Raw genomic sequence first — 144,179 nt, 5'->3', positions numbered from 1 at the left:
CGCGATGCCTCATGCGCTTCCTTGTGCTTGAAAGTCCTGAAAGCATATTGGGAACCGATGTGATGGGACCCTTGGGATGTTGTATCGAACTTAATCCGTCCGGTGAGGCTCGTATACACCCCAGGTCTGAAATTCACCCGACCTTCTGTCGGATTGCAGCAGACCTAGCGACACCTCTCCCTGTCTTCACTCTTACGCACGCAGAGAAACAAGTTCTTAGTGTCGTTCCTTCGAGGCTTTGGGCTACCAGTCAGACGGACCTCGACAGACTGTCAGTATTTGTTTGCATTTACTTTCAGAGGAAAGCAGTACTGTTGGACAGTGCTGCCACAAGGGGCTCAGAATAGCCCAAAACCAGTTCACCAGATGCATGAAGCTGGTATTAGACGCCTGGCCAATTCCCGAGGGCACCGTCCTCTTGTAATATGTTGATGATTTACTTTTATGTACTCCTGACACAAATAGTTACCTCAATGCATCACTAAGCTTTTTGTGTTTCCTCCATCAGAGTAGAATGGCTGCAAAGCCAGCAAAGAGAAACTTCAGTTATGCAAATCTCACATAGTGTTACTGGGCCACTGCCTAGGTCCAGGTACTAAACACCTGACGCCGGAGCGCACGAAGGTGGTAAGTGACATGCAACTTCCCACCTCCCATGCCCAGTTGCGTACCTTCTTGGGACTGGTTTCATACTGTTGGCCATGGACGCTCTGCCTCCATGACCATGCAGCCTATGTACGACTGCTTGGATTCATGGCCATTTGCCAAGTCAGCCTTCCATCAGCTGAAAGTACAGATAACCAGTGCACTCGCACTGGGGCTGCCAGACCATGACAAACCTTTCCAAATGTACGTCACTGAGATGGCGGGACACACCACCGCTGTACTGACACAAATGCACGGTTACAAAAAGCGACCTGTAGCATACTACAGTGCCCATCTTGACGCGGTGGCTAGAGGGTCTCCATCATGCGTCCGAGCGGTTCTAGCAGTTCAGGCGCTACTGGACAAAAGTTCTGACATTGTCTTAGATCACACCATTGTGATCTACACCCCACATGACATACATGGTATCCTGACACAGGTAAGCCGTAGACATCTGTCCCTTGCTAGACAGATCAAAATGGAACTTGCAGTACACTCTTCATCCAATGTCTCATTTCAACGTTGCACCACTTTGAATCCGGCCACCTTATTACCATTGGGTGACACTGATTCAAATGGGGGAGTAAGTACAGGGGACCAGCTTCTTGCAAATTCCCTGACTGATGATGAGGAGGAAGCCTTTTGACGCAGAACACCAGCATGATTGTGCAGCGCTCATGGAGCAGGAGACAGCTGGGTTCGCAAATGTCACTGACAAACCTCTCCTAAACCCCCACCTTGAAATGTTTGTGGATGGATCCAGATACCTGAATGACGAAGGAAGGTTTGTAACAGGTTTTGAAGTAGTCACACTAAATGAGATGCTTGTACAAAAACCACTGCCGCCACACATGTCAGCGCAGGAGGCTGAGAAAAAGGTACCACTGCTAACATCTACACTGATTCCAGGTACGCCTTTGGTATTGCACACGATTATGGACCCATCTGGCGGTCCAGGAGCTTTCTCACGGCACAAGGCAAGCCCATTAAGAATGGTGTATCAGTAGGTAGATTAATGCAGGCCATCATGTTGTCAGAACAGGTGGCCATAATAAAGGTTAAAGCACACAAGCAGGGGCAGTCACCAGAGAGCAAGGGAAACGATAGAGCGGATAGGGCAGCCAAGGCTGCAGCTCTCCTGGACAGGACGCAAGACCCCTTGTGCTGTAAGTTGGATCTTGGTCCCACCACTCTTGTTAACGTGGGATTTGGCGTTCTACAGGATGAAGTGGAGCAGTGGGCCAAGGCAGGAGCCAGGTACGTAGATGATGTATGGAAATTAGGAGACAGAGTATGTTTAACAGCGGCTGCCTACCCCCACCTCGCTGTTCTAGCTCACGGGAAAGTGCATGCCTCTCGGAATGCCATGGTTTCTGTTGTGGACAAGGTATGGTATGCTCCAGGGTTCGACAGGTTGGCGAAGGCATATGTGAAGGCATGTGAAGTGTGCAGCCTGCACAACAAGTGGTGAGGACCCCCCCGGAAGTGCACACCCAGACCACTGTATCCTTTTCAGAGATTACAAATCGATTACATCCAGCTTCCCAAATCAGGCAAGTATGAGTACGTCCTTGTGTGCGTGGACCTGTTCAAAGCCACCGCACAATGTACAGCAACTAAAACTTGTGTCAGAACTTGTATGTAGATTTGGGGTACTAGAGACAATTGAGAGTTACAGAGGTACACATTTTACAGGTGAAGTGATGCGAGAGGTGATGTCAGCCCTTGGGGTGGAACAAGCGTTTCACACTCCATACCACCCGCAGAGTTTAGACAAAGTTGAAAGAACTAAAATGGTACGCTTAAGTTGAAAGAAGTGTTGTTTGGCTCTATGCCAAGATTAGGCCTGTACCATCCACAGGCCCTGCAGTAGGGGTGTGATAAGGTTATTGAATATGTACAAGAACTATGTCGTAAACTGAAAATAACACACAATCCAGTATTTTCCTCAATTCCAGACCCTGACGACCTAGAGGGGACTCATTCCTTTCAGCCTGGAGACTGGGTGGTCGTAAAAAGACACGTAAGAAAGGCCTTGGACCCAAGGTTTGACAGACCATACCAAGTTCTGTTGACAACGCCCACTTCGGTAAAAGTAGAAGGGAGAGCTACCTGGATACACGCCTCCCACTGCAAGAAAGTTCCCGAGCCAGAGGAAAAGTGATGGGTGGGATTCTGGCGTTGTTTGGGTGGGGGGGTACTGGGCATTTTGACTTTGACATCTGCATTTTGTCTTATTGGACTGTCCTTTTATTGGGGAACACCACTACAAACGATCCACATTGAGAAGCGATGGACTGGATGGGCAAATATTTCCCACATGTGTATGCCCAACCTCAGGAGTGGAGAGGACATTTTGCGGACTTGTCTATTATCCGTCCCCTGTCCCATAGAGACTCTTCGAGACATATACTCACTAGTACACAATGATAGTGATGTAGTAGATGACAATGTTGTTCAGGAAAACACCTTCTTTAATATATATGAATATTGTCCCCATTGCGATGCCGTTGAACATACACATTGGACGAATATGACTCGGTTTTAGGTGAGAAATGTTGCATTGGCTGAAGAGTGTTATAATTTTACTTGTGACCCTAATGAAATTGGGAAATGTCAACAAATTAAGGTAATAATTTCATGTGTAGCTAAAAGTACTGAATGCTGATTTTCTGCACCCATTTAAATGTCTTGGTACCCTAGATGGACATAGAGTGCACCATTCCTACCTGGGGACCCGGCTGGAGCCGCCACCAACCGGTGACAGAACCAGGAGAAAATGGTGGCTCTAATGTCCAAATGGGGGATTATGTTAGGGGTTAATCCTATTTTTAAATAACCTAACATAAGAAAGATAAGGAAACAGTGTAATAAATGTGACATTAGTTATTTGGTTGTATAATGTTATGTATTATGGAAATGAAAAATATGTAAAACATTCCGGAAGTTGCTAATAGAACTGGGATATAGAATCATATGTAAAAAGGTATATTCAAGCGTTTAATTGGATGATGATTTTAAAATACTAAATGTATGATTTCATTCAGCCATCTTGACTACAAGTTTGAACCTTTGACCAGAATATACTAAATATACTGAGTAGGTGGCTAAACCAGTTTTATGTGCAAACTAGAAAAAATGCCCCCTCTTTTGATGTGCAAATTTGATTGACTTAGAGACAAGGTTGAACTTAACATGATGGGAATTTAAGATTACATTCTGGTCTGGGAAGAGGTGTAATTAAGTTTGTACTCAGACAGTGTGGAGTCAATCTTTATGATCATATGCAACTGTTTGATGTCCACTTCACACAGGAGTGTGCTGATACCTTTTGTTTAGAAGGCCTTTGTTTACAGCCATATTGTAATTTGTTGGAATGAGGACTTGGTCAGCAATATTAGAATGTAAAGTAGTTTGAAACTTAGTATCAGGAAACATTTAGAAACACCTTCTTTTCCTCTTGTATAAAACTGGCAATGTTCAACAATAAAGCAGAACTCATTTTGAATCACTAGACTGTGTGTGTGTAGTGGCTTATTATGGTTCTCTCCTACGAGTACTCATTATAACTTTCCTTTGAATTTGGACTCAGGCAACATCAGCACTGGTCTCTGTTGACAGACCCCCGACATAACTGTTAGAGACCACACAAGACTGCTAGGCATATAACACTGATCTGTTTGCAGTATAAGGACTGGGACTTTATCGGAAATGAGCCTTAAAAATTTACAACAAATCCACAAATCCGCTAGTTGTGGCCAGTTCTCCAGTTATTCATTGACTGCGTGCAGCAATCCACGATTCCTAGTTTACCTGTTGCTGTTGGGGTTCTTCTTATTTTATTACTAGTGTGCAACGCTGATATCGTAATTAATGATTGTTATTCTACGAAATGCATATAATAGTTGGTACAATTGCTAATTAGTGTTTTATGTGATTTCTTTATTGATTTCTGAAATTGCTTAACCATTCTCCTTTGCAGCTTTTCAGTTGTAATAAAATTTTCTATTTTTGTAACTTCATATCCTGCATCGTACCCTGGAGCCTACATCGTGTATCACCACCTGTGACATTTTCTGGCGTCACAAACAGGATGCAATGTAAGCTCATAATGCAGATGGTGACATAGCAGCGGCAGGCATTTGAGCTAGTGGTGGAACCCCTGCAAGGTTTTTTTCCAGTAATTTTAGGCCACCTTACCAATTATGATGGAAGCAAGGTAATGCTTTTGGACTGGGTAGCTTGATTTTGGAGTGTTATTCGCTTGTATAATGTGATCCCAGAATTGCAGATGGATTTAACCCCGAATGTGTTAGAAGGTGATATTACAAAGACCGTACTCCTGGGACCTGAATCAGAGCACCAGACTATTGATGAAATTGTTAAGCTACTCAAGGATGCTTATAGTGAAACTCATAGTGCAGAGAATTTGAGAGCTTGGTTCTTCACGCAACTTCAAAGTAGGTTGTCAATAGTTGATCAGCGGGGGTGTGCCGCTTGGGATTCCCGCTAATCAGCTGATTGATGTGACAGCGGCACTCAGGTAAACACAGTGATCACTGCAGTCCATACTACGCACAGCACTATACATTGCATAGTGGCAGTGCCTGGTGTTGCAGCTAAGTCCCATTCACTTGAATGTGACTTAGCTGCTTTCAGGTCATGTGATCAATGATGTCACATCCCTCAGAAGACTACGTGGCACTCACCTGAATGAGACCCCCAAATGTGTTAGTTCCTCAGCATGCTAGCTAGAGGATGGAGCAGATCATTTGCCCTAGCAGAGCCCTAGACTGCATCTGTGAGCAAGGGGAGGGTCTCTCAAGAAAACTCCAGTGTTCTAACTCTCCATATATGGACTATTATATCATTGCAGTTCTCTTGACCTTTACATTTAACGAATGTCAATGATGGATGCAAACAGTAAAATCCATCACTCATAGGCTGTATCCAGAGCTATATCCCCATCACGGCCATGATTGACCGATAGCAGCACCCCTTTTAGCTCATGTTGTCTGTTTGCTTGTTATTTTATGTGTTAATGTCATGTATTTGAACTTCTCTGTATTTCATATGCACAATGCCCTATAAATGAATGGAACTGGAAAATAAATATGAACAAAATTACTTTTTGTACAATGGGAGTCAATAAGCAACATTTGTAGTGGCATGGCATACAGGATAAACTGTCAAGTTACACGTTTGACATATACATACATCGGCAGATTTTCCTGACATACAAGCTGAATGTGCACCAAAAATATATCAAGAGCAAAGCTGTTGTAAGTTGTCTACTATTTTTGAAATGTACTGTATAAGTGATCAAAATGATATGTCTTCCAAAGGCTTTGTTCAAGAATCATAGCACATCTGAAGTGCACGATTAGTTTATACTCTAGAAAAAATCTGTATATGTCAAAGATTTCCACATTTCCTCCTGAATGTCAGGCAGCTGCAAATTTTGACTCCTGATCCTGGCATAAGTGTATGTATCCCTTACTAGCTATAATGATAACCAAACTGGACACAGATTGTCCTGGTCAAAACTTTATATACCCATACTATATACATACTAGCATGTATAAACTGTAAGGTGGTACCAAAAAGGTAGACATGTCCTTAAATGGACGCTGCACTTTGAAATAATTTGTGTTAACAGACAACTCTGGTAAAAATACATTTTTTCCATGCCTGCCTGTGTATTCCAGTCATTTCCCTCCGGTACAGCCCCCTGTCTGATGCTTATCAGACATCATCTTGATGCTGAGATTTTAAAGGGGTTGTCCCGCGGCAGCAAGTGGGTCTATACACTTCTGTATGGCCATATTAATGCACTTTGTAATGTACATTGTGCATTAATTATGAGCCATACAGAAGTTATCAAAAGTTTTATACTTACCTGCTCCGTTGCTGGCGTCCTCGTCTCCATGGTGCCGACTAATTTTCGGCCTCTAATGGCCAAATTAGCCACGCTTGCGCAGTCGGGGTCTTCTGCTGGCTTCAATGGGGCCGCTCGTGCAGAATGCCGGCTCCGTGTAGCTCCGCCCCGTCACGTGCCGATTCCAGCCAATCAGGAGGCTGGAATCGGCAATGGACCGCACAGAAGCCCTGCGGTCCACAGAGAGAGAGGATCCCGGCGGCCATCTTCAGCAGGTGAGTATGAAGACGCCGGACCGCCGGGATTCGGGTAAGTACTACCCGGTTTGTTTTTTTAACCCCTGCATCGGGGTTGTCTCGCGCCGAACGGGGGGGGGGGGGGGGGTGTTTAAAAAAAAAAAAAACCCGTTTCAGCGCGGGACAACCCCTTTAAACTTTTACTTTTAATCAGTTCCATGATGCATCAGTCTAGCATTAGTTAAAGCTATATCATTTTTGCCTGTGGGAGAAGCAGTTTAATTATTATCATTACCTTAACCCTTTCCAATCCAATTAGTATCCTGGTTTTCCTAAGGGGCTTACTTTTTTTCTGCCGTTATACAGCGGCGCTATCTGCTGGCTAAAGCCAGTACTGCATGAGGTAACACGTTGGATAGGCTCCGACAGAAGAGAGGCTGGCAATATACAGCAAGAGAACCCTGACGGATGTCTTCCAACATCGGAGCTATACAGCCTTAAATCATAATGGCTTAACATATCAGACAATGGATTGGAAAGGGTTAAGAATGGGGTCAAATAGGCACAAGCGCCTTTACGCGTGCATTTGCACAATTGACATTGCGCATTTGTGCACACGTGAGTGCTTTACTTTACTTTTTGCACACACAAATTGTGTGCATTTTCATGCTCAAAAAAAAGATGCAACCATGCTCCCATTCATTGAAAAGGGCAATTAGTGTAATTAGTTCGATATATGGTCTTTCCTTGCCAAAATGTGCAGGAAAAAGACCATGCTGTATATTTTTTTGCGTGAACAAAATCCATGCAAAATACGCTTATGTGAATGAACCCCTTGAGATTACATTTTGCAAATTTTTTGTGTGTAATATGCTACTCAAATACATTCATGTGAATCCAGTCTAAGGGTGCATTCAGACGACCGTATATCGGCCGGGTATTCACGCTAGCTGATATACGGCGTCCCTCTCTGCAGGGGGAGGAGGCTGGAAGAGCCAGGAGCAGTGCCCTAAGCTCCCACCCCCTCTGTGCCTCCTCTCCACCCCTCTGCACTATTTGCAATGAGAGGAGGTGGGACAGGGGCAGGGCTAATTAACGGAACTTAGCCCCGCCCCTGTTTTGCCTCCTTTCATTGCAAATAGTGCAGAGGGGCGGAGAGGGGGTGTAGAGGAGGCAGAGAGGGGGCGGGAGCTCAGAGCACTGCTCCCGACTCTTTCAGCCTCCTCCCTCGGCAGAGACAGGCTGTAAATTATTGTAAATCTGTGTGACTGATGGCAGCCTTGTCTCCTCTACTGAACTCTGGCTCACTTTTCAAAAGTCGTGAGAAAAGTAAAAAGTCACAAACTTCAGCACAAATAATTTTATAAACTAGAAAACTGGCATAGACTGTTTAATAAATTCTCCCAATGAGCATTCCTATTGACACTTTACATACTGTGAACATTTCTTGGAATGTTGTATTCCTTACCAAAAGTTTGGCCAAGTCTGATAAGAGAAAAGAAGGGAATATTAATGAATAATACTTACTAAAACTGATTAATAAAATATTCCTTATAAATGGAAATGAAAGCAGTGAAGACATGAAGCATTAATGAGACTTCATTTCAGTTAATTCACCATCTCTTGAATTAAAATATTAATAAAATATTCCCAGTTGCTGCATTAAACAGCAATCCTCGTCTAATTATGCTTCAGGGTAAAGGTCACCACATTAGACATTTCCTCTATGGTATTGTGACTGACCTTTGATACAAAATCATTTGGTTGTCTCTTTATTGCACATAACTGCTTATTTCTTCAATATATTTTGTAGTTTATTATAGAAAATATGGATACAATTATGTGCTATTTTTGTCTATTTTCATTCCAAATAAACAAGTATATTATTATCATTGGTATTATTATTAAGGCCCATTTACACGTGATGAATGTCGTGAAAACGACGCCCGACACTCATACCTGTGAGTCCTCGCACCCAGGCTGCTGCACAGGAGCGAGTATCACTGGCTCACTCAGCAGGGGAGCGAGGCGACAAGAGGAGATTTCTCTCCTCGCACTCCACAGCCCCTGTCAATTAACTTAATACAGCGGCCGGTGATCATTCAGTGTAAACAGCAGCCATTCAGTACGGAACGGCTGCTGTGTTAAGTTAATTGAGAGGGGCAGGGGAATGCGAGTAGAGAAATCTACTTTAGCCATCCCGGCCCCCTGCTGGCCACTCTGTGAGCGAGACAGTGATACCGATTGTTTCCTCGACATTTGTCCCGTGTAAATGGGCCTTTTAGCAATGGTAGATATTATTGATAAATAGTACATAGCTCCATCTTATTTTATGCTATATAGCTCACTATAAGGGCTTATTCAGACAAGGTCACAAAGCAGTTTCATCCTCTTGTTTTCCAGTCGTCAGCTCTCTTTGCCCCTGTTCCTGATTGCACTTCCTGTATAAAACTAACCCTGCCACTCCTTTAGTGCATGATTATTGTGTTCTACCACCTTGATCAAGCTCCTCCAGCATACCGATACCTCCTGCTGCTCCCGCTTCCATCTCATCCCATTTGTACTGCATACGATTTCCCAATAATGACTCATGACTACTCTGCACTGACCGATTCGGTTACTACACCTGCCGCTTCAATCCAGCATCTGTAAGATATGACAAGGACGTGATTAACCAATAGCCCTGCTCCGTCTCTCCCTGCTATGGATTAATCCCCCATAGTTCTGTTCTTTCTCCCTGCTTCTTTTCTCTCTTCTCCTGCTCCAGTGAATGGGTGTTCTTTTATGCCCATGAAGCTCGGGTCTTCTGCACATAAAACATTGCCCATTCACGCAGTTTTGACAGATGCAAGCAGTGGGTTTTTTTGCGCGCCTATTGGTGCGCCAAAATAAATGCTTGTCTGACCGAGGCCTTATGCAGCAAACTTTTATAGACTTCATTGGCAGCTGGAAAAAGAAGGCAGAGGAAGTTTCCAAGCATTTTTGCCGATCGTTTCTTGCCAATGCTTCAGCTTGTCTTTTCACATGCATGCTCCAGCGCCCTTTAAAAACCCCAATTAGGAACGGAAGTCGATCATATCAAAAGTTCTCTCAAGCGAATATATGCTGTGTACGGGCAAACATATAAGCATTTACACTTATTCAAAGGAGTCCTAAGAGCTCTACAGCTCCCTGAGAAGTTTTGATTAGGTTGTACTGTGGAGCTATAGGCACTGCATATGCTGCCATATAGTGCTCTGTACAGCACCATAAAAGTTTATTATAGTTCCATATAATGGTGACACTTATTTAAGTACAAATTGTATCGTAAATAGTGAGACTTTTTTAAAAATCACTTTTTTTTTATCATATTAGATCTTGAGATGCATTATTACATTAGCTCACCACTGTACTAAACATGCCAATTACTAGCAAATTTGAAACAATAAGCAAACTAATAAGAAAGATCCTGGCAGAGAAAAGATGCATCAATTATCTGTAAAGCCAGTTGCCAGTCCCACTTAAAAAAAAAAGGTAATGAATGTACAGCAATAAGACACATAACTCATATCTACTCATTAGTGAAAGCTTTTATTTCTAGAAAATCTGTATTTCATCAATTACTAATGGAGTAAATATAGTTTTACTAACTCAAAGATCTCAGCGTTCTGCCACTGTGTGTGTACTGCCTCTGCCCAAAATTAAATGAGCGCTTCACAATTTCTAACATACACTGTTCTTGATGATTCCAGATTTCTGTTTATCTCATTTGACTTTACTGCTCTATTGTTCTTTCTGCTACATATTTCATTCCATTAATTTGAATCCTACTGAGTATTTTAAAGGCAATTATTCACATGTGGAAGAAAGTTCCTTCAAAATGGACAATAAATGTTGACAAGAAAATATTGCAGTAAAAGTTTCTTGCAGGAATTAAAATTACTTTCATTTAAAGGAAACATATTTGTTAAAATCATCACGTATCATAGATGAGGTATTACTTTACTTGTACAATATGGGCTCAGTCACACGAGCGTTTTGTGTTGCGCATGTTTTTTGCATTTGCAATTCGCATCTATTAGAAACAATGCCATTCAATGGCAGCGGTCAAATGTCCGATTTTTACCTGCCCAAAAAATTCACACGGGTAAAAAATAGGACAGCGAATTGCAAAACGCAACCAGCTGCGGCATCTGCCATTCATTGAATTCGATGAATGGCTGAGTGCTGCCTTTGATGGCTGAGCGCAGGGACCAATCACGGGAGGCACTCAGCTGTCATTCAATGAATGGCTGAGTGCTGCCTGTGATTGTTGTGCGCTTAGCCAATCAGCACAGCCCTTTCAGCAGGCAGGAATTTTAAATCCCTGCCTGCTGAAAAAACTTCAGAGCAGTTCAGAAGGACCAAGCAGCTAGACGTGCCTGAACCCTAACAGCGGCAGAGAGATAAGTATATATTTTTTTTACACATTGTAGGGATGATTTTCAGGGAAGGGTTTATATTTAAACCCCTTACCCGAAAATCAGTACAGGGGTTGCCAACAGCCCATTGCTTTCAATGGGGCTGCAGAAGCACCGGCCCTATTGAAAGCAATGGGAGAACATTGCGCTCCTGTGCCACAGTTGTGAAGGCTGTGGCAGGGGAATTCTTCATCCCCACTGGGAGTCCCCTTGTCACTGAACACTGTGGCAGTGCTGTCACAGTGTTCAGTTATGATGGGACTCCCCACGGACATGAAGAAATCCTCAGCCACAGATGTCACAGCTGTGGCAGAGGACCGCAATCTTCTTTGTATGTCAATGGGGTCACCGCTTCTGCCGCCGGCCCCACTGACTGCAAGGTGAAACGCCTGGATGTGACAGCATCCAGGAGTTTCACATCCAAGGAATCCCCTGCTGCAGCTGTCACAGCCGCAGCAGGGAATAGCAATGGCACCGCACTTTATGTGACGCCCGCTTCGGTCATGCAAATTTTTGCATGCGTTTCATGCAAGTAAATGTGTGGCAGGAAATGTTCATCTAACTGAACCCCACTACAAGATATGTTGGTGTTTCTTTAAGAACAGATGAATACCAATAAATCCTACAAACTGACCAAACAGAGAGGATGCTGAATTATGGAATACTAGTCTCTGTACCCATCATTAGAGTCAAACATCTGGGAACATTGGTTGCTTCTAATTACATTTTTACAGATTAAACACTATCATAACAATCGAAAACTAGAATACTGTAAATATAGTAACATAGCATGTCCATTCAATTCAGCCTGTTAACCCCTTCCTTCCACCAATGTTGATTAAGAGGAAGACAAAAAAAACAACGAGGTAGAAGCCAATTTTCACAATTTAAGGAAAAATAATCCTTTTTGACTCCAATCTGGCAATTCGAATAATCCCTGGATTACCGACCCTTCTGAAGTAATCAGGGATATAACTTGTAATATTGTATCGCTCAAGAAAGGTCTCCAGGCCCCTCTTGTACTCTTTTATTGAGTTCACCATCACCACTTCCTCAGGCAAAAAGTTCCATAGTCTCACTGCTCTTACAGTAACAAAATACCCTTCTATGTTGGCAATTTTCTGTGGAATTTTTAATATGTAAGGAATGGATGCATTTTACAGATCTGTATTTACATCTTTAGCTGCCCTAGGCATCAAGCATGAATTAGTCCTCGTTAACCCTTTAAGGGCATGGCCTATTTTGGCCATAAAGGGATTGTCTGAGTTGTGGGTTTTAACTAAAAAAACTTTTCCATACAGTAACTAACAAGAATATACTCACCTCTGCCTACTGCTGTGGTGTACCGTGGTGCTTTTGGGTCTACGCTGTAAGGCCACATTTACAGGATGCCCCAACATAATTATGGGATGTCACAAGTGCTGCAGCCAATAACAGAGCTAAGTGATCAAAGGATACAGTCCCCCATTGCAGCTCCCCTGCCAGCGGCCATCTGCCTCTGCTCTCTGACTGCTAGGTTCGTCAAACTGCTCTGCTGATTAAAATGTGGTCCACCTGCCACTCAGAACCACTGACCGCTCCTGCACGGACACTGCTGAAATTTGCCAAACTGCTGCAGTGATAAGACTGGGCCCCCCCATTGTGCTCACGGCTCCTGCACGGTCAGCACTAAGAGCTTGGGGTATTACACTGTGCCCCTGCCACAGCTGCTCTGCTCTACACCGTTCCTCGCTCGCAAGTCACCTTCCTCATTGCTGCTGGGAGGCCGCCGGAGGCTACAGGACCTGTGAGGCTTTGGACAGGGGAAACAGACGGACAGCCAATCATAAACAGGGGGCGTCAACCCCCTGTCAAACACCCTGTATCTTGGCTCCACCAGAACTTCCAGGGGCATCAACATACAATAATATCACCCTGGGGACCTTCTAAAGTCCCCAGGCTGACATGACACCTGGATAGCACCCCCATGATCTTAGCGCCCCGGGGGGCCTGTTCGGGACATTCAAATCCCAAGCTGGACATTTAAATGCTGCTGTCAGAACTGGGATCTATTCTTCACGTTTTGCATGCAGGATTTTTCCCAGAGCAAAAACGTGCTAAAATATGCTTGTGTAATGTGGTAATAATGCTTTTACTGAGATTTTCTTTTGGAGTCTTGAAATTTATGTTAGTGTTAAATTTTCATCAATAAATATTGTATTAATTAAAATATTGTATTAATAAAAAAACTGAAAAATTACTGAATGTGAAAAAAATTTCAAACTTTGAGTTGTTTTTTTTTTACTTGTAAGACAAATAGTCATACACCACAAAATAGTTACTAATTAACATTAACCATAGGCCTACTTTATATTGCAATCATTTTTAACCCCTTCCCGCTCCAGGACGTACATTTACATCCTGGAGCGTCGGGGTATGTATGAAGAGAGATCACAGGGCGACCTCTCTTCATACAGCTCGGGCGTCAGCTGTTTATTATAGCTGACACCCACAGGCAATATTACAGCTGACACATGCGGTGAGATCGGGGGAGTCGTGCAGGTGTCATGGCAGCCGGGGACCTTCTGAAAGGCCCCAGGGCTCCCTTGAGAGACTGCCTATCAAGCCATTCCCGTGGGGTGGCTTGATAGGCTGCCTGTGAAATTGCAGTATGACGTTGTGCTATAGCATAACGTTATACTGCAGGAGCGATAAAAGCATCGCATATTGTAGTCCCTCGGGAGGACTTGAATGCAAAGTAAAAAAAAAAGATCAATAAAGTTTTTTTAGTTGTAAAAAAAAGTAATAAAAGTTTAAATCACCCCCCTTTAGCCATATCTATAATTAAAAAATCAAAATAATAAAATAAAAATACATATCTGGTATCGCCGCGTCCGTAAAAGTCCGCTCTATTAAAGTAGCACATTCTTTACCCCACACGGTGAACGTCGTCCGAAAAAAAAAATAAAGAACGCCAGAAATGAACTTTTTTAGTCACCCTGTCTCCCAGAAAAAACGCAATAAAAAGCAATCAAAAAGTCGTATATATACCAAATTAGTACTAATGGAAACTTCAGGCCATCCCGCAAAATATGAGCCCTCGCTCAACTACATCAACGGAAAAAGTTAATGCGCGCACAAGATGACCGCAGAAAATAATTGAAAAAAATTAAATGTCTTTGAAAAATAAATAGTAGTACTGTAAAAAAAACTATACAAGTTTGGTATCATAGCAATTGTACTGACCCATAGAATAAAGTTATCATGTAGCTTTTGTTGCAGTTTGTGCGCCGTAGAAACAAGACGCACTAAAAGATGGTGGAATGTCTTTTTTTTCATTTTACTCCACTTTGAATTTTTTAAAAGTTTTTCAGTACATTATATGGTACTTTAAATAGCACCATTGAAGACTACAACTCGTCCCGCAAAAAACAAGCCCTCAAACAGCGACGTTGATGGATAACTAAAGGAGTTACGATTTTTTTAAAGGGGAAGGAAAAAACGAAAATGGGGGGAAAAAAGGGGGCCGCGTCATGAAGGGGTAAATGTTAGTTTATTTTTTTAGGACTTCGCAAAGTTTACAAGTTTAGGCCTTGGTCAGACGGGCGTTTTTTCGTGCGATTTGCGCATGCAATCTGCGCATATATAGAACCATTGCTTCGCAATGGGATCGGTCACATGGCCTCTTTTTATGCGGATGTCCGATAAATTATAGGACACGAGGAATCGCAGATCGCAGATCGCACCTATCTGTGTTCTGCGATTCCTTGTGTTCTATATATGCGCTCAATGGGGCCGGCGGCAGCAGCGCCGACCCCATTGAGAACATATACTACTACAAAGATCATTCTCCTCTGCCACAGCTGTAACAGCTGTGGCAGAGAAGAACGATGTTCGCCCATTGAATTAAAATCCCCGCCTGCTGAATGGGCTGCCTCTGATTGGTCACAGCCCTCACCAATCAGAGGCAGCTCTCACTCACCCATTCATGAATTCATGAATGGGTGAGTGAATGCTGCCTTTGATTGGCTGAGCGCAGGGACCAATGAGGGGCAGCTCTCAGCTGTCATTCAATAGCTGAGAGCTGCCCCTGATTGGTCCTTGCGCTGAGCCAATCATAGGCAGCCCATTCAGCAGGCGAGGTTTTTAAATCCCTGCCTGCTGAATACTACACAGAGCAGCTCAGGAGAACTGCCGGCTGCGGCTGAACTCCGGCTGCAGGGACAAGGTGAGTATAAATATATTTTTTTTCACACATTTTAGGATGATTTTCAGGGAAGGGCTTATATTTTTAAGCCCTTCCCGAAAATTCATCCCGCGCTCGCCGGCAGCCCATTGCTTTCAATGGAGCCGGCTGTATTGCCGGCTCTATTGAATTTCAATGGGTTGGACAGCGCTCCTTTGATCGGGCCCGTTTCACCGAAAACGCTGCTAGCTGCAGATTTTTCGGTGAATTGTCGGCCCCGGTCTCGCGATTTGCGGATGCACATCCGACATGCGATCCGCAAATTGCGGCAAAAAAACGGTCGTCTGACCGAGGCCTTAGCAGTAATCTTTTACATTTACAAGAAAATTTTAAAAACTGATTCAAGGATTAATTCAGTTATGACTTGACTTTTAAGGACCTATATATCAGAAAACCCCTATGAATCACACTATTTTAAAAGTTGCACCCTTCAGAGTATTTAAAACAGCATTTAGGAAGTTTGTTAACCTTTTCAATGTTTTATAGGGATTAAAACAATGTGCATCAGAAATTAGAACATTTCATTTTTTTGCAAATTCTCAATTCAAAACCATTTTCACAGCAGGAGTTAGCAGAGAAACAAAACTCAAAACTTATTGCCCTGATTTTGCAGTTGCTAGAAATACCCCATATGTGGATATAAAATGCTGTTTGGGCACATGGTAGGGCTCAGAAGGGAAACAGCGCTATTTGGCTTTTGGAATACAGATTTTGTCGGAAAAAATTTCAGATGCCATGCTGTGTTCCAGTATATCTGAGACCCCCAAGAAGTGATCTCATTTTGGAAACTAGACCCCTCAGGGAACTCATCGAGGGGTGTAGCGAGTATTTTGACTCCATGGTTGTTTTGTGAATTTTGTTAACATTTTGATATGAAAACAAAATCTCAACTTTTTTCAGTAATATGTAGATTTAGCCCCAGTTTTGTTTTTACCAGGGCAAGAGGAGAAAAAGCACCCCATGTTGTGTTACCGTTGGACTGTATAGTACGTTTTGAACCAATATTTTATGCATAGTACTGGTAATGTGGGGCAGGTTTTACAATGATGAACTGTATCCTTCCTTATCCTTCATATATAACATACTTTGCACCTTTTTTGGATACTTCCATTCTGACTAGTGGTCGGAATTTCACTGGGAAAGTGTGGCCTCACTTCCAGAGGTTCATTTTCCGCCTAAGTGCTTCACATAAAACTATGCTGGCCCTCAAAGTTCCCAATATTAAATTATGACCTGCCATAATGTACCATATAAATGTATGCCTCCGCCCCATAAGGTCTATGCAATATAACAGAAAAGGGGCAACCAAAGCTACAACACCCTATAAGTCTATTAAAAATAAATACACAAGATGTGTAAGATAAATGTGCAGGGGCTTACCAATACACAAGCTGCAAGGTATACTATGATGGAAGATGTTAGGCTATCATTACAGCCCGCCAATAGGGAGGATGGTGCTGCCTATAGCATGTGTGTGTCACTACCCAACTTAAATGGCAGCAGTGTTGTGGACATACGGACTGGATGGTGTGTGAGCTGCGGTGTCACATATAGAGAATAGAGATGAGCGAACGTACTCGTCCGAGCTTGATACTCGTTCGAGTATTAGCGTGTTCGAGATGCTCGTTACTAGAGGCGAGCACCACGCGATGTTCGAGTTACTTTCACTTTCATCTCTGAGACGTTAGCGCGCTTTTCTGGCCAATAGAAAGACAGGGAAGGCATTACAATTTCCCCCTGCGACGTTCAAGCCCTATACCACCCCCATTCAGTGAGTGGCTGGCGAGATCAGGTGTCACCCGAGTATATAAATCGGCCCCTCCCGCGGCTCGCCACAGATGCATTCTGACAGAGATCAGGGAAAGTGCTGCTGGTGCCCGAGCTGCTATAGGGAGAGCGTTAGGAGTGATTTTAGGCTTCAAGAACCCCAACGGTCCTTCTTAGGGCCACATCTGACCGTGTGCAGTACTGTTGAGGCTGCTTTTTGCAGTGTTGCACATTTTTTTTTTTTTTGTATATCGGCCGTGCAGAGCATTGCGTCCAGAGCATTGCGTCCTGCAGTAATTTTACATAGTCCACGGCCAGTAGTGGTGGTGAGGCAGGGACAGTGAAAGACATATCCAGTCTATATACGCAGTGGGCTTTTCCAAAAAAATGTGGGAAAAAAAATCTATTTGGGCTGCCTGTGACCGTCCTGACTGTACTGCATCTCTGCTGGGGGTAGTTGTACTAATTCATACGCAGCCAGCTAAGTGTTACAGCAGGCTTGCGCAAAATTCTTTCCTGCCTCTGCTGTGCGTTCCGTAAGCGCAGTCAGCCTCCAACCACAGGCCAATAAGCGGCACATTTAATTACAGCGTTCTGTTTCTGCACTACTGGTAATACAGCATGCTGAGGGGTAGGGATAGGCCTAGAGGACGTGGACGCGGGCGAGGACGCGGAGGCCCAAGTCAGGGTGTGGGCACAGGCCGAGCTCCTGATCCAGGTGTATCGCAGCCGACTGCTGCGGGATTAGGAGAGAGGCACGTTTCTGGCATCCCCACATTCATCTCACAATTAATGGGTCCACGCCGTAGACCTTTATTGGAAAATGAGCAGTGTGAGCAGGTCCTGTCGTGGACGGCAGAAAGTGCATCCAGCAATCTATCGACCACCCAGAATTCTACGCTGTCCACTGCTGCAACTCTGAATCCTCTGGCTGCTGCTCCTCCTTCCTCCCAGCCTCCTCACTCCATTACAATGACACATTCTGAGGAGCAGGCAGACTCCCAGGAACTGTTCTCGGGCCCCTGCCCAGAGTGGGCAGCAATGGTTCCGAATCCTCTCCCACTGGAGGAGTTTGTCGTGACCGATGCCCAACCTTTGGAAAGTTCCCGGGGTCCGGGGGATGAGGCTGGGGACTTCCGGCAACTGTCTCAAGAGCTTTCAGTGGGTGAGGAGGACGATGACGATGAGACACAGTTGTCTATCACTCAGGTAGTAGTAATTGGAAGAAGGAGCGCACAGAGGATTCGGAGAAAGAGCAGCAGGACGATGAGGTGACTGACCCCACCTGGTTTGCTACGCCTGCTGAGGACAGGTCTTCAGAGGGGGAGGCAAGTGCAGCAGCAGGGCAGGTTGGAAGAGGCAGTGCGGTGGCCAGGGGTAGAGGCAGGGCCAGACCGAATATTCCACCAACTGTTTCCCAAAGCGCCCCCTCGTGCCATGCCACCCTGCAGAGGCCGAGGTGCTCAAAGGTCTGGCAGTTTTTCACTGAGAGTGCAGACGACCGACGAACAGTGGTGTGCAACCTTTGTCGCGCCAAGATCAGCCGGGGAGCCACCACCACCAGCCTCACCACCACCAGCATGCGCAGACATATGATGGCCAAGCACCCCACAAGGTGGGCGAAGGCCGTTCACCGCCTCCGGTTTGCACCGCTGCCTCTCCCCCTGTGCCCCAACCTGCCACTGAGATCCAACCCCCCTCTCAGGACACAGGCATTACCGTCTCCTGGCCTGCACCCACACCCTCAACTCCACTGACCTCGGCCCCATCCACCAATGTCTCTCAGCGCACCGTCCAGCCGTCGCTAGCGCAAGTGTTGGAGCGCAAGCGCAAGTACGCCGCCACGCACCGCACGCTCAAGCGTTAAACGTGCACAGAGCCAAATTTATCAGCCTGGAGATGCTGCCATATAGGGTTGTGGAAACGAAGGCTTTCAAAGGTATGATGGAGGCGGCGGACCCGCGCTACTCAGTTCCCAGTCGCCACTACTTTTCCCGATGTGCCGTCCCAGCCCTGCATGACCACGTCTCCCGCAACATTGTACGCGCCCTCACCAACGCGGTTACTGCCAAGGTCCACTTAACAACGGACACGTGGACAAGCACAGGCGGGCAGGGCCACTATATCTCCCTGACGGCACATTGGGTGAATTTAGTGGAGGCTGGGACAGAGTCAGAGCCTGGGACCGCTCACGTCCTACCCACCCCCAGAATTGCGGGCCCCAGCTCGGTGGTGGTATCTGCGGCGGTGTATGCTTCCTCCACTAAACGACCCTCCTCCTCCTCCTCCTACGCAACCTCTGTCTCGCAATCAAGATGTGTCAGCAGCAGCACGTCGCCAGCAGTCGGTGTCGCGCGGCACGGCGGCACAGCGGTGGGCAAGCGTCAGCAGGCCGTGCTGAAACTACTCAGCTTAGGAGAGAAGAGGCACACGGCCCACGAACTGCTGCAGGGTCTGACAGAGCAGACCGACCGCTGGCTTGCGCTGCTGACCCTCCAACCGGGCATGGTCGTGTGTGACAACGGCCGTAACCTGGTGGCGGCTCTGCAGCTCGGCAGCCTCACGCACGTGCCATGCCTGGCCCACGTCTTTAATTTGGTGGTTCAGCGCTTTCTGAAAAGCTACCCACGCTTGTCAGACCTTCTCGGAAAGGTGCGCCGGCTCTGCGCACATTTCCGCAAGTCTCACACGGACGCTGCCACCCTGCGCACCCTGCAACATCGGTTTCATCTGCCAGTGCACCGACTGCTGTGCGACGTGCCCACACGGTGGAACTCTACGCTCCACATGTTGGCCAGGCTCTATGAGCAGCGTAGAGCTATAGTGGAATACCAACTCCAACATGGGCGGCGCAGTGGGAGTCAGCCTCCTCAATTCTTTACTGAAGAGTGGGCCTGGTTGGCAGACATCTGCCAGGTCCTTGGAAACTTTGAGGAGTCTACCCAGATGGTGAGCGGCGATGCTGCAATCATTAGCGTCACCATTCCTCTGCTATGCCTCTTGAGAAGTTCCCTGCAAACCATAAAGGCAGCCGCTTTGCGCTCGGAAACAGAGGCGGGGGAAGACAGTATGTCGCTGGATAGTCAGAGCACCCTCCAGTCTATATCTCAGCGCGTTGAGGAGGAGGAGGAGCATGAGGAGGATGAGGAGGAGGGAGAAGAGACAGCTTGACCCACTGCTGAGGGTACCCATGCTGCTTGCCTGTCATCCTTTCAGCGTGTATGGCCTGAGGAGGAGGAGGAGGATCCTGAAAGTGATCTTCCTAGTGAGGACAGCCATGTGTTGCGTACAGGTACCCTGGCGCACATGGCTGACTTAATGTTAGGATGCCTTTCTCGTGACCCTCGCGTTACACGCATTCTGGCCACTACGGATTACTGGGTGTACACACTGCTCGACCCACGGTATAAGGAGAACCTTTCCACTCTCATACCCAAAGAGGAAAGGGGTTCGAGAGTGATGCTATACCACAGGACCCTGGCGGACAAACTGATGGTAAAATTCCCATCCGACAGCGCTAGTGGCAGAAGGCGCAGTTCCAAGGGCCAGGTAGCAGGGGAGGTGCGGAGATCAGGCAGCATGTACAGCACAGGCAGGGGAACACTCTCTAAGGCCTTTGACAGCTTTCTGGCTCCCCAGCAAGACTGTGTCACAGCTCCCCAGTCAAGGCTGAGTCGGCGGGAGCACTGTAAAAGGATGGTGAGGGAGTACGTAGCCGATCGCACGACCGTCCTCCGTGACGCCTCTGCCCCCTACAACTACTGGGTGTCGAAGCTGGACACGTGGCCTGAACTCACGCTGTATGCCCTGGAGGTGCTTGCTTGTCCTGCGGCTAGCGTCTTGTCAGAGAGGGTGTTTAGTGCGGCTGGGGGAATCATCACAGATAAGCGTACCCGCCTGTCAACTGACAGTGCCGACAGGCTTACACTCATCAAGATGAACAAAGCCTGGATTTCCCCAGACTTCTCTTCTCCACCAGCGGACAGCAGCGATACCTAAGCAATACGTAGGCTGCACCCGCGGATGGAAGCATTGTTCTCTATCACCATCAAAAACGGGGACCTTTTAGCTTCATCAATCTGTGTATAATATTCATCCTCCTCCTCCTGCTCCTCCTGAAACCTGACATAATCACGCCAAACGGGCAATTTTTCTTAGGCCCACAAGTCTCAGTCATATAATTTTTGTAAACAATTTTTATACGTTTCAATGCTCATTAAAGCGTTGAAACTTGCACCTGAACCAATTTTTATTTTAACTGGGCTGCCTCCAGGCCTAGTTACAAATTAAGCCACATTAACCAAAGCGATTAATGGGTTTCACCTGCCCTCTTGGTTGGGCATGGGCAATTTTTCTGACGTACATTAGTACTGTTGATACACCAATTTTTTGGGGCCCTCGCCTACAGTGTAATCCAATTAATTTTTTGCCCACCTGCATTAAAGCTGACGTTACATCAGCTGTGCTGGGCACTGCAATGGGATATATTTATGTACCGTCGGTGGGTTCCAGGGAGCCACCCATGCTGTCGGTCCACACGGAGTTGTAACTGCATGTGTCCACTTCTAAAGAACCCCAGTCTGACTGGGGCATGCAGTGTGGGCTGAAGCCCACCTGCATTAAACATGACATTACCTCAGCTGTGCTGGGCAATGCAATGGGATATATTTATGTACCGTCGGTGGGTTCCAGGGAGCCACCCATGCTTTCGGTCCACACGGAGTTGTAACTGCATGTGTCCACTTCTAAAGAACCCCAGTCTGACTGGGGCATGCAGTGTGGGCCGAAGCCCACCTGCATTAAACATGACATTACCTCAGCTGTGATGGGCATTGCAATGGGATATATTTATGTACCGCCGGTGGGTTCCAGGGAGCCACCCATGCTGTGGGTCCACAGGACTTCACAATAGGGAGTTGTACCTGCCTGTGTCTATGAATTAAAAACCCCCGGTCAGGTTGGGGCATGCAGTGTGGGCCGAAGCCCACCTGCATTTAACCCTTTCCAATCCACTGTCTGACGTCTGAAAACATTCTGATTGAAGGCTGTACAGCTCCGATGTCGGAAGACATCCGGAAGGGTGTTCTTACTGTATATTACTGTCCACTCTGTTGTCGGGGGCCTCTCCAGCATGCCCCATACTGCAGTGCTGGCTCTAGCCAGCAGATGGCGCCATTGTATAATGGCAGAAAGAGAAAGCCCCCTAGGAAACCCTAAATCTAAAATTGGATTGCAAAGGGTTAATCTGACGTTAGCTCTGCTGTCCTGGGCACTGCAATGGGATACATTTATGTACAGCCGGTGGGTTCCAGGGAGCCACCCATGCTGTGGGTGCACACGGAATTCCCATTGCGGAGTTGGGGATTCCCAGTTGTACCTGCCTGTGACTATTTATAAAAAACCGCGGTCTGACTGGGGCATGCAGACACCTTGACAGAATGAATAGTGTGTGGCACATAGGTTCCCCATTGCTATGCCCACGTGTGCAGCTCCTGATGGCGGTGGCACAGGATTATATTTCTCATTGCTTCTGTACAGCATTGTGAGCTATCGCCCCACCCCTTTTAAAGAGGGTCGCTGCCTAGCCGTGCCAACCCTCTGCAGTGTGTGCCTGCGGTTCCTCCTCATGGCAGATGCACTTATAAATAGACATGAGGGTGGTGTGGCATGAGGGCAGCTGAAGGCTGGGCAGGGACACTTTGGTGTGCGCTGTGGACACTGGGTCGTGCGGGGGGGGGGGGGGGGTTGGGCAGCATGTAACCCAGGAGAAGTGGCAGCGGAGTGTCATGCAGGCAGTGATTGTGCTTTGTTGGAGGTAGTGTGGTGCTTAGCTAAGGTATGCATTGCTAATGAGGGCTTTTCAGAAGTAAAAATTGTTGGGAGGGGGGGCACTCTTGCCGCTATTGTGGCTTAATAGTGGGACCTGGGAACTTGAGATGCAGCCCAACATGTAGCCCCTCGCCTGCCCTATCCGTTGCTGTGTCGTTCCCATCACTTTCTTGAATTGCCAAGATTTTCACAAATGGAAACCTTAGCGAGCATCGGCGATATACAAAAATGCTCGGGTCGCCCATTGACTTCAAACGAACCCTCGAGCATCGCGAAAATTTCGTCCCGAGTAACAAGCACCCGAGCATTTTGGTGCTCGTTCATCTCTAATAGAGAACTATATTACTGTAACTCATCTGTTTAGACTGCAGCCACCTTTACATTCGCCATTAGTGCTGCTGTGCTTTGATGAAAACCGAAAGATAGAAGAAAGAAAGATAGCAGTCTTGTAGGAGGCAGGGCTGTTAAAAGTTTTTCTTTGTATGCACGGATGCTCCACCCCCTGCTGAGCATCACCCTGAATGCTAGACCTCCAGTGCCTAAGGAGAAATATGGCCCAATGCTTTTGTTATTGCTCTCTACTTAAACTAAGCAAAATGGACCAAAAGTCAGATGAAAATTGTGTCAAAATACTTACATGTTGTGGGCCAGATTTGTTATGCATTTTAGACTCCTTTTACACCTCACTAGACACTTTTAAAAAATGAGTAGAAAAGTGGGCCTTGCAGCAATTTCAGTACAAACTAAGCAATCAAGAGATGTTGTAAAAAACAATGTCCAACATGTCTATAAAGATGTTCCAAATCTATCACACAGCATGTGTCACTGTAACAAATTTGGTACATCTGCCTACCTGGTCTAGTTTTTCAGCTATCTAAATTCAAGACAGTAATACATATCCTCTCCAATAAACAGTTGTCAGCAGCACTCAATTAGTACAAAAGGTTTCAACCTTGGAGAATTATCTGAAGTCCATATTCCACACCACTTGGGAGTCAAAGCCTATGACTCCAATACATAACCAATAGTAAAATCAGGAAAAGTGACAGCATAAAAGGGGGAAAAAAATATTTCTCTCATTTATTCCTCCATGAACGCAACGTTTTGACCTACATAGGTTTTTGTCAAGCCTATATAGGTCGAAACATCGCGTTCTTGGAGGAATAAATAAGATAAATATTTTTGCACTTTTTATGCTGTCCCTTTGCCTGATTTTACTGTTAGTAATAATAAATATGCCTCTGTATCTCTAGCAGACCTCATGACTCAATGACGTCTCCATTTGATGAGGTTTCCATTTGTTTTTGTTAATTTTGGAGGTTAGAATAGTATAGTTGACTCCATTGTGTGGCAGATACTACTGTCGCATCAATGTACTGGAAGCCGTCACTCAGTGCATTGAGCAGCGCTACTAACTAGTCCACCCATTCTAATTTTATAATGGATGGACTACTTAGCAGCACTGCTCGATGCATTGAGCAGTGGCTTCCAGTTCTTATACTGAGGAATTGACAGGGGACTAAGTGCGTCACCTACTTTTAGTCCATAAGCTTAGCTTGTAGTACTAAAAGTAGATGACAGAGTCTCTTTAATTGTTTTTTTTTTTTACATTTCACCAGGAGACTTCACAATGTGATCTGTTAATCATGTATATAATGCTTTGATATACTGGGCATACCAAATCATTAGTGCTTGTTATTCATACACTAACAACAATCTATTAGGCTGTGTCTTGGCAATGGCAGGCCTAGGGACCTTTTTTAGCCCATGGCCACCATAGCAGTCAATCAGCAGCTCACAACCTCTACCTAACCACCTAGATGCTGTGGTCATCATTTACCGTGGTATCCATGGGGTTAACTGAAGTAATGCTGCTCTAGGATCTTCCTTGTGACTGCAACTGTATAATAACACTGAGGTCACAAAGCACTGGAGCCCTACCAGGCACAAGTCAGTTAAAACAGACATCATTTAGTAACAGCGGCTCTCAGTTGACAGTGTAAGGAAAATTATATCTTGTATAATTTAGTTTTGTATTTCAGTCTAATTTCGGCTATGTCAGCAGACAAAATGTTCTGCAGAGTAAATTCCTCACAAAATCTTAATGAAAATTTTATTTATTTATGATCTACCTCAGAGTCACCCAGACAAGTTACTTGAGATTTCTGTCAGCACAGTGGAGCCAGTAGAGAGATGAAGCATCAGAATGTGATCATTCTTTTCACTTTAAAGCCAAATGAATGATGTAACTGTGTTTGGCTTTGTAACACCCCTTTTCTGTATCAACTTGAAACCTACCTATTTGTCTATAAAAGCTGTGTTTTAATACAAGAAATCGGAGAATCTCTTTGGAACACATCCCATTGTGCTGTGTGGACTTATTTTCTCTGAGCTTGTACCAACCACATCTAATTTGGCATCCACAGTATATCGAACAGCACAATTGTGCTAACAGCAGCCTACCACTGTGATGGAGGCTTTTGTTCAGCAGTAGGCAAGTGACTAACAAAAGAGCAATCTTTTTTTTAATACACAGATTGTAGAATCCCCAGCCAACTTCCACCCCAGTTATTACTGTGTCCCATCCCTGGGAATCGTAAAGGATAATTACAGAGAATTGAATGTTAATTGGTACAATACCCTGTCAACAAGAATATTTGTACACAGCAAGGATATATTAACAATGCCAAGCAGTAACTCTGAGGCCAATATTAGTTTATTTTGAAGTACAGTATTAGAAGAAAATCATGTTGGATGTTGCTTGTCTAGAAATTCATTTTTAGCTGCAACTGCATATTCATGTAAATGATTCTGATGAATAAAATATCTGCACTTCCTGCACATTCGCAGAGTAGGGTTAGAAAATTGTGCATTTCTCCTGCTACCAAACATAATCTGCAATTACAAACAATTTGTCTTTACTTGCTGATTAAGAAGGATACTTCTATTATGTTCTAAAAATAATAAAGATTTGACTTAAAAAATGTCAAAGGGCACCTATATTTGCAAGTGTGTTAACCCTTTCCAATCCAATTTTTGGTTCAGGGTTTGCTAAACGGCTTTTTTCCTTTTACTGTTATACAACGGTGCCATCTGCAGGCTAAAGCCAGTGTGTGTGCGCCAGAGAGGCTCGGACAACAGTGTGCCTGGCAATAGACGGTAAGAATACCCTGTCAGACTTCTTCTGACATTGGAGCTGTACAAGCTTCAATCAGAAGACATCAGATTGGTTAATGTAAATGATATGCCGGTTTTGAACACACGTTGATCAATGAAAAGAAAGTGTCACTGTGAGATACAATGAATTTTAACTCAAAAGGAGCAAGATATCATCCTCCCTATTCTAGAAGACTGTAAAACAACCATCCCCCCTACCATTATTCTACATTGGTCACACTCAATGTGGCAGATTTACTAATGTGAATCTGCCTGGACCAAAATTTGGTGCATGTCTTGCACATAAAGAGGTAAATTTACTGTTGATGTTAAAACAAAATTCTGGGGTAAGTAGTGACTTCTTTTTGTTGTAAATCAATTTAGACAATCTTACTACCGATATGCACTTTGAGATGTTTTAAAAAAGTGTCTAGATAAAAAAAAGGGTCAGATATATCAAGACAGGTGTATACTACACCTGTCTTGATATAATCTATGCTGGAGTGAAATGCAACTAATGAATTAATTAGGTGTATCTCTAGTTGTCCTGTGTACCGATGAGACAAATCTATGCCAACTATAAACTGGCGTAGATTTGCACTATAATTTACAACAGTTTCTGGAGTAAATTATAGTTAATGCGCTAAGCTGTGGGAGGCCATGACTCCCCCCTTCCCCACCTCCCTTCCGCTGATAAACCCTGCCCATGGCATGGAGGCTTTAAAAAGTTGCAATCTTAGGTGCAAGAGGACACTTACACCAAGATTGCCCATTTTTTATACCAGAATTCTGGCATAAGTGGGATGATAAATATCCCCCAAAGTGTCTTAACAGCATTGTGCCAAGACTGACTTTTACACCTATCCACAGAATATGTGATAAAGTTATGGTTTTGTTATAGGTGAGGTCTTGCTGCTGAGACTCCAACCAATTCCAAGTACACAGGTTCCATGTCCCCTTCCTCTGTCTGCAGTTTCTGGTGTACATTATAAGAAATCTGATGAGCGTGACCGCACAGATCTAAGAGATCTGTACGGTCACGCTCCTAAACGTTACGACAGCCGACACACTTTTTCTAAAGACTGTCAGGGCCTGGCATAAAAGCTCGAAAAGTCACAATGTAGTACTTTTGTATGCCAGAAAACTGATGTGCAAAGAATAGGTATGACCCAAGGTGTAAAATATAAAAGCAGCCAAATGCTTCCTATAATTCATAACTTAGTCAGACTTACTATTTTTTAGCACCAAAAAGAACAGATGTTACGCCTCTCACTCCACTTTTCAAATATGTCTTGAAAAGGGGGCGTGACTAGCTACTTGGCCAGGATCTACAGACATTTATGACATGCAACTTTCCAAAACCTCACAAAATTTGTTGCAATGTCTCTTGACTAGCTGGTTGGTGTACAAAGTGACTCCACATCTATATGCATTTTAAAAGATGCAAAAAATGTATCAACAACCTGTGACATTTGATAAGTTTGCTGCATCTGTAAATTGGAGAAGGGTGGAAAAGCTGGCAGACAACTGGCATCAAAAATTCCCCTGGAGATAAATATCCTTATTGGGACCATGCAAATCTTTAAAGCGCTTTCTCTATTCATCTTGCCTTACAAAATGCATGCACACTTGGCAAATGTACTTCAAATATATGGGATCACCTTGTGTGCTGCAACTGAATAAACACAAAAGAATGTACAGTAACACATAAAACAGGAATTCCATGTTTTTAGTTACTCATCTTTTTATTACACACAATGCTCAGAAAACTTTACACGTAACGCCCATGACTAGCTAATGCTTACTTCTGCTTGCAAAAAGCTCTTTTCAGTAATCTACAACAGTTAAATTCCTTATCCTTACCCAACAAATTCTCTCTCCTGTAGGTTTTGTTGCTTCCTTCTTCCTAGCAGTGAATGACTTCATGTATCAACAATCACATGGTCAGAATACCCGTTGTCAATGGTAGTAGATAGTTAGTGTATTTTATATACAAACTCCCAGTTGGCCTACGGCAGCACTGATAAGCTGTCATATTAGCATGGCCAGGAAAGGCTAAGGCTGCAACCTAGTAGAGACCTGTAGAAGATCTCTAGATCAACATTATTCAAGTAAGTGAAACCAGAGAAAGGCTCAATTTTCAATTTTTGCCCAAAGTTAGATCTTAAAAATCTAAATTGGCATTGCACCTTGCACAATCTTGTGCTTAAGTGACAGCCAAAATGCTAACAAGGAAAAGTTGCCTCACTTTTTTTTTACTGTCCACTGCCTGTTGTCATAGTAAGTCCATTTCTTGTTACAGGGACATCAAGATGGATTTCAGTAGTGGGGGTGGAGGAGAGAGCTGCAAGAGACAGACAGAGGCAGAAAGACCCTCTCAGTAACATTACTGCAGTTTCTAATAGGTGATTTACTATCTCACAGCTTCTATAATCATATTCACACTGGTCTGCATTGCTGTAAAAAATATCTTGTTCTCCTATGTGTGCAGTGTATGAGGGGTATCATAGCAGCGAGTCTCCACCCACCAGTCTCAGGAAAACAGTGAATTAGAAATAGAGTTGTCAGAGGGGAAAGCTGTTGAAAAATGCTATATACAAATCTTATAATGGCAGAAATAGTGCTACTACTCATGTATCACAAAACTAGTTTCAGAGCAGCTTGCCAACATAAATTGCAATCACATGCACAGTGCAAGGAAGGGAGTGTCTGCTACAGTCATGGATAAGTCCAAGCAAAAAATGAAAAAGTCTTCCACCACCCAAAACATACATAAAACTTAACTTTCATGACATAATATTAAAAACAAGGTAAAAAACAGAATGCCCTTACACGTTTCGAGCCTGAACACCTTGGCTCTTACTCATAATGCCCTCATGAATACACACTTGACAGCTTATTCTGAAAAGTCATCTAAAAGTGTAAGTATGCTGAGTTAATTGAAAAGTCATAATTATAATGTATAGAAACCTGCTACAACAAATAAAGCTATTAAATATATATGGAATGACACAATAAGAATTTATTAACTTTTCATATACATATCATATACAAAATATGTCATGTGTATTATCCATCACAGGCACACAGTTGCTTAATGAAATGTTAACTGTTTAATAAATTCTGACATTAATTAATTAAAAAAACAACCTAAATTTTAGTCCACACGTTTCTCATTTCAGAATTCAACTTGTAGTTTTAGGTAATCCTTAAAATCATACAAAATTGTTCACAGCTTTTCTGTAAATAAGTGTTGATTTTCAAATTCAAGGAAAGGTTTTAAATAAAAAATAAAAAATGTTAAATTTCATATTTTAATGGGAGTAACTTAGTTATTGTATAAATAAAACAACCGTAGTATACCATACAAAATTTCAAGAAGACCTGAATTTTAAATACAAATCACGTCTTAAAAAGTTTTATCACAGTTCTTAAATCTATACATTTTGTGTGCAAATTCTTACAATGAAGGCAAGTCACTGACAAAATTAGGCAAAATGCCTAATAATAAAATCAACAAATACCACTCATTGCAAAAAAAATCAAAGCACCTAGAAGGATTTGTCAGAATAATAATAATAAACTTTATTTGTATAGCGCCAACATATTCCGCAGCGCTTACATAGACAGGGGGAATACAGTAAGACAAAAAGTACAAAAATTACAGAACCACGGTTACATAGTAATTAGAGATGAGCGAGCGTACTCGGCCACGCCCCTTTTTTGCCCGAGCACCGCGATTTTTGAGTACTTCCGTACTCGGGCGAAAAGATTCGGGGGGCGCCGTGGGTGAGTGGGGGGTTGCAGCCGGGAGTGGGGGGGAGAGGGAGAGAGGGCTCCCCCCTGTTCCCCGCTGCTACTCCCCTCTCCGCCACGCCTCCCCCCGCCCCCCCGGCGCCCCCTGAATCTTTTCACCCGAGTACTGAAGTACTCGAAAATCGCGGTGCTCGATCGAGTAATTACTCGAAACGAGTAGGTTCGCTCATCTCTAATAGTAATCAATAGATGGAAACAATAGGAGTGCGGGTCCTGCTCCAACGAGCTTACATACTACGAATAGTGGGGTGATACAGAAGGTAAAGGGGCTGGAGATGTGCCCGATATGGCAAGGTGGAGAGTGAGCGATGTTCTACACATAGACAATGGTCAGACATTTAGCCGTGTGACAGCAGAAGCAGTATGACTGCAAGAGTGGTTTATGATGGCTAGCAGGGATTGCAGTCAATAGGTCAGGGAGCATGTTATCAGGTGGAGTACAGAGGGGTTTATTTAGGGAATGCGGTATGCCTCCCTGAAGAGGTGCGTTTTTAGAGAACGCCTGAAGTTCTGCGAGTCCTGGATTGCTCGGGTAGCCTTTGGTAGTGCGTTCCAGAGGACCAGTGCTGCTCTGGAGAAGTCTTGGAGGCGGGAATGAGAAGTTCGAATTAAAGGGGCGCTCAGTCTGGTTTCGTTAGCAGAGCGGAGTGCCCGGGCTGGTTGATGGATTGAGATGAGGGAAGCAATATAGGGGGGCGCTGCGCTGTGGAGGGCTTTGTGAATGAAGGTAGTGAGTTTAAATTGAATTCTGTATTTAACGGGCAGCCAGTGCAGTGACTGGCACAGGGCAGAGGCGTCCGAGTAGCGGCTGGACAGGAAGGTGAGCCTGGCTGCCGCATTTAGGATGGATTGGAGAGGGTAGAGTCTGGTGTAGGGGAGGCCGATCAGCAACGAGTTGCAATAATCGAGCCAGGAGTGGATGAGGGCAACAGTAAGCGTTTTTAACACGTCCACAGTGAGAAAAGAGCGGATTCTTGCGATGTTCTTGAGGTGCAGCTGACATGTTCGGGCCAGAGATTGGATGTAGGGGGTAAAATAGAAATCAGAATGGGATAAAGCTTTCTTTGTGTGATTGTAACATTGATATAAGTAAGTGATTACAATATCAGAGCAAAAGGATAATTTATTGTGGAAAACTGAACACTTGACAGGAGGCTCTAGTACCCTGTTGTACCACCTCTAGCTTGGATACAAGATGTGATACAGGTGGCATGGAGGCTCTAGTACCCTGTTGTACCACCTCCAGCTTGGATACAAGAAAGGATACAGGTGGCATGGAGGCTCTAGTACCCTGTTGTACCACCTCTAGCTTGGATGCAAGATGTGCTACAGACAGGTATGAAGACTAGAGATGAGCGAACGTACTCGTCCGAGCTTGATGATCGTTCGAGTATTAGCGTGTTCGAGATGCTCGTTACTCGAGACGAGTACCACGTGATGTTCGAGTTACTTTCACTTTCATCTCTAAGACATTAGCGCGCTTTTCTGGCCAATAGAAAGACAGGGAAGGCATTACAACTTCCTCCTGTGACGTTCCAGCCCTATACCACCCCCCTGCAGTGAGTGGCTGGGGAGATCAGGTGTCACCCAGTATTTAAATCTGCCCCGCCCGCGGCTCGCCACAGATGCATTCTGACAGAGATCAGGGACAGTGCTGCTGATGCTGCTGCTGCTATAGGGAGAGCGTTAGGAGTTATTTTAGGCTTGAAGTACCCCAACGGTCCTTCTTAGGGCCACATCTGACCGTGTGCAGTACTGTTAAGGCTGCTTTTTGCAGTGTTGGACATTTTTTTTTTTTTTTGTATATCGGGCGTGCAGAGCATTGCGTCCTCAGTCTGCAGTCCTTGTACATAGTATAGGGCCAGTACTGGTGAGGCAGGGAAAGAGATATACTGTATATATAGGCAGTGGGCTTTTTCAAACAAATTTGGGAAAAATACTATCTTTGGGCTGCCTGTGATCGTCTTGAGTGTACTGCGTCTCTGCTGGGGGTAGTAGTCCTAATTATTACGCAGCTAAGTGTTACAGCAGGCTTGTGCAAAATTCTTTCCTGGCTCTGCGTTGCCCGTTACATCACCGCCGTCATCCCGTCCAGAGGGAAACAGTCTGCAGTCCTTGTACATAGTATAGGGCCAGTACTGGTGAGGCAGGGAAAGAGATATACTGTCTATATAGGCAGTGAGCTTTTTCAAACAAATTTGGGAAAAATACTATCTTTGGGCTGCCTGTGATCGTCTTGAGTGTACTGCGTCTCTGCTGGGGGTAGTAGTCCTAATTATTACGCAGCTAAGTGTTACAGCAGGCTTGCGCAAAATTCTTACCTGGCTCTGCGTTGCCCGTTACATCACCGCCGTCATCCCGTCCAGAGGGAAACAGTATACATATATACGCTGCCTACAGTATCTGTCTCCTGTCTCAGCTCAGCCTTTAAAAAAATAGAGGCAAAATACTAAAGGCCTACTAGTGGCCTTTGGACACTTGACTGCTTCTGCGCTGTGAATTCCACTAGCTCAGTCATACGCACCTACGTCTCACTACAGGCTTGCGCAAAATTCTTTCCTGGCTCTGCTGTGCGTTCCGTAAGCGAAGTCAGCCTCCAACCACAGGCCAATAAGCGGCACATTTAATTACAGCATTCTGTTTCTGCACTACTGGTAATACACCATGCTGAGGGGTAGGGGTAGGCCTAGAGGACGTGGACGCGGGTGAGGACGCTGAGGCCCAAGTCAGGGTCTGGGCGCAGGCCGAGCTCCTGGTCCAGGTGTATCGCAGCCGACTGCTGCGGGATTAGGAGAGAGGCACGTTTCTGGCGTCCCCAGATTAATCTCACAATTAATGGGTCCACGAGGTAGACCTTTATTAGAAAATGAGCAGTGTGAGCAGGTCCTGTCGTGGATGGCAGAAAGTGCATCCAGCAATCTATCGGCCACCCAGAGTTCTACACCGTCCACTGCTGCAACTCTGAATCCTCTGGCTGCTGCTCCTCCTTCCTCCCAGCCTCCTCACTCCATTACAATGACACATTCTGAGGAGCAGGCAGACTCCCAGGAACTGTTCTCGGGCCCCTGCCCAGAATGGGCAGCAATGGTTCCTCTCCCCCCGGAGGAGTTTGTCGTTACCGATGCCCAACCTTTGGAAAGTTCCCGGGGTCCGGGGGATGAGGCTGGGGACTTCCGGCAACTGTCTCAAGAGCTTTCAGTGGGTGAGGAGGACGACGACGATGAGACACAGTTGTCTATCACTCAGGTAGTAGTAATTGCAGTAAGTCCGAGGGAGGAGCGCACAGAGGATTTGGAGGAAGAGCAGCAGGACGATGAGGTGACTGACCCCACCTGGTTTGCTAATCCTACTGAGGACAGGTCTTCAGAGGGGGAGGCAACTGCAGCAGCAGGGCAGGTTGGAAGAGGCAGTGAGGTGGCCATGGGTAGAGGCAGGGCCAGACCGAATAATCCACCAACTGTTTCCCAAAGAGCCCCCTCGTGCCATGCCACCCTGCAGAGAGTGCAGACGACCGACGAACTGTGGTGTGCAAGGTTTGACGCGCCAAGATCAGCCATGGAGCCACCACCACCAGCCTCACCACCACCAGCATGCGCAGGCATATAATGGCCAAGCACCCCACAAGGTGGGACGAAGGCCGTTCACCGCCTCCGGTTTGCACCACTGCCTCTCCCCCTGTGCCCCAACCTGCCACTGAGATCCAACCCCCCTCTCAGGACACAGGCACGACCATCTCCCGTCCTGCACCCACACCCTCACCTCCGCTGTCCTCGGCCCCATCCACCAATGTCTCTCAGCGCATCGCAAGTGTCGCTAGTGCAAGTGTTTGAGCGCAAGCACGAGTACGCAGCCACGCACCCGCACGCTCAAGCGTTAAACGTGCACATAGCCAAATTGATCAGCCTGGAGATGCTGCCGTATAGGCTTGTGGAAACAGAGGCTTTCAAAAACATGATGGCGGCGGCCCCGCGCTACTCAGTTTCCAGTCGCCACTACTTTTCCCGATGTGCCGTCCCAGCCCTGCACGACCACGTCTCCCGCAACATTGTACGCGCCCTCACCAACGCGGTTACTGCCAAGGTCCACTTAACAACGGACACGTGGACAAGCACAGGCGGGCAGGGCCACTATATCTCCCTGACGACACATTGGGTGAATTTAGTGGAGGCTGGGACAGAGTCAGAGCCTGGGACCGCTCACGTCCTACCCACCCCCAGAATTGCGGGCCCCAGCTCGGTGCTGGTATCTGCGGCGGTGTATGCTTCCTCCACTAAACCACCCTCCTCCTCCTACGCAACCTCTGTCTCGCAATCAAGATGTGTCAGCAGCAGCACGTCGCCAGCAGTCGGTGTCACGCAGCGTGGCAGCACAGCGGTGGGAAAGCGTCAGCAGGCCGTGCTGAAACTACTCAGCTTAGGAGAGAAGAGGCACACGGCCCACGAACTGCTGCAGGGTCTGACAGAGCAGACCGACCGCTGGCTTTCGCCGCTGAGCCTCCAACCAGGCATGGTCGTGTGTGACAACGGTCGTAACCTGGTAGTGGCTCTGCAGCTCGGCAGCCTCACGCACGTGCCATGCCTGGCCCACGTCTTTAATTGGGTGGTTCAGCGCTTTCTGAAAAGCTACCCACGCTTGTCAGACCTGCTCGGAAAGGTGCGCCGGCTCAGCGCACATTTCCACAAGTCCAAGACGGACGCTGCCACCCGGCGCACCCTGCAACATCGGTTTCATCTGCCAGTGCACCGACTGCTGTGCGATGTGCCCACACGGTGGAACTCTACGCTCCACATGTTGGCCAGGCTCTATGAGCAGCGTAGAGCTATAGTGGAATACCAACTCCAACATGGGCGGCGTAGTGGGAGTCAGCCTCCTCAATTCTTTACAGAAGAGTGGGCCTGGTTGGCAGCCATCTGCCAGGTCCTTGGAAACTTTGAGGAGTCTACCCAGATGGTGAGCGGCGATGCTGCAATCATTAGCGTCACCATTCCTCTGCTATGCCTCTTGAGAAGTTCCCTGCAAAGCATAAAGGCAGACACTTTGCGCTCGGAAACGGAGGCGGGGGAAGACAGTATGTCGCTCGATAGTCAGAGCACCCTCATGTCTATATCTCAGCGTGTTGAGGAGGAGGAGGAGGATGAGGGGGAGGAGGATGAGGAGGAGGGGGAAGAGACAGCTTGGCCCACTGCTGAGGGTACCCATGCTGCTTGCCTGTCATCCTTTCAGCGTGTATGGCCTGAGGAGGAGGAGGAGGAGGATCCTGAAAGTGATCTTCCTAGTGAGGACAGCCATGTGTTGCGTACAGGTACCCTGGCACACATGGCTGACTTCATGTTAGGATGCCTTTCTCGTGACCCTTGCGTTACACGCATTCTGGCCACTACGGATTACTGGGTGTACACACTGCTCGACCCACGGTATAAGGAGAGCCTTTGCACTCTCATACCCGAAGAGGAAAGGGGTTCGAGAGTGATGCTATACCACAGGACCCTGGCAGACAAACTGATGGTAAAATTCCCATCCGACAGCGCTAGTGGCAGAAGGCACAGTTCCGAGGGCCAGGTAGCAGGGGAGGCGCGGAGATCAGGCAGCATGTACAGCACAGGCAGGGGAACACTGTCCAAGACCTTTGACAGCTTTATGGCTCCCCAGCAAGACTGTGTCACAGCTCCCCAGTCAAGGCTGAGTCGGCGGGAGCACTGTAAAAGGATGGTGAGGGAGGACGTAGCCGATCGCACGACCGTCCTCCGTGACGCATCTGCCCCATACAACTACTGGGTGTCGAAGCTGGACACGTGGCCTGAACTCGCGCTGTATGCCCAGGAGGTACTTGCTTGTCCTGCGGCTAGCGTCTTGTCAGAGAGGGTGTTTAGTGCGGCTGGGGGAATCATCACGGATAAGCGTACCCGCCTGTCAACCGACAGTGCCGACAGGCTTACAATCATAAAGATGAACAAAGCCTGGATTTTCCCAGAGTTCTCTTCTCCACCAGCGGACAGCAGCGATACATAGGCTGCACCCTAAACAATACATAGGCTGCACCCGCGGATGGAAGCATCGTTCTCTATCACCATCAAAAACGGGGACCTTTTAGCTTCATCAATCTGTGTATTATATTCATCCTCCTCCTCCTGCTCCTCCTCCTGAAACCTCACGTAATCACGACGAAAGGGAAATTTTTCTTAGGCCCACAAGGCTCAGTCATATAACTTTTGTAAACAATGTTTATACGTTTCAATTCTCAATTCAATAAAGCGTTGAAACTTGCACCTGAACCAATTTTTATTTGAACTGGGCTGCCTACAGGCCTAGTTACAAATTAAGCCACATTAACCAAAGCGATTAATGGGATTCACCCGCCCTCTTGGTTGGGCATGGGCAATTTTTCTGAAGTACATTTGTACTGTTGGTACACCAATTTTTTGGGCCCTCGCCTACAGTGTAATCCTACTAATTTTTAGCCCACCTGCATTAAAACTGACGTTACCTGAGCTGTGCTGGGCACTGCAAAGGGATATATTTATGTACCGCCGGTGGGTTCCAGGGAGCCACCCATGCTGTGGGTCCACAGGGACTTCACCTTAGGGATTTGTACCTGCCAGTGTCTATGTATTAAAAACCCCAGTCAGACTGGGGCATGCAGTGTGGGCCGAAGCCCACCTGCATTAAACCTGACGTTACCTCAGCTGTGATGGGCACTGCAATGGGATATATTTATGTACCGCCGGTGGCTTCCTGGGACCCACCTATGCTGTCGGTCCACATGGAGTTGTAACTCCATGTGTCCACTTCTAAAGAACCCCAGTCAGACTGGGGCATGCAGTGTGGGCCGAAGCCCACCTATATTAAACCTGACATTACCTCAGCTGTGATGGGCAATGCAATGGGATATATTTATGTACCGCCGGTGGCTTCCTGGGACCCACCCATGCTGTCGGTCCACACGGAGTTGTAACTCCATGTGTCCACTTCTAAAGAACCCCAGTCTGACTGGGGCATGCAGTGTGGGCCGAAGCCCACCTGCATTAAACCTGATGTTACCTCAGCTGTGATGGGCAATGCAATGGGATTTATTTATGTACCGCCGGTGGGTTCCAGGGAGCCACCCATGCTGTGCGTCCACAGGGACTTCACATTAGGGATTTGTACCTGTCAGTGTCTATGTATTAAAAACTCCGGTCAGACTGGGGCATGCAGTGTGGGCTGAAGACCACCTGCATTTAATCGGACGTTACCTCAGCTGTGATGGGCACTGCAATGGGATACATTTATGTACAGCCGGTGGGTTCCAGGAAGCCACCCATGCTGTGGGTGCACACGGAATTCCCATTGCGGAGTTGTACCTGCCTGTGACTATTTATAAAAAACCCCGGTCTGACTGGGGCATGCAGACACCTTGACAGAATGAATAGTGTGTGGCACATGGGTTCCCCATTGCTATGCCCACGTGTGCAGCTCCTGATGGAGGTGGCACAGGATTGGATTTCTCATTGCTTCTGTACAGCATTATGGGCTATCGCCCCACCCCTTTTAAGGAGGGTCGCTGCCTGGCCGTGCCAACCCTCTGCAGTGTGTGCCTGCGGTTCCTCCTCATGGCAGAAGCGCTTATAAATAGACATGAGGGTGGTGTGGCATGAGGGCAGCTGAAGGCTGCGCAGGGACACTTTGGTGTGCGCTGTGGACACTTGGTCGTGCGGGGGGGGGGGGGTTGGGCAGCATGTAACCTAGGAGAAGTGGCAGCGGAGTGTCATGCAGGCAGTGATTGTGCTTTGTTGGAGGTAGTGTGGTGCTTAGCTAAGGTATGCCTTGCTAATGAGGGTTTTTCAGAAGTAAAAATTGTTGGGAGGGGGGGCACTCTTGCCGCTATTGTGGCTTAATAGTGGGACCTGGGAACTTGTGATGCAGCCCAACATGTAGCCCCTCGCCTGCCCTATCCGTTGCTGTGTCGTTCCCATCACTTTCTTGAATTGCCCAGATTTTCACAAATGAAAACCATAGCAAGCATCGGCGATATACAAAAATGCTCGAGTCGCCCATTGACTTCAATAGGGTTCGTTACTCGAAACGAACCCTTGAGCATCGCGAAAAATTCATCTCGAGTAACGAGCACCTGAGCATTTTGGTGCTCGCTCATCTCTAATGAAGACATACAGGTTCAATATGGTATCCTGTGGTATATCGCTCCACATTTGTTGTAACGGAGCCTCCAGATCATGCAGATTCATAGTCTGTTGAAGTTGGCATCCCATATGATCCCATGCATGTTCTATTGGAGATAACTCTGGCAATCAGGCAGGCCACAGAAGTGCAACTGTGTTGTGGAGACATTCTTGTGACCCCCTTGATTTGCGTGGCCGAGCATTATCCTATTGGAAAATGCCTCTTGGAAGCCGCCACGAGAGGAACACATGTGGCTGCTGGATGTCCTGAACATATTGCTGAGCTGTCATTATTACTCATACCACTATTAGGGGTGACCGACTGTCATGTGCAACGGCCCCTCAGACTGCCTAACTAACAGTGGGGGTAGTGTGCTGCCCCACAGCAAAGGCAGGATTGAAGCGCTCACCCCTAGGTTTCCAGACACAAACTCTGCCGTTGTTGGTGCCCAAGCTAAACCTGGATTTGCCACTGAAGACAACCCGGTTCTACACCGTAGCAGTCCCGTTTCGTCATTTACGACAATACTGCAAATGGGGGAGAGAATGGGTATCAAAGGCAGTACACGTAATGGGTGCCATGAGAACAAATGTCCTTCTGCCAGCTGCCTGAAAATGATTCCAACAGACACAGTGGCATGTAACGATAGTGCTACCTGTCTCTGGATGGCAGATAATGAAACAGTTGGATATCAGATGATCCTCTCTACTGGTGGTCTGCCAAGAGTGTCCTGAGCCTAGTTGCCTTGTATGTGTGCCCTCACACATCCACTGGGCCCAACACCTCCTAACAGTTTGGTCAGAAAGGCCCAGATGGTGGGCAATTCGTTGATAAAAACATTCAGCTTCTTGCATTCTAATAATGCGCCCCCTCTCAGACTCAGTGAACTAGGTTGATTGCATCGTAGAAGTATTTCTAGTAGTCAAAAACTGTATCCAAACTTTTTAAAAATCCCAGCACTTCTGTTAAAAATTAACTTGCATTCATTGCATCATAAAATTATTCAGGTAGTGTGATTGTAACAGCTCCTATGCATTTCCAGTTTTAAAAGCAATACTATCCAATCAAGCAATACAAATCACATGATATGTAAAGGTTTCAAAATTTGATTGTTCTCACTAAGAGAAACCAAGTAATCTTGTAAATATTATACCTGTTAATGGGTAACAAAAATACATGATGTTACAGCAAGCTTTCCAACCTACTCAGGATTATTTCTTAGGCATAATGAAATAGATCCTAAGAGGCATGCATATATATATATACACATACTTATGACATGGCACAGACATGGATGTGATTAATTTGCACTTAAAAAAACACCAGAATAGAATGAGCAGAGAAATAAATAAATACTTTAATAGTCCACTGATAAATGTTCCATTAACACCATGCGTGTCAGAAGAAATGAGAGGAAAAGCGGGATAAAAAAATAAAACATCTTTCTTCCAATGGAAATCTAGTGTGGAACTCAAAAATCCAAAAAGCTTCTCTGTGTAACAGCTTCCTCCTTCTATTGCCTCCACCTCGCTTTGTGACAACTGATTTTCCAGGATGCGTCCCCTTCTTGCTACAAAATGGCACCCTTTACTTAAAAAATCTGTAAGTATCTCATGTTGGAACACTCCAGTGTTTTTCCTAACAATATCCACAACCTGTTTATATTCTGTTTTGTAAACCGAGGAGAAATTGATCATTTTCAGGCAGCTGTAGAAACAGACCTCATTAACTTATATGACACTACTAGAAGTAGAGCAACACAACATCATTTGTCACATTGACAAAGGTTAGCTCTAACTGAATCAACCCTTAGTGACCTAGCCTGAATGCCCCCCACAAGTGACCCCATTTTGAAAATTAGACCCCTTAGCCCATTTATCTAGCTGCATATGTCACTTTAACATAGAATAACTCCGTACAGATTTTGCATATCCAAATAATTCTGACATTGTTTTTTTGCCACATATTATTTTTTATTCAGGTGCTAAAAATAGAACGATAGAATTTGTGTATATTTATTTAAAGCGCTAAAATTGGGAAAAATTTGAATAAATTGTCACTTTTTTCAGATTTACAACTGCAATATGTCAAATATGTGCAAATATACTGTACACATTTTTGATGAGATATATATATCCATCTGTTTACTTTACATTAATTATTAAAATTTTAAGAGACATTTTGTTTCCCTGCACTAAGCCAAGATTGCAAAGGCTCATAGGTATCAGAATGATAAATATCCCTACAAATTACCCCCTTTTTAAAAAAATGCACCCCTTAATGTATTCACTGACTATTTTGACCCCACAGGTATTTTTTTTCAGGAGTTAATGCAATTTAAAGGCGAAGTCAGACGAGCGCTTTTGTGCGCCGGCCTATATGCGCAAAAAAAAGCATATCTAATAGAACCATTGGTTGCCTATGATGTGTTCACATGTCCATCTTTTACAGGCCCAAATTACTCGCACCTGCAACAGATACATGCAGTGGCAAGGTGCGTGTTGCACGTAAAATATCCCCGCAGAGAGTCCCCTCATCACTGAACACAGTGACAGCACAGTGTTCAGTCATGAGGGGACTTCCTGTGGGAAAGAAAGAATCCCCTGCCACAGCTGTCACAGCTGTGGCAGAGGATCGCAATGTTCTGCCATTGTTTTCAATGGGACCGCTGCTGCAGCCGCCCTATTGAAATCAGTGGGATGCAGGCAACTCTGCAGTGATTTTTGGGCTGATTGGCTGAGCGCTGTGACCAATCACAGGCAGCGCTCAGCTGTCATTCAATGAATGGCTGAGCCTTGCCTCTAATTGGCTGAGCACTGTGATCAATCACAGGCAGCACTCAGCTGTCATTCAATGAATGGCTGAGCGCTGCCTGAGATTGACTCAGCGCTCAGCCAATCAGACCCAGCACTTTCTAGAGGCAGGGATTTTTAAATCGCCGACCAGCAGAAAGTACTTCATAGCAGTGTCGGGGACCAAGCAAGAAGATGCGCTGGACCCACAACAGTGGCGGAAGGTGATGTATATATATATATATATTTTTTTTTTTTTTTTTTTTTTGAACAGCAGCTGGGGATGATTTTCAGGGAAGGGCTTATATTTCAAGCAGGGGTTGTCTTCATCCAATTGCTTTCAATGGGGTGGCTGCGGCGCGGGCCCCATTGAACGCAATGGGAAAACATTGCAGTCCTCTGCCCCCCTTGTGACAGCTGTGGCAGGGGATTCCTTCATTCCCATCGGCCCCAGCTGTGGTAGAGGATCGCGATCTTTTCCATATGTTGTCAATTGGGCCAGCGCTGCTGGTGATGGCCCCATTCAAAGCAATGGGCAAGGAGTTACAGTCACGCGCATTTTTAACATGCATGGAGCGCATTTTTTTGTGCACATAGGTGCACAAAAAAAACTCGTCTGACTGAGCCCTCAAGGAGAAAAAAATAAAATTCTATATATTTTCCATTTTATAGACAGCTTTTTTTTCTAGAGTGCACATGAAAATGATGATTTGCACCCCAACATGGATACCTCTGTTTGGTTACCCCTGTGTTTAGAAACGTATACATTGTGGCCCTGATCATATGTCTGTATGAACAGAAATTTAGTTTGAAGGTGTTTTAGGCCCCATTGCATGCTTGTAGAGCCCTTGAGCTTCCAAACACCCACAAATGACCCCATTTTGAAACCTAGACCCCTAACGAATTCATGTAGGGGTTTGCTGCTTATTTTGACCCCACGGTTTTTGAATGAATTTAAGCAAACAAAAGGAAAAAAATGCAATTTTCAGTTTTTGGCAATTGTGTCATTTTAAAAATAGTTTTTTTTTTGTACAGCATACATATGAATAAAGACTTTCACCCCAAAATGGACACCCTAGTTTGTGCTGTATATAGAAACATACCTATTGTAGCCCCAATCTACTTACAGGATACATGGCTAGGCCTGTAATGGAGGTAACACTCTTTGGCTTTCAGGGCACAACTGAATAAATGTCATGCTCCATTACACACTTCTAGAGCCATGAAACTGCCAAAACGATAGAACGCCCACAAGTGACCCCATTTTGAAATCTAGACCCCTTAGACCATTTATCTAGGTGGGTTCTGAGCATTCTAAGGGCGAGCACCCACTGGCGTTTGCGTTTTCCGTGGGAAAAAAACGCAGCGTTTTCGCCGCGTTTCCCGCGATTTTTCCGCGTGTTTTTTGCGGCGTTTTTCGCGGCGTTTTCGCGGCTTTTCCATTAATTTCCATTGACTTTCATGGGTGCATTAGGAGAAAAATAGGGACACATATGCAACTGACAGTTCCTATGTTAAAAACGCAAACGCAACGCAAAAAAAACGCCAGTGGACAGGAACACATGTTATCTCTATGCCTGTGCAGGAAAAACGCAAAACGCAAAACGCAGGTAAAAAAACGCCAGTGGGTGCTCGCCCTAACTCCACAGTTCTTTGCAAAAATTATTATAAAACAGGTGAAAAATAAATAAAATTTCATTTTTTTTCGTAAATATCACTTTCATGCCAGCTTTTTTTGTTTTAAGGAGAGAAAACTGGGGAGATGATCCCCAAATTTTGTGTTCGGCAATACCTCCATTGTAGCCCCAATCTACTTATAGGGCACATGCCTAGGCCTGTATTGGAGGGAAAATCCATTGGATTTCAAGACACAACTGAGTAAGGGTGGGTTCACATGAGCGTGTTTTGGTGCATATGCACGCACAAAAACACGCTTGTATTTACAACAATGCATTCCCTATGGTGTGTGCACATGTCCGTGTTTTATAGGTGCGTGCCTGCAAAGATAGGACATGCGTGCACCATAGGGAATGCACGCATTGTTTTCAATGGAGCCGCAGCTGCTGCCGGCTGCTCCATTGAAAACAATGGACTGCCGGCACCCCTGCATTCTTTTTCAGGGGAGGGCTTTACCTATAAGCCCTTCCCTGAGAAAGAAAGATTTTAGTGTAAAAAAAAAAAAAGATGCAGCCATTCTCTTCAATGGAGCCGCTGCTGCTGCTGGCGGCTCCATTGAGGACAACGGTCTGCTGGCAGCACTGAATTGTTTTTCAGGGAAGAGATTTACATATAGGCTCTTCCCTGAAAAGGAAAAATTTTGGTGTAAAAAAAAAAAAATGCAGCCATTCACTTCAATGGAGCCACTGCTGCTGCCGGCCGCTCCATTGAAGACAATAGTCTGCTGGCACACCTGAATTGTTTTTCAGGGAAGAGCCTTACATATAAGCCCTTCCTGAAAATCAAGTAAAAGGTATTTAAAAAAGAAAAGAAATAGATACTGACCTACCTTCAGCTGCCGGGGCTCAGCCGTGTCTTCTCCTGCTGTCCCCTGCACTGTGGTGCTGATCTATCAGCTCTCCCCGAATGAATGACAGGTGAGAGCTGCCTGTGATTGGCTGAGCACCTCAGCCAATCACATTCAGCTCTTTTAGCAGGCGGCGATTTTAAATCCCCGGCTGCTGATAGATCAGCACCACAGTGCAGGGAACAGCAGGTAAAGACGCGGCTGTGCCCCAGCAGCTGAAGGAAGGTGAGTATCTATTTTTTGTTTTTTTAAAACCACTTTTACTTGATTTTCAGGGAAGGGCTTATATCCAAAGCCCTTCCCTGAAATCAATTGCCGGCCGCAGAATCCTCTACCGCAGCTGACATGTGTGACAGCTGCAGTAGAGAATTAAAGAATTCCTCTGCTGGGGACACAGCAGCGTCAGATAGGTAAGTAATTTTTTTTTTACACTACTTTCAATTGGCTTTTCCGGGAAGGTGAGTATTTATTTTCTTTACTATTTTAAAAGGCTTTTCAGGAAAGGGCTTATGAAGCCCTTCCCTCCAAAGCCACTGACAGCTGCCGGGGCTCAGCGGGCACTTCTGCCGCTGTCCCCGGCTCTGTAGCGCTGCTACACCTATCTGCAGCCGGGGATTTAAAATCCCCGCCTGCTGGTAGCTCTGATTGTGATTGGCTGAAGCAATTCAGCCAACCACAATCAGAGCTACCAGCAGGCGGGGATTTAAAATCCCCGGCTGCTGATAGCTCAGAACTACAGAGCCAGGACAGCGCCAGAAGTTGCGGCTGAGCCCTGGCAGCTGAGGGGAGGTGAGTATTGTTTTTTTTTATTTTTTGCACTATTTTAAATGGCTTTTCAGGGAAGGGCTTATGAAGCCCTTTCCTGAAAAGCCATTGACGGGATGCCGGCAGCAGGATTCTCTCTACCGCAGCTGTCATGTGTGACAGCTGCGGTTGAGAATTGAAGTATTCCTTTTGCTGCATCTGCCACAGATGTGGCAGATGTAGCAGCAGGGAATTCTTTTAACTAGCGGGGGTGAAGTAAATATCTGCCGCATGCGGCAGATGTGTTCTTCATGCCCGCAGGGGTCACAGCAGTAGCAGAGAGGTAAGTTTTTTTTTGTTTTGCACTAAAATGTTTCTTTTTCAGGGAAGGGCTTATATGTTAAGCCCTTCCCTGAAAAAGAATGCAGGGGGCTGGCAGAGCATTGTTTTCAATGGAGCCGCTAGCAGCAGCCGCGGCTCCATTGACAACAAGGCCGCAGCTGTGTTCACGCGTGTTTTTGCTTGTACCTAGGTGCGGACGTATGTACGCACCTAAGTACGCACCAAAACACGCTCATGTGAACCCACCCTAAATTGCACAACTGACTAAAGTGCAGGAAAAAAAATTGATTCCCTAAAAAGAATCCACCCCGTCCTTTTTGCTAAAAACGTCGATCAAGTAACCCACCGCGGCCCACAGTGACAGATTCAAGCTGTCAAAAAAAATGATATTTGGTTGTATCTCCATCCCACACGATCAAGCGATCATCAATAAAACAACCATATCAGTGAATGTGATGGAGATACTTATTATTGTTTGAAAATATATTCCCCCTACCAAGAAACAAACAAATTAGCAAGAGCTGGAAATAATTTGGTCCCCATAGCTGCTGCACATATCTCAAAGTAATACCATAATACTGTAATTATATAAATGGAAAGCTAGTGCTGTTAATGCTATATTGTATGATATGCTAAAATATAAGGCTTTGATGTCACATGTTAGCCAGGAAAAGAACCTCCATTCAAAATCTTGGAAGACATCCAGCACCTACTTAGTATCCTTAATGTAACCTGCTGCTCTCTGTACCAGGGGTTGTAATACAATATCCACCCATTAACATATATTCTCAGTTGGAGACCAATGGCAGCAATAATAGGATGCAATGAATCTTAGGTAAGCCATAAAAAATTAGTGTAATGGGATGTTCTATACACAAATATTTTATCGTTTCTTATTAGAGATGAATGAGCACCCAAATGCTCACATCCGCGTTATTCGAGCTTTTCCTAAAATTCGAGAGCTCCACTCGAGTAACGAACTCCATTGACTACACTGGGTCCCGAGCTTTTTTTTTTTTTTTTCTTGGTTCGTGTTCTCTCTCTCTCTCTCTCTCTTCCCATACCAGACAAAAAATTTGACAACGACACGCGCTGCGTCGCGGCGGGGAAGGGCCAAAACAGGCACGTCACAGCTGGGAGGAGCCAAAAACTGGGGCGGGGTCGAACACGACTTGATGCTCGTTTGAGTAACGAGCACCATCGAGTACGCTAATACTCGAATGAGCATCAAGCTCGACAGAGTATGTTCGCTCAACTCTATTGAAGATGTCTAAAGTAATACCTTCCTTAATTATATTTTTGAGTTCAATTTGAAAATGTTCCATTGGATTATTGGCTAATTTTCTGTGCTGTTGTCTTCCAGGATTTACAATGCCAAGTTCCTATATTACTCTGTATCTAACACAACAATGGTATCTCCTTTGTCTACCTTCTTTGTGATTATGTTACTATTGTTTTTTAATTCAGTTAGAGCTAACCTTTGTGGATGTGACAAATGATGTTGTATTGCTCTACTTCTAGTAGTGTCATATAAGTTAATGAGGTCTGTTTCTACAGCTGCCTGAAAATGATCAAATTCTCCACAGTTTACAGCATGGAATATACACAGGTTGTGGATTTTGTTAGAAAAAACACTGGAGTGTTCCAACATGAGATACTTACAGATATTTTAAGTAAAGGGTGCCATTTTGTAGCAAGGAGGGGACGCAACCTGGAAAATCACTTGTCACCAAGCCTGTTCATAGATAATATGAGAGAAAAATGTGGTTGCACCATAATGGAAATTTTGAGTGTGGGAGGAATATTTGCAAGACTGCAGGTTCACATTCACACTGAACAGATTTACCAATGCGGAAGGCACACGGTTATTGATATTAGTTATAACATAAATTGTAACAGCGAATATCTAGTATATATCATTGAATGCTTGACATGCAGGCTCCAGCATGTAGGGCCACCACTAAAATGTAGAATTTTTGAACACATTTTAGGCATAAATATTGGGGAAGCTAAACAGGTATCAGGGGCTGCTGAGTACTTTATCTCCCAGCATAATCGGGATCTTACCTACAGTACTTCCGACACTATGGTATTGAAAGGCGTTAAACCCCAATATGTGGAGGCGATAGAAAGAGGAAGCTGTTACACAGAGAAGTTTTTTGGATTTTTGAGTTGCACACTAGATTTCCATCTGGTTTAAATTACAAGAACGATTTATTATACATTTACTGATGGGAAATATGGGGGCATGGATGATTTTTTCTTTTATCCTCTCCTCTCATTTCTTCGGACACTCATGGTGTTAATGAAGCATTTATATATCATGTGATTTGTATTGCTTGATTGGGTAGTATTGCTTTTAAGACTGAAGTTTTTTCATTTACTTGTATATCATGATTAAGAGGGGTAGAGCTGGAAAGCGTAAGCGCGGTTATAATCTTACTGACTGAATAATTTTTATGATGCAATGAATAAGGGTGCATTCACACGCGCATGTATGTACATAAGTGCGCACAAATCGCACACTCACATACGTGCACAAACACGTGTGAATGCAGGTCCATGCCCATTGCCTTCAATGGGGCCGCAGCTGCTGTCAGCAGCCCTATTGAAAGCAACGGGCTGCCCGCAACCCCTGCAATGCTTTTTGGGGAAGGACTTGAATTATAAGCCCTTCCCTGAAAATCATCCGTGGTTTGTGAAATAAAAAAATAAATAAAATATATATATACACACACACACACATATATATATATATATATATATATATATATATACACACACACATACACATTTATATATAGATATAGATATAGATATATATATATTTATATGTATATATATATATGCACATATATATACACATACACACACACACACACACACACACTCACCTATAGTAAAGAATCCCCTGCCACAGCTGCCACAGAGGATTTTTTCATCTCCTCATCACTGAACACTGTAACAGCACTGAAGTCAATGAATGGCTGAGCACTGCCAGTGATTGGCTGAGCACTCTGACCAATCACAGCAGCGCTCAGCTGTCATTCAGTGAATGGCTAAACACTGCCTGTGATTGGCTGAGTGCTCAGCCAATCAGATACAGCCCTTGCCGACAACCCATTGCTTTCAGTGGGGCTGCAGAAGCGCTGGTCCCTTTGAAAGCAATGGGAGAACATTGTTCTCCTCTGCCACAGCTGTGACAGCTGTGGCAGGGGAATTCTTCAGCAGTGCTGTCACAGTGTTCAGAGACAAGGGGACTCCCCGCTGGGGAATATTGACGCACACAACGGACCTATGGTGCATGCATGTCCTATGTTTTGCAGGTATGGGCGTTTGCACGCCTGTAAAACATGGACATATACACACCATAGGGAACCAATGGTTCTAATAGACGCGTTGTTTTGTGCGCACCTATGTACACACACACTCATCTGAAAGCACCCTAAAAGTTCATTTTTAACAGAAGTGCCGGGATTTTTATAAAGAAAATTCAGATACAGTTATATATCTCCAAAAGTCTGTTGGAGCATCCATGTACGCTCTCCAGCATTGGAAACTGGTTGCAGTCATGAACTGCAGGATTGGGTCAGCTGACTTAGTTTTTTTCAAATTATTGGTCAACTACCTCTATATATGTGGAAAAAGAAGTCCACTGCACAGAAGTAGCCAGTCAGTTAAAAGTGATATGCCAAAATTAAGTAAATTACAACATAAAATTCAAATGTGTTTCACCTTAAACAATATAATACACAAACTCATATCAATGTATTAACTCCATTTAAGCAGAGAAGAAGCTCCATAGCTTATATGTAATTAGCCAGCAACTCTGTGAATGTAGGATAAAAATTCACCCAAAGCCAATGCTTAATATTAGCCCCAATAAGCAAAATGCACATTCAACAAAACAGCTGCCTTCATTGTATTATACAATGTAGCTCTAAGTATATCTTACACTTATAATTTATTTTGTATATTTGTAAATATAAAATACTATTAGGAACCTTTCAGAGAGGACGGAATATTTCACAACAGCACTGCAGGATCTGCCCGCCTGCTGAATATTCAGCACCAAAATCTGCAGAGCTAATGTTGCAGAATTTAAAATAGCAGAAGTCTGGTGTGGAATATTATCTAGATATTCCTCAGGGTTTTCCTGCAATGGTTCTGATTAGAGATGAGCGAACGTGTTCTTAACGAACACTTCCGCACCCGGACACCGGCTTTGCCGAGGACTTCAGTGTCCGCGCGTAAAGCTTCGGGGGGCGCCGGGGGGCGGGGAGAGGCGCGGCGGCGCGGGCGGCAGCAGCGGGGAACAGGGGGGAGCCCTCTCTCTCTCCCTCTCCCCACCACTCCCCGCCGCACCGCCCCGCGCTGCCACGGCGACCCCCGAACTTTTTTCGCCTGAGCACGGAATTGCTCGCAAAGTTCGGTGTTCGGGCGAAAAGGGGCGGAGCCGAACACGTTCGCTCATCTCTAGTTCTGATTAAATAATATTTTTTTATTTAATTAATTGTAAATAGAATTGCAAATGCTCATTTTTAAGTTGTAAAGATATTTTCGAATGTAATTTTGAAAAAAATAATACTGAGGGCAACACTATTAAAATAAAGCAGAAAGTGCTGCTTACTTATGATTTACATATTATGCATAAACTCCATTGCCAGTATATAAATCAAATGGCTACATAAACCTATTCTCCTATACCAAGTATGTTAAATTGCACCTTTGAGCCCGTTAAACTACATTATTGGAAGCCCTATGGCATAGCTTAATAAGTTGTCTGCAGAAAAACAATGTACTGCAGTACTGATGCAGTGCTAGTCCAAGTCCTCTGTGGGAACTTTAAAAAAATACAATGTTAAAACTTTTTTCAGTTGTTACATACAAAAAACATTTTTTTTTTTAAATTAAAAATTGGTATCGCCGTGGCTGTAAAACTCTAATTTAGGGTGCATTCACACAAGCGTGTGCTAGTGCGTATATAGGTGCACACAAAACCGGTACACCCATGTACGTGCAAAAACACGGGAGAATGCAGGTCCGTGCAGCATTGCTGCTGGCGACCCCATTGAAAGCAATGGTCTGCTGGCATCTCCTGCAGTGATTTTCAGGAAAGGGCTTTAAATATAATGCCTTCCCTGAAAATCATTAGTATCTTGTGTAAAAAAATTTAAAAAATATATACTCACCTGTCCGCTGCTGCCGGGGCTCAGGCGCGTCTAGCCACTTGGTCTCTGACACTGCAATGAAGTTCTTTCAGCAGTCGGGGATTTAAAATCCCTGCCTGCTGAAAGGGTTGCATCTGATTGGCTGAGCGCTGCCTGTGATTGGCTGAGCACTGTGACCAATCACAGGCAGTGCTCAGCTGTCAATCAATGAATGGCTGAGTGCTGCCAGTGACTGGCTGAGTGCGCAGCCAATCAGATGCAGCCTTTTCAGCAGGTGGAGATTTTAAATCCCCACCTGCTTAAAGAACTTCATTACAGTGACGGGACCTAAGCGGTTAGATGCACCTGAGCCCCGGCACCAGCAGAGAGGTAAGTATGTATTTTTTTTATTATTAACTACAACTAGAATTGATTTTATGGGAAGAGCTTATATTTAAAACCCTTCCCCAAAGATCACTGCGGGGGTGCCGGGATCCTATTGCTTTCAATGGGGCCGCCGGCAGCAGTGGCCCCATTTAAATCAATCATAGAGCTTGCGATCCTCTGCCACAGCTGTGACAGCTTTGGCAGGGGATTCTTTACTTCCCGTGGGGAGTACCCTTGTCACTGAACACTGTGACAGTGCTGTCACAGTGTTCAGTGATAAGGGGACTCCCCGCGGGAAATATTGACATGCACCACGGACCTATGGTGCAGGCATGTCCTATCTTTTACAGGTGCTCATTTGCACACCTGTAAAACATGGCCATTTGAACACAACTTAGAGAAGCAATGGTTATAATAGACGCGTGGTTATGTGTGCACGTGTGTACGCACATAAACACGCTCGTCTGAATGCTCCCTTAAAGTATATTCACACAGACGTATATCGGCTGGGTTTTCATGCTGATATACGCTGTCCTCTGATGCATTGGTTTACAATGTATTAACTACAACTAGTTATAGTAGTGCACACGGGCATATCTCCGCAGCGTAAAAGCGCCCATTCGGGCCCTTTTATGTTGGCGGCAGCTGCATTGACTCCTATGGGAGCCAATGACAGCTGGAGGAGAAGGGAGGTGGAAGGAAGTTTAGCAGCGGGACTGCTAAACTCCTCCATGCTCCTTTTCTCCTCTCCGCCCCTTAACGCTGTTTGCAAAGGTAGAGGTGGAACGGAGGTGGAGCACTCCAGCTCCCGCCCCATCCCACCTCCTCCCCTTGAAGAGAGCCAGCAAGAGGGAGGGAAGGGGAGGGAGAAGACAGTCCGACGACGTATACGCCGCCCCGTGCATCACACGGTAGCGTATGTCAGCTGGCCAATATATGCTCGTTTGAATGCACCCTTAGTAAAATATCACTTTATTTATCCAGCAAGCTGAATGCCAGCAGAAAAAAAATTCAAAATGCTAGAATTGTGCCTTTGTGGTCATCCAAAAACTGAATAAAAAGTGATAAAAAAGTCAGAGGTAGCTCAGAATTGTACTAATAGAAACTGCAGGTCATCCCACAAAATAATGAGTCCCTATATGGCTGCATCAACAGAACATTTTTTTTTTAAATGTATAAGGGTAAAAAAATCCACCCCAAATCGTGAAATTTTATTTTTTTCATTTTACCCCACTTAGGCATTTTTAAAGGTTTTTCACTACATTTTATGCTAGATAAAATGGTACCACTGATAACTGCAACTTGTTCTACGAAAAAAGCAAGCCCTCATGTAGCTATGTGGACATAAGAATGAAAAAAAAGTTATAATTTTTGAAGGTGACGATGAAAATATGCAAACAAAAAAAAAGGCTGCAGCAGAAATAGTTTAAATGTTTCTGTGTATCTTTCTACTATGAGAAGAGACCTGAACCCCCCGGAACTGAAAGGATGTTTAGCTGTGAAAGTACATTTAAGAAAAAGAAAGGTAAAAAATCAAAAATGGACCCCTGCGCTGCTTTCAGACAAGCGTATTTTAACTCCATATTTGGTCCGTGTTTTGCTGACTGTAAGTGCTCTTGCACACTTGCGTGTTTTCTTCACGTGATATCGCTGCGTTTTTTTCACACGATTGTTAATGGGACTTTCTAATGTTAAAAACACATCGCACAAAATCAGAAAGCACAAACTTGCGATACGTTTTTAACATTAGAAAGTCCCATTGACAATTGCGTTAAAAAACGCAGCGATATCGCAGTGTTAAAAAAATGCAAGTGGGTGGAAGCCCTAACACAAAGTAAATGTAAATCTATGTATCTATTTACAGGGCATTTTAAAAACAAAGCATGATCTATTTTTGCCTCCGTATTTGCGTTCATTGGTATTATTTTCTAGTGGGCAAATGCTAATTAATATTTGCTTTGTTGAAAATAAAAGCAATGACAACAAATATAAAGGCAAATCCACATCAAGCAATGATAAAATACAGATGGTATATGAATGTAATGCCATCTGTAACATGTCTGTATTATGGATATGGTAATACAGATCCATAATACAGCCGTAAGATGTGGGGTATGGTTTTATGGACTAATTAGATCAAATTTGAGATTTTGGGTGTGATGGAAGGCAATATATATACCCCCAAAACAATGAAAGACTTCTCTAGAAACCTCAGTCAGGCATGGTGAATGATAACAATGTATCACTGCAAAGGGAAAAATAAACTCAAATATTACTGCTTATGGTGATTATTGCCAATATACTAATACAAATATACACTTGGGCAGATAAAAACATCCCTTCTCAACAGAATGCAGACAGGCAGATTGCTATAAGGAGCATTGCACAAGTACAAGATACTGATGAACAACCCACCCAGACTGCGTTTGCAATTTTTGTATGCCTTATCTATGTGCAAATATAATTCAAAGTAGCCACTCCCCCAATATGGTACGTGTGTGAGTGAGTTGTTCATCAGCATCTTCCACTGGTGCAATACTTCTCTTTTTAGTCATTTGCCTGTCTGTTGGGAAGTGGTGTTCCTTTTGCAGTGATGTGTTTGTATAACTCTAATTCCAAAAAAGTTGGAACACTGTGTAAAATATAATTAAATATAAAGAAAAACAGAATGCAAGGATTTATCAATCTCAAATAACCATACAGTATTCAGAATAGAACATAGAACACATATCAGAAGTTGAAAGTGAGACATTTTTCCATTTCATTTAAACATTAACTCTCTTAGAAACTGATGGTAGCAACACACCTCACAAAAGTTGGGACAGGGGTAACAAAAGGCTGGAACAGTAAGTGGTACTAATGAAAAACAGCTGTAGGGTCAATTTTCAATTCACGTGACTGTATAAAAAGAGCATGATAGAGAGGCAGAGTCTCTCAGAAGCAAAGATGGTCAGAGGTTCAACAATCTGTGAAAAACTGTGTCTAAAAATTGTAGAACAATTTCAGAAAAATGTGTCTTGACATAAAATTGTGAAGACTTTGGATTTCCCATGATCTATAGTATAGAATATCATCAAAAGATTCAGAGAAAGTGGGGAAAATCATGTGTACAAGGGACAAGGCAAATGGTCAATACTAGATGTTTGAGATCTACACTCCCTCAGGCATCACTGCATTAAAAACAGGCATGATTCTCTAATGCAAATAAGGGAGATGGAATAAATCCTCCATAGTGCCTCTAATGCAATTCACTGCATGGACTCAGGAATACTTCCGGAAATCATTGTCTGTGAAAACAGTTCGCCATGCAATCCACAAAAGCAAGTTAAAGCTGTATCATGCAAAGAAGAAGACATATAGCAACACAATCCAGAAACGCCGGCATCTTCTCTGGGCCAAAGGTCATTAAAATGGACTAAAGCAACATGGAAAAGTGTTTTGAATCAAGTTTAAATTCCTTTTGGAAACCAGTAATGCCATGTCCAACGGAATCAAGAGGAGAGGGACCATCCAGCTTGTTATTAGTGTACAGGTCAAAAGACTGCATCTCTGATAGCATGGGGGTTGCATTAGTGCCTATGACATGGGCAGTTTGAACATCTTGAAAGGCACTATCAATGCTGAGCAGCATACAGAAGTTTTAGAACAACATATGCTTCCATCCAGATAACGTCTCTTTCAGGTAAGGCCTTTTAAATTTTAGCGAGACAATGCTAAACCCCATACTACATCCATCACAACAGCATGGCTTCCCAGAAGAAGAGTCCGGGTGATGAACTGGCCGCCTGCAGTCCAGACCTTTCACCAGCATAAAACATTTGGCGCATTATGAAACAAAAAAAACTGGCAAAGAAGATCCAAGGCTGTTAAGCAGCCAGAATTCTATATCAGACAAGAATGGGAAAACATTCCTTTCCCGAAACTCAGCAATTGGTCTCCTCACTTTGCAGATGTTTACAGATTGTTGTAAATAGAAGAGGAGGTGTTACATGATGGTAGACATGTCACATGGCCCTGTCCCAACTTTTTTGAGATGTGTAGATGCCACCAATTCCTAAATTATTTTAATTTGTAGAAGAAATGGAAAAATGTCTGGCTATCACCATCTGATATGTGTTCTATGTTCTACTGTGAATAATATATGGTTATATGAGATTTATAAATCATTGCATTCTTTTTTTCTTTACATTTATTTCCATTTTACACAGCGTCCCAACTTTTTTGGAATTGGAGTTGCAAATGTTAGCGTAAGGACTCGCAAGATAATAAGGACCCTTGACGGGGTTTGTGAGCTCATGTATTTTTGCCAAAATAATAACACCTCGTATTTATCATTGCTTTTTGCAGGACGAAGTCTGGCTTTAGATGCTTGGGGAGCCTAGGATGTCAATCCAGTGTGATTCACCTTGAGGTGCAGGACAACCTGCCGAGTTCAATTGTATGTGGGGTCATTAATAAGTTGTAAGCCTACATGGTCCACTACTCATACAGATGGGACTTAGCACCCTTTGTATGCCGTATATATGTGCAAATATAATACAAGGAAGCCACCCCCCCCCCCCCCCCAATATTTAGTAGGTGTGTAAGTGGTTGTTCAACAGTACATTGCACTTATGCAATGCTCTTCCTAATAGCAATCTGCCTATCTGCATTCTATTGGCAAGTGATGTTTTTACCTGTCAGGGCTCAGTCACACAGGCGCCGATCCACCCGTGTTTCATGATGGGAAGACGGACGCACCGTGTGTCGGACGAATCTCCGCATGACCGGATCCATTGCTAGCCATATGTTCTTTTTCCGGCAGGTGCGGAGATTCGTCCGCATTGCCATTTTCGCATCCTGAAACATGGGTGGATCAGCGCCCGTGTGACTCAGCCCTCATTGCGTATCTTTGCAGTAGTATATTGGTAAGCATGGAAAGCCTTAAAATAGGTTAAAACAAAGGGTGGACAGTAAAAATTTTAATATATATTTTACAATTGAAACTTCTGTGTACATATCTGTCAAATACATTGCATTAGCCCTATTAACTGGAAATTAAGTGCATGAAGTCAAAGGTGTTGTCCCACCATAGACATGTCTACAACAAATGCCATAAATGTCTAAAAAATTGAGCTCCCATCTGTGGATTTTCAATTTACCTGGAGAATTATTATTATATACAAATATAATATATTTTACTGTATGAAAGTTAGTTTTAGAAAACATGATTTAAATGAAATAATGTAGGACACAACATTATGGCTCATCAGGTGCTTTGAAGTAAACTTTTTTTAATCCATTCTACATTTTATGCAGATAAACTTTATTTATAGGCATAATTGTAAAAATGTATATTTGACTTCTTGTGGTCAAGAATGGACAGTAAGTTCTGATGTAAACAAATGAATATGTCTTTTCGGGGCCTTTTTGGAAACAGGCTGATCGAAAAATTTGACTTCAATATTTCCATCACTGAAAGCTTCTCTCCTAGTTTCTTCACTTGCATTATCTCTTACTTTTTGTTGTGTTAAGGTGATACCTGAATTTCCAGGTCTTCTTGAAGGAGAAGACGGATCTTTCATGAAACAAAAGCAAATAGCCGACAGGAAATTTTTCTTAAAGTTTTCATTCATAAAAGCATATACAATAGGATTGCAGATTGAATTAAAAAATCCAATTGTTTGTACTGCAGCAAATATGATCTTGATTGTGACATCATCATACTCATTTTCAAAATTGCCTAAGAGAATAAAAAAAGGAATAAATAGAGATATTAGATACTTACTTTGGTCTCCATTAGACCTGGTTTAAAATAAAGAATTTAAAAAAGTGAAAATAAAAAATAAACCATACTTACCTCTTCAATAGCTTGCCCTGCCCAGCACCTCTGCTCTAGTACCTAATGGTCCGATCCCAGAAAAGATGGCAGCGGTCACCTGCTGTTCATTACTGACATGAGGCCTTGGCAATCTTGTGCCCATTGAGGCCTGTTATCGGTGACAGGTCACGTGAGCAATGAAGGCACATGACCACTGCAGTCAACTCTAGGATCAGAATGGTGAGAACAAGATTGGCAACGCCTAACAGGGCAGGCAATTGGACAGGTCAGAAAACCTTTTGGGCTCATTCACATGGGAGTTTGAGTATAATGCTGCGAATCTCACAGCATTGTACTCATCGCAGAACATTCACTCTGCCGGCATGCATATGGGCTGCGGTTGGCACTGCGCATGCCCGCGATTCTGACGTCATGGACATGCGCAGTGTGACTTTTTTTATTTTCACGGAGCGGGGCTCCATATTCAACGCTGTCCATTCGCAGGCAGTGCAGACGTGAAGCGTTTCAAACACAGAGAAATATTGCATGATGCAATTTCTCCTGCGTTTTATACACAGTGTCCCTTTGTAGTTCCAACACAGGTGTGAATGGAAGATTGAAAGTCTATAGACTTTCATTACCTCCATTCATCGCGTGTTACGCATGGGAAATACGTGTGAGTAATATGCGGTGACAATACGCCTGTGTGAGCACTTTGAAGAAGGACCAGCTGGAGGAAGCCAACTACATCTGCAATTTGCAAGTAGTGCTTTCATAGAGTAAAACTGAACAAGCAGAGATGTTGTATTAAAGGGCCACTCTGGTGAAAACATGTTTCCATGGCTTTCCCTCTCACTTGATTGCCTGTCACACTCTGGAGGTCTTCTCTGTGCATTGCAGTCCCTTCCATACAGTGCAGCCGCCTGTTTGATGTTTATCAGACACCATCTTGAGAGTGAGATTTTTTACTTTCAATCCCAGGCAATACCATTTCTGTCTGCTGGGGGGAGTTTAATTATCATTACCTTCTATTTTCACCTAAATAAGCTACAGAGCAGAGGTATACAGTCAGGAGGATGAATCGTGATCTCCTCTATTAGAACTGTGTGACAGGAGATGTGATCATTAACAGTAACTGACAGGAGTGAATGTGTCCCCTCTAAGCAGTTTCTGTTGTAAGATCCATGCAACAGCATAACACAGACTGAGTAATCGACTAGAAGCTTCACAGGTAACCTCAAGTAGATCAGACTGGTAAGAACTGAGATCACATGACCATCTGAGGAGACAGTTTCAGATAGAGAGAAATAGCTAACCACGGAAACACTAGCTCACTTATATATACTGAGGGGATAGCTATGTAATGAATTTTAAAAAATCACCATAGTGTTATAACCAACTAATATATTGACTTTTTAGATTGCCATTCTATCTATATATGTTTCAAAACATCAAGCTCTTGTCAACACATTAAATACTGCTCCATCCTATTTCCTGTGGTGTATCTCATAGGGCGCCTGCACACAGGCGGAAATCCGGCGGCGGGATTTCCCGCAGGATTTCCGCCACTGAAAGCCTGCATAGAATTGCGTTTGTTAACGAAATCTCGCGCGCCAAACAAACCGCGGCATGTCCTATTTCTGTGTGGGGCTCGCAGACCCCGCACAGAAACGTCACTCACCCGGCCGCCGGCTCCGGTTTGCCCATGCGCCCGACCTGCTCGTCTGCAGGCGGCCTTAGGGTGAATGCACACTTGCAGAAATTCCGCAGAATTTCCGCCCGTGCACGCTGCCATAGGATTGCATTGGTTTATGCAATCCTATGCAGACAGCCACGATTTGACTGCGTGAAAGCCCGTTCGGTAAACAAATTGTGGCATGTCCTATTTCTGTGCAAGCCTCGCAGAGGCCCACACAGAAACGTCTGGCTCTGCTCTGCGCATGTGCGGCTGTGCGCCAACCGGCAAATCGCAGAGCAGAGAGAAGAGAGGTGAGCTGCGTCACTGCAGGGGCACGGGTCGCATCCAGCTGCGAGGATCCGACCCTTGGTCAACATCTGCAAAGTCCTTGAATCACAAGATGAGTCATTTATATATGGGTATGAATGTAGCCAAAATAATTCTGCTATATTTATTTATATAGCGCATTTGGTTTTACGTAATAGTTATTATTTTTCCTATCATAGGAAACAAAACTGCTTGTGGATTATGCAATATGGTCTTTAATTAAAGACTTCAAGATATTCAAGTATTCACTTTCAGCCTCTTTGCAAAATATCAACAGATTGAAGTGCCCACTTAGCCCGTAGTTACTTACTGTATTCTATCATCATGTGCACAACATGAAACGGTGCCCAGCAGACTGCAAAGAGGACAACCACTGTTATCATCATTATGATAGCTCTCTTCTTCTTCCTAAACAAATGTAATTGCTGTTATTCAAGAGGATCTATTATAGATAATTCATTTATTCTTTATTCACGTAAGCATTTCAAAAACAGCAGGTGAACTTTTGTATCACACCATGTTCACCTGAATGGCTCCATTTACCACTGGGAGTAACTTTTAACACTCAGCAGGAGAAGTTAGTCCTCTCTGAAGAAAAGAAGGATGGTCACAATGTCTGTCACAGTAGGGATCACTTTTCTCACCATTTAGAGAATTCAGGTGTTTAAAATGCTGCTTGTATTCTTCAGCGTTGGGGGTTAATCATTAGTAGCTGTTCTTTCACACTGGTTAAAATGTTTATACTTATAATGTGTATAATTTGTATATTAAAAGCATTTATTTAAAGGGCTTGTTCCCTTGTAAAGTATTGATGGTGTATCCTCTGGATACACCATCAATAGCAGATCGGCAGGGGTCCACCACTTGGGATTTCTGCAGATCAGCTGTTTTCTGGCCCATCGATGACCACATTTATGCGCACATTGTACAGAGAATAGAATTTAATGTTTTTAATGGGTTCATTCTTATCATTCTTCCTTGGGCACGCATTTCGCTCACTTGAAAACACAAAACGCGACTTACTCTATTTTTGTGCTCATCTGTGCACCTAATGCAACATAGGAGTCTATGGGGTGCCTCACGAAATTGCGCAATTAATTAGATAACACTAGGGACTAATTAGGCTGCACAGCCTTTTCAATCACGGTGCGAGTGTGTCCTGTGCTGACGTGAACAGTTCCCGGCAGTGCAGAAAGTACAGTAAAATGCACTGAAACCTACGTGATAGTGTGACCTTTACAGCACAAAATGACACACTACCGCCAGCTTTTTTGCACTTATGCTCGTCTGAAGCCACCCTTATTATGTGGAAGTTACAACAGTTGTGTCTTTATCCATCATATATCTGTAATATCTCTAGTAGAGTTGAGCGAACGTACTCTGCCGAGCTTGATGCTCGTACGAGAATTAGCATACTCGATGGTGCTCACTACTCGAGCGAGCATCACGTCGTGTTCGACCCCGTCCCAGTTTTGCCCCCTCCCCGCTGCAAAGCTGCGCACGTCAACGGTAGTTTATGGCTGGCATGGGGAGGAGAGAGAGAGAGAGAGAGAACAAAAGAAAAAAACTCGGCAACCGGCGGGTCCCATACAAAAATGCTCGAGTCTCCCATTGAAGTCAATGGGGTTCGTTACTCGAATAGAGCTCTCGAATTTTATAACGAGGACCAGAGCATTTGGGTACTCACTCATCTCTAATTTCTAGTGAATGGCTAAGTCATTGCCTTAAGAAAAATTGTGAAGAGAAGCCCTACCCGCAATCCAGAATTAGGGCTTTTACCCATTCATTTAACGCTGCGATATCGCTGCATTTTTTTTAACCCTTTTCAATCCACTGTCTGACCTCCGAAGACATTATGATTTAAGGCTGTATAACTCTGATGTTGGAAGACATCCGTTGGGGTTCTCTTACTGTATATGGTCAGCCTCTCTGCTGTTGGAGCCTATCCAACATGTCACCTCATGCAGTACTGGCTTTAGCCAGCATATACCGCCGTTGTATAACGGCAGAAAAAGAGTAAGCCCCCTAGGAAAACCAGAATACAAATTGGATTGGAAAGGGTTAATGCAAATGTCAATGGGACTTTCTAATGTTAAAATTGCATCGCAAAAACTTGCGATTTTGTGCGATCCGACTTTAACGTTAGAAAGTCCCATTGAAAAGTTCTGTCCAAAAATCAGACAGAAATAGCACCCATTCACTTAAATTGGTATATGCACATGGGCTTTTTTTACTGAGCAAAGGAAAACGCAGCATGCCTTATTCTTGTCCGATTTTCGGACAGGAATAGGGCATGCCAATAATCTATGTTCAGCACATTGGACAGCACACATACAGCATGTCCAAGTGGTGTCCGATGCAAGTTGCACTCGAGAATCTCTGGTGCAACTTTTATATCTCCCATGTGCATGTACTCTTAGGCTGAAGCAGCGATTAAATGAACAGTAATGCATGTAATCATTTTTTGTCAGACAACCATAAAGAGGCTTTCATCTGACCCCCATCAGCTGTCATTTAGTGGCTGTCTTTTCCCTAAAGAAAATATAGTTGGCAGGTCATAGATTCCAGCAAACTCTCTTATATTTACTTTGAATATCCAAGTGCGCTGAAACAAAATTACCATGCACAGTCCTTTTTGGTAAATTTCTCTATTGGTGCTATTACTCCCATTATACCAGTTGAGTGCTGAGCCAATCAGGGGTAAGTCTGACTCACACCCCCTTCACACCCACTGCAGGCCGGCTGCTCTGAACTCCGTCTGCCGGGACCAGGTGAGTATATATATATATTTTATTTTTACACTTTTCTGGATGAATTGGAGGGAAGGTCTTATATATTTAAGCCCTTCCCGACAATTCATCCTGTGCTCGCCGGCAGCCCATTGCTTTCAATGGAGCTGGCTGTATTGCCGACTCCATTGAATTCAATGGGCAAACATCGTTCTTCTCTGCCACAGCTGTTACAGCTGTGGCAGAGAAGAATGATTTGTCTTGAGCGCATATAGAGAAGAGAACAGGAATCGCAGATCGCAGATAGGTGCGATCTGCGATTTCTGTTCTATAATTTATCGGACGAGCGCATAAAAAGCGCTCATGTGTCCGATACCATTGCAAAGCAATGGTTTTAAAAAATCGCCGGACGCATGCGCATGCGCAAATCGCACGAAAAAACGCCCGTCTGACTAAGGCCTCAGTCACACAGTTCAAAATAATTTCTAAATTTCTCATATTGCTTTGTTTCTCCACATCTCTTAGCAATTTTATAAATGGGGCTGCAGCTTAATTCTAATTTCAGTCATAAAAAGTAACTCATAAACTGACCTGGATATTTTAGACATTTCGTTGCCATGGATAGTTTGCAGAACTGAGGCATCTCCAACTCGTTTCTTAATCCAGAGTTCATAACCAATTTTACTGTAGAGCAGAAGCATCAATGTTAGTGGGAGGAGGAAAAGGATCACTAGAATAAAGGTTGTGTAGACTTTCTGGTGGACGTGGCTGATCCATTTCTCCAGGCAGCATACATACTGTTTCTCATACAAAAAGTCATATTTAATCTGAAACATAACAACATAAACCATATTAGAGTCCTTGTTAATCTAACAAATGACTTGAATTAATTGAGCCTTTTGACACTCAAATAACAAATCTCTCTCTACCCTTTAATAGTTTACCCAAAGTTATAATGCTGCAGTCTTTGCTATAACATTTTAGTTTTCTATGTAGTAGATTAGTACAGTCTTTCATTTTTTATATAACTGACAGCAAAACTCCAGCAGAAGACAGTGTCTGTCTGTAGATTTGCTGACACCTGGTGTGAACAATGTCTTGTTCAGTGTCTGTCTGTAGGTTTGCAGACACCTGGTGGGAACAATGTCTTGTTCAGTGTCTGTCTGTAGGTTTGCAGACACCTGGTGGGAACAATGTCTTGTTCAGTGTCTGTCTGTAGGTTTGCAGACACCTGGTGTGAACAATGTCTTGTTCAGTATCGGCTTGCAGGTTTGCAGACACCTGGTATGAACAATGTCTTGTTCAGTGTCTGTCTGTAGATTTGCTGACACCTGGTGTGAACAATGTCTTGTTCAGTGTCTGTCTGTAGGTTTGCAGACACCTGGTGTGAACAATGTCTTGTTCAGTGTCTGTCTGTAGGTTTGCAGACGCCTGGTGTGAACAATGTCTTGTTCAGTGTCTGTCTGTAGGTTTGCAGACACCTGGTGGGAACAATGTCTTGTTCAGTATCGGCTTGCAGGTTTGCAGACACCTGGTATGGACAATGTCTTGTTCAGTGTCTGCTGTAGATTTGCAGACACCTGGTGGGAACAATGTCTGTTTGAAGGTGTTCAGATAGTTGGTGTGCATTATGTCCTATGCTGGTGTGCAGAAGCCTATTGTGTATTATGTTCTTGTCTGGTGTTCCTGCCTATTCCTATCTAGTACAAGACAGGTGGTCCCTAGGTTCCAGCATGGAGCCATCCTTATTGGAACGATTGCCTCGCTTGTAGGCAGGGTTCCCATTCCTGTCGTCTAGTTATCTTGTTAGAGTAGGGACTCACAAGATAATGAAGACCCTTGATGTGGGCTTGTGAGCTTATGTACTTTGGCCAAATTACTAACTAATACCTTGTACTTATTTATATTCCCATCTACTTGTTGTGTTAGTATATTAGTAAGCAATTTGCCGCCTCGTATGGTATAGGGTCTATGTCCCTGTTTTCTCTTTGTTGCTTGCACGTTCGGTGTATGATTAGTGTGAATGGGATACGGTTGTGTATGTATATCCTTTTGTTTCCCTATAGCCCTAAATATATTGCGTTCATGTAGACAAGGTGAACAAGACCTGCACTGAACATAACACTAGTTATCCGTATCAGACAGGTATCCTCAATGTGCTGCTGGATAATTTGCTGTAATCAATAGGAACTGTGCAACAGAGGCTTGCAGCTGAATGTGGATGTTTAGAAGCTCTATTGGAGAACTCTGACTGCCTCTGGAACTTTTCAGTCAATTATAGGAGTTTGTACTATGGATGTCTGTGCTTCTGGAGCGAAGGTGAAGGACTTTGCAAAAATCTCCTACAAGGCGAACTGAAGCTCAGTCTATTCTGCAGCGTTTGCGTTTTCATTTATAACTGAAGGTACACTATAATGTTTATCAATGCATGCGATCTTTGAACAGTTACACAAGAATGGGGCAAACTCACTTGCTGCCCCAGGCTGTGGTTGCAGAGCATGACATACTGCCCTCCATTCCTTAAAGGCTATGGACACCTTTAGGAGTATGTATTTTTAGCAGAAAAGCATTTTTGTAATAAGAGTTTATTTAAAAAATTGCACGATTTAACTTCTGCAGCTTCTATATGCTGCTCACCAGCAAATCCCTCAGCAGAATCCATTAATTTTATTGGGTTCATTCACATTCTATTTTTGTATGCAAAAAATATGTTCTATGTTTCTGTACATTGGCACAACAGAGGACCCCATAGAAGTCTAAGGGGGGTGCGCAAATGCACAATAAGCTGTGCAAATCCACCTGGAAAAGCACACAGCAGGACCTCAGTAACCTTTAGGCCTCCTTCCCACGAACGGATTTCCGCCGCGTAATTCGCGGCGAAAATCCGCTGCGTTGCACGCAGCTATTAGGTTCTATTGAACCTAATAGCTCCATGCTCACGATGCGTAATTCCACCGCGGAATTACGCACCGCGATTTCTCCCGTCCTCACCCGCAGCATGCTCTATTTTCTGCGGGTGAGGACGGGCTGTACGCACTGACGGCTTCCATTGCAGTCAATGGAAGCCGTCCATTCACGCTATCTCCCGCTGTAACCAGCGGGAGATAGCGTGAAAAAACGCTTTCCCGCCCACCGCCGAGCGTCATATGACGCCAAATGACGCGGTCCGGCCGCGTCACGTGACACGGCTGGTGACGCGAGAGCGGTGGGCGGTGACGAGCGGTGACGAGCGGTGACGCGGCGGTGGTGGGCGGGGAAGCGATTTCACGCTATCTCCCGCAGGTAAGTATAGGGGCTCTGGGGGGCGCCGTGACGGGCTTCACAGCGGAATATTACGCTGCGGAGCCCGTCACGCTCGTGGGAAGGAGGCCTTATAGCCACTAAAACAAAATATTTTCCCCCAAAAATTGGTTTTGTTATGCAAAAACGAAAAAACCTTTTATATATATATATATATATATATATATATATATATATATATATTGTGAGACGGTGACCGGCAAGGTGCTGGAGGGCAGGTATGTGTCGCCTAGGATGCTCTCCTATGCTGCCTTGGGGAGCGCTTAGGCAGATGCGTGCCACCGAGCAGCCTGGGCTCGGGGGAGGAAGCCGGCAGTATAGTGTTAGTAGCACTAAACCACTAACACGTTGTAGTACGTAAGTGGCTCAAAGCCACATAATCCGGGCCGGCTTTTCCTGGAGTGACCAAAGTGAAGGGTGGAATGGTCACTCCCACGTACCAGGTGGGGCTGGTACCAGGCCTTATAAAGCCTGGGCCTACTGGGCCAGAAGGAGAGCTGAGACCTCTGCAGGTCTGAGAGTCCTGGCTGGCTGTGTGCAGGAGCCATTTGTTTACCAGTACGCAGACAGGGACACTACATGTATAGTAAGTGCTCAGACGAGCAGGATTTACGTTATGTTTGCCTGATGTTAAGGCCTGTATTTTGCTTTTGTTTGCTTGGAAATAAACCCAGGCAAAGCCTGGACTAAAGACTTTATCCTATGTGTCACTGTCTCTGACTGCTTATGCCCAGGTTGCTACTGATCCTACACGCTAATCCCTCACATAATATATATATATATATATATATATATAATGTTGGTATTGTTGTAATCCTACTAACCCACAGAAAGAAAATGGTTACATCTAGAGATGAGCGAGCACCAAAATGCTCGGGTGCTCGTTACTCGAGACGAACTTTTCGCGATGCTAGAGGGTTCGTTTCGAGTAACGAACCCCATTGAAGTCAATGGGCGACCCGAGCATTTTTGTATATCGCCGATGCTTGCTAAGGTTTTCGTTTGTGAAAATCTGGGCAATTCAAGAAAGTGATGGGAACGACACAGCAACGGATAGGGCAGGCGAGGGGCTACATGTTGGGCTGCATCTCAAGTTCCCAGGTCCCACTATTAAGCCACAATAGCGGCAAGAGTGCCGCCCCCCCCAACAACTTTTACTTCTGAAAAGCCCTCATTAGCAATGCATACCTTAGCTAAGCACCACACTACCTCGAACAAAGCACAATCACTGCCTGCATGACACTCCGCTGCCACTTCTCCTGGGTTACATGCTGACAAACCCCCCCCCCCCCCCACGACCCAGTGTCCACAGCGCACACCAAACTGTCCCTGCCAAGCCTTCAGCTGCCCTCATGCCACACCACCTTCATGTCTATTTATAAGTGCGTCTGCCAGAGGAAAAGCAGGCACACACTGCAGAGGGTTGGCACAGCTAGGCAGCGACCCTCTTTAAAAGGGGCGGGGCGATAGTCCACAATGCTGTACAGAAGCAATGAGAAATGCAATCCTGTGCCACCTCCATCTGGAGCTGCACACGTGGGCATAGCAATGGGGAACCTATGTGCCACACACTATTCATTCTGTCAAGGTGTCTGCATGCCCCAGTCAGACCGCGGTTTTTTATAAATAGTCACAGGCAGGTACAACTCCGCAATGGGAATTCCGTGTGCACCCACAGCATGGGTGGCTCCCTGGAACCCACCGGCGGTAGATAAATATATCCCATTGCATTGCCCATCACAGCTGAGGTAATAAATTCATGTTTAATGCAGGTGGGCTTCGGCCCACACTGCATGCCCCAGTCAGACTGGGGTTCTTTAGAAGTGGACACATGCAGTTACAACTCCCTGTGCACCCACAGCATGGGTGGCTCTCTGGAACCCACCGGCGGTAGATAAATATATCCCATTGCATTGCCCATCACAACTGAGGTAATAAATTCATGTTTAATGCAGGTGGGCTTCGGCCCACACTGCATGCCCCAGTCAGACTGGGGTTCTTTAGAAGTGGACACATGCAGTTACAACTCCCTGTGCACCCACAGCATGGGTGGCTCCCTGGAACCCACCGGCGGTAGATAAATATATCCCATTGCATTGCCCATCACAGCTGAGGTAATAAATTCATGTTTAATGCAGGTGGGCTTCGGCCCACACTGCATGCCCCAGTCAGACTGGGGTACTTTAGAAGTGGACACATGCAGTTACAACTCCCTGTGGACCCACAGCATGGGTGGCTCCCTGGAACCCACCGGCGGTACATAAATATATCCCATTGCAGTGCCCAACACAGCTGATGTTACGTGAGCTGTAATGCAGGTGGGCAAAAAATTAATTTCATTACACTGTAGGCGAGGGCCCCCAAAAATTGGTGTACCAACAGTACTAATGTACCTGAGAAAAATTGCCCATGCCCAACCAAGAGGGCAGGTGAAACCCATTAATCGCTTTGGTTAATGTGGCTTAATTGGTAACTAGGCCTGGAGGCAGCCCAGTAAAAATAAAAATTGGTTGAGGTGAAAGTTTCAACGCTTTAATGAGCAGTGAAACGTATAAAAATTGTTTACAAAAATTATATGACTGAGCCTTGTGGGCCTAAGAAAAATTGCCAGTTCGGCGTAATTATGTGAGGTTTCAGGAGGAGGAGCAGGCGGAGGAGGAGGAATATTATACACAGATAGATGAAGCAAAAAGGTCCCCGTTTTGGATGGTGATAGAGAACGATGCTTCCATCCGCGGGTGCAGCCTACATATTGTTTATGTATCGCTGCTGTCCGCTGGTGGACAAGAGAAGTCTGGGGAAATCCAGGCTTTGTTCATCTTGATGAGTGTAAGCCTGTCGGCACTGTCGGTTGACAGGTGGGTACGCTTATCCGTGATGATTCCCCCAGCCACACTAAACACACTCTCTGACAAAACGCTAGCCGCAGGACAAGCAAGCACCTCCAGGGCATACAGCGCGAGTTCAGGCCACGTGTCCAGCTTCGACACCCAGTAGTTGTAGGGGGCAGAGGCGTCACCGAGGATGGTCGTGCGATCAGCTACGTACTCCCTCACCATCCTTTTACAGTGCTCCCGCCAACTCAGCCTTGACTGGGGACCGGTGACACAGTCTTGGTGGGGAGCCATAAAGCTGTCAAAGGCCTTAGAGAGTGTTCCCCTGCCTGCGCTGTACATGCTGCCTGATCTCTGCGCCTCCCCTGCTACCTGGGCCGCGGAAATGCGCCTTCGGCCACTAGCGCTGTCGGATGGAAAGTTTACCATCAGTTTGTCCACCAGCGCCCTGTGGTATAGCATCATTCTCGAACCCCTTTCCTCTTCGGGAATGAGAGTGGAAAGGTTCTCCTTATACCGTGGGTCGAGCAGTGTGTACACTCAGTAATCCATAGTGGCCAGAATGCGTGTAACGCGAGGGTCACGAGAAAGGCATCCTAACATGAAGTCAGCCATGTGTGCCAGGGTACCTGTACGCAACACATGGCTGTCCTCACTCAGAAGATCACTTTCAGGATCCTCCTCCTCCTCCTCCTCCTCCTCCTCTGGCCATACATGCTGAAAGGATGACAGGCAAGCTGCATCTGTACCCTCTGCAGTGGGCCAAGCTGTCTCTTCCCCCTCCTCCTCATGCTCCTCCCCCTCCTCCTCCTCCTCCTCTGGCCATACACGCTGAAAGGATGACAGGCAAGCAGCATCTGTCCCCTGAGCAGTGGGCCAAGCTGTCTCTTCCCCCTCCTCCTCATGCTCCTCCCCCTCCTCCTCAACGCACTGAGATATAGACATGAGGTTTCTCTGACTATCCAGCGACATATTGTCTTCCCCCGCCTCCGTTTCCGATTCCAAAGCGTCTGCCTTTATGCGTTGCAGGGAACTTCTCAAGAGGCATAGCAGAGGAATGGTGACGCTAATGATTGCAGCGTCCCCGCTCACCATCTGGGTAGACTCCTCAAAGTTTCCAAGGACCTGGCAGATGTCTGCCAACCAGGCCCACTCTTCTGTAAATAATTGAGGAGGCTGACTCCCTCTACACTGCCCATGTTGGAGTTGGTATTCCACAATAGCTCTACGCTGCTCATAGAGCCTGGCCAACATGTGGAGCGTAGAGTTCCACTGTGTGGGCACGTCGCACAGCAATCGGTGCAGTGGCAGATGAAACCGATGTTGCAGTGTCCGCAGGGTGGCAGCGTGCGTGTGGGACTTGCGGAAATGTGCGCAGAGCTGGCGCACCTTTCCGAGCAGGTATGACAAGTGTGGGTAGCTTTTCAGAAAGCGCTGAACCACCAAATTAAAGACATGGGCCAGGCATGGCACGTGCGTGAGGCTGCCGAGCTGCAGAGCTGCCACCAGGTTACGGCCGTTGTCAACCGACCATGCCCGGTTGGAGGCTCAGCGGCGCAAGCCAGCGGTCGGTCTGCTCTGTCAGACCCTGCAGCAGTTCGTGGGCCGTGTGCCTCTTCTCTCCTAAGCTGAGTAGTTTCAGCACGACCTGCTGACGCTTGCCCACCGCTGTGCTGCCACGCCGCGTGACAACGACTGCTGGCGACGTGCTGCTGCTGACACATCTTGATTGCGAGACAGAGGTTGCGTAGGAGGAGGAGGAGGAGGAGGGTGGTTTAGTGGAGGAAGCATACACCGCCGCAGATACCACCACCGACCTGGGGCACGCAATTCGGGGGGTGGGTAGGACGTGAGCGGTCCCAGGCTCTGACTCTGTCCCAGCCTCCACTAAATTCACCCAATGTGCCGTCAGGGAGATATAGTGGCCCTGCCCGCCTGTGCTTGTCCACGTGTCGGTTGTTAAGTGGACCTTGGCAGTAACCGCGTTGGTGAGGGCACGTACAATGTTGCGGGAAACGTGGTCGTGCCAGGCTGGGACGGCACATCAGGAAAAGTAGTGGCGACTGGGAACCGAGTAGCGCAGGACCGCCGCCGCCATCATGCTTTTGAAAGCCTCCGTTTCCACAAGCCTATACGGCAGCATCTCCAGGCTGATCAATTTGGCAATGTGCACGTTTAACGCTTGAGCGTGCGTGGCGGCGTACTTGCGCTCGCGCTCAAACAGTGGCGCTAGCGACGTCTGGACGCTGCGCTGAGAGACATTGCTGGATGGGGCCGAGGACAGCGGAGGTGAGGGTGTGGGTGCAGGCCAGGAGACGGTAGTGCCTGTGTCCTCAGAGGGGGGTTGGATCTCAGTGGCAGGTTGGGCACAGGGGGAGAGGCAGTGGTGCAAACCGGAGGCGGTGAACGGGCATCGTCCCACCTTGTGGGGTGCTTGGCCATCATATGCCTGCGCATGCTGGTGGTGGTGCCTCCCCAGCTGATCTTGGCGCGACAAAGGTTGTACACCACTGTTCGTCGGTCGTCAGGCGTCTCTGTGAAAAACTGCCACACTGTAGAGCACCTTGACCTCTGCAGGGTGGCATGGCGCGAGGGGGCGCTTTGGGAAACAGTTGGTGGATTATTCGGTCTGGCCCTGCCTCTACCCCTGGCCACCGCACTGGCTCGGCCTGTGCCCACACCCTGACTTCGGCCTCCGCGTCCTCGGCCGCGTCCACGTCCTCTAGGCCTACCCCTACCCCTCAGCATGCTGTATTACTAGTAATGCAGAAACAGAACGCTGTAATTAAATGTGCCGCTTATTGGCCTGTGGTTGGAGGCTGACTTCGCTTACGGAACGCCAGGAAATAATTTGGCGCAAGCCTGCTGTAACACTTAGCTGGCTGCGTATGATTTTGTAGAACTACTACACCCAGCACACACAGACCCAGAACACTGAGCACAGTGACAGGCAGGCCAAATAGATTTTTTGCCCAATATTTTTTAGAAAAGGCCCACTGCCTATATTCAATCAATAATATATGTCTTCTGTCCCTGCCTCCACACTTCTGTCCCTGGACTATGTCACAGAACTGCAGAGTGTTGCACTGTTAACTGCAACACAGCGGTGATTTCAGAGCCCAGACAGAGCCAGGAAATAATTTGGCGCAAGCCTGCTGTAACACTTAGCTGGCTACGTATGATTTTGTAGAACTACTACACCCAGCACACACAGACCCAGAACACTGAGCACAGTGACAGGCAGGCCAAATAGATTTTTTGCCCAATATTTTTTAGAAAAGGCCCACTGCCTATATTCAATCAATAATATGTCTTCTGTCCCTGCCTCCACACTTCTGTCCCTGGAGTGTGTCACAGAACTGCAGAGTGTTGCACTGTTAACTGCAACATAGCGGTGATTTCAGAGCCCAGACAGAGCCAGGAAATAATTTGGCGCAAGCCTGCTGTAACACTTAGCTGGCTGCGTATGATTTTGTAGAACTACTACACCCAGCACACACAGACCCAGAACACTGAGCACAGTGACAGGCAGGCCAAATAGATTTTTTGCCCAATATTTTTTAGAAAAGGTCCACTGCCTATATTCAATCAATAATATGTCTTCTGTCCCTGCCTCCACACTTCTGTCCCTGGACTATGTCACAGAACTGCAGAGTGTTGCACTGTTAACTGCAACACAGCGGTGATTTCAGAGCCCAGACAGAGCCAGGAAATAATTTGGCGCAAGCCTGCTGTAACACTTAGCTGGCTGCGTATGATTTTGTAGAACTACTACACCCAGCACACACAGACCCAGAACACTGAGCACAGTGACAGGCAGGCCAAATAGATTTTTTGCCCAATATTTTTTAGAAAAGGTCCACTGCCTATATTCAATCAATAATATGTCTTCTGTCCCTGCCTCCACACTTCTGTCCCTGGACTATGTCACAGAACTGCAGAGTGTTGCACTGTTAACTGCAACACAGCGGTGATTTCAGAGCCCAGACAGAGCCAGGAAATAATTTGGCGCAAGCCTGCTGTAACACTTAGCTGGCTGCGTATGATTTTGTAGAACTACTACACCCAGCACACACAGACCCAGAACACTGAGCACAGTGACAGGCAGGCCAAATAGATTTTTTGCCCAATATTTTTTAGAAAAGGTCCACTGCCTATATTCAATCAATAATATGTCTTCTGTCCCTGCCTCCACACTTCTGTCCCTGGACTATGTCACAGAACTGCAGAGTGTTGCACTGTTAACTGCAACACAGCGGTGATTTCAGAGCCCAGACAGAGCCAGGAAATAATTTGGCGCAAGCCTGCTGTAACACTTAGCTGGCTGCGTATGATTTTGTAGAACTACTACACCCAGCACACACAGACCCAGAACACTGAGCACAGTGACAGGCAGGCCAAATAGATTTTTTGCCCAATATTTTTTAGAAAATGCCCACTGCCTATATTCAATCAATAATATGTCTTCTGTCCCTGCCTCCACACTTCTGTCCCTGGACTATGTCAGAGAACTGCAGAGTGCTGCACTGTTAACTGCAACACAGTGGTGATATCAGAGCCCAGACAGAGCCAGGAAATAATTTGGCGCAAGCCTGCTGTAACACTTAGCTGGCTGCGTATGATTTTGTAGAACTACTACACCCAGCACACACAGACCCAGAACACTGAGCACAGTGACAGGCAGGCCAAATAGATTTTTTTGCCCAATATTTTTTAGAAAAGGCCCACTGCCTATATTCAATCAATAATATGTCTTCTGTCCCTGCCTCCACACTTCTGTCCCTGGACTATGTCACAGAACTGCAGAGTGTTGCACTGTTAACTGCAACACAGCGGTGATTTCAGAGCCCAGACAGAGCCAGGAAATAATTTGGCGCAAGCCTGCTGTAACACTTAGCTGGCTGCGTATGATTTTGTAGAACTACTACACCCAGCACACACAGACCCAGAACACTGAGCACAGTGACAGGCAGGCCAAATAGATTTTTTGCCCAATATTTTTTAGAAAAGGCCCACTGCCTATATTCAATCAATAATATGTCTTCTGTCCCTGCCTCCACACTTCTGTCCCTGGACTATGTCACAGAACTGCAGAGTGTTGCACTGTTAACTGCAACACAGCGGTGATTTCAGAGCCCAGACAGAGCCAGGAAATAATTTGGCGCAAGCCTGCTGTAACACTTAGCTGGCTGCGTATGATTTTGTAGAACTACTACACCCAGCACACACAGACCCAGAACACTGAGCACAGTGACAGGCAGGCCAAATAGATTTTTTGCCCAATATTTTTTAGAAAAGTCCCACTGCCTATATTCAATCAATAATATGTCTTCTGTCCCTGCCTCCAAACTTCTGTCCCTGGACTATGTCACAGAACTGCAGAGTGTTGCACTGTTAACTGCAACACAGTGGTGATTTCAGAGCCCAGACAGAGCCAGGAAATAATTTGGCGCAAGCCTGCTGTAACACTTAGCTGGCTGCGTATGATTTTGTAGAACTACTACACCCAGCACACACAGACCCAGAACACTGAGCACAGTGACAGGCAGGCCAAATAGATTTTTTGCCCAATATTTTTTAGAAAAGGCCCACTGCCTATATTCAATCAATAATATGTCTTCTGTCCCTGCCTCCACACTTCTGTCCCTGGACTATGTCACAGAACTGCAGAGTGTTGCACTGTTAACTGCAACACAGCGGTGATTTCAGAGCCCAGACAGAGCCAGGAAATAATTTGGTGCAAGCCTGCTGTAACACTTAGCTGGCTGCATATGATTTTGTAGAACTACTACACCCAGCACACACAGACCCAGAACACTGAGCACAGTGACAGGCAGGCCAAATAGATTTTTTGCCCAATATTTTTTAGAAAAGGCCCACTGCCTATATTCAATCAATAATATGTCTTCTGTCCCTGCCTCCACACTTCTGTCCCTGGACTATGTCACAGAACTGCAGAGTGTTGCACTGTTAACTGCAACACAGCGGTGATTTCAGAGCCCAGACAGAGCCAGGAAATAATTTGGCGCAAGCCTGCTGTAACACTTAGCTGGCTGCGTATGATTTTGTAGAACTACTACACCCAGCACACACAGACCCAGAACACTGAGCACAGTGACAGGCAGGCCAAATAGATTTTTTGCCCAATATTTTTTAGAAAAGGCCCACTGCCTATATTCAATCAATAATATGTCTTCTGTCCCTGCCTCCACACTTCTGTCCCTGGACTATGTCACAGAACTGCAGAGCGTTGCACTGTTAACTGCAACACAGCGGTGATTTCAGAGCCCAGACAGAGCCAGGAAATAATTTGGCGCAAGCCTGCTATAACACTTAGCTGGCTGCGTATGATTTTGTAGAACTACTACACCCAGCACACACAGACCCAGAAGAGTGAGCACAGTGACAGGCAGGCCAAATAGATTTTTTGCCCAATATTTTTTAGAAAAGGCCCACTGCCTATATTCAATCAATAATATGCCTATGCCTAGTTTTTTTCTCGAACCCTACAGTGAATAGTTTGAACTGAACATCTGGTGTTCGCCCTGCTTCAGTGATTTTTTATTAATTCAAACTAGATAAAGAAACATTTTCCATTTTTCTATTTTCTGATTATAGAATTCTTAATTTGGTTATCTATATATGGGGGCTGCCGTCCTTTCTGAGCTACACTTAACAGCATTTAGAGATATGTTTTACAGCAGCTTCATGGGCCATTCACACAATGGAGCTGACCCATTCACCTGTATGGGAGATTGTTTTAGACATGTTCTGTGATCTGTACAGTATTGTGCAGGGAGGAGAATAGATAGTCACAGCTTACACCTCTTGTGAACGGTAGATCCTGTGTTATCTACATATAGGTGTTTACTCTCAGTGTAATCCTGCCTGTGATGTTAGTGAAGTGACTAGTGCAAAGCTTTTTCTATAGAACAGTAAGTAACAGACTATTATTGGGTTCTTTGGTCAGTGTAAAAAAATATAAAGTTTTAAGAATTTTTAAATATAGAGATTTTGACTGACAGTTAAAAAAAATCACCCAAAATTCTTAAAAAATATGTGTAACACAAAAATGTAATTTATATAATAGGTCACTATCCGATAATACATTCCCTTTAAAAAGTGTAATGAAAAATATTGTGGAGCTACAGTACTTTATGTGCTTCCACAATAGCACAGTGCTGTACCAATTTGTTAGCTATTTGAAGCAGCTACTTCATTCAGCAGTCGGTATAATTGGTTGAAAAGTAAAACGAGCAATGGGGGACAGGGATTCATCGCTATACAACCCTGGTAACTAACAACCGAGAGGATAATAGGTCTCACTGTCACTGTAGCCTTCATGTCCTTTTCCTCTGCAAGGGAATAAAGGAGACTAACAAGTGCATATAGGGATAGGACAGGAAAATCAATTATGATTGTTGCTATGGGGTTCTCACTTCTATGTGTGGATAGTGGAGCAGCGCAGGTACTTAACTGGCAAGACAGCTAGTGGAGTGGCATAGATATGCCACTTAAACGTCATGCAGTGACATTAACCCCCTAGTGACATGGCTTATTTTGGACATGAGGAAGCAAACATTATTTAGGGATTTTAGTCTCCATTTTTCAAAAAACATAACTTTTTTAATTTTCCATCAACATGCCCATATGAAGGATTGTTTTTTTGTGTAGTGAGTTGTAGTTTTTACTGGTAACAATCTTTGGTTACATATAATGTATTGCATAACTTTTATTAATTTTTTTAGAGGACAGGGAGAAAAAAGCACCTAAATTCTTTTTTTTTTTCTACAACGTTAATCATGCAGCATAAATGATGTAACTAGAGATGAGCGAACATACTCGTCCGAGCTTGATACTCATTCGAGTATTAGCGTGTTCGAGATGCTCGTTACTCGAGACGAGTACCACGCGATGTTCGGGTTACTTTCACTTTCATCTCTGAGACGTTAGCGCGCTTTTCTGGCCAATTGAAAGACAGGGAAGGCATTACAGCTTCCCCCTGTGACGTTCAAGCCCTATACCACCCCCCTGCAGTGAGTGGCTGGCAAGATCAGGTGTCACCCGAGTATAAAAATCGGCCCCTCCCGCGGCTCGCCACAGATGCATTCTGACATAGCTGAGGGAAAGTGCTATCGTGTTGGAGCTGCTATAGGGAGAGTGTTAGGAGTTATTGTAGGCTTCAAGAACCCCAACGGTCCTTCTTAGGGCCACATCTAACCGTGTGCAGTACTGTGGAGGCTGCTTTTTGCAGTGTTGCACTTTTTTTTTTTTTGGTATATCGGCCGTGCAGAGCATTGCGCCCTGCAGTAATACTCCAGGGACAGAAGTGTTTTGATTGAATATGATGCTATCACTAAGAAGGAGTCAGTATTCCCCCAGAGATTCCCCTTTAAAATAAAAAAGATCAAAGTGGTAGCAGCACCAGCCCTTGTGGTAGGCTGCTACCACTTTGATCTTTTTTATTTTAAAGGATATTTCTACCATCCCATGCACTTTCTCCTGATAGGGTGTGATTCCTCCCAGGAGTATTTCCGTTTGGTCTCTACAAGAAAAATGTGCTGGTGAAGTGAAATCTTTTACTTCCCAAGCACACTCTTGATCAAAATTTTTTTTTTCCACTAGTAGACCAAGGAAACTTCTGGCTAAACTTTGAATTTATTAGTGGGGTTGACCCTCTCAGTAAACGGCTGTGGTTACACTATATCCACTACAGGGTAGCCTCTGACGATCGTCAAAGCCGTAATATGGTCTTTTACTAAATACGAGCCTTTTTGCTCTTTAGGTAATAAGGTATCCCTCATTATACTAGTTCTGTGGGGACTATCTACTGGAGAAGCAATCTCTATATGTTCTTTGTGTGTCCTTCGGAAACTTGTGTTTCAAGTTCCCTTTTAATATAATATTTATTTAAGGTTATATTTTAGTTTTTTTCTCGAACCCTACAGTGAATAGTTTGAATTAATAAAAACATTTTTTAGGTGATAGAGTCCCTTTAAGTCCAACAAACGCATGTAACTGAGGGGGATAAATACTGTAGTTTGTCCTATGCTCTTACCTTAGAGATCTCTATAGGAACATGATACCACGTCTTAGTAGTATAGTGTTGCTTAGCTTCTATGATTTTGATGACAATGCCATGCAAATAATTTTTCATTGAAATATTATATAGAACCAGTTCATTTATCTCCATTTTCCATGGATCACCCAATAAACACATTTTCCAATTGTGTGTTAAAAACTACATCAAATAGTCCAAAATACAGAAATCAAGCATTGTTATGATTTGCAATTTTGTCATACATTCTAATTGACTAATTTCTGGATCCTTAAAATATAATAACCTGATTATTTACTTTATATCAGTGTCATCCTGTTTCAAATTTCTTCGGTTATGCACCAATAATTTTTTCAGCTTTTTAGAGCTTTCTAGTGACATTTTCATGATGTCATCAGTCCCAACTATTGTACCTAAGATTAATGGTTGAACTAAGCACTGAAGTTTTGGGGGACTGTTACATTGTCCAACCATCCCAAATTAGTGGATAGTGTTGCTGGCACCATATATGGAGTACTGATACTTCAGCTGTAAAGGAAGAAGGAGCATGGTGGTTTAGTGGTTAGCAATGTTGGACTTCTACCATGTATTCCCGATAATAAGCCCTACCCTGATTTTCAGGGGCGGTTGAAATATAATCCCTACCCCATAAATAAGACCCAGCTACACTACATGAAAAAACAAACAGCAATATTCACCTAGCAGGCGCCATCCAGGTCCCTCCCGTCGGCCTCAGGTGCTCCTGCAGGCTTCCAAAAAGTCCTCAATGCCGACAGAGCAACTCTTCCTGGTAACGGGTCTAGAGTGCCCCACCTCCAGCAAGTGATTGCTCTGATTGGTTCAGGAGCGCTGCCACGGCCAATCAGAGCCGGTGTTCGATGAACCAATCACAGCCATTCATTGAATGACATCATTGAATTCCCGTGATTGCTTCATCGAGCGCCAGCTTTGATTGGCCAAGGCGGCACTTGTGAACCTATCAGAGCAATCTCTAGCTGGAGGTGGGGTATTCAAGCCTCGTTACCAAGAAGAGATGCTCTGTCTGCGTTGCAGACTACATAGAAGCCTGCTAGGGTGAGCACTGGAGACCAGAGGGAGGGACCCAGACAGCGCCTGCTAGGTGAATATAAGATACCCCCTGAAAATAAGACCCTGTGCCTCTTTTGGGTCAAAATTTAATATAAGACATGGTCTTATTTTCGGGGAAATACTGTAGGTTTAAATCTGACCAAATACAATATCTGCATGAAACTTGCATGTTCCCTTTATGCTTCTTCTTGTTCTTCTCTTTCTTCTCCTCCCCTGGATAAAGAAGAAGAAGGAGCATGATGGTTTGGTGGTTGGTACTATTGCCCTGCAATGCTGGAGTCCAAGGTTCAATTTTGGTTATAAACAACATCTCCATGGAGGTTTCAAATTCCATGCAGATGTTATCCCTGGTCAGATTTGACCCAGCACTACAAGATAATAGTACTAACCACTGGGCTACATCAATTGAAGAGGAACCACCATCATGTTTAGTCCTAGTTTTAGGAGTTTTCATGAACTTCTGGTTCAGCAGAAACAAACTACCTGAGATTTGGGTCTCGCTGAACAGAACTTTTAGGAATGTTTGATCCAACTCAGTCTGTACAGGTTTGGTTGGCTTATATCTATTTATAACGCTTGCAGCTTTTTTTCAAGTTGTTTAGAATCCTTTTAAATGTCGTTTAAGTCTCAATAATGAAATGTTGTGAATGTAAGTCAAAATGGGGTTTATACAAATCCATACACATTCTGCAAAACCAAGAGCATTCATCTGTGTCAAATCTGTCATGTGTGAATATACCCTTATAAAGACATTTGAAGCATTTACAATGAATATTACCTCTAGTTGTTGTACGTGCCACAGTGGAACACCAACCAAGCCTGCTGCTAGCCACACAATACCTGAAATAAAGATATGTAATAGAGTTAGGTCCCTTTCACATAGGCGTATTTGTACACACAATGCACAGAGAATAAGACCCATGGGTTCATTCACATGCGCGTATTTGTTCTGCGCATTTCAGTGGCTCAATTTTCCTGCACATTTGCACACCAAAAATCCCCTCAGAAGTCAATGGGGATGCACAAATGGGCACAAAATACATTAGGAGATGTGTGAAATACTACGAAATTGCGCAGGAAAATGAACACATCTGAACTCATTAGACTAATTAACCATTTCACAGAATACACTGATGCATGCGCAAAGAAGATATTGTTCATTCCGCAAATACGTACTCCAGTGCACACAGATATGCATATGCCGATGTGAAGGGGGCCTTAGAGATTTTACATGGTTTGTATGCACACAAATATTTTCCGATCTGAACATTTTTAGATTTGTAATGAAATCGATAATATTGCTGAATGTAATTGGGGGCAACAGGATTCATTTCTTGAGTAACTGTAAGAAACCCTTAGAATTAGCCACCAGGAATTTTTATAATAGTTCTGTTTGTGCTGACCATGGTCTCTATCAGTGATCAGTGCTTAGGACAGTCACGTGTAGAAGAGGTATTGTCACATTTAATACCTAAACACATATGAACTAGTGGTCATTAAAGGTTCTTTGGGAATACACAACCAACTTAGAAGAATTCTATAAGAAAGTTAAGATGTTCTTTTAAATAATTTATTGATATAACTACAGATTACGGATTGTACCAACCCCTTCTTCTGGTTCAAAATGCTACCCAAGAGTGAAATACATGATCATGTATCTTGTAATGGTAGCCATGTCTTGCTTAGCAGTTGAGGAGCTACAGTGCCTTTGGACCCTAGGCTGTGACATTATAGGAATTAATGTTGCCTGCTTAATCTCACCTTATTCTGCTGCCGTATACTCTCTTTTCAGCAGTATTTGATGCGTTTTTTGAGCCAAAACCAGAAGTGGATCCAGCAGGAGAGAGGAGTATAAGTCTGTCCTTTTATATTTCCCTCTTGAATATGTTTCTGGCTTTGGCTTCAAGACAAACTCCATCAAAAACTACAGCATGAGGGCCTATTCTCATGGATGTATATCAGCCGAGTTTTCACACCCAGCCCATATACGCTGCCCCTCTCTGCAAGGGGAGGGAGCGGGATGGGGCAGGAGCTAATGTGCTGAGCTCCCACCTCTGCCCCTGTTTGCAATGGGAGGGGCAGGCCAGGGTGGAGCTAAACTATGCCTCCAGCCTGCCACTCCCATTGCAAAAAGTGGTGAGGGGCAGAGAGGAGGCGGGGGCTCAGCACACTTGCTCCCACCCCAGGCCGCCTCCTCCACCTTGCAGAGAGGGGCAGCATATATCGGCCAGGCATGAAAACCTGGACGATATATGTCGATGTGAATAAGCACTTAAAAAAAACTTTTGTATAAAATCATTCCTATTAGGATCTCAATAAACATCATATTCAGGATCATGTTGTGTGCTGAAGTCAACTATTAAGCTAGTCGTACATATTAGATACAAGTTCGCCACATCCAGAATCTACTATCTAATACCTTTACTTTTTTTTTATTTTTAAATATGTTACTGTATGTGTTATATTGAACTTTAAAAAAGGCACCTGGTAAGAGGAACCTTTAAAGTGGGAACAAATTAAAAAGTAGGTGACCTAACTATAAGGAAACTGAAAAGCTACAATTAACATACAGTATATTAATTATATGTGATTGGACATATGATGTGTGATTGCTCTCAGTGAGAGAAACCAAGTAATCTTGTAGATACCTTTTAGCGGCTAACAAAAATACATGATGTTACAGCAAGCTTTTAGGGGATATCTTACCCGCTTTGTCAGGCTAATGAATGAAACTAGTTAGGATGGCACATAATTATAACATACAGATGTAGAGGGGAAGGGAACACATTGCTCTTGATCTAAATAAATGTTCACACGCAAAAATTTGAGACTCTTTTGCACTTAAACAGACAAACAGAGCTGAGACGTAAATTGTAAATCAGTCCACTGAGCTCAGGACAGCTTTATGATGTATCTTATCTCTCCTTCAATCTGCACATAGGAAGGAGATGCAGCACCACCTATTGGATGGCAACATTATTACAAGTCAAGTTCTGAATTTTTATGAAGTTTTAAAGAGAAAAAAAAGAAATTATGATTGAGAAGAGGACACCCCTCTTGAACTCATTCAGACCTTTCATATTTTCCACTTATGCAAGAATCCCGGGCTGAGGCTCATTTACATTCTTGAGGATATCAAACATGGCCATAAATTTGTATTTCCAATTTCTTCTGTGATGCTGCGACTTGAAATTGCCCTTCAGTATAATAACTCTCATCTGCTCTCTGCTCTGTCCCTGACCACAAAAATGTTTTGCCACAGGTAGTTCAGTCTTTCCCTCTCTTATTGAGTGGTGATGAGATCTCATCCTGGCTATCAGTTTTTGTCCGCTTTCCCCGATATAAAGCCCCTTAACAGGACATTTACTGCACCAGATCAGGTACACAACATTGGACATGGAACATGTGAATGCTCCCGGGATCTTGTATTCCTGCTGTGTGTTGGGGATTTGTATCCTGTCTGTGGTCAGTACATGTGAGCAGGTCTTGCAGCTCCTTACCTTACAGGCATAAGTTCCTTTTTGTGTGTCATAGGGCAATGCACTCCTGATTATACAGTTCCTCAAATTAGGAGCCTGTAACACAGAAGGAGAGTGCCCGGGAATATGGTTTTCAGCTGGTCATCCCTGTGCAGGTTATGATGGAGTTTCTTTGCAGTTTTCCTTAGTACCTCTAGCTGTGAATTGTAGGTCACTATTAGATGTACACGTCTATTTTTTTTTTTCTCCTTGTATTGGAGTAGTTGATTTCTGGTGGCTCTAGTGATTTGGTCATCAATTGAGGTGGGATGGTAGCCCTGATTTAAAAATGTCTTTTTGAGATTGTGTAAATGTTCCTTTTTGATGTGTTCAGGATTGAAACTGTCCCATCTGAGATATGTGGGTTGATCAATCGGTTTCCGGTATAGGGATGTCTGTATTGAGTTGTTTGAAATTTTTATGGTGGTGTCCAAAAAGTTAATTTCTGTATACGAGTAACTTAATGTCAGGTTTATGGTGGGGTGGAATGCATAAACTGAAGGGCAATATCAAGTCACAGCGTCACAGAAGAATTTGGGAGTACAAATTTATGGTTATGTTTAATACCCTCAAGAATGTAATGAACCTCAGACCGGGATTCTTGCATAAGTGGAAAATATGAAAGGTCTGAAGGAGTTCAAGAGGGGTGTCCTCTTCCCAATCATAATTTCTTTTTTTTTTCTCTTTAAAACTTCATAAAAATTCAGAACTTGACATGTAATAATTTTCCCATCCAATAGGTGGTGCTGCATTTCCTTGCATGTGCAGGTTGAAGGAGAGATAAGACACAACATAAAACTGTCCCGAGCTCAGTGGACTGATTAATGATTTAAGTCTCAGCTCTGTTTGTCTGTTGTTTTAAGGTTTGAGTGCAAAACAGTCTCAAATTTCTGTGTGTGAACATTTATTTAGATCAAGAGCAGTGTGCCCCCTCCCCTCTGCATCTGTATGTTATAATGATGTGCCACCCAAACTAGTTTCATTCATTAGCCTGACGAAGGGGGGTGAGATATCCCCGAAAGCTCGCTGTAACATCATGTATTTTTGTTAGCCATTAAAAGCTATCATATCTATAAGATTACTTGGTTTCTCTCACTGAGAACAATCACACTTCATTCTATTGGCTAACACCATACCAAACCTTTTTTTCATTTGGACATATAATATAACACTGTGCCAATGTGTGAGCCTGCTCTTTTCTATGTATTCTTTCTTTATAATATTTAGTCATGAATCAGGAGTAGAGATGTTAATTTTCGTCTCCATTTGGGTTTCATTAATTTACAAATTACTTTCTGTTCCCTTGCCGTTAAAGTGTAATGGCAAATTGCTTGTAAGGTTTGAAATTCATGTTTTTGGAAATGATTAAACAAATTGATCCTCTCATTGTATTCTGCAGACTGGCAAATCAGTGATTTGGGTGAAATGACAAATCTCTTCGCTCTACTCTAAGTAGAAAAAAGCCTTTGATGAATACACACAGCAACAGCCAGGACTATCCATCACATTTGTCAACATCTGTTAGTACAAGCAGATTTATTTGCTTACCCAGCATTGTACATGCTCTTCTATTAGTGTACTGCCATTTCATTTTCAGAGGATGTATGATTCCCTGATGCCTTTCTATGGCAATGCATGTCATTGTAAGGATCTCTGTGACAATGGCTGTAGACTGCACAAATGGGACCATTTTGCATGCAAAGGCACCTGTAAAATTACCAGAAAAGAACATAAAGAAGTTAGACACAAGTGCACTGCACTATGAAAATATACTCAAATGCATCCTTCAATGCTGTATTAAAAAGACTTTGGAGTAATTAAAATATAAACGAAAATATAATACAAAAAAGCTAAATACCAGTTATTTCCATTTACTTGATCATTTGCTCTAGTGAATAACTTGATAGGTGATCGTTAAGGAATAGTTTCAACTAAAATGTTCTTGTTGGAAAAAAATCTTTCACTTATACATTTACTGCAACACAAATGGCCTTAATAGGGTTATATGGGAAAAAATAGCAAACCACATTGGAGGGCTGGAAAAATATTTTTTAAAAGTTGGACTCTACTCATATGGTCTCATGCTGCTTCCATTCCACTGATGCCTAGTTCGCCACTGGTTTTCATTTTCGGCTGCAGCAGCAAAGATGCATTAACAACAGGAAATGTGAATGCTGCAGCTCAGAGGCGTAGCTAAAGGCTCAGGGGCCCGGGTGCAAAAGTTCAGCTTGCCCCCCCCTTCCCCATACCCATACCTAGATCGTAATGCATACATGATCTAGCCCCTTGGCGTAATCTTTCCAAATATGACGCATTTCCTGCACTACATGAAAATTTGTTTGTAGCACCGCAGGCCACTCTCACACACACACACACACACCACTTTTCACCGCTATTAGTGCAGTGTCCTGAGCGCTGTACTAACCGCAGTACAACACTCCCATTGAATTTAATGGGGTTACTCAAACCTGCGCTCAAACATTTTAAAAAGTGTATCCCAAATAAATAAATTGACATCTTTTAGAACAATTTTATTTTTTTAAATAGTTCACCATAAAAATGCCATATTTGGTATTGACAAAACAGCGATGACCCATAGAATAAAGTTAGTTTATTATTCATGACATAGAATTTAAAAAGTTGGATTTGCTATTTTTTTTACTCTACTTCAAAAATGTATAAAGATTAGTCATTAAATTTTACATACCCAAAAATGATACCAATAAACAGTAAAACTTAACCAATAAAAACTAAAGCAAAGCCTGAAATAGCTAGGGAAAAATAAACATGTTATGGCTTTCAGAATGTGGGAATACAAAAATAATTTTCTTTCCCATAAAACATGTTTTCATTTTGCAAAAGTACTAGAATGTAGGTAAAAATATACACATTTGGTATCGCCGTATTTGTGCTGAATTGTAGAACAAAGTTTACGTGTGATTTTTTTATCTGCAAGATAAATGATGTAAAAAAAAAAAGTGCAAAAATTAATAGGGGGATTTTTGTTTTTGTTTTTGCATTGACATCCCCCCTCCCAATAAAACTAACCGATAACAGTTTTTATATCCTAATATGGTGTGATCAAAAAATACAACTCCTGCAAAAAATTAATGCTTATGAATAGAGATGAGCGAACATGCTCGTTTAGGACAATTACTCGATGGAGCATCGCTTTTTTCGAGTAACTGTCTACTCGGACGAAAGGATTTGGGGGGCGCCGGGGGGCCGAGGGTGGCGCGGTGGAGCGGGCGGTAGCAGGGGGGAACAGGGAGGAGCTCTCTCTTCCCCCCCCACTCCCTCCCCGCAATCCCCCCTCTCACCCCTGGCGCCCCCCGAATCTTTTCGCCCGATTACACAGTTACTCGAAAAAAGCGATGCTCGATCGAGTAATTGCTCTAAACGAGCACGTTCACTCATCTTTACCTATGAACCTTCATTTAGGAAATATTAAAAACTTATGGTGGATCAGGGATAACGTTTTATATTGGCACAGCCCCTTTAAGACCCAAAATGAACTGGTCCTTAAAGCATTTCAATTGAATTAGAGTAAAGCTGATTTGTTAATTTGTTTGATTTATGAGTTCTCTAAAGTTTATCATGTTCTTGTACTCTACTGTGTTTGTGGAGCCTTTAGCAGGATTACTATTCATACAAAGGTAGATTGTATAATTGTATTGTAGGCTGTGATTGATGGTATTAGGCTATGTCATGCATACATGATAGACTATGATGTGCACAGAGCATGTATATTCTGATTATGTAATTACTTTGAATAGCTTTGACCTTCTTGCTTCTTTATGATAATGGCATTCATTAACATCTGATCAAACTCTGAACATAAAAAGGAAGTTGTATCCACAGCCCAATGCAGCCATTTGGTTTTGTACCGAGCACCTTGGAACCTCACATTTGAGAGACCAGAGTGAAAGAATGACTTGGTATGTTATGTCTTTCAATTGGAGTAAGCAAATGACATCACAAACTATTGAGCTGCCATACATATTATATGGCTATCAGTTGATTGCAAATTCGTACATCTAGTAAATTTCCATAGAAAGAGGAATAAGCTGCTACCAAACATACTTGGCAGTGCTTACAGCTAAGGGAAGCAAAGCTTTGGGCATATTAAAACCCAACTTGCCGTATTCTTTTTACCTTGACAGCAGATGCTGATGGGTAGTCTAGCTGTCACAATACAATTATATTGCCAGTACATCTCCTTGAAATAGTTAGCATCTGCCTATAGATTCCATAATGGTTAGCATTATATTTTCACATAATGACCAGCTTCTTATTTTTCATTTAAGGTGGAATTTTACTTAAAGAGGTTATCCCACTTCTAGCTGATTTGTTGCAGGAAGCAGACATTAGTCTGGGCTGGTACTGCAGCTTGAGTCCTGTTGGCGTGAATGGGACTCAACCTGCAGTACCAACCTGGGCCACTGCATCATGTATGGAGCTGTCTGCTTCTTGCAGAAATATATCTAGAGGTGGGGCAAACCCTTTTAGAACCTAATCAGATTGTTAAAAAACAACCATCTTTCTATTTATTAATCAATATATTTTAATAAAGGAACACATAAAATCCTAATGGCCTGTTTTTATTGTGCTTCATAAAGCTGAGACAGAGGTAGTTTTCTTAAATGTTTTTTGTATTTCAAATGCAAGTGAATGGGATTTTATAAAGCCCAGTTCAGTGCCTGCCACTCTCAGGATTTCACCATGCTTGATTCACGGCATCAGATCCTTTATGGAAAGAGAGGTGCAACAAGCAAAACTTTATTGTAAACAATAGAGTTAAAAGTAACTGCTCTGAGGCCAAAAATCTTGTATTAAGTTCAATAGGATTTAGCCGCAATACTACTGTAGACACAACCCATGGACAAGTGTGGCACTGTTTCAGAGAAAAGGAGACCCTTTCTCCTAATTTTGGACTTCATAGTCCATTCTTTCATCTCTGAAGATATACGGCACAAACAAAAAATGCAGTATCATATATAGAGATGAGCGAGCACCAAAATGCTCGGGTGCTCGTTACTCGGGAAGAAATTTTCGCGATGCTCGAGGGTTCGTTTCGAGTAACGAACCCCATTGAAGTCAATGGGCGACCCGAGCATTTTTGTATATCGCCAATGCTCGCTAAGGTTTCCATTTGTGAAAATCTGGGCAATTCATGAAAGTGATGGGAACGACACAGCAACGGATAGGGCAGGCGAGGGGCTACATGTTGGGCTGCATCTCAAGTTCCCAGGTCCCACTATTAAGCCACAATAGCGGCAAGAGTGCCCCCACCCACCAATTTTTACTTCTGAAAAGCCCTCATTAGCTAAGCACCACACTACCTCCAACAAAGCACAATCACTGCCTGCATGACACTCCGCTGCCACTTCTCCTGGGTTACATGCTGCCCAACCCCCCCCCCCCCCCCCGCACGACGCAGTGTCAACAGCGCACACCAAAGTGTCCCTGCGCAGCCTTCAGCTGCCCTCATGCCACACCACCCTCATGTCTATTTATAAGCGCGTCTGCCATGAGGAGGAACCGCAGGCACACACTGCAGAGGGTTGGCACGGCCAGGCAGCGACCCTCTTTAAAAGGGGCGGGGTGATAGCCCACAATGCTGTACAGAAGCAATGAGAAATATAATCCTGTGCCACCGCCATCAGGGGCTGCACACGTGGGCATAGCAATGGGGAACCTATGTGCCACACACTATTCATTCTGTCAAGGTGTCTGCATGCCCCAGTCAGACCGTGGTTTTTTATAAATAGTCACAGGCAGGTACAACTCCGCAATGGGAATTCCGTGTGCACCCACAGCATGGGTGGCTCCCTGGAACCCACCGGCTGTACATAAATGTATCCCATTGCAGTGCCCTGGACAGCAGAGCTAACGTCAGATTAAATGCAGGTGGGCTTCGGCCCACACTGCATACCCCAACCTGACCGGGGTTTTTAATTCATAGACACAGGCAGGTACAACTCCCTATTGTGAAGTCCCTGTGGACACACAGCATGGGTGGCTCCCTGGAACCCAAAGGCGGTACATAAATATATCCCATTGCAGTGCCCATCACAGCTGAGGTAATGTCATGTTTAATGCAGGTGGGCTTGGGCCACACTGCATGCCCCAGTCAGACTGGGGTTTTTTAGAAGTGGACACATGCAGTTACAACTCCGTGTGGACCGACAGCATGGGTGGGTGCCAGGAAGCCACCGGCGGTACATAAATATATCCCATTGCATTGCCCATCACAGCTGAGGTAATGTCATGTTTAATGCAGGTGGGCTTCGGCCCACACTGCATGCCCCAGTCAGACTGGGGTTCTTTAGAAGTGGACACATGCAGTTTCAACTCCGTGTGGACCGACAGCATGGGTGGCTCCCTGGAACCCACCGGTGGTACATAAATATATCCCATTGCAGTGCCCAGCACAGCTGATGTAACGTCAGCTTTAATGCAGGTGGGCCAAAAATTTATTGGATTACACTGTAGGCGAGGGCCCCAAAAAATTGGTGTACCAACAGTACTAATGTACGTCAGAAAAATTGCCCATGCCCAACCAAGAGGGCAGGTGAAACCCATTAATCGCTTTGGTTAATGTGGCTTAATTTGTAACTAGGCCTGGAGGCAGCCCAGTTAAAATAAAAATTGGTTCAGGTGCAAGTTTCAACGCTTTAATGAGCATTGAAACGTATAAAAATTGTTTAGAAAAATTATATGACTGAGCCTTGTGGGCCTAAGAAAAATTGCCCATTCGGCGTGATTACGCCAGGTTTCAGGAGGAGGAGCAGGAGGAGGAGGATGAATATTATACACAGATTGATGAAGCTAAAAGGTCCACGTTTTTGATCGTGATAGAGAACAATGCTTCCATCCGCAGGTGCAGCCTACGTATTGTTTAGGTATCGCTGCTGTCCGCTGGTGGAGAAGAGAAGTCTGGGGAAATCCAGGCTTTTTTCATCTTGATGAGTGTAAGCCTGTCGGCACTGTCGGTTGACAGGCAGGTACGCTTATCTGTGATGATTCCCCCAGCCGCACTAAACACCCTCTCTGACAAGACGCTAGCCGCAGGACAAGCAAGCACCTCCAGGGCATACAGCGCGAGTTCAGGCCACGTGTCCAGCTTCGACACCCAGTAGTTGTAGGGGGCAGAGGCGTCACGGAGGACGGTCGTGCGATCGGCTACGTACTCCCTCACCATCCTTTTACAGTGCTCCCGCCGACTCAGCCTTGACTGGGGAGCGGTGACACAGTCTTGCTGGGGAGCCAGAAAGCTGTCAAAGGCCTTAGAGAGTGTTCCCCTGCCTGTGCTGTACATGCTGCCTGATCTCCGCGCCTCCCCTGCTACCTGGCCCTCGGAACTGCGCCTTCAGCCACTAGCGCTGTCGGATGGGAATTTTACCATCAGTTTGTCCGCCAGGGTCCTGTGGTATAGCATCACTCTCGAACCCCTTTCCTCTTCGGGTATGAGAGTGGAAAGGTTCTCCTTATACCGCGGGTCGAGCAGTGTGTACACCCAGTAATCCGTAGTGGCCAGAATGCGTGTAACGCGAGGGTCACAAGAAAGGCATCCTCACTAGGAAGATCACTTTCAGGATCCTCCTCCTCCTCCTCCTCCTGCCATACACGCTGAAAGGATGACAGGCAAGCAGCATGGGTACCCTCAGCAGTGGGCCAAGCTGTCTCTTCCCCCTCCTCCTCATCCTCCTCCCCCTCCTCCTCCTCAACGCGCTGAGATATAGACAGGAGGGTGCTCTGACTATCCAGCGACATACTGTCTTCCCCCACCTCTGTTTCCGAGCGCAAAGCGTCTGCCTTTATGCTTTGCAGGGAACTTCTCAAGAGGCATAGCAGAGGAATGGTGATGCTAATGATTGCAGCATCGCCGCTCACCATCTGGGTAGACTCCTCAAAGTTTCCAAGGACCTGGCAGATGTCTGCCAACCAGGCCCACTCTTCTGTAAAGAATTGAGGAGGCTGACTCCCACTGCGCCACCCATGTTGGAGTTGGTATTCCACTATAGCTCTACGCTGCTCATAGAGCCTGGCCAACATGTGGAGTGTAGAGTTCCACCATGTGGGCACGTCGCACAGCAGTCGGTGCACTGGCAGATGAAACCGATGTTGCAGGGTGCGCAGGGTGGCAGCGTCCGTGTGGGACTTGCGGAAATGTGCGCAGAGCCGGCGCACCTTTCCGAGCAGGTCTGACAAGCGTGGGTAGCTTTTCAGAAAGCGCTGAACCACCAAATTAAAGACGTGGGCCAGGCATGGCACGTGCGTGAGGCTGCCGAGCTGCAGAGCCGCCACCAGGTTACGGCCGTTGTCACACACGACCATGCCCGGTTGGAGGCTCAGCGGCGCAAGCCAGCAATCGGTCTGCTCTGTCAGACCCTGCAGCAGTTCGTGGGCCGTGTGCCTCTTCTCTCCTAAGCTGAGTAGTTTCAGCACGGCCTGCTGACGCTTGCCCACCGCTGTGCTGCCGTGCTGCGCGACACCGACTGCTGGCGACGTGCTGCTGCTGACGCATCTTGATTGCGAGACAGAGGTTGCGTAGGAGGAGGAGGAGGGTGGTTTAGTGGAGGAAGCATACACCGCCGCAGATACCAGCACCGAGCTGGGGCCCGCAATTCTGGGGGTGGGTAGGACGTGAGCGGTCCCAGGCTCTGACTCTGTCCCAGCCTCCACTAAATTCACCCAATGTGCCGTCAGGGAGATATAGTGGCCCTGCCCGCCTGTGCTTGTCCACGTGTCCGTTGTTAAGTGGACCTTGGCAGTAACCGCGTTGGTGAGGGCGCGTACAATGTTGTGGGAGATGTGGTCGTGCAGGGCTGGGATGGCAGATCGGGAAAAGTAGTGGCGACTGGGAACTGAGTAGCGCGGGGCCGCCGCCGCCATCATGCCTTTGAAAGCCTCCGTTTCCACAACCCTATACGGCAGCATCTCCAGGCTGATAAATTTGGTATGTGCACATTTAACGCTTGAGCGTGCGGGTGCGTGGCGGCGTACTTGCGCTTGCGCTCCAACACTTGCGCTAGCGACGGCTGGACGGTGCGCTGAGAGACATTGGTGGATGGGGCCGAGGACAGCGGAGTTGAGGGTGTGGGTGCAGGCCAGGAGACGGTGGTGCCTGTGTCCTGAGAGGGGGGTTGGATCTCAGTGGCAGGTTGGGGCACAGGGGGAGAGGCAGCGGTGAAAACCGGAGGCGGTGAACGGCCTTCGTCCCACCTTGTGGGGTGCTTGGCCATCATATGTCTGCGCATGCTGGTGGTGGTGAGGCTGGTGGTGGTGGCTCCCCGGCTGATCTTGGCGCGACAAAGGTTGCACACCACTGTTCGTCGGTCGTCTGCACTCTCAGTGAAAAACTGCCAGACCTTTGAGCACCTCGGCCTCTGCAGGGTGGCATGGCGCGAGGGGTTGCTTTGGGAAACAGTTGGTGGATTATTCGGTCTGGCCCTGCCTCTACCCCTGGCCACCGCACTGCCTCTTCCAACCTGCCCTGCTGCTGCACTTGTCTCCCCCTCTGAAGACCTGTCCTCAGTAGGCGTAGCAAACCAGGTGGAGTCAGTCACCCCATCGTCCTGCTGCTCTTCCTCCGAATCCTCTGTGCGCTCCTCCCTCGGACTTACTCCAATTACTACTACCTAAGTGATAAACAACTGTGTCTCATCGTCATCGTCCTCCTCACCCACTGAAAGCTCTTGAGACAGTTGCCGGAAGTCCCCAGCCTCATCCCCCGGACCTCGGGAACTTTCCAAAGGTTGGGCATCGGTCACGACAAATTCCTCCAGTGGGAGAGGATCCAGAACCATTGCTGCCCATTCTGGGCAGGGGCCCGAGAACAGTTCCTGGGAGTCTGCCTGCTCCTCAGAATGTGTCATTGTAATGGAGTGAGGAGGCTGGGAGGAAGGAGGAGCAGCAGCCAGAGGATTCAGAGTTGCAGCAGTGGACGGCGCAGAATTCTGGGTGGTCGATAGATTGCTGGATGCACTTTCTGCCATCCACGACAGGACCTGCTCACACTGCTCATTTTCTAATAAAGGTCTACCGCGTGGACCCATTAATTGTGAGATGATTGTGGGGACGCCAGAAACGTGCCTCTCTCCTAATCCCGCAGCAGTTGGCTGCGATACACCTGGATCAGGAGCTCGGCCTGTACCCACACCCTGACTTGGGCCTCCGCGTCCTCGCCCACGTCCACGTCCTCTAGGCCTACCCCTACCCCTTAGCATGCTGTATTACCAGTAGTGCAGAAACAGAACGCTGTAATTAAATGTGCCGCTTATTGGCCTGTGGTTGGAGGCTGACTTCGCTTACGGAACGCACAGCAGAGGCAGGAAAGAATTTTGTGCAAGCCTGCTGTAACACTTAGCTGGCTGCGTATGAATTAGGACAACTACCCCCAGCAGAGACGCAGTACAGTCAGGACGGTCACAGGCTGCCCAAATAGATTTTTTTTTCCAAATTTTTTTGGAAAAGCCCACTGCGTATATGGACTGGATATGTCTTTCACTGTCCCTGCCTCACCACCACTACTGGCCGTGGACTATGTAAAATTACTGCAGGACGCAATGCTCTGGACGCAATGCTCTGCACGGCCGATATACAAAAAAAAATGTGCAACACTGCAAAAAGCAGCCTCAACAGTACTGCACACGGTCAGATGTGGCCCTAAGAAGGACCGTTGGGGTTCTTGAAGCCTAAAATCACTCCTAACACTCTCCCTATAGCAGCTCCGGCATCAGCAGCACTTTCCCTGATCTCTGTCAGAAGGCATCTGTGGCGAGCCGCGGGAGGGGCCGATTTATATACTCGGGTGACACCTGATCTCGCCAGCCACTCACTGCAGGGGGGTGGTATAGGGCTTGAATGTCGCAGGGGGAAGTTGTAATGCCTTCCCTGTCTTTCTATTGCCCAGAAAAGCGCGCTAATGTCTCAGAGATGAAAGTGAAAGTAACTCGAACATCGCGTGGTGCTCGCCTCTAGTAACGAGCATCTCAAACACGCTATTACTCGAACGAGTATCAAGCTCGGACGAGTACGTTCGCTCATTTCTAATCATATATAGTGTTTTGGCTTATGTTCTTAGACCATAGCATAAGGGCTCAGTCAGACGAGCGTTTTTTTGTGCAACCTATGTGTGCAAAAAAATGTTTATATAAGAGCCATTGGTTCCTTATGGCACTGGTCAGATGTCCGTCTTTTACAGGCGCAAAATATGTGCACCTGCAAAAGACAGGACATCCATGCCTCGCAGCATCCCCGTGGGAAGTCCACTCATCACTGAACATTGTGACAGCATTGTCACAGTATTCAGTGATGAGTGGACACCCAGCGGGGGTTAAAGAATCCACTGCCTCAGCTGTCACCATTGCTATCCCATTGAACATCCCATTGAAATCAATGGAGCCGGCGCTTCAATGGAGTGAGATCCTGGCAACTCCCATAGTGATTTTTTGGGAAGGGCTTGAAATACAAGCCCTTCGCTGGAAATAAGCCTTAGGTGAAAGAGAAAGAAAAAAAATTAATACTCTACCTAGCGCTGCTGTCCGGGGTTTGATGCATCTTCTCTCTGTGAAGCTGGTACTGTACTAAAGGATTTTCTTCTGGCAGGGGATTAAAAAAAAAAAAAAAAAACACCAGAAGAAAACCCTGCCTCTGATTGGCTGAACGCAGGGACTAATCACAGGCAGCGGTCAGCTGCAGCCTCCAATTGGTCTAATTATTCCATACATTAGACACATCTACAAAAAAAGTCTGATGTACTGGGGCAGCTATGCGGCTTCCCAACAGGCTACACCCCCTTTTTTGAAAAGTAGCATGAGTGGCTTAACTTTTAAAAAGTTACATAGTTTTTGCACAAAAAAGCCTTATGCCAGAATGTTCACATTTTGTACTCTGATTTCAACTTGATAAATAATTTCCAATGTGCTTATTACTTTAGAGTCACACATACGTCTCTATTACATCCATATTCCCGCAAATACACTAAATTTGGCAACAGCAATTAGCACTTTCTGCTTAGAATGGAATAAGACAGTACAAAAGGACAGACAGGTGAACCTCCAAAAATAGGAATATAGTACAGAATGAAACGATTGATGTAAATTATGTTACTGAGGGCTTAGATATCAAGGATTGTTCACAGTGATCTTAAAAATAACTGACTTCCTTGGATGACTTTATCTGACAATGTGCTAGCATTTCCAATATCAGACACATGTATATAAATGATGCACTTACATGAATTTCCATCCAGAGTTTTAGTACGTAAGTAAAGTGTTGTTTGCTGATTATCTGTTCTCTGTTATTATCTGATCTGAGTGGTAATTGTCATTAAAACAAATTCTAATTTTCATTCAAAAATTATAGAAAAATTGTAAATCCACTTTTTTTCTAAATTAAAGTGGTTGTCTAGTTACCGGACAGCATCCCTTTAAAAAGGCTGACTGTAATAAAATAATAAACGAAACTGTACTTATCCCATTACCGCAACTGTTGATCCAGTGTTGCAGCACCGCTGTGGTCCCAGTGTTTTTTGTGCCATCACTGGAAGGCAGTTGACTGCTGTAGGCAATCAGAGGCTACAGCATCACGGTAACGAACTCCTGGCATCATGGCACTTAGGATGTGAGCTCTGATGCCAGGAGAGCGAGTGGTGAAGCTGCAGCCTCTGATTGGTGCAATAAGCGTGGAATTCACATTAAGAAAAAAATGTCATTTCTTTTTTTTGCAAGTAGAAGTGAAATACATATGTGGAAAAAATCTGCGCTGTTGCGCTGTACAATCTATGGTGTGGATTCCCATTGAACGTAATGGTGTCCAGATTTACTTAATCAAATTCCATGGCTAACATCCGCCACGTAAATATATCCTAATGCTCTTGATTTATGTGCCTTTTTTTTCGTCGTCACAGAGGCAGAATAAAGTTTAATTGAACACAACTTAAACCCTTTCACAGTTTAGACAAATTTAAAAATAATAACTTTTATTAATTATATTTAAAACCTGTTTGGACGAACACAGGGCACAACACAAAAACCACTGGGTTAGCAGAGGTATAGAAGTCTCCTCTGAGACTTTATCGCCACATACTATGCTACTTCCCTCATTGTAACGATATAGCAAAAGGGAACAGCATATTATAGATAGTTATCGAATACAGTGGCTTTGGTTAGCAAAAAAAAAGTCAATAAGAACTCGGACCGAATTGGAGGATTTTCTTTCCTAATATCTCTTTCCCGTGCTCTTGGTTCTAGAAAAAAGGTTCACTGTCAGAAAGATGGACAGCTTAGCCTATATCACTGATTGACCTAGCAGTGAGACTGGAATTGATGATAGACATAATCCAGTCTAAGGCCTCATGTCCACGGGGAAAATCGGGCCCGCTACGGATTCTACATGAGCGCTGAAAATAAGAATAAATGAGAATAAACTCACCTCCCATCCGCTCCGTTTCTTCTCTGCGTCGCGGCCGGATCTTCTTTCTTCGGCCGGCGGATGAATTCGTCACGCCGGCGGCACGTCGCCGGCACGTCGTCGACGTGCCGCGCGCATGCGCCGGGCACATCCGCCGAGCGAAGCAAGGGAGATGCGGCCGTAAGGAAGAGAAGACCTTCCCGGCCCGCTGCGGGTGAGTAAACGCTTTTAAATTCCTATTTTAGTTCTCCCGCGGATCCGGACGGCTTCCATAGGCTTTAATAGAAGCCCGCGGGAGCCGTCCCCGCGGGAGACCCGCATGAAAATGGAGCATGGTCCAGATTTTTTCATGCTCCATTTTTTTTAAAATCACTTTTATTGACGATCCGCGGGTATTTATCTACCCGCGGGTGGTCAATGCATCCCTATGGGGTGCGGATCCGCGCGCGGGAGAAGAGTTAAAATGCGCTGCGGATTTTAATTCTTATTTTGCCCGTGGACATGAGCCCTTAAGCAGAGGGAGAATAGGTTTCTAGAGGGTTATGGTGTAGAGAAGGGCAAATGATGTATATCCTGTGGTGATACAAGTCTTTACATCATTGTCCATGGACATATAGATCCCTCTAGGATCCCTCTATTTTTTAGATTTCTACGAGCAGAGAGGGGAAAGGAAAGTTGTGGGTCCAGTATGTATGTCAATGGACGCACTTTTTCTCCTTCAAGGGACTGTTTAAACAGCCTTTGAACATTTAATTCATTGAGATTTCTAATATAGGCACTGTTGCGCTTTTTTATAAGTACTGTATAGTCTCTTGTAGTTTCTCTCTCAGTACTGTATAATCTTTTGTAATTTTATTCTCAACGCGTTTCTCCGCTAATAGTGGCGGGTCATCAGGAGATCATTGAGTTTAGTACTAAGGAAATCAGTTTTGTTTGTTTATTAGTACAAAAGAAGTCAGTGTGCTTGTTTATTGTTTATTTCCGAGTTCACTTAGAACCAGAAAGATACGGTAATAGGCCAATCACTCCAGATATTCGTGCTATATCTGCTAATTCACAGCGATAGATTGATATGCATAGGATGAGGAAAAGCCAGCCAAATATAGGCGGTATCCTATTCGGTATCAACTAGAGCATAGTTGATATTGGTATCGGTATCGGGCATACACTACCATGTAGCGGCAGTGTCCCGTACTCAGATAGAGGAGGACTCTCTAGAAAGTTGTTGCGAGAGTAGCATCAAGTCTTTTGTGTAGACTGTAGATGAGTCTAATTGACCCTTGTCAGGGAGTGCCTGCTGGTCAGACCAGGGTTGTGATCCAAGATAATATATGTAACAACCGAGTCTGACTCAGTATCTCAGTATGCACAGTAGAGGCTCCTTACATAGACTTGATATCGGGCAATATAGGGCATAAGCTGCCATATAACAGCAGTTTCTCGTGCTTAATTAGAGAAGGACTCTCTGGAGAATATTGCAGGAGTCAACATCAAGCCCTGTATGCCGATTATAAATCAATCATAGTGACCCCTGTCAAAGAGTGCCAAGCCCAGAGTTGCTAGTATAAGCAATATAAGCAACACCTGAGTCTGACCCAATAACTAAATATGCACAGTGGGGTTACTATCACAGAGCCTTCCTATTTCTAAATCTGCCTCTATCCGAGGTATAGTGATATCAGATCTGGAGTGAATAGAGCAGCGCCTCTGGTCTTGATGGTAGGTCAGGGCTATCACAGGGCTGTGTTCGTCCAAACAGGTTTTAAATATATGCTCTTTCGAGAAGGTCAAAGCCAGACGTGAAGGGGGTCTAGAGAAATTCATGAATCTCTGGGATCCCTGGTTTACGTTTCTTCGCAATGTTCCTGGCCCACCACCATAAATAATTGATACCCCCCAACCATTGAATTACTTATGTACTCTACTATATGTATGTAATGCATAAATGTTCTTTTCTATATTTCTAAGTTTTTTCTCTGATATTGGAGTGTATTTTCAGCAGAGCTGTCATTGTTCTTTGTATGTTACAGGATTGATTGTTTTGTAATGTGATTTACCACTGATTTATTTCTATTTCTGTTGTAACCCCTCCCCCCACCCTATTAAAATTGAAAAATAAAGAATATATACAAAAAAAGAAAGTTATTATTTTTAAATTTGTCTAAACTGTGAAATGATTTATGTGCCTGTTTCAATGAGTATAAATTAGGGTACATGCTCACGGGCGTTAAAAAGGTACCAGATTCTCGTGCGCAACTTGGATCAGACAACACACGGACATCCTATCTGTCTGCTGTCTGATGTGCTGGACACTGCATGACGTGCTATTTTTGTATGAAAATTGAACAAGAATAGGACATGCTGTTTTGTTTTTTTTAGGGTGCTTACCCACTAGCGATATTCTTTCCTGCGCTGCGAGAGCCTCGCAACGCAGAAAAAGCTCTGCGATATCGCACACTGTTTTCAGTGGGGCTGGCGGCAGGAGCACCAGCCCCATTGAAAACATAGGTAGTACATAGCGGACTTCTGCCACAGCTGTGACAGCTGTGGCAGGGGGTTCCCTGAAAATCATCCCTAGGTGTATAAAAAAGTTAAAAAAATTATACTCACCTAGAAGAGCAGTCCGGCTCTTCTCTCCAGCATGGCAGTCTTCTTCTGTTTTCTGGAGGCTGGGGATTGAAAAATCTCCAATCACAGGCAGCGCTCAGCCATTGAATGACAGCTAGGGATGACTTTTAGGGAAGGGCTTATATTTCAAGTCTTTCCCGAAAATCATCGTTGTGGGGGTTGCCTGCAATCCACTGCTTTGAATGGGGCCACAGCAGTGCTGACCCCATTGAAAGTAATGGGATAGCATCACAGACCTCTGCCACAGCTGCCCCAGCTGTCACAGCTGTGACAGAGGATTCCTTCATCCCCGCGGCCTCCCCATTGAAAAAAATGAGCAATAGCGTAGATTTTTTCACTGCGCAGTATAAAATTAGAGATGAGCGAGCGTACTCGGAAAAGCACTACTCGCTCGAGTAATTTGCTTTATCCGAGTATCGCTGTGCTCGTCCCTGAAGATTCGGGTGCCGGCACGGAGCGGGGAGCTGCAAGGGAGAGCGGGGAGGAACGGAGGGGAGATCTTTCTCTCCCTCTCTCCCGCCCGCTCTGCCCCGCTCCCCGCTGCGACTCACCTGTCAGCCGCAGCGGCACCCGAATCTTCAGGGACGAGCACAGCGATACTCGGATAAAGCAAATTACTCGAGCGAGTAGTGCTTTTCCGAGTACGCTCGTTCATCTCTATATAAAATCACAAATGAGTATGGAACCATTGAAAATCATTAGTTTCATAATCATGTGTTTTCACTCACTCTCGCATCGCAGGAAAAATATCGCTAGTGGGTAGGTGCCCTTAGGGCTCTTTCACACGGGTGTATTTTTTGTCAGTATTTTGTGAGCCAAAACCAGGTGCAGAATGTACAGAGAGAAAGTTTAATAGAAAGATTTGTATTTCTTCTGTATTTTGGACCTGATCCTGGTTTTGACTCACAAAATACTGATGAAAAATACTGACGTGTGAAAGAGCCCTTACTCTGACTATTTTTGGACTGATTGTTCAGTCCGAAAATTGGACAGCAAAAAAGCCAATGTGCGTATACTCTTAGTTTTATATATTTAATCACAATGAAGAAGGCTACTTACGTACATGACAGACTGTTCTGTGAGTGAATGAGGTAGCAAACAACTATGTTAATTTGTTCTAAAAGTAAAATTACACTAATACTTAAATTAGCATTGTGCTCATGGGAAAGAAGAAAAATAGTAATGTTGCCTTTACAAAGTAGTGGAATCAGAGGCGGCCTCACACGGACGTATTTGCGCCACATATTGCAAATGTGGAATTTGCATGCGCTATATGCCGAGAGTAGAAACCATTGATGTCAATGGGTGTGTTCTCATTAGTAACTTTTTAGCGTGCATTTCAGCTGCATGCAAAAAATAGTACAGCTCTATCTTTCTGCATATTCGCGCACCATTGGGCGGCATAGAATTCTATGTCAGGTGCAGAAATGCAGAATACACTGCGCAATCCAGTAAAAAATAGAACATATCTAGACCTCATTAGGCTAAATAGTCATTTAAAACAGGGCGGGGGGGGGGGGGGTGTCACACTCCCATATGAACAGGCCTTGCCTGCACAAAAAAAGCCCAGTACTATGCACTGAAATGAGAGTAAATCCACTTTGTTCACTGTTCAAATATGTTACACATACGCTTTTCTGAAGCTGCACTAAACTACAGCATTATTTAACCCTTTCCAATCCAATTTGTATCCTGGTTTTCCTAGGGGGCTTACTCTTTTTCTGCCATTATACAACGGCGCTATCTGCTGGCTAAAGCTAGTACTGCATTAGGTGACACATTGGATAGGCTTCGACAGCAAAGAGGCTGGCAATATACAGTAAGAGAACCCTGACGGATATCTTCCAACATCAGAGCTGTACAGCCTTAAATCATAATGTCTTCAGACGTCAGACAGTGGATTGGAAAGGGTTAAATACACAGTCTTGCACTACGTCCATGTAAATTAAGGGAAACACAAGAATACTTCTTTTACACAGCTCCAACATTTCAACTATTTTAAGCTATTTTGGCAATGTGTCATGCCACTGCGGGAAAGCTGCTTTACTCTGCAAAATTACACATTTTTTCACATTTGTCTACTGCTCAGTGCCTGTGAGATGAAAACTCAGCAATAGCCTAAATTGGGAAGCGGAGGGTTGGATTAAAAGATAACAGTCAAACTTAATTAACTTAAGTAAAGTATATTCATTTATGAAGAATGCATATAATGAAACAAATTCTGCTCGTATCAGTTAAGAAAGTTAGAAATCTACATAGAAAATCCCTTTTTGCGGACAAATCCAAGACAACAGAAAAATCCAAGGTGAAAGATTGTCCTGTAATCGTCCAATGTAACTTAACAAGCAATAAGTCAAGTGTATAATTAAAAATACTGGATATTACATAGACGTTAGGAGTTCATATATACAGATGGCAAATCGGTAATGCAGATCTTCATGCTGTATTATTAACATAATGCGCCTAAGCTACTTACATAGTGCAAACAAACGACAGAGCTACATACTTTACTTAACGTGAAAAACATGCATGTTGGCGATGTTACATCATTTTCAAACTCCTGCGCTCTGGCACAAAGTTTGAACTTGTTTAGGCGCAGCTATGCTCTGTGCTGCCGAGCGTAGTTACGCCCTAAGGGTGCATTCACACTAGCGTAATTAGTCCGCAGTCCTCAAACACAACATGCAGCAAATTCCACACCAATATCCGCAGGGCTACCTTCATGCAGAATCAAAAATGGTTTAGATCTGCCTGCAATTCCACATCAAAATCTGCAGTTAACCCTGTTGATTTGGGAAATCCGAAGCAGAGGATTAAAGGGGTTTTGTGGGTGAAATTTTTATTTTTTTTTAAAGGCAAGGCACCGTGATGCCAGTAGTTCAGGATTGGCCACAGTGATCACCAGATTATTGGTGGTCATCCACTTCGAAAATAGGTGAGTATGCTGTGCTTTTTTAAATTTGATTACAGCCTTTAGATTTTTTTTTCTTTTAGCCCTTTTCAATCCAATTTTGGATTCAGGGGTTCCTAGGGGGCTTTCTCTTCCTGCCATTATACAATGGCGCCATCTGCTGGCTAGAGCCAGTACTGCGATATGTGACATGCTGGAGAGGCTCCCGACAACAGAGCGGCCAGTAATTTACTGTAAGAATACCCTGCCGGATGTCTTCCAACATCGGAGCTGTACAGCCTTCAATCAGAATGTTTTTAGACGTCAGACAGTGGATTGGAAAGGGTTAACAATGCAACCCCTTTAAGCTATGCCTTGTGGTGCATCCTGGTGGAATAATTAGCCTGTGTGAAAGCATGTCATGGTTTCACTTGCAGTTTTTATGGGGTTTTTTGCAGTTTTTCAGCCAAGGCCAGAAGTGGATCCAACAGGAAGAGGAGAAACAGGGTTGTAATCAAAATTATCCAATCCCCATTGCAAATGATGTTTATTTGCAAAATTTAACAACTTTCTGTTGTTTGCAAAAGAAAAAAATAACAATTTAGATAGTTCAACACAACTAATATAACAAGAGGTTTCTCCAACTTTAACACAAAATGTGCTTGTGATGACTACTGTAGTTATAGAATAATTCAACCCCTTCACGACAAGCATCTTTAGTACTTAGTAGATCACCATTTGCTGTTACTACCTGTTTAAAGAGTGATGCACACACTTACCGATACTTCTGGCAGCGTTCCTAAGGATTCTTAGTTCATTCCTCATGGGAAATGGTTTACAGTTAACTATTAATTCTTGTTTATTTTGTGCTGAAACTATGTTCTTAACCCTTTCCAATTCAATTTGTATTCTGGTTTTCCTAGGGTCTTACTCTTGTTCTACAACGGCGCTATATGCTGGCTAAAGCCAGTACTGCATGAGGTGACACGTTGGATAGGCTCTGACAGCAGAGAGGCTGGCAAAATACAGTAAGAGAACCTCGACGGACATCTTCCAGCATCACAGCTGTACAGCCTTAAAGGGGTTTTCCCGCGCCAAAACGTTTTTTTTTTTTTTTCAATAGCCCCCGCGTTCGGCGCGAGACAAACCCGATGCAGGGGTTTAAAAAAAAAAACAGATAGTACTTACCCGAATCCCCGCGCTCCGGTGACTTCTTACTTACCTTGCGAAGATGGCCGCCGGGATCTTCACCCACGGTGGACCGCAGGTCTTCTCCCATGGTGCACCGTGGGCTCTGTGATTCCATTGCCAATTCCAGCCTCCTGATTGGCTGGAATCGGCACACGTGACGGGGCGGAGCTACGAGGCGCAGCTCTCCGGCACGAGCGGCCCCATTCAGAAGGGAGAAGACCGGACTGCGCAAGCGCGTCTAATCGAGCGATTAGACGCTGAAATTAGACGGCACCATGGAGACGAGGAAGCTAGCAACGGAACAGGTAAGTGAATAACTTCTGTATGGCTCATAATTAATGCACGATGTACATTACAAAGTGCATTAATATGGCCATACAGAAGTGTATACCCCCACTTGCTTTCGCAGGACAACCCCTTTAAATCATAATGTCTTTAGACATCAGACAGTGGATTGGAAAGGGTTAAAATCCCACCAAAGATTTTTGATGAAGTTCAAGTCAGGCAACTGTGACTGCCACTCCAGAATCTTTCAGAACTTCTGAAACTAAGCCTTGTGGTCTTTGAAGTATGCTTGGTATTATTTTCACGGTGCTACTGCCATGCTTTAATGTATCAAGGAATCCAAGACGTAATTCAAGATCAAAGCCCCTAAAAAAAAAATCCAGCCACTAGAAGAAGTTGTCGTTTTGCTGCAAAATTCGGCATGCAGTTACATCTCAGGCAAATATGCAAATGATTAGTGTTGTGGTGTGATTAGATGAATGGTCTTGCCACCTGAGGCCCTAAAAGTGGTTCCCCCCTTGGCCTATAAAAGGCTCTCAGAGGCTCCTTGTGTGTAGTGACCTCTTATTCCGCTTGTGTAGAGCTTCTTGACCACTAAACGCCTCTACAACACAATCAAATAGATTTTGCCCAGTTAACAGAGTTTGAGAGGGGCGCATTATTGAAATGCAAAAAGCTGGATGGTCATATCAATGAATTGCCATCACCTAGGCTAGACTGTTAGGAGAAGTTGCGACTAGTGAATGCATGACGCCATGCACACAAGGCAACCAAGCTCAGGATGCCCTAGACGGACCACCAATGAAGAGGATCATCTGATCGTCCAAAAAGCACAAGCATCTTCAAATGTTTCGTTATCTGCCATTCAGAGAGAGGTGGCTGAATTATTACAGGCCCCTGTGTCTTTCAGAACCATTTCTAGGTGATTGGCTGTAGGACATTTGGTCTCATGGCACCCATTACGTGTACTGCCTTTTACACCCACCCGCCATCTCCTCTGTTTGCAGTGGTGTCATGACCGGTTAAACTGGACTACTGCAGAGTGGAACTGGGTTGTGTTCAGTGACAATTCCAGGTTTAGTTTGAGCACTGACGATGACCTGAAGACCTATGGGTGATCGCTTCAATCCGGCTTTTGCTGTAGAGCGGCATACTGCCCATACTGTAATCAAGACAAAGAAAAAATATGCTTGAGAAAGGCTTGGTATAAGCCGAAACGTGTCGCAGTATTGTAATTTTGTTTTAAATATATTAAATTTGACCTACAAGAAACACGCTTCTCTCCACTGGGTTTCTGCTTCTCTGGATGTGAGGGGTGCCAGGAGATCGGGCACCCCCAAACAAGTAAGATCCTGATACATATTGACACAGCTTAACGGAGCGCTGAAGTATTTTTTCTTTGTCTTGATTGCATATTATCTTCCTCCTTAAACGCATATGTTTGGAGTCATCTTCTGCTGCTCTCCCTCTGGGATGTCTTAGGACCGTTGATCTAGTAATAACCAGATTCTGGTACAAGAGGCTCACGTGGATCAACAAACTGACCGGTACCTAAATCGTAGTACCTGTTCAGTTGCAGTGAGTCCCCCAACATACCAGCCTTCTCTGCTTTTCCTTATATACCAGTGGAGCGCCGCTTCTGATTCATATTGCTCTATATACTGCCCTTACTGCTAGTGTAATGGTTTGGGGGCCATTGCATATGACGGTCAGTCACCCCTAGTAGTGATACAAGGTATATTGAAAGCTCAGCAGAAAATATTCAGGACATCCTCTAAGTGACATTTTCCAACAGGCTAATGCAAGGGTGTCACAGGAACGCCTCCATAACATTGCCACACTACTGTGACCTGCCTAGTAGACATATTTATTACCAACAAAACATGTATGGGACCACCTGGGTCACCAACTTACAAGTTTGCATGATTTAGAGGCTCACTTACAACAACAGTAGACTGATATGACACAGGATACCATACGGAATCTGTATGCCTCCATGCCCGTCCCTATCACATCTTGTATACAAGCTATAGGCACCCGACAGGGTACTAGAGCCTCTCTTCAAGTGTTCAGTTTTCCGCAATACATTTATCATTTTTCTCTGATATTGTAATCACTTACTTATATCAATACTAAAATCACACATAGAAAGTTTCATTCAATTTCAACAACTCCTTCTAGGTGCTTGATTTTTTTGACAATGAGTGTATTTCCCTTGTTTCCTTTGGAACAGTATAGCAATTGAATACAAGTATGATAATATACTGTATATTTGAGCCCATTCCATTTAGGATTCATTGTTGTAGGGCTTCTGTATTTTATGGTTCAAAATGTTTTTATTGGAAGCAATAACAATGACTGGAAACATAATTTAGTAACAAATACGATAAGAAAGGCAGGTTTACAGTCAGCATTAAACATTTATTTCCAGTGTATGAAAAAGTCAAACTATAACACAACTAGGTAGGAAGAAGGAAAAAGAATAGAAAGAAAAGGAAAGGGAAAGAAGAAAAGGAGAGAAGAGAAGGGGAGAGGAGAAGAAGCACCTGACTTGTGTATTATCATGTACAAGTATATTTAAATCTTCAATATATGTTAAAATGCAAAGAGAGAGATCATTGGGGCGAGGCTCCACCACTCAACCAAGCAATAGTAGAATGAAGTAGTAGAATGAAGAAGCCATGGCACCAGGTAGAATAAAATGTGTAAATGTGTGTTTTTTATTGCTATCCTCTGCTTCAAATTCCTCCATATGCTTTAGGAAATTAAGAGCCTCTATCCACATCAATCTCGAGGGGAAAGTGAAAAATTTCCACAGCCTTAGGATGATCTGGCACATGGCAAACATAAAGAAACAAAGTAGTTCCTTCTTAGACTTGGCAACTTGGCCAGTTACCTTAAATAATAAGGCCATCTCAGGTATAACATATTATACAATGAAGAAATGTAATTCCAGAGGAGAGCGATCAAGAGGCTTTCCCACCAGATATGGAGGAATGTGGAGCAAATCCAGTAGACATCTAAGTGCGGAATTGAGATTTCCTACCAACAAACAGGAAACTCTGACCAGAGACGTTGGACCTCAAAGGCAGGAAGAGTCATGTTAAGAATTTCTGATTTCTGCACATTAGCCTTAAAATTACTGATGACTCAAAGGCCTGCAGAATTATAAGAAGGCCTATTTTGGAAGATGTCACATAAATGAACAGATCATCATCAAAAGCTAGAGTTTGTGCTGCACAGAACCAATTTTTTACCTTCCTAAGGGCTCAGTCACACGGGCACATCGGCACCTGTACACCGCCGCCGATGCGCCCATGTGACTGACAGTTAGAAGACGGCCGTACCTGAAGACGGCCATCTCTCTCCAGCGCTGATCATAGAACACATGACCGGCAATGAAGCCGGTCACATGTTCTTCCTCCCGTCACTGCAGAGAGACGTCCGTCTTCAGGTACGGCCGTCTGCTGGCTGCAGTTACACGGGCGCCGATGCGCCCATGTGACTAAGCTCTTAGGATGGAGTTCTCTCTAAGGGCATGCGCTAAAGACTCCATGACTAAAATTTACAAAAAGGGAGAGAGGGAGTAGCCCTGTCGTGTTCCATTCCGGATCTGAAAGGGCGCTGAGAGGGAACCATTGACCCAAACCCGCGCTGTGGGATGAAGCTGAAGAACTATAATCCAGCTCCATAATCAGTTCCCCAGTCCTATTTTATGTAGGTTCGCCTGCAGGAACCCAATAGATCCTATCAAATGCCTTTTTTACATCAACTGACAAAAGGCACAAGAGATACTCAAAGTTGTGAGCTCTAGAAACGAGAGACAAGGTTTTAACCTGTTCCAATCCACTGTCTGATGTCTAAAGACATTAGGATTTAAGGCTGTACAACTCCGATGTTGGGAGACATCCGTCTGGGTTCTCTTACTGTATATTGCCAGCCTCTCTGCTGTCGGAGCCTATCCAATGTGTCATATCATGCACTATTGGCTTTAGCAAGCATATTTCGCCATTGTATAACAGCATAAAAAGAGTAAGCCCCCTAGGAAAACCAGGATACAAATTGGATTGGAAAGAGTTAATATTACTGTCTCCAGCCTCTCAGCTGGGCACAAAACCAACTTGCTCCCTCTGTATTAAAGAAGGAATATAGGGCTGCAGCTGCAGTGCCAGAATAATAATAATAATTTCACGTATAATTTCATATCCACATTAAAGGGGTTTTCCCAGAATAACAAGTTATCCCCTATCCACAGTATAGGGGATAGCTTGCTGACTGGTGAGGGTCTCACTGCTGAAATCCCTGTTGATCTGAAGAATAGGACTCCCATGTCCCATTCTCCTGACACTATGCGGTTAGCTTCTTTCTCGTCAGTGACCTCACTCTGAATGGAGCTCTGCTGCTTGGGTATCTCGGCAGTCCCATTGAAACGTGGTCATAATCTTCTGACATGATCATAATGTTTTGACTAATTAAAAGAGAATGCATACACAATCAAGTGATGCTAAAGTACTTATTCTGGAAGGAGGTCTCAGTTCAAGCCAATTACTGTAATTACAGTCTTACCACATAGCAGATCAATCGAAAAGAGACAGACCTTTAATGATTGCTGGAAATTCAATCTCAGATTTCCACGATGTCAGAGATCAGATAAGTGAAAAGTAGCACTATAATTATGTTTTACTTGTCTAACCATTCAAGTTGAGAGCTCTATGACCTGTAGAAGACTAAACTGTACATTTAATCATGTTGGCGAAGACATATACAATGATAGTGATTAAGCCTTGTAATATAATGTTCAAACAATAAGAGAAAGAAAATGAACTTTGTTATGCTATATTACAATTGTCAGTGTAGTGTAATGATGCTTCTTTCTGCTGTGTTCCTTTAGATCACTCGCAATGACATACGAAGTAACAAAGAATGGTGTAAGTTCCCAGGTCTTATTCAGATTACTAATATACAGTGGCATAGCTATAGGGGTCCAAGTGGTCCCAGTCACAACCAGGCACCCAGGTTAGGAAGGGGGGGGGGGGGCTTGCCACACTAAAGATTGACTGTCACATAATGTCTGGCCTTCTTCCTTCCACAGTGTATCATAAAGCAGTGTGTGCATCTTAAATTGTCTTCCCATCTCTTGCATTCTGGCCCCTCAGAGCATTGAGCAAGAGAGGAGAAGAAGACAGAGAGGATGATTCAAGATACATGCACTGCCACACAGAACACTGCGGAAGGAAGGAAGACAGGGCAGTCATGGTGGCATGCACTTACTAACGGTGGGGCCACAGAGGGGCCACCTAATAAGTGTGGGGGCACAGAGGGGCCACTTAACTGTGGGGGCACAGAGGGGCCACTTAATAACTGTGGGGGCACAGAGGGGCCACTTAATAAGGGAGGGAGCACAGAGGGAAGCACTTAATGAGTATGGAGGCACTTACTGAGTGTGTTCACTATTAGTATGTGTGCACATAAAGAGGTCAGATATGAGGCACTGAGAGGGCATTGGTGCAGCAGGACATGGAGTTTGTGTGCAGTGATGAGCTGTGGTTGGAAGAAGTCTTCATGGCCGCTTGTACCCAGATGAAGAAATAAAAAGAAAGCAGATGACTCCAAAGAGGAGATGTCACCTGCAATCACTGGAAGTAACTGCACTGTAATCACTATCACTGTGTAATGCTGGTATCTGACTATTATATGGTAATGGCATTATTTAGAGATATACAAGAATTGAGCAGCTGTATCTAAGCAAGCCATTGTATAAACATTGTCTTAGACGGTCCCCGATGTGCTTACTGTTCCTTCTTATTGTTATTTATTTTCCTTCCTACACTTTTGAACACATTTTGTGATTCATCTAATAAAAGGGCATGTGAAACAGAGGAGTAAAAACAATCACAGAAAATGGCCGTTACTTACTGACTGAGGAGTGCATATAGATGCATCCTCCTCTCACCATGCAGGTAGCTGACTACCAAATGGAGGAGCCAATAACACCTGTCCGGGACACCGATAAAACACCCACTCACACTGCCTCCTGATAATGAGGAGGGTGGATGCTTGGTGTATACTCCCACACATAGTGGATACAGGGTGCCAGACCATTCTGATATATGTAGTTCACCATGCAGACCAGCAACCTATTAATGACACCATGATAATTCGGCGGGTTGCCCTGCATTTACTTCAGTGAACCACATTGGTACTGCCACCCTGGGCTCCCCCTGGAGTCTTAAAGCCACCATGCATGTGAATGATAGATAATAAATGCAAGGCATTGGTTGGATCCAACCCGAAGACAAAATGTATCTTAAAATGTACAACCAGACGAAGGCCGCGTGTACTTGGCTGTTTTCCCAGAAGCCCATATCAAGATGTTCAACCATGTACATAACTTTCACTGTCTCAGGCCGGAAATCCGGACTTCCCATATATGGAGAATGCATGCTTGGCCGCTTTCTTAGAATTGAGTGGGTGATTCTTTGCACTGGAGTTAATTGAATACGTGATTTTCTGTACATAAGCCAGAGGCGCCATATCAAGATAACGACTGTTTTCACTGTCTCAGGCCGGAAATCCGGACTTCCCATATATGGTTATGAACCCATCACCCATTCCTGGTGATGAGACAAAGGGTATAAGATCTCATGTAATCTGTAATAAAGAAGAGCCATGTCCCGTGTGAGAAACTATACCAGACCTCCGTGTGGTGTTTTCTTCTCTCCGCCGGCAGCGGGGCAAGTGGGGTGGGCCTGATTGGTGCTGTACTTAGAAATATTACCCTGACAAATGGCGCAACCAACTGTGGGGCGACAAAGCCAGAGCCTACAACGCATTCCGCCCGGATCCACGCCGCGGAGAAGCCGTCCTGCTGCAAACCGAGCCTGATCAACTCATAGAACTCCAGGTAAGACCAGCATATATTTATGTTATGTTTTACGCTGAGAGTCTTGCAGCAGGACTGACTATCTGTGTTTTGTGACCGGACGGGTTGGGCTAAGAGTTCTACACGGTAACTCGTGTGGGCTCCGGGTTTGCCGTCATGGACCACTGACCGTGATATGCGCACCAATCGGTCACCCGGAAACTAGTCTGTAGTTTATTTGTACTTTGAAGTCCATGGTGTTTTAACGATAGTGAAGGTTGTTAGTCTCACAAGAGAAGGGACCCTCGGTTGTTTTTCCAGTATATAAGGGACTAACAATTTGAAAATTATGAAGGATGCATGCTGAGAGGGATGCATTTTGTGAGACAGGTTTCATATGAGTTCAAATGCAGGGAATAGTTAAGCTAAAACAATTCAGTCTGTGTTTCATATTCGTAGAGAGATAAGACATGTTTTGAAAAGGTGGGGGCTTTCAGACTTCACTTTTTGTTCAGGGTCAAATACAGAGAAAGAAAGACAAGGGGGGCTGAAAAATACCCACGCATTCTAAAATACTTCAGCGTTTAATACAGCATATAATAGCTTAAGTAGATAAGAAAGAGAGAATGTCTCAGTCACTCAGCAAACTTTTTCACATAATTTGTCAAAGATAGCGCTCATTCACAATCTCATCTCAATAGAATCATGTACTTTATAATAGCACTCACCTCAATGTTTTTCAACTGATGTATGTATGTTTGTCAAACTTTTTTGTCTGTGCATCTGCATGTACTGGGACACCTTCAATAGGGGGTGACGGAGCAAACTTGAGAGCATGGATGGATGAGAGTTAGTGACCCGTGTTCGGGCTGTGTGGAATGTGTGATGCAGGTAATGACTGGGGATAAAAGTCCTCCCCATGCATGGGACTTTGCTTGGTTGAGATGTGGACATGTAGACTGTTAAGCTGAAATGAGCTGTGAAGAAAGACGCACGGAGCCAATATCGAAGGGGTGGAGCTAGATGATGTAATAGTACGTAGTAATGTTTCATCCCTCTTCTCGACAAGAAAGGGGGTGAGGATCTTGAGCAGCTAGTAAAAGTTTTTGTTTTGTTTTTTCTCCTGTCTCAAATTTGATAAGACATTGCAGGCAGGATCAGACTAATAATGAATTCACTTAAAGGGATCTCACATTTCCAATATTAGTAGATGTTTTGTAGATTATTCTTCCCTGATGTAACTCATGTGTCTGCTATTGGTGCTAACATTTTACAGGCCTTATCTGCATCCATCAAATCTTTTTACAATGTTGTACTAACTTGAACCCAGCTACTATTTCTTCCAATTGCGTACCTGGGTTCAAAGGGGGGGGAGAAGTAGGCATAGGTGATCTAGGTATTGCAAGTCAGCCATTTTTAAAAAAATTTTTGCAAGCCATTTTTTAATTTTTTACAACAAGATTCTGATCTTTTTCAAATAGAATACCAGCCTGATTGTCTAGCATTGATGCAACAAGAAAATTTAAGTTTTAAAAAAAGTTACTGAAAGCCCTTGTTAATAATGCATATTTTGAGTTGTTTTTTATAGATGGTACCCAGGGTGATTGACAACTCCACACTGGATATGCAATGGTTACACAACAAGATGTCCTAAAAGCAGAATGCCTCCGCATGTCGCAGTACAAGAAGCGGAACTAAAAGCCCTCGCTGGGGCGTGTAGAGTGGAGGAAGGTAAGACGGCAAACATTTACACTGACTCCCGGTATGCATTTGGCATAGCTCATGATTACGGCCCAACATGGAAGGCCAGACAGTTTTTTACCTCAGCAGGACAGCCAATTGAGAATGATGCAGCGGTGCAGTCTCATGGAGACCCTATTTCTACCTGACAAGGTGGAAAGCTCACACCAATTCCTACACCGGAGAAGCGAGAGGTAATGCCATCACAGGCCACACAGCAAAGGCAGCGGCCCTCAAGCCGTGGAAGAAAAGAAGAAGAAGAATTTGGCAATAACTTTTGACTTTGATATGCACTTGGACTTTGATATGAACTTGGACTTTGATATGAACTTGGACATTGATAAAAACTTGGACTTTGATGAAAACTTGGGCTTTGATAAAAACTTGAACTTTGATAAAAATTTGGACTTTGATATGCTAATGACTTTACAGTTACAAGCCAGCAAGGAAGAAAAGGAAAAATGGACTAAAAAGGGACGGCATATGGTGAACAGTCAACAGTACTTGCCCACCATGGTCCCTGTGCCCCATGATGGCCCAGCTGATGCACGGAAAGACGCACCTCTCAAAGCAGTAATGATGTCGGTGCTTGAACGAGGACGGGTGGCTCCTGGGTTTTCTGTAGCTGCTGCATCATTTGTCCAATTTTGCATGATCTTTGCCGTAAGCAACAGGGCAGAAGTAAATTTGCCATATAACACTTGCCTAGACCACTCTACCCATTTCAGGGATTGCAAATTGGCTACATTCAGCTCCTACTTGTTGGGAAGCATGAATATGTGCTTGTTGTTGTTGATGTCTTTTCAGGTTGGAGACCTACTCTGTTACCAAAGTAAATAAGCAGGTAATCGTACAGGAGCTCATGAACGAGGTAATCCGCAGATATGGGGTACCGGAAGTGATTGAGTCAAACAAAGTTACACACTTCACAGGTGAAATAATGCAACGCATCATGTCTGTTTAGGTACATTCCAGGCTTTTCACACACCCTACCACCCGCGGAGTAGTGGGAAAGTAGATCCAAAAGCCAATGAAGGAAACGGGTAAATTTTGAATTGAGTGTCTTCCATTAGTTTTTCTTTTTCTCCGGAGGATACATGTCACAGTAGCTGAGTTTGGGGAATGATTTTCTTGTTAATTTTGTCATAGGTCTCTCCAAGGAATTGTCAATAATGCATTCTGCAGTCTCTGCTTTTCTCCCAGGTCCTACAGATGAGTGTCACAATCTGAAACCAGGTGACAGGGTCTATGTGAAAAAGTTTGAGCGAGAAACCCTGTTTGAATGTCCCTACCAGATGTTGCTCACCACCCCAACTGCAGTCAAGCTCGAAGGAAAGCCCACTTGGATCCACACTTCGCACTGAAAAAACTAATGATCCTGCATATCCTTTACATGCTATAATGTGGTACAATTCCTCTAACACACACCTTTGACTACTGTACACTAGCCCCCTGTTTCAGAACAAATTAATACAATCAAATGTGCAATATGAAGCCTACACTGAGGGTGAGAATCCAACACCGCATCGTGCTAAGAGAGACGTTGACGCTCCAGGTGGTAACTTTAATCCACATGTATACATAGATACAATAGGAGTGTCAAGGGGGGTGCCAGATGAATTTAATTCTAGAGATCAGGTTAAAGCAGGTTTTGAGTCCTTATTTGCTATTGTCACTGTTAATAATAATGTAGATTGGATGAATTATATCTATTACAATCAGCAGAGGTTTGTAAACTACACTAGAGATGCTTTTGCAAGGGTTAGCTGACCAGTTAGGGCCCACTGCATCCATGGCGTTCCAAAATAGAGTGGCCGTGGATATGATTTTAGCAGAAAGAGGTGGGGTATGTAATTTCCTGTATGTGTATAATCCCTTTGATCAAAAAGAGTATGAGTAAGGGACTGGACAATGTAACACCAAAATTTCCCTTGTTTGAAAAAGATGAAGAGCCAGTTCCGATAATGCCAACCACATACGTTACCAGAAAAATGGAGAAATGTACTAGTACTGCGCCCGTCCCGATCTTCTAAGATGGACTGTCAGTGGAATTCCCATTTGCCTAGGGATAGTGCAGAAGACCTTAGGTTCCGGCGAGGGCACACCCTGTGGGGTGTTAACTCGTACAGATAGAGGGTATGGATGCCCGGAAATAAGCCCAGGGAATCCATGGCCTCCTTCTGAGGTGAGGTAGGGATCCCTCCCTTTTAGGAGTAGGGACTTACGGGCAGTGAAGAAACCCTGACGCAAGGGAGAGACGACCGAGGAAGAGTGCAAGGTCTGATGCTTGATCTCCATATTAAGTTTTTTAGGGGGGTTTGTGAGGATATATATATATTGCCAAATGTTTTTTATGCTTTATACCTATATGCAAGTTCTATTCAATTCCAAATGAGAAAAAACTTATATGTCGCCTTACATCAGATATGTCAAGAGGCCTTGCCAGGCGAAGACAAAATGTATCTTAAAATGTACAACAAAGAAGAACCAGATGAAGGCCGTGTGTACTTGGCTGTTTTCCCAGAAGCCCATATCAAGATGTTCAACCATGTACATAACTTTCACTGTCTCAGGCCGGAAATCCGGACTTCCCATATATGGAGAATGCATGCTTGGCCGCTTTCTTAGAATTGAGTGGGTGATTCTTTGCACTGGAGTTAATTGAATACGTGATTTTCTGTACATAAGCCAGAGGTGCCATATCAAGATAACGACTGTTTTCACTGTCTCAGGCCGGAAATCCGGACTTCCCATATATGGTTATGAACCCATCACCCATTCCTGGTGATGAGACAAAGGGTATAAGATCTCATGTAATCTGTAATAAAGAAGAGCCATGTCCCGTGTGAGAAACTATACCAGACCTCCGTGTGGTGTTTTCTTCTTACCGCCGGCAGCGGGACAAGTGGGGTGGGCCCGATTGGTGCTGTACTTAGAATTTTACCCTGACACTTTGACTTTCACATTGCTGACTAAGGTTATATGTGCAGTGCAGATTCATGATTAGATATGTACAGTCATTATTTTGTATGCTAATATAATGCTGTTATTTTTTGGTTTTTTACATCTGTCATTAAATTGGTGATTATTTGAATCAAGTACGGCATCAAGAGGTTGGAAATATCCTGCAGATGCTTTCTGTTATGTCTGCTGAGAGTTCATCAAAACGGGCAAAGAAGCACTCTTTGGCAACAATGGCAAAAATGAATGCAGCCTACAAAGCATATTTTGGGGTGACTGTGGGTGATAAAGATAAGTCATGGGCACTTTACTTCAGCCGGAATAACTGCAAGAAAACTCTTAAAACTTGGTTCAGAGGCGAAAATAGAGCCATTAAGTCTGCAATACCAAGAATTTGGCGGGAGCCAACTGATCATTCCAACTGCTATTTCTGCATGGTAGACCCCTCCAAACATCAAAGAAGAAAAAATGCAGTTATTGTGATGTATTCAATCATTCCTTCATCTATGGCCCCTGTACCACATTGCTCTGATCTCCTCATTCTGATGCCTCCACAGAGCATGCATAGTGTGCAGACATGTTCAGAAAACATCAGCTCAGACAGGGAAGATGCAACTGACCTTTTCCATGCCAGCGACGATGACAGAAGACCACACTACCCAAACCAGAAGGATGTTAATGATTTGGTAAGAGATCTTAGTCTTACAAAGCTAAAGCAGAAATTATGACATCAGGCTGAAACAGTAGGACCTGCTGGATGGTAGCGTGCAAGTTACAAGTCAAAGAAAACGTCATCAAATGTTTTCTACCTTCTTCACCCTTCAAGATGGACTCTGTTGCTGCCATGACAGGACAGGTCTATTCAGTGAAATTGGGATACCTTGTAACGCACAGGATTGGCGCCTTTTCATTGACAGTTCTTCCAGGAGCCTGAAAGCAGTTTTGCTCCATAATGGAAATCAAATTCCATCCCTTCCAGTGGCTCAATCTGCACATATCAAGGAGGAGTACAGTAGTGTCAAATTTCTGTTGCAAGTTCTGAAGTATGATCAGCATGGTTGGGAGGTAATTGGAAACCTTAAGATGGTTGCTTTCCTAATGGGTCTTCAAGGTGGTTTCACAAAGTTTCTTTGCTATCTTTGTCTTTGGGATAGCAAAGCCAAAACTGAACACTAGCATCAACGAGACTGGCCTGAACGTATTGACTTCACTGTCAGATGAAGCAACGTCATGTGGGAACCCCTAGTAGATCCTAGGATGATTCTGATGCCACCTCTTCACATAAAACTCGGGATTATGGAACAGTTTGTCACAGCTCTAGATAAAGAATCTACTAAACTTCTTGCCAAAGCTGACTGAGGCCAAGGTTAAAGCTGGCATCTTTGTGGGACCACAAATCAAGAGGATCATAGGATGTCCAATATTTCTTAAACTGCTCACAGAAGTACAGAAAGCAGCTTGGAACAGTTTTGGTTAAGGGGTTCTTGGGAAATCAAAAAGCAGACAACTATGGTGAAGAAATAGCATGCTATGGGCTGCAGGATGTCGCTCAAGGTTCATATCCTGGATTCTCATCTACATAAATTCAAACATGGGAGCATACTCCGAGGAACAAGGAGAAATGTTCCACCAAGATATGCAGCAGTTTGAGCATCGCTATCAAGGACAATACAATGAGCATATGATGGGCGACTACATCTGGGGGCTGGTACATGGAAGTGACCAAGTAGACAATCGTCAATCAAAAAGAACCAGACATTTTCATTAATTTTGAACTGTATGGACATACTCTGCATTGTATAATGACTTTGGCTCACAATTGTAAGTAATTTCTTTTCTCACTGTGTGTGTCTTGAAACATTCGAAATTCAAAATCATATATTTTTAATTATCGATGTCCTGACCACAAAAGCAAACTTTGTTCGAAATGAAAGTCATTTTCAATTATATTTTACAATAAGCTAATAGGAATAAATAAACTTTTCTTAGACACAAAAATCAAGTTGCCAAGATAGTCAGTCTGTTCAGTGCTGTTCAGTTCCATCTTAACAAAGCAGGAAAGCAGAATCCCAGGCACATGTGTGAAACCCCCCTAACATAAACATGTTTTGTTATCAGATACATTAAAGAAAAGAAAAACTGTTCACCTACAACACTTAATTAAAGCAAGCGTTTACCGTGAAAGATGTATACTCTTTAATGTAAAAATCACACAAACATATAGAAATGTGTTTAAAAGGGTTGTCCCGCGCCGAAACGGGTTTTTTTTTTTTCAATAGCCCCCCCGTTCGGCGCGAGACAAACCCGATGCAGGGGTTTAAAAAAAAAAAAACGGATAGTACTTACCCGAATCCCCGCGCTCCGGTGACTTCTTACTTACCTTGCGAAGATGGCCGCCGGGATCTTCACCCACGGTGGACCGCAGGTCTTCTCCCATGGTGCACCGTGGGCTCTGTGCGTTCCATTGCCGATTCCAGCCTCCTGATTGGCTGGAATCGGCACACGTGATGGGGCGGAGCTACGCGATGACGCATAGAAGGGGGCGGAGCCAGAACTCCGCTCGTGCCGAGACCCAAGAGAAGGGAGAAGACCGGACCGCGCAAGCGCGTCTAATCGGGAAATTAGACGCTGAAATTAGACGGCACCATGGAGACGGGGACGCCAGCAACGGAACAGGTAAGTGAATAACTTCTGTATGGCTCATAATTAATGCACGATGTATATTACAAAGTGCATTAATATGGCCATACAGAAGTGTATACCCCCACTTGCTTTCGCGGGACAACCCCTTTAACATTTGCGCATGCATTTTAATAATTGTACATTATGCTAAAAATGGCATACGTTCTTGATGTACGTTTAACGTATATGTTAAACATACATGAAAATCCTCATGTGAACAGCCACTAACGGAGCGTTCCCATGGCAGTTTTCACCATGCTATCGAATTGTTGCAGCTGTTCTGGAGTCTCTGCCTTGCTTTCAGGCTGGACTAGGTTTTAGCAGTGGCTCTGCCTTTCCTGGGGCTGAGGGGCGTGGTGTTGGATGAGTGATTTCAGTCATCATCTGTCTCTGAGTGACCCTGCCCTATATAAGCTATGCTAGAATTGACCTCAGTGCTGGCCAATTCAGTTTCCTCCTGGATTCCTGCTGAAGAGCACAGCCTGCCACTGGAGCTCCTCTTCTTCGCTGCAGACCGCTGCTACAGCTAAGTACCACCGCTGGTTACCGTGTACTGTTCCCTTTTGTATCCAAGGCTCCATGTTAGGCATTGATTAGTGGCCTAGGTACGAGTGTGGGTCCACACCTGTCGGAAGCAATCAGCCCGCCGAGTAGGCAGGGCTCCCTCCCGGGGTAGGGGTTTGCAGGGAAAGGATTTCCCTTAGTTTGTATTTTCATTGCACTGTCGTGCTTTTGGTTGTGTTACGTACCATGTGCTTATTCTTATGTTTGTTAACGCCGCATGTCTGGTCAGGATGCAACACAAATTCAATCTGGGGGTTACAGCTGAAAACAGCTCTGTGACGGAATCCCAAAAGAAAAATAAATGAAAACATTCAATGCCATTAGTGAGACAGACATCAGATTGGGATCTGACAAGGGTGCTGTTGGTTTCCGTTATATTTGGAGAATAGAATAACATAGTCAACTATGTTATGCTATGCTCCAAGTATAACAGAAATGAACAGAAACCCTGCCAAATAGGCAACAAAGTGGTGTCCATTTCACTGCTAACAGTTCATTTCCATTCACAGGTTCCATCACAATGCTATTTTCAGCACCTGTGATGACATCCCAAGACGGAATCCCACAACATAGTGAAACACGGTGGTCATGCTCTCTTACTGACGGTGTACGGTAGATCACACTTGACTCATCAGACATTTCAAAAACTGCTGTGCCTAGAGAGCCTTGCCTTATATTTCTCTATCCCTTGAATTACTTCCCTTCTGCATGTCATACACTTTGAACTAAAGCTCTCAAAAACCTTCTGCAGCAGCTATATCATATATATTATAGACTATACTGTACATTTTTAAAATATTTTTCTTTATTCTTAGACATATCACACTGATTCATATTAAACTGAAACATAGTTTCCTCTTCCACCCTCCCTTAAGGAATTGAGGAAAGGAAAAAACTCATCAGTATAACAAAAAGTTATAAATATGTTATTGCTGCACACATCAATAAAATAATATTACCATATTATTTTCCCTATGCATTATAACATACAGTATATCCCTAGTCTTAATGAAACTGAGATATTAATATGTTGTCTAAATAATACATCACAGAGTCTTTGGGAAAAGTAAACTTTGAGTCAGCAAGTAAATGTTTTGCAATTCCTGATAGAAAGCTTTGCTTTTCATCTAATAATTCTGAATCCTATCTATCTCATATCTATCTATCTATCTATGAAATAGAGGCTGGACAGACATCTGTGTGAGGGCTTTGACACACTTGCATTTTTCTTGCACGTTTTTTTTCACGTAATATCGCTGCATTTTGTTAAAATGTTAAAAATGCATCATACAAAAATTGCAAAGCACAAACTTGCGATTTTTGTGCGACATCTTTTTAACATTAGAAAGTCCCATTGACATTTGCGTTAAAAAACGCAGAGATATCGCATGGAAAAAATACGCAAGAAAAATGCAAGTGTGCAGGAGCCCTGGGATTATTTATTGAATCCTGCATTAAGCAGAGGATTGGACTATCTCGCTGATCCATCTATCCATCTATCTATCTATCTATCCATCCATCTATCTGTCTATCTCTCTCTTATCTATCCATCTATCAATCTCTCTCATCTCTCTCTCTCTCTCTCTCTCTCTCGCTATCATCTATCCATCTAATTAAAATCTATCTATCTAACATCTATATGTCACTATTTCTATAGTTATCATGTTGAACACCAAAGTTCTATAAAGCATTTCTACCTAACTACATTTTTCACATATTAATGATTGTATACCATCAATACAGCAGGTCTATTATGTTGCCGGCACATTATGCAATCCATTTTCTCCAAACTACTTCCCACCAACTGATAACTGTGGGATTTACCTTGCTATCACACCATGAATGCCACTACAGGTAAGAGCATGCTGCTCCCAGATACCCACCTCCCAGCCAGTTGGATGAGATGTTCTGGAGCATAGTGAACGGGATACAGAAAAAAGCAATAAGCAAGTCGCTTACAGCCAAGGAGCAGATGAAAATGTTGGTGACTGTCCTCATGGCTTTGCTTCTGGTCACCACATAGAGGACCAGAGAGTTCCCGAAGAGGGCCAGCAGGAATATGAGCACACATATCGTCACAAAGGCAGCCTTAGTGCGGACCGGGAGCTGCGGGATGTAGACGAGGGGCTGCAGCTGGTAGAGCTCTATGAACTGCTCCCTGCTGACGTTGTTCTCCTGCAGGAGCCTGGCAATCAGCTCAGGGGTAATGTTGAGGGACTGCATTCAGACAGGGCACTCAGGCTAAGCTGACTCCTCCACTTCTTACAGATTGTCACTTCACAGGATCATTGCAATCCAAAGTCTTATCTGATCCATACTTAAGTGTGCAGGACTTGTAATCCACAAACAGCACCCAATATCAGATCCAGGAGTATGAGAACAAGTCATATAGCAGGGACCTGAGGCATATAGATGTTTCCTGTAATTGATACCACCGGCAGAGAACTTTTCCATCTACAGTTAATACTATGAAGACAAACTCCAGGTAAACTCCATCCTCCTCAGAGCTGCACCCTGCAGTAGCCGTGGTGCTGAAGAACAGCTCTGCTTCAAGTACATACGTCCAATCACAGCGGAGAGGTAGGTGTCACACTGCCCTGCCTGTGCAACTCTGCAACACCTTCATTATATGTATAGGCTTTATTATCATCCCACTGCCGCAGGGTCTGAGCTGGAAGAGTGCAGTATTATTACTCTTCCAAATCCTCTATACACTCAATTATGTCTAAAACTGCCACTGCTAAATCCAAACGTGAGCTCTGGCTCAAGATAATAAAGCTAAAGCCAAAAAATAAAGAAAAGTAGCTGCAGCTGTAAAGTGTTTACTGAATAGTAATCAAGTGACACACAGTGCTTCTACATGACAAGCAGATCTGTCACCTCATAGATGTTGTTCAAACATACAGAACCCGAAGACATAAAATAAGGAAAAGTAGTTGATAAGTTCACAATATGCAGGCATCAGGCTGTAGAGTGGGAGGAGCTGAGAAGATTGAGATACAGGCTTATTCAAAAAGAAGAAGCAGATCTGGGGATTTAATTACAAACTACAAAATCCAACTTTACTAAAAAGAGGAAGATTTAAATTTTTTATGACATACCAGTAAATTCCATTTTCTGACACATCGCAGCGCGGTTTCTTGTTCTTTACAGTTTATAGAAAAATGGTGACACCACAGGAGAAATCATTTTCTGTGCAACTTGTAAATTTGTGACGAGGCGGCTGTTTTTTTGGAATAAATGCTGGAATAATACGCATTAAAAAAATGCTTGTGTGAGAGTGGCCTAAGGCTGCTTATACTGAATCTTTCCACATACAATTATACAGAGTTATTTGAAAACAAGGAGAAAATTTGGGGATTTATTTACAAACAAACTACAATAGACACAATACACAATCCGTACATCACTGAAAAGAAAAAGAATCAAAGTCCTTTGTGACTTACAAGTAAGTTTCATTTTCTGCTACACTGCAGCGGTTACTTATTGCTTGAAGTTTATTGGAAAATGATAACACCACAGCAGAATGGTTTTGTGTGCTTGAGTTTACTAAGTGGGAATCTGTTGTTGAAGTGCACAGTGATGTGCGGATTGTGTACCCGCCTATTGTAGTTTGTTTGTAATTAAATGCCAAAATTTTCTCTTTGCTTACCAACACCCCTATATAATTTTTTTTTATGTGGAAAGATGCAGTATAAGTAGCCTTAGGCCACTCTCACAGAAGCATTTTTTTTAACGTGTATTACATGCATGGAATATGCAGCACTAAGGCTGCATGCATTCCAATGGGGCCGATCACACTAGCATTTTTGCACTGCGTATTTTACGTGGGTAAAATCACATGCAACATGTCTTATGTTTGGTACTTCAGCATGTATTTCACTCACTGAATTGCCCATTGAAATGAATGGCTTACTTAACAAATGCAGTGAGGGCGAAGTCAGATGAGCGTTTTCTTTTGTGCACACCTATGTGCGCAAAAAAAGCTCATCTGATAGAACCATTCGTTCCCTATGTAGTGTTTACATGTCTGTCTTTTACAGACGCAAAATACTCGCACCTGCAAAAAATAGGACATGCGTTCAGTTGCAAGATCCGTGCTGTGCGTAAAATATCCCCGCAGGGAGACCCCACATCACTCAACACTGTGACAACTCTGTCACAGTGTTCAGTGACAAGGCGACTCCCCATGGGGATGAAGGAATCCCCAGCCACAGCTGTCACAGCTGTGGCAGAGGATCACGATCTTCTCCCATTGCTTTTAATGGGACCAGCGCTACTGCCGCCCCTTTGAAAACAATGTGATGCCGACACCCCCGCAGTGAAATATAAGCCCTTCCCTGAAAATCATCTGTAGCTTGTGTAAAAATTAACAAAAAATATACATCACCTTCCGCCGCTGCCGGGGCTTGTCACTTGGTCCCCTATCTGCTGGCCAAGGACTTAAAAATTCCTGTCTCCAGAAAGTGCTGGTCTGATTGGCAGAGTGCTCAGCCAATCACAGGCAGCGCTCAGCCATTCATTGAATGACAGCTGAGTGCTGCCTGTGATTGGTCACAGCGCTCAGCCAATCAGATGCAGTACTCAGCCATTCAGTGCCGGGGACCAAGCAACAAGACGTGCTGGAGCCCCGACAGTGATGGAAGGTGATGCATATATATATTTTTTACACCAGCTAGGGATGATTTTCAGGGAAGGACTTTTATTTTCCTTTCGCCGAAAATCACTGCGTATCCCATTGCTTTCAGTAGGAACTGAGCTTTGGTCATGCGCATTTTTAACATGCATGGAGTGGGGTTTCTTTTGTGCACATAGGTGCGCAAAACGAACGCTCATCTGACTGAGCCCTAAATATGCAATTGCACTCATAATAATTCATTTTACTGTTTTTTTATGCAGGTTACTATGCCACCGAGAGGGGAAAAAAGTTGTGACATCATCAGCGATGTGCAATAATACAGTGAAGGAGTCTTGTTAATACGGAATACACATTGTTGCAAAAATGACATAACTTTATTCTGTTGGTCAGTAAGTATGATTACGATAATATCAAATTAATATATATATATTGGCTACAGTATATTACTTTTAAAAATGAAATATCTTTTATCTATTTTGTGTCACCATTGGCTGACCACCATAAGTTTTTTTATTTTTCTGTTGAGAAACAACCTGTGGTTTCTATTTGTACCAATTAGAGGTCTTCTATTGGTACCAATTTCCTAGTCTTGGAAACAAGCTGAACCAAAAATTCTAAAATTGTCCTGTTTTTCTCACAACGTTCACAATGCAGGATAAATAATACATTATTTAGATAGATTGGACTTTTACAGATGCAGTGATACTAAATGTTTATTTTTTATTTAGGTTTTTTAACTTTTAACATTTTTTGTAATAATTAAAAAAGTTTTATTTCACTTACTTTTTAAAGTCCTCATAAGGGACTTCAACTAGTGACTGTTTGATCGCTTATACAATAGACAGCAATTATTCATCATTGCTCATATATTGTATTTCTGCTGGCAATATTATTGTGACCAAGCTGTTCAAGACATTTAAATTCAATTTAGGACATTTAAATACAGCATTGAAATGGTTAACAGTAGAGATGAGCGAGTATACTCGCTAAGGGTAACTACTCGAGCAAGTAGTGCCTTATTCGAGTACCTGCCCGCTCGTCTTTAAAGATTCGGGTGCCGGCAGGGGGCGGGGAGCGGCGGAGGAGAGCGGGGAGGAATGGAGGGGAGATCCTTTCTCTCCCTCTCTTCCCCCCCCCCCCCCCGTTACCCCCTGCTCACTCCCACAACTCACCTGTCACCCGCACCGGCAGCCGAATCTTTAGAGACGAGCGGGCAGGTACTCGAATAAGGCACTACTCGCTCGAGTAGTTAGCCTTAGCGAGTATGCTCGCTCATCTCTAGTTAACAGCCAGGATTGCAGTTATCTCGGATTTCGGTTCCTGCATCTTCGTGTTGGTTGACGGGTGTAAAGTGATCTATCATTTATCATCTAACTTGTATAAATGAGCAGAATAAAATATGAAATACACCCATAGATACCTGCTAAATGATTTTGGCTAGATAACCCCTTTAACTTTGCTATGGACTACTTGCTACTTAAATCTGCTCTACATGTGTAACAGAGCTGAATTTGTCATTTTAGTTTTTGGAGCTGCATTATTATCACATGCTCAATACTCACTGGGTTGAGATAACGCAGTATTTTAATGCAATACAGTATTTGGTTTAGCTATTGCTAATAGTTGTATTAAATGGGTTTTCTGGGATTTAAGAACATTTTTCACAGACGTAAAATAAAGAAAAAGTGTATATTTAAGTACTTCAACATCTACTGATCCAGCACCCCCAGTAACCACTGCTCGGTACACAGAAGAAGTCAGCGGCCGGCCACATGACATTCATTGTGCTCATGAATGCTCAGCCAATCACAAACTTCAGTGGTGATTTCTTCCATGGTCGCTGAAGCCAGGATAAGAGATAACTTGCTGATCAGTGGGGGTTTTGATCTTGAGAATGGGGGTCCTGTGTCCTTCATCCTCCTCACTGCCGGGTTATCGCACCTCCCACAGTGAAGAGGAGACTGAATGGAATACTTGCACTCAATTCACTTTTAATTGGACTGTGGAGATAGCCGAGCAGCACCCACTCCTGTATGTTCCTCAGCCCCATTGAAATTAAAGAAGCACTTCATTCATTCTGACATCACTGTGGGGGTCACTTCTTCACCTGCACAGGCAGAAGTGGACACGGTGGCCCTCCCTCCGATCAGCTAGTTTTCCCCTATCCTGTGGATAGGGAATAATTTGTAATTTTGGTACAAGCCCTTTAAACTTTTCCTACCATTTTATTGCTGTGAAGTCTGCGCAACTCCTTTATGGCTGGCTGGGGTGTTGCTTTTGCCATGAATGCTGACTGTGCAATACCCCGGGGGATGAACCCGGACAATTGACTACTGTGCAGAGCTGGGAGGGATAAGTGTTGGCTTGTCACGGCAGCACTTACCAGGCTCTGGTCCCTGAGGGACATCATGTAGCCAAGGCCAAAGCAGGATCGCAGGCCACCTTCAACACCCCTAGGATAGGGAACGCCAATAAATTATACTTATTATATTTTATTAATTATATGAGAATTAATTAGATCTAATTTATAATATATACACTTTTTTGCTCCCAGCTAGTAACCACCTTAACTGGGCTTAATAAAGTCTTAAAAAATATAAGGGGGAGCAGATGGAGTTGAGGGTAAGAATTGAAATAATATCAGTATTCCTCTCTCTCTCCCCCCCCCCCCCCCCCCGGTTTATTTATTAAACTGATTTATTATATGAGAATTAATTGGATCTAATGCATAATATATACACTTTTTTGCTCTCAGCTAGTAACCACCTTAACCACTGATATTTATGTATTTTTTTATGTATTTTTTTGTATTTCTAATGATATTTATATATGTTATTCATTTATACATGGCATTTTTTTGATATTTTATTTATTAATATTTTTATAATATGTGCATGAATTTTTATTGGTATATATTTTTCATCTATACTGTATATAATTTTAGCAATTGAGCCATTTTTGATAACGGGATTGCATCTGCATAACATTATTACTAGTTTCCCCATGCGGTTCTCAGATGTTTTAAGTTTGCCATGTTTGTCCACCCGTAGTACTAGGCAAGTAATGGTAGACGTTTCACCACACGTCAAACACATGACTGATAGGCTCATGACTAGAGATGAGCGAGCATACTCGTTAAGGCAAATTACTCGAGCGAGTATCGCCATTTTCGAGTACATGCCTGCTCGTCCGAAAAGATTCGGGGGACGGCAGGGGTGAGCGGGGAGTTTTGGTAGTGAGCAGGGGTAGGCAGGGGAGAAAGAGAGAAAGATCCCCCCCTCCCCCCCTTCCCCGCTGGCCCCCGAATCTTTTCGGGCAAGCAGGCATGTACTTGAAAATGGCGATACTCGCTCGAGTAATTTGCCTTAACGAGTCTGCTAGCTAATCTCTACTCAGGGGTGTGACTATAGAGGATGCAGGGGATGCGGTTGCACCCGGGCCCAGAAGCCTTAGGGGGCCCATAAGGCCTCTCTTCTGCATATAGGGAACCCAGTACTATGAGTAAAGCATTATAGTTGGGGGCCCTGTTACAAGTTTTGCATCGGGGCCTGGAGGCTTCAAGTTACGCCTCTGTCTACTCATGACTTGATGATGCTATTGAAAACCACTAGAGATGAGCGAGTATACTCGCTAAGGCACATTACTCGAGCGAGTAGTGCCTTAGCCGAGTATCTTCCCGCTCGTCTCTAAAGATTCAGGGGCCGGCGGGGGGCGAGGAGCGGCGGGGAGAGCGGGGAGGAACGGAGGGGAGATCTTTCTCTCCCGCTCTCCTCCCCACCGCAACTCACCTGTCACCCGCGCCGGCCCCCGAATCTTTAGAGACAAGCGGGGAGATACTCGGCTAAGGCACTACTCGCTCAGTAATGTGCCTTAGCGAGTATACTTGCTCATCTCTAAAAAACACGCCTTTAATGGCTTTCCTTATACTATCCACTATGATTAGTCACATGACTGGTTTGACAGTCACACTTGGTGATGTCAGTATCGGCATTGTCTATGACCGCTCCCCTTACACCAGCGTCTGAGCCGCATAGCAGCTGCAGACATATCTGTAAGTCATTATTCTTTATTTTTAACTGTATAAATGTGTTCATTATATGTCGCAGTTTGTATACTGGCTTGAAAAAGGTGCTTTGTAGCACCAAAACGCGTTGCCTGAATAAAGAAATATTCCACGCTTGACCCTGACTTACCACGTGGATTTGCATTTCTCAGGACACTTTAAGGAGGGGGCTTTTGCCATTCATACCCCCCTCCTTTCAAGTAAGTGTCTATTGATGATTCACTTGCTGACACTGTATTGGTTCTTTTTACACATTTCTTCACCAGCACTCTGAGAGCACAGGACGTTTTTTCTGATAGCTGTTGTTTGTGTTAATAAATGGGATAGGGGAAGTAGTAGTACTTATCACTCGTGACGCCACCGTTCCCACACACTGGTATGCTACACGGTGGAGAAAAGAACACACAGACTTGTGTATAGTACCTCGGGTCCCCAGGAATGGTTGAGACCCGGTATAACTTTACTTAAAGATTTAACTGTACCAAACAGGTATTCAAAGCAGGGCAGGTGCAATTCACTTTCAACGCCAGCAGGCTAAAGCTCAGAGGTCAGGGAGGATGCACAGGATGAAACGGGTCCTGCAGTCCACGTTATCTGTATGGTACCAGTCCTGGACTGGGAGCATTCCAGAGGAGGAAGTGGGGTAGGGGTCAGTCCTCTGATACTCAAGCTGACAATTACTTAAAGGAAGGCTTAGACAATAAACACCCCGCATGGCAGGCACGTGGGTGTAACTCAGTGGATTACCTCTGTGCGGTGATCCTGACTTTGGATGGCCCACAGGAAATGCTTGTAGTGTGAACTGGTACCTTTACAGAATTATTGTAGGGCTCTCTACCTCTTTGATGGTGGGACTCACTCCATTCATATCTGCACTTCAAACACTATGGGATATTGCTCCTCTTCCTCCATCTTCACCTACATGGAAGCTGAAGGTGCTTCCATGTGGCTCTGTGTTAGCACTCTCTCCGAACTCCTGAAGATGGACTCCTCAGTGAAGATGAATCTCTCTTTCCGCTCTCAAGCATTCCTATTTATACTTTCACTCATACCACATGACATGACAAACTGTTACATTTACATGCATGCAATGATTTTATTAGATTTAACCTTTCAAGCGTCGCCACTGTGCAACACACACTGGATATGACAAGACAAGCCTTGCACAGTGCATCTACAAAGAACATATGACATTTTTGGAGCGAACCAGGATAGTGTTCTGGGCCACTGCGATTGCATATGGCACCTGGCCACCCAGGACTAACATCATCAATCATCTTTACTGCGAGCTGTCTTTCAGTGCTTGGGAGCTGGCTGTTTGTAATCATCACTAGAGGGATCTTGAGAGCTTACTGCAAACTGTAATACATTGCACTCAAGAATGATAATATCATATGCAGTATGCTTCATCCAGAGGTGCCTGCAGGTAGCCGGCATGTTATATTTTCAATCTATATTTCTATACTAGTAGAATGCCCATCCCAGAACAGTTATCACTATATATATATATATATATATATATATATATATATATATATATACATACACACACACTATATATACATACACACACACTATATTGACCTGAAACATAAAATGTTTCAAAAGTGGTGGCTGTGGGCTTCTTAATCTGCTTGGTTAGGTGATTATTTAAAGTGTCACTCTGTATTTAGAGCAGATATCTAATATAAAAGAGCCTACCGGTCTCTCTCAGTTTATTGCTCTATCTGTCTCTATCGTTCTCTCACTCTGTCTCTCTATTTCGCTTTCTCTATCACTGTCTCTCTATTGCTCTTTTTCTCACAGTCTCTATATCACTTTCTCCGTCTCTCTATCATTGTTTCTCTCTCTATTGCTGTCTCTCTCTCTATCGCTCTTTCTCCCACTGTCAGTTTATTGCTCTGTCTCTATCGCTCTCTCACTCTGTCTCTCTATTTCGTTTTCTCTATCACTGTCTCTCTATTGCTCTTTTTCTCACAGTCTCTATCACTTTCTCTGTCTCTCTATCATTGTTTCTCTCTCTATTGCTGTCTCTCTCTCTATCACTCTTTCTCCCACTGTCAGTTTATTGCTCTCTCTGTCTCTATCGCTCTCTCACTCTGTCTCTCTATTGCTCTCTCGGTCTCTCTATCATTGTCTCTCTATCACTGTCTCTTTCTCAGTCTCTCTATTGCTCTTTCTCTTACTGTCTCTCTCTCTATTGCTCTCTCTTACTGTCTCTCTCTATTGCTCTCTCTGGCTTTATCGCTCTCCGACTCTGTCTATTACTCTCTCTGTCTCTCTATCGTTTTCTCTCTCTATTGCTGTCTCACTCTGAGTCTCTCTATCGCTCTTTCTCTCACTGTCTCTCTATTGCTCTCTCCATCCCTATCGCTCCCTCACTCTGTTTCTCTCTCTATCGCTCTTTCTCTCATTGTCTCTTCATTGCTCTCTCTGTCTCTATCGCTCTCTCACTCTGTCTCTCTATCACTCTTTCTCTTACTGTGTCTATCGCTCTCACTCTGTCTCTCTATTGCTCTCTCTCTGTCCCTCTATCGCTGTCTCTCTCTCTATCGCTGTCTCTCTCTCTATCACTGTCTCTCTCTCTATCACTGTCTCTCTCAGTCTCTCTATTGCTTTCTCTCACTGTCTGTCTCTCTATCGCTCTCTGTCTCTATTGCTCTCCCCCTCTCTCTCTATTGCTCTCTCTCCCTGTCTCTCTATTACTCTTTCACTCACTGTCTCTCTCTATCACTCTCTGTCTCTATCGCTCCCTCACTCTGACTCTCTATCGTTGCTTCTGTTATCGGACCACACCGGTACCGATCTGATGACCTCGTTGCCAGGTGCCAAATTGGTAGATATGGAAGCCCGTGATGAGGAGATTTTGCTAGCATTATCTATCAATAGCATGAAATCACTCCATGTTATGTCAAGACACCTCCCGTGAGAATCAATGAATTCTACTTTATTGTGAACATTGTCAACTCTTATACAGAAGAAGAGTGCGTATCCAAATGTTGCCTGGTACAAAGATTAGTGTTACGTAGCTTACTGTTACAAAGGTGAAAATACTTATTGATCATAAGACTTATTGACATCTACCAAATAGTCTCAAAACTCTCAAGGCCCGTCTCAAACACAGAATTACCTAAGTCAGGATATTGCTGCTGCATTAGACAATATTTCTGCTATAGCTGTGTGTCTTCTCTCTTAACATAGCTTAGCCTTATTTAATTTGTCTTTTGACTTCTTATCTTAAAATCCTAGTTCCTGACACTACAAAGCATAGGTTTTAGTCTTCTATTTAAGGGTCAATAGTCCAATACAAGGTAAGAAACATGCACTTATTGCATTCTGAAACTTAACACTTTATATTCCATGACACCTCTCTATTGCTGTCTCTCTCTCTATCACTCTTTCTCTCACTGTCTATCTATTGCTCTCTCTCTCTCTCTCTGTCTCTCTATCACTGTCTCTGTCTCTCTGTTGCTCTTGGTTGACCAGTCTATGGGGCAGCTAAGCAGTGTATGCTGGGTTGCTTAGCAATACTTTAATCATTCCAGTGCATGCCTGAAGCACAGCAGCGCCGCCCATAGACTTAACATTGTAACTTTCAACCCACCTGACAGGTCCCTGAATGTATTAAACTCATATTTGATGATTTTACGGCACCGGTGAGCATGTGTGTCATCTAATGACACCAACATTATATACACCAAATTACAGCAAAGGGGTCAAAGTGTGGTGCAAGAAAAAGCATGTAGGCATGTATAAACATATATATATGACACACTCAGGAAAATTATGCACTGGAATTATGAATAATATTTATAATGCAAAGGCGCCAGCTATTTCAAGTACAAGAAATACCAAGAGCAAACCAACGTGGAGGTTCCTTTATGTATTAGCTCACTGACCTACTTTTATAGACACTGTTGGAATTTTTCAGAAGCCTCTGCAGGCTTTTCTTTTATTCTTAGCACATCTAATTAAAATATTTCCCAGTAAACAATTTTCCAGTGAAGTTCATTATACAGGGTGGACCACGGAAAATTAGCCTGGGACCACACTCTTATGCAAGCTGCCATAAAGAAAATCTTTGTTGCCCATAGCAACCAATCACAGCACAGCTTTCATTTTACCAGCTATATAAGAAATGAAAGCTGTGCTGTGATTGGTTGTTATAGGCAACAGATGGCTTTTCTTTTAAACAAATTCATAAGAGTGTAATACCGGGTAACTTTTCCATTGACCACCCTGTAGATGCTATGGTGATGATCAGTGAGTCTGAAGCATAGTGTGTAGTTGCATCCAAATGAGGGCAGTGTTGTTTAATAACAAACCACATCATACACTCATTGTAGAAAAAAAAATCCACCCCATCTCAGAATCAAATGAAACTTGCAACAATATCAGAGCAAAAGGATAATTTACTGCAGAAGACTGAACACTTGACGGGAAGCTCTAGTACCCTGTTGGACCGCCTCTAGCTTAGATACAAGATGTGATACAGGTGAGCATGAATGCATACAGGTTCTTCGTACCACTACTAGGGGTGACTGACTGTTGTATGCGATGGACCCCCAGACCATCATACCAACAGTGGTGGCAGTGTGTCGCTCTACAGCAAAAGCTGGATTGAGGTGCTTACCCCTAGGTCTCCGGATATAAACACGGCCATCATCAGTGCCGAAACTAAGCCGGGATTCATTGCTGAAGACAACCCAGTCCCACTCCATTGCAGACCAGTTTTGTTGTTCATGACGCCACTGCAAATGGAGTGAGTGTCAAAGACAATACACATAATGGGTGCCATGAGACCAAATGTACTTCAGCCAAGTGCCTGGGAATGATTAGAGCAGCTTGTGCTTGACGATCAGATGATGATCTCTATTGGTGGTCTATTAAGGGTGTCCTGAGACCAGTCACTTTGTGTGTGTGCCCTCAATTATCCACTAGTCTAAACATCTCCTAACAGTCTGGTCAGAACAGCTCAGTAGTGGGGGGCAATTTATTGACACAACCATATAGCTTTTCGCATTCTAATAATGCACCCCCTCTCAGACTCTGTTAACTGAGCAAAATCTCTTTGATTGCGTCATAGAGGTATGTCTTGTGGTCAACAGGCTCTACAGAAGCAGAAGAACAGGTCACTACACACGAGGAGCCACCGAGAGCCTTTTATAGGCCAAGGAGGGAACCACTTTTGGAGCCTCTGGTGGCAAGACCGTTCATCTAATCACACCACAACTCTAATCATTAGCATATCTGCCTGAGATGTAACTGCATTTCAGCTTCTGCAGCTAAATGACCATTTCTTCTAGGTGCTTGATTTTTTTTGCAAAGAGTGTAAATTAGGTAGGGATTTTGGAACTTTATACTAGAACAAAGCAGTGCTATGTCCCTTATAAATGTATACCTGAAAATTGGAGCTGAATTATGGGCTTAAAAACGACATGGTATTAAAAGGTGAAAAATCACTTTAATGACAGCTGAGGCTAATTTCAGACGGGTGAGTATGATATTGCTCCGTGAAACTCGTCCCAATATCACGCTTGCCAACATGCGATGTCCCCGCAGATGCAAGGCGTTTTCGTGTTAAAACAGCTTCACATCACTTCAGGAAAGTAGTGGAGGGTTTCCCATTGTTTTCAATGGGTAAACCTCACATCGAACTTGCACACACTGCACACGCCGTGCGATGCTGTGCCGGCACCATTGAAAATAATGGGCGATGCAAGGCATTCTAAAGAATCACCCAAAATTTGGACATGCCGTGATTTTTTCATGTGCCACAATGCGATGCGGGAAAAAAACCTTATATGTATGACCTGATTCAAAAGAATGGGTTTCATATTCATGCAAGATTCGCAACAAAAAAAACTTGCACGATTTTCTCAGCCGTGTGAAAGCGGACTTAAAGTGTATTGTAACAACCATAATGTGCATCCGGAATACAGACATGTTCCAGAGGCATTGCACCATATATCATTAGTATTTCATAACTGTTTGATCTGTATTTGCCTCAATATTTTTTGTCATTGGTTTTATTTTCTGACCCATATTTGCTCAATAGAAAATAATTCCAATAAATGCAAATATGGTGGCAATTCTAGACAGCAATAGGCCATGCTGTGTTTTTACAATATGGCCATAAAAAATACAGCCATGTCAATAGCTGCATAGATTTACATTAGCACCGTATTACGGTCTGCAAAACATGGACCAAATGTGGAGTTAAAAACACTCATCTGAAACTGGCCCGTGGCTCAGAGTATTATGACCTGGTTGAAACACTATATTTCATAGGTTTGTCTATAATAGCTGTTTATGATGTATTTGCTGGTGTCAGATGAGTCTTTATTTCTTGTGTCTCCCTATTTTTTATAGCTCCAGCGCTGCCGCGGATGCACACCGTGAGTTGTTGATAATGAACACTTTTTCTTGGCGGACAATAACAGCTGGGACTCCCACTTGCAGCTGCCTTCTTTAACATGTGCCATACAAAATCTATGGCTATAATATAAAGCCCAGGACCTTTTGTTGTAAATTTACAATCCAGTGTGTGTTCATAAATGGGCTGAAATGGGACACTGAATAGAATATAAAGCAATCTCACAGTTTGAAGTACTATGATTTCTTCTCCGGGTTATGAATCTACTTATGACATGTAGAAATGCAGTTTTGATTTAGAAGGCGGAATAAAATACAAGATTCAGCAGTACGAAAAGATCATTTCCAAGGCACAAATAAAGCTCATATGTAATAGTGATAGATATTGTGTATATCTGGTACTGCAGGTTCATGTGAGGCAAACCAATTTCCATAAAAGTTATTTTTTATCTTCCTTTTTCATTCAGCAGACCTGACTATGCCGTGAGCAAATAGAAGTTGCAGTCCGTCCAAATTGCACTTGGTTAAACCACAACTTAGATACAAATAGTTGGAGCTGATCAAGAATTATTATGTTATCATCTTTCAGAAAACTTATTTTATTCATTGTGACTGCTTATGCTTAGGCTTATGTAAGTTATAGGTCTTAGAACTTGTCTAGAGATGAGCGAGCACTAAATTTGCTCGGGTGCTCGTTACTCGAGCCAAGCTTTCTCGTAATGCTCGAGAGCTCGTTTCAAGTAACGAACCCCATTGAAGTCAATGGGGACCCGAGCTTTTTTCAATGGAGCTGCGGCTGCTGCTGGCGGCTCCATTGAAAACAATGGTCTGCCGGCACCCCTGCATTGTTTTTCATGGAAGGGTTTTACATATAAGCCCATTGTAAAAAACAAGGATTTTAGTGTAAAAAAAAAAAAAATTAAAAAAAGAAAACTTACCTATCCGCTGCTGCACAAAAAACTCTATTCTGACCAAGCTCTAAATGTGTGTTACCAATAATGGAAACAAAACTATTGAAATCAATGCTTTTGCTCCGTTATGCAGCCGTGATTATTACAGCCACATAATGGGACTAAAAACAACCATCTGTTTAAGCCTTCATGGGGGGCACTGAGATATTATGCTGAATATGCCTGGATCCCTTAGGCCTTCTTCACACGAGTGTTTTTGCGTACGCTTTTGAGTGCAGAAAATTAGCTGAGCATTTCAATGAGTTCACTTACATTGGTTGATATTTTGTGCATATTTTCTCTGTCTGCAAAAATACCCTACATGTTCTATTTTTTACAACATTTGCCCACCTGAGTCTATGTAGGAGTCTATGGGGGTGCGCAAATCACCACCTGTGTGCATGAAATTCAGCTTGTAACTGCGTGATTTTGTGGTGTTTACTGTTCGAACATGGCGCAGGTGTGCCTGGCGCCGATATGACTAGGGCTGGCAGTACAGAAAAGGATACTTACCTGCACAGGAACGCTGGTGAGAAGAGGTGATTGGGCCCTATTCAGAGCACAATTATATCATACTTGTGTATATAGAACCTGTTCAGTCAACAGTTAACAGCATATACTTTCATGCACGCATTCTGCCAGCACAAAACTGTATTGCTTTTTGCTTTTCATTGAAAAGGATAATAAATTTACTAAAGCCAGCTTGCACTGCTTCTCGATGTTTTAACAAACGTGCACATTCTCCTGCTGTAACAGTATTAACGTAAACTCCGCAGGGCATAATAACTATTAGAAGATGGTAGATCTTGTATGGTACACACTTAGACTGCATATTTCTTATAAAGTATAGCATCTACCATCTTCTAAGGCTTTATATGCTCAAAGGCAACAAATGAGCTTTACTGTATAGACAACTGACAACCCCCCCAAAAATGCCCAAGACAGGACTGCAGAAATCATTAAAAAATTGTTTATTGAAAATTACAAATGTATAATAAAAACATTTAAAAAACAGAATGCGAAGGAAATACAGCATCAATACATAGGGAAATACATCACCTCCGGTCACACATGAGAAATTCCTAAATAAAATCATGCTCATATCAACTGAAAAATCATGCTCATATCAACTGACAAGAGACACAACCAAGCTCAGTGTCATGCACATAATAAAGTGTTACCACGTAACGGAAGGTCTGGAAATCCGAGAGCCCAACACGTACGTTTCGCCCTTATCTTCATCCTAGGGTTGATATGAGCATTATTTTCATTAGGAATTTCCAATATGTGTGACCGGAGGTGATGTATTTCCCTATGTCTTGATGTTGCATTTCCTTAATGTTCTGTTTTTTAAATGTTTTTATTATATATTTCATTTTCAATAAGCAATTTTTTAATGATAATTTTTTCAGGACTGTCTTGAACATTTTTTGGGGGGTTACATAGTAACATAGTATGATAGGCTGAATGAAGACAATGTCCATCTAGTTCAGCCTATTTCAACCCCCTTGTTAATCCAAAGGAAGACAAAAAACCCCAAGAGGCAGAAGCCAATTAGCCCTTTCAAGGGAAAAAATTCCTTCCTGACTCCATGATGGCAGTCAGAATAATCCCTGGATCCACCTTTGACAGTTCCTACCTGCATGTAAGACCCAGAACAACAGCCCCGCTGGTCACCTAAGGTCTATATTCTGTAATATCATAGTGCTCTAGAAAGACATCTAGTCCCCTCTTAAACTCCTGAATGGATTTTGCCATCACCACGTCCTCAGGCAGAGAGTTCCACAGTCTCACGGCTCTTACTCTGAAGAACCCCCTTCTGTGTTGGTGATGAAATCTGCTTTTTTCTAGAAGTAGAGGATGTCCTCTTGTTACCATCGCAGTCCTGGGTATAAACAGATTATGGGAGAGATCCTTGTATTGTCCCCTAATGTATTTATACATAGTTATTTGATGACCCCTTAGACGTCTTTTTTCCAGGGTGCAAATCCCCATTTTGAAAGCCTCTTTGGGTATTCCAGTCCTCTCATTCTATTTATTAATTTAGTTGCCCTTCTTTGAACCCCCTCAAGCACTGCAACATCTTTCCTGAGCACCGGTGACCAGAACTGTACACAGTATTCCATGTGGGGCCTGAAAAGTGCCTTATATAGTGGAAGAATAATGTTCTCATCCCTCGCCCCTATAACTCTTTTAATGCACAATAAGACTTTATTAGCTTTTGCAGCAGCTGACTGGCATTGGTTGCTCCAGTTAAATCTATAATCCACTAGTACCCCCAGGTCTTTTTCCATATCACTTTTCCCTAGCTGTACCCCATTTAGTGTATATTGGTGACATCCGTTTCTCCTGCCCATATGCATAACCTTACATTTATCAACATTGAACTTCATTTGCCATTTTTCTACCCAAGCCCCCAGTTTATTTAAGTCCTTTTGTAGCCGTACATTGCTCCCATTGCATTAATTATCTTGCATATTTTCTATCAGGTCATTGATAAATATATTGAAAAGCATGGAGCCTATTACTTAGCCCTGTGGCACCCTATTAGCAACGATGGCCCAATCAGAGTATGAACTATTTATTACCACCCTCTGCTTTCTATCTCTGAGCTAGTTGTTAACCCAGATACACATATTTTTGCCACGACTGAGCTGCCTCATTTTATAAATCAACTAGAGATGAGCGAGCACCAAAATGCTCGGGTGCTTGGTACTCGAGTTAAACTTTTTGTAATGCTCGAGAGCTCGTTTCGAGTAACGAACCCCATTGAAGTCAATGGGGGACTCGAGGATTTTTGTATGGGAATGATGCTCCGCATAGGGGATGATTTGTGAAACACCTGAAAACATCAGAAAGTCATGAAAACACCACAGAAACAGATAGGGAATGGCAGGGGCAGCATGCATGGCTGCATCTGAGGCTCCCAGGTCCCACTGTTAAGCCAAATTGGGGGCAAGAGCCTGGCGGTCACTCCCCTAACAATTTACTTGGGACAGACCCTTATTAGTCAGGCACACACGCTGGCACCTCTTAGCTAAGCACCACACTAGCTGCAACCAAGGACAATCACTGCCTGCAGGTGACACCGCTGCCTCTTCTCCTGGGTTACATGCTGGCATTGATGTCCAACCCCCCCGCACGACCCTGCACCCACAGCGCAGCGTTCAGCTGCCCTCATGCCACACACTCGCTTCATAGCCACACCACGGTCATGTCGATTTATAAGTGCGTCTGCAATGAGGAGGAACCGGAGACACACACTGCAGAGGGTTGGCAGGGCCAGGCAGCAACCCTCTTTAAAAGTGTGGGCAATAGCCCACAATGCTGATGGGAATTGATGATAAATTGATGTACGATCATCATTCCAATCCCGTGCCACCTCCGTCACAAATTTTCAGGAGCCGCAAACGTGGGCATTAAGGGGACTGAGGTGCAGGCACTTCTACACATCTCCACAATGCAGCAGTGCATACTAACACCAAAGATTGGTTTGAAGCCGGAGGTGTCACAAAAGTAGCCACCACAATGGCCAGTGACCCTGTAAAAGTCTCATGAAATCCGTTTCGCTTCCTGTGAACGCTCCAATCCAGTATCTTGGATAACTGTGGTAATTTGTAGCACGAGAAATAATACATGTCGCCCAGCGCTTATCCCCGGACACCAAGCAGGAGGAGGAGGTGGCATAATAAGCCCGAGAAACCATGACCAAGGTCGCACCCGCAATACTCTGTGTGGGAAGCACGTCAGTGGACCCAGGGTCAGGCTTGGTCCCAGCCTCCACCGTGTGTGACCCAAGGTGCCGTGAGTTACATAGTTATGAGAAATCCATGTGTTCCCACACACTTCATTCTGTGTTGGTGTCAGATAGCTGAACACCGCAATGGGGGAAGCCTTCTGCACCCAACCCAAGTCATTCAGTGTATTTGTGCCAGATAGCTAAAACACCGCAATGGGAAATCTTTGTGCACCCACAGCATAGGCGAGCCCCTGCAACCCAGGGACCGTATTAAACAGGAAAAAAAGAGAGTGCCAAACATGCGCAGAGTTTCACCCTGCCCAGGACCTCAGCCCACACTTCTGCTCTAGTCATTCAGTGTATTTGTGCCAGACAGCTAAAACACCGCAATGGGAAATCTTTTTGCACCCACAGCATAGGCGGGACCATGAAACTCAAAGACACTATTACACATAAAGAAATCAGAGTGCCCAAACATGGCAGAGTTTCACCCCGCCAAGGACCTCGGTGTCGGCCCACAGTTCTGCCCAATTAATTCTTTGTATGTGTCAGACAGCTGAACAACGCAAAGGGAAAGCCTTTGTGCACCCACAGTATAGGCCGGCCCCTGGAACTCAGGGACAGTATTAAACAGGAAGAAAAGAGAGTGCCCAAACATGGCAGAGTTTCACCCTGCCAAATTCAGTGTCTACACGATAGGTAAAATACCGCAATGGGAAAGCCGTCTGCCTCCTACCCAAGTCAGTCAGTGTATTTGTGCCAGACAAGTAAAACACCGCAATGGGAAGTCTTTGTGCACCCACAGCATAGGCGAGCCCATGAAACTCAAAGACAGTATTACACATAAAGAAATCAGAGTGCCCAAACATGGCAGAGTTTAACCCCGCCAAGGACTTCTGCCTTGGCCCACACCCTCAGCAATAAAGAGGGCATAAAGAGGACTCAGATGCTAGTACAGCTGTGAACATCTCATTAAATCAGTTACGGTTGCTTTCATCGCTCTAAAGATTGGATAAACCACAGTTCAATAGGCCAAACCTGGCTCAGTTGCATCCCCCCCCCCCCTGGACTTTGGCCTGTGCCCACACCCTCAACAATCGTGGGCATAAAATGGACTTGGATGCTAGTACAGCTGTGAACATCTCCTTAATTCAGTTACGCTTCTTTTGATTGGTCCAAACCAGTGTCTCAGATAACTTTGGTAACACGAGAGCAAATACATGTTGCCCAGCGCTGATCCCCAGACCCCAAGCAGGAGGAGGAGGTGGCATAATAAGCCCGTGAAACCATGACTGAGCAAGTGTATAGGCGGACCCCTCCAACCTTTTAGTAGTAAGTGTATAGGCAAACCCCTCAAACCTTTTAGTAGCAAGTGTATAGTCAGAGCCCCCCCAAACCTCTTAGTAGCAAGTGTATAGGTTAACCCCTCAAACCTTTCAGTAGCAAGTGTATAGGCGGACCCCCCAAACCTCTTAGTAGCAAATGTATAGGTGGACCCATGAAAAATTTCTGTAGCAAGGGTATAGGCGAATCCCTCCAACCTTTTAGTAGTAAGTGTATAGGCGGACCCCTGAAACTTTTCTGTTGCAAGAGTATAGGCGAACCCCTTAAACCTTTTAGTAGCAAGTGTATAGGCAGACCCTTGAGACTTTTCTGTTGCAAGAGTATAGGTGAACCTCTCAAACATTGGTGTACCAAGAGTATAGGCGAACACCTGAAAAAATTTGTTTGCCAAGAGTATAGGAGAAGGCAGGAAAAATTTGTTGGCTAAGAGTATAGGCGAGGGTCTGAAAAATTGGTGTACCAAGAGTACAAGTGTACCCCTTAAAAATTGCTTAACCCCGAGGGCAGGTGAAAGCCATAAACATTTTTAAAGATGCAGCTCGTTGCTGCTTTATTTGTAACAGAGCCTGGAGGCAGCCCTCCAAAAACATTGGTTTTAACAGAACCTTTTGGCCGGCTGAAAATATGGCGGTTCAGCGTGATCACATGCTGTTTGATGATGATGAGGAGGAGGAGGAGGAGTAAGTTCCAAAAGGGATAGACCAAGCTACTTCTCCCCTTTTTGGAGGTTAGAGAGAGGATGCATATTTCCCCTGTTGCAGCTAAAAGAATCATTAGGTTCCGCTGCTTCATCTATATGAGTGTAAGCATGCCGGCGCTGGCAGTTGACAGGTGGGTACGCTTATCCGTGATGATTCCCCCAGGCTGCACTAAACACCCTCTCTGACAAGACGCTAGCGGCAGGGCAGGCTAGCACCTCCAGGGCATACAGCGCAAGTTCGTGCTGTTACCATGCAGGGCGGCGCAGGGTCCCGCGGTCAGCGTGCGCCGCTCCGGTGTCCTGGAGCTCTGACATCGAGGCTCTCCCGGCGACGTGGGGCGGCCGGTGTGCGGCGGCGTGGGCGTGTCCGCCCGTAGGGTGCCGCCCGCACTCCTCCACCTCTCTTGTGTAGTAGTGGGGAGTTGGCTCCTCCCCACTCTCCACCCCCGGGGTGGAGTCTTGTAGTTATAAGGCTGACAGTGACCTGAGCTCACTGCCAGTTATTGGTTCTGTCAGCCGCTAGTCAGTTCTGTCTGCAGCCTGTCTCAGTCAGTCCTAGTTTGCTAGTCAGCGTCCTTTCCAGTTTGCCTGTAGCACAGTCTTTTCCTGTTTGATCATTCCATCTGCCTTTTTTGTCGGCACTCTGTCCCCCATCAGTTAGTTTCATCTTTGCAGTCGCCAGATCCCTAGGCAGGATAGGGACCGCCGTCCAGTTGTCCGCCTAGGGTTAGCCAGGGTCGAGGCAAGTAGGCAGGGACAGTGGGGTGCGGGAAGTTCAGGGCACCCCACCTGGCGCTCGGGGGGTCAGAGTGCCGTAACACGTGCTATGTGTCCAGCTTTGACACCCAATAGTTGTACGGAGCAGAGGCATCATGGAGAATGGTGGTACGATCGGCTATGTACTCCCTCACCATTTTTTTACAGTGCTCCCTTCGACTCAGCCTTGACTAGGGAGTGGTGACACAGTCTTACTGGGGAGCCATAAAACTGGCAAAGGCCTTGGAGAGTGTTCCCCTGCCTGCACTGGATATGCTGCCTGATTCCCACACCTCCACTGCTAGTTGGCCCTCGGAACTGCGTCTTCTGCTGCTAGTGCTGTCAGATGGGAACTTTAGCATCACTTTTTCCACCTGGGCCCTGTGGTATTGCATCACTCTCGTACCTCTTTCCTCTTCAGAAATGAGAGTGGAAAGGTTCTCCTTATACCGTGGGTATAGAAGCGTGTACACCCAGTAATCCGTGTTGGCCAGAATGCGTCCAACGCGAGGGTCATGGGAAAGGCAGCATAACATGAAGTCAGCCATTTGTGCCAGGGTCTTAGTACGCAACATATTGCTGTCCTCACTAGGAGGATAACTTTCAGGATCCTCATCCTCCTCCGCTTCAGCCCATACACGCTAAACAGATGAGAGGCAAGCAGCATGGGTACCCTCTGCAGTGTGGCTAGCAGTCTCTTCCCCCTCCTCCTCCTCCTCCGCCTCCACCTCCTCCTCTAAAATACGCTGAGATATAGATGTGAGGGTGGTCTGGTGATCAAGCGACAAACTGTCATCTCTCATCTCCTGTTCTAACAGCGAAGCGTCAGCCTTTATCCTTAGCAGTGAACTTCTCAGCAGGCAAAGCAGCGGGATGATAATGCTAATGATGGCCGCATTGCCGTTCACCATTGGGGTAGACTCCTCAAAGTTTCCGAGGAACTGGCAGATGTCTGCCATCCATGCCCACTCCTCTGTAAAGAATTGCGGAGGCTGACTACCACTCCACCACCCATGTTGTAACTGGTATTACACTATTACTCTACGCTACTCGTACAGCCTGGCCAACATGTGCAGAGTAGAATTCCAGCGTGTGAGCACGTCGCACAGCAGTCAGTGCTCTGGCAGCTGAAACCGACGTTGCAGGGTCCTCAGGGTGGCAGCGTCCGTGGTGGACTTGCAGAGATGTGCGCAGACACGGCGCACCTTGCCGAACAGGTCAGATAAGTGGGGGTAGTTTTTCAGAAACCGCTGAACCACCAGATTGAAGATGTGGGCCAGGCATGGCACGTGTGTGAGGCTGCCAAGCTGCAGAGTCGCCACCAGGTTACGGCCGTTGTCACACACAACCATGCCTGGTTGGAGGCTCAGCGGTGAAAGCCAGTGGTCAGTCTGCTCTATCAGACCCTGCAACAGCTTGGGGGGCTGTGTGTCTCTTGTCACATAAGCTGATTAGTTTCAGCACGGCTTGCTGAAGCTTGCCCACCGCTTTGCTGCTGGCAAGCGTCAGCAAGCTGGCCAACTGGTGGCAATGTGCTCACACTTCTTAATTGAGAGTTGGAGGTGACAAAGGAGGAGGGGGGGCTTTAGAGGAGGTGGCATAATATGCCACAGATACCAGCCCTGAGGTAGGACACGCTATTCTGGGTGTGGATAGGACGTGAGCGGTCCCAGGCCCTGACTCAGTCCCAGCCTCCACCAAGTTCACCCAATGTGCCATCAGGGAGATATAGTGGCCCTGCCTGCCAATACTTGTCCACGTGTCCATCGTCAAGTAGTGGACCTTCCCAGTAACCGCGTTGGTGAGGGCACGGTTAATGTTGCAGGAGACATGCTGGTGTAGGGCGGGGATGGCACACCAGGAAAAAAAAGTGGCGACTGGGGACCGAGTAGCGTGGGATCACCGCCACCATCATGTTTTTGAAAGCCTCCATTTCCACAAGCTTGTACGGCAGCATGTCCAGCCTGATTAATTTGGCAATGTGCACGTTTAAAGCTTGTGCATGTGGGTGGGTGGCGGCGTATTTCCGCTTTCGCTCCAACGCTTGTGTTAGCAACAGCTGAATGCTGGGCTGAGAGACATTGCTGGATGGAGTGGAGGACCGTGGAGGTGAGGATGTGGGTGCAGGCCGGGAGGCGCTCGTGCTTGCATCCTGGGAGGGGGATTGGATCTGTGTGGCAGGTTGTGGCACAGGGGAAGAGGCAATGGTGTGACCCGGAGGCGGTGAATGGCCTTCATCCCACCTTGTGAGGTGCTTGGCCATCATATGCATGCACATGCTGGTGGTGGTGAGGCAGGTAGTGGTGGCTCCCCGGCTGATCTTCATGCAAAACAGGTTGCACACCACTGTTCGTCAGTCGTCCGCGCTCTCACTACAAAACATCCACACCTTTGAACACCTAGCCCTCTGCACGGAGGCTTGCCGCGAGGGGGTGCTTTGGGAAACAGTTGGGGGATTCTTCGCTCTGGCCCTGCCTCTACCCTTGGCCACTCCACTGCCTCTTCCAACCTGTCCTGCTGCTGCACTTGCCTCCCCCTCTGAAGCCATGTCTTCAGTAAGCTTAGCAAGCCAGGTGGGGTCAGTCACCTCATCGTCCAGACGCTCTTCCTCCGAATCCTCTGTGTGCTCCTCTTTCGGACTTACTGCCCTTACTACTACCTCAATGACAGACAACTGTGTCTCATCATCCCCATCCACAAAAAGCTCTTGAGGCAGTTGCCGGAAGTCCCCAGCCTCACACCCGGACTCCGGGAACTTTCCAAAGGTTGGGCATCGGTCACAACAAACTCCTCAGGTGAGAGAGGAACCACTTTTTCCCACTCAGGGCAGGGACCCGAGAACAGTTCTTGGGGGTCCGCCTGCTCAGAATATGTCATTTTCATGGAGTGAGGAGGCTGGGAGGAAGGAGGAGCAGCCAGAGGATACAGAGTTGCAGTCCCTAGGCCGGGAGTAGTGGACTGTGTAGAAGACTGGGTGGTCGATACATTGCTGGATGCGTTTTCTGCCATCCACGACAGGACCTGCTCCCACTGCTCTGTTTGTAATAAAGGTCCAACACGCAGATCCGCATATTGTGATATGAATCTGGGGAGCCCAGAAAAGTGTCTTTCTCCTAATCCCTCAGCAGCCAGCTGTGATTCATCTCGCCCAGGAACTCAGCCTGTGCCCACACCCTCACTTGGATGCCCGCGTCCACGTCCTCGACCCTTACCTCTACTCCCCATCATGGTGTATTAGAGCAGGGCCCAAATAGATTACCCCACTGTTCAGCACTGACAACTGTGGCTAATTCACAGCACATAGAGACTTGTAGATAGCGAAGGCTCTATGCTGTGACTTGAAAAAATTAAACCGCTGTCTTGCGCTGATACCTAGGGGTAATTTACCACTCGCAGAGACTTGTAGATAAGAGAGGCTGTATGGAGTGGGAGAAGACTCTAAAGCCAGTGGATAGTGCTGGTAACTACGGCTATCTCAACCCCACCAAGGAAAGGGTATTATGAGACGCTCTGCACAGTGGCAGAGCTGAAATACTTTGCAGTGGCCTAGGAAATATTACAGTCCTGTTTAGCTTTGAGACCTCTGCTCAATGCACTGCAGACATAGAACGATATAACTGAAATAGTTTGCAGTGGCCCAGGAAATATTAGAGTACTATTTCGTAGTGAGACCTCTGCCTAATGCACTGCAGATTGAGAACGGTATAACTGAAAGGCTTTGCAGTGGCCTAGGAAATATTAGAGTACTGTTTCGCAGTGAAACCTCTGTCTAATGCACTGCAGACTGAGAACGGTATAACTGAAAGGCTCTGCACAGGGCTAGATGCTTTGGGGAAAAAAAAGGGTGCACTACTGCTCCCTGCCAGCCACAACTATAATGCACACGGTGAGGAGTAGCCCTAAGAAGGATCATTGGGGTTCTTGTAAAGAGGATCCCGACTATAACACTTTCCCTATTTCAGCAGCTATTTCCCTAAACTCTGCGTAATGCACTGCAGACTGAGAACAGTATAACTGAAAGGCTTTGCAGTGGCCTAGGAAATATAAGAGTACTGTTTTACGGTAAGACCTCTGCCTAATGCACTGCAGACTGAGAACGGTATAACTGAAACGCTCTGCACAGGGCTAGATGCTTTAAAAAAAAAAAAGGGTGCACTACTGCTCCCAGCCAGCCACAACTATAATGCACATGGTGAGGAGTAGCCCTAAGAAGGACCATTGGGGTTCTTGTAGAGAGGATCTCAACTGTAACACTTTCCCTACCTCAGCAGCTCTTTCCCTAAACTCTGCGTAATACACTGCAAACTGAGAATGGTATAGCTATAATGCACTGCACAGGCCTAGATGCTTGAAGAAAAAAAGGGTGCACCACTGTTCCCAGCCAGCCACAACAGTAAAGCACATGATGAGGAGTAGCCCTAAGAAGGACCGTTGGGGTTCTTGTAAGACAGGATCCTACTCTAATACTTTCCCTGTATAAGCATCAGCACTTTCCCTAACCACTTCCAGCATGTGTCTGAGGCGAGACGGGGGGGGAGGGGCACTTTAAGTACTCAGTGGTCACCTGATTGGCCCAGTCCCTCACTGCTGTTGGTGGGCAGAGGGCTGACACGTCACAGCAGGAAGTGGTAATGCCTTCCCTGCATGTTTATTGGCTAGAAAATGGCGCTAAACATGTGGGGAGGGGAAGTGAAATTGACTTGAGTACCGCGTGGTGTTCATCTTGAGTAACGAGCATCTCGAGTAACCCAATAATCGAATGAGTAGCAAGCTTGGAAGAGCATGCTCGCTCATCTCTAATATCAACCTATTATGTAGCATGGTGTCAAATGCTTTAGAGAAATCGAGATACTTGAGATCAATAGACTCTCCCAGGTCCAGCCTAGAATTTACTTAATCGTAGAAGCTGATCATATTGGTCTGACATGATCGACCCCTCATAAACCCGTGCTGGTGAGGAATTATTCTGTTGTTCTCCTTGAGGTATTCTAGGATGGCATCTCTCAGAAACCCTTTGGATATTTTTCCAGTTTTTGAAGTGAGACTTACCAGCCTGTAGTTACCAGGCTCTCTTTTAAACCCCTTTTTGTATATTGGAACCACATTGGCAATGAGCCAATCCAATGGTACAACCCCGGTCTTGATAGTGTCCATACATTTAAGAAATAGCAGTCTAGCTAATACATCACTTAGTTCTCTTAGAATCCTTGGGTGTTTTCCATCTGGGCCTGGTGATTTATCAATTTTAATCTTCTTTAACCAACTCTGCACTTCCTCCTGTGTTAAGGCCGATTGGCATAGGACGAGTGTCAGGCAAAGGATGCCTGACACTCGTCCCTGTGTCCCAGAGCTGGCTCGCATACGGAGTGGCCAGCAGGGGGGCGGGGCAGTGCAGGAGATTTCTCTCCTCTCGCTCTCCCACCCCCTCCATTGAGATAACACAGCAGCCGTTCAAACTGCACGATGAGCTTCTTTGCTCATCTTTTATGCTGCATAAAGGATGAGCGATGAAGCTTATCGTACAATTTAAACAGCGGCCGTTCAGTAGCTAACGGCCGCTGTGTTATCACAATTGGGGGGATGGGGGAGCAAAAGGAGAGAAATCTCCTGCACTGCCCCACCCCTCTGCTGGCTGCTCCATGACCCAGCCAGCTCTGCTAGCTCCCGTGCAGGAGCACAGGAGCGCGGAGACACAGGGACATGTGTCAGGCATCGTTTGCCCGACATCCGTTCTGTGTAAATGGGCCTTAAGGTATGAAATATTTAGTGGGGGCTTTGTTTTATTCCTCTGCATCTTGTGTGACATTTCTTTTTCGTTCGTGAATACACTTGAAAAGAAAAAATGTAATAGATTTTCCTTCCTCTCATTGTTTTCTATGATTTCTCCTGCATTATTTGTTAAAATGCAAGTGCTCTCAGTGCAAATCCTTTTGCTGTTAATATAATTGAAGAATAGTTTGGGGTTATTTTT

General features: G+C 44.6%; 1 protein-coding gene across 1 annotated transcript; it reads right to left on the bottom strand.

Annotated features, from left to right (window-relative positions):
- Nucleotides 1-55,438: 55,438 nt before the first annotated feature.
- On the bottom strand, nucleotides 55,439-117,959 carry QRFPR (pyroglutamylated RFamide peptide receptor). Its single transcript, XM_066574712.1, has 6 exons — nucleotides 117,526-117,959; nucleotides 81,969-82,127; nucleotides 77,681-77,742; nucleotides 61,213-61,448; nucleotides 58,203-58,300; nucleotides 55,439-55,809 (listed from the first exon to the last, which is right to left on the bottom strand). The coding sequence occupies exons 1-6, from the start codon at nucleotides 117,863-117,865 to the stop codon at nucleotides 55,439-55,441; spliced, it is 1,266 nt and encodes a 421-aa protein (XP_066430809.1). The 5' UTR covers nucleotides 117,866-117,959.
- Between the last annotated feature and the right edge of the window lie 26,220 nt (nucleotides 117,960-144,179).

Source organism: Eleutherodactylus coqui, chromosome 7 (genome assembly GCF_035609145.1).
Source record: "Eleutherodactylus coqui strain aEleCoq1 chromosome 7, aEleCoq1.hap1, whole genome shotgun sequence".
Taxonomy (NCBI): Eukaryota; Metazoa; Chordata; class Amphibia; order Anura; family Eleutherodactylidae; genus Eleutherodactylus; species Eleutherodactylus coqui.
Note: the sequence above shows the minus strand (reverse complement) of the source record. Positions and strands in the feature narration are given on the sequence as shown.

Excerpts from the sequence above, each read along its gene's own strand:
- QRFPR (XM_066574712.1), bottom strand. The coding sequence starts at position 117,865 with ATGCAGTCCCTCAACATTACCCCTGAGCTGATTGCCAGGCTCCTGCAG. Across the intron at positions 77,743-81,968 it reads AAGAGCATGTACAATGCTGG|GTATTGTGTGGCTAGCAGCA; the intron begins GTAAGCAAATAA and ends TCTTTATTTCAG. Across the intron at positions 55,810-58,202 it reads GCACATGATGATAGAATACA|GCAATTTTGAAAATGAGTAT; the intron begins GTAAGTAACTAC and ends TTATTCTCTTAG.